General features: G+C 37.1%; 5 protein-coding genes across 6 annotated transcripts in view; all 5 read right to left on the bottom strand.

Moving 5' to 3' along the window:
* The window catches only part of itgb5 (integrin, beta 5), a 29,572-nt gene extending 27,251 nt beyond the window's left edge, over positions 1 to 2,321 (bottom strand). Inside the window, exons 1-5 of one of the 2 annotated variants that reach the window (XM_016237724.1) lie at positions 1,807 to 1,854; positions 1,439 to 1,471; positions 1,257 to 1,342; positions 760 to 967; positions 429 to 678 (exon numbers count right to left, since the gene is read on the bottom strand). In XM_016237724.1, coding sequence (XP_016093210.1) covers positions 429 to 678; positions 760 to 967; positions 1,257 to 1,328 — 530 coding nt within the window. In that variant the 5' untranslated portion in view covers positions 1,329 to 1,342; positions 1,439 to 1,471; positions 1,807 to 1,854. Of the gene's footprint in view, positions 1 to 428; positions 679 to 759; positions 968 to 1,256; positions 1,343 to 1,438; positions 1,472 to 1,806 lie in introns of both variants that reach the window. The other variant, XM_016237723.1, reaches the window with a different exon arrangement.
* A 680-nt stretch (positions 2,322 to 3,001) lies between these two features.
* Positions 3,002 to 5,109, bottom strand: LOC107555013 (RNA-binding protein 44-like). The gene is made up of 3 exons (XM_016237697.1): positions 5,093 to 5,109; positions 3,659 to 3,893; positions 3,002 to 3,379 (listed from the first exon to the last, which is right to left on the bottom strand). Exons 1-3 carry the CDS (start codon positions 5,107 to 5,109, stop codon positions 3,101 to 3,103), a joined length of 531 nt encoding a protein of 176 aa, XP_016093183.1. The 3' UTR covers positions 3,002 to 3,100.
* On the bottom strand, positions 5,059 to 12,989 carry LOC107555012 (RNA-binding protein 44-like; the record flags this gene model as incomplete). Its single annotated transcript, XM_016237696.1, has 16 exons — positions 5,059 to 5,442; positions 5,719 to 5,953; positions 6,467 to 6,540; positions 6,625 to 6,705; positions 6,826 to 6,947; positions 7,021 to 7,102; positions 7,218 to 7,296; positions 7,952 to 7,992; positions 8,105 to 8,270; positions 8,385 to 8,522; positions 10,349 to 10,410; positions 10,512 to 11,464; positions 11,548 to 11,678; positions 12,555 to 12,606; positions 12,702 to 12,776; positions 12,878 to 12,989. Coding segments are annotated over 16 exons (2,682 nt in total), but the record flags the coding sequence as incomplete, so codon positions are not given.
* Positions 12,990 to 22,591: 9,602 nt separating this feature from the next.
* Positions 22,592 to 34,141, bottom strand: etv5a (ETS variant transcription factor 5a). Its single transcript, XM_016237725.1, has 13 exons — positions 34,006 to 34,141; positions 32,203 to 32,338; positions 32,011 to 32,104; positions 31,751 to 31,798; positions 31,355 to 31,405; positions 29,348 to 29,471; positions 28,987 to 29,271; positions 27,606 to 27,892; positions 26,138 to 26,197; positions 25,952 to 26,020; positions 25,523 to 25,692; positions 24,498 to 24,599; positions 22,592 to 24,374 (listed from the first exon to the last, which is right to left on the bottom strand). Exons 2-13 carry the CDS (start codon positions 32,248 to 32,250, stop codon positions 24,144 to 24,146), a joined length of 1,569 nt encoding a protein of 522 aa, XP_016093211.1. The 5' UTR covers positions 32,251 to 32,338; positions 34,006 to 34,141; the 3' UTR covers positions 22,592 to 24,143.
* Positions 34,142 to 42,297: 8,156 nt separating this feature from the next.
* On the bottom strand, positions 42,298 to 141,676 carry LOC107555039 (diacylglycerol kinase beta-like). Its single transcript, XM_016237722.1, has 27 exons — positions 141,406 to 141,676; positions 126,429 to 126,785; positions 119,244 to 119,320; positions 115,824 to 115,844; positions 115,190 to 115,343; positions 112,615 to 112,677; positions 111,285 to 111,539; positions 110,959 to 111,105; positions 109,687 to 109,736; positions 109,206 to 109,280; positions 108,992 to 109,111; positions 108,784 to 108,901; positions 108,476 to 108,564; positions 107,317 to 107,433; positions 105,876 to 105,974; positions 104,596 to 104,703; positions 104,434 to 104,507; positions 102,215 to 102,289; positions 96,745 to 96,830; positions 94,321 to 94,410; positions 91,540 to 91,700; positions 78,357 to 78,421; positions 69,818 to 69,908; positions 68,142 to 68,343; positions 50,375 to 50,495; positions 43,724 to 43,784; positions 42,298 to 42,778 (listed from the first exon to the last, which is right to left on the bottom strand). Exons 2-27 carry the CDS (start codon positions 126,487 to 126,489, stop codon positions 42,683 to 42,685), a joined length of 2,676 nt encoding a protein of 891 aa, XP_016093208.1. The 5' UTR covers positions 126,490 to 126,785; positions 141,406 to 141,676; the 3' UTR covers positions 42,298 to 42,682.
* Between the last annotated feature and the right edge of the window lie 2,503 nt (positions 141,677 to 144,179).

The raw sequence follows: 144,179 nt of genomic DNA, 5'->3' as shown, positions 1-144,179 counted from the left end.
ATAGCTTCTCTGGGCCATGTGCCGTACTGGCTTTGCAAACTCAATCTGCTGTGTCACACTTTCTAAAAAGTCTACCACTATTTTGCATTCGATCAGAATGATAACCACCAGTGAAAGCAGGAAAAAATGCCTTAAATGTTTCTCTTAATTAAATTAAGGGTTTATTTTAAAGTGTGAATTAAGACTGTGGTTAACAAGTCCAGAACTGTGGCATGCCGAGTGCTTTTGAATTTTAAAGACACGTACACTTCACCAAATGAGAAAGTACAGTTCTCACTAACAAGTAGCTGTTCTCTTCATTGCATAACAAAGGGCATTAAAGGGCAAAAGGCGTAAGGGCCTTTGTGCATTTGAATTTAGATGCAAGGAAAGCCAATCCCAAACCTGTTTACAGCTCATCACAGATCTGTGAGAAGTCTCTTTCTTACCCATTGCACGGGTTGTCCTGGTACTTGGGGGCTGTGTAGGAGAAGGGTGAGATGTTCTTGTCCACAAAGGAGCCAAAGCCAAGGCGGAAGTTACTTGTAAGCTTCCTCATTTCCTCAGCCAGTTTGGTGCCCAGGTTGCGGATTGTGTCCAGATCGTCCTTCATGGAGAGCGAGAGGTCCATCAGGTAGTACAAATCAACAGGGGAGTCTTCCACAGGACGCACTTGTACCTCAAAAGAGGTCTGGTCACCTGAAGGATGTAAGAGTAATTACACTGACATGCACAAAGTTTTTTTTCTTCTTTCTTCTAAATCTATCAGCAGATGCATACCAGGCCTTAAGCTGAGAGAGATCTTCTGTGGGTATATCTGGATGACATCATACTGGGCCACTCCAGAACCTTTGGAGCTCAGAGGTTTGCTCCGCAACAGAGAGCTGCCACTCCTGGGACTTTCTATAAAAGGTGCATCGCACCCTCTTTTCTGTAAGTTCTGGCTAAAGTCACATCGTGAGTTGAGAGTTCTAACCTGTCCAAAGTCCTGAATCAGGAAAAAAAGATCGCTGTGGTAAGTAACGTGAGGAAACCATTAAATAAATGAGCAAACCCACAAATGCGGTGAGATACAGCACTAATAGCACTCTTAGCAACCTGTCAACAGTCAGAAGCACTGAATTATTCAAGTGTATAAAAATGTATAAATAAATCAGGGGCCAGTCTATGATGGCTACAAATACCGTCTAGGCAGGCAGCTCAGTAGGTTTTGTGACACAGTCACAACTCAAACATTAACTTGTCAATCAGTTTCTCGCAGGATTGTGCACGCGTACCTCTTGCGCGCACCAGGCGCAGTTCGGGTGAATGAGGAGACATTCTTCACAAGATGTGGCGCTGCCGCTCATGCAAACGTTGAGACCTTAAAATAAATCAAATAAAAATAAACCATCCATTGCAGGTCAAATAGGCATTATGAATAAATGCATTTAACACTCTTTTATTTAAAGACACTTACAACTGAGGAACACTACGACACAAGTGATTCATACTAAGAAGACAGAAACATGAGAAACGATACAAAGTCACAAGTTGCTTAGAAAAATAACTAGGGCAAACTGTCCTCCCCTTATTATCATGGTGGTCAAATAAAAACATAAATGACAGACTAAATACATTTATGCTATTAATTAATAGTAATACAGACATTAGGGGGGAAATAAATGAATTTTCAAATATACAATTTATGAATGTATTCATTTTCACAAAATGTATTTCATGTATTCGCATCTGCTAATTTACGGTGTATTAAATCTAGTTGCATTGTTACTTATCTAAACGAAATCAGACAGATGTGATTTCACTAAACACTGTACTTATACTTACCTCCGACGCTGTGAATAAATATTTCCAAGACTATGCAAACTAGAAGAGGACGTGTAAATGGGCAAGGATTCCGCATGATTCCTTACTAAATGAAAAGCCCGTTCAACGTCAACTGAGTTTTTTTTTGTCCAATTGTATAAAACGTTTCTATTATAAATGTCCGTTTTTTATATTGTGAGCGGCTGAGATCTTTGTTTCCATCCTCTCCACATCACAGCGGCGCACACTTGACTGAAGTTATCAGCACTGGTTAAATCCGAGGCGATACTGCTACTCTGAACAATAATCCACATTCGAAGTGAGTGTTACTGTTGCACTATGTCTGCAGTCCACCGCAGTAGTTACTTAAATATGCACTGTATCCATACTGAGTTTCAAATCTTCAGTGCAAGCACATTTTCAACTTTGTAAACAGACTGTTTTATTCATCATCCGGTTGTTTTCAGCGTGGAAGTTCAATAGTTGAGTGCCTACCGCGTCCCTCACATTACTTTAGACTCCGCCCATGGGAGAAGGGACTGAGATCCCCCCCCCCCCCCCCCAACAAGTCACGCCCCCTACGCTGTGATTGGCTAGTAGGGCGACATCCAAACATGCACTGATTGGACAGTAAACAGGTCATTCAAATATCTTTACCAATCAAAGAAAATAGCAATCAGGCGAAGGGCGGGGCTAGTCAGAATATGAAGGAAAAAATAACCCAGATTAGGACGAAGCAGTTTAAAAGGACCTTTAACCCTTTAATTAGTTGACCATAGTAACCTACGCAGGTGTTTTGTTATGGACTGAGCAATCACATTTTGCTCTAAAATGTAAATCAGTATCTCACATTAAACTGTCAAATTACACAAGAAAAAATATTTTGTTGCACGCTGTTTCTTCTTAAACTCGTTTGAATATGTCAGTAGTGCATTAAACATCTAAATCCTTTAAGATCTGGCTTGGAAATTTCATCCAGCGCAGTCAGCAGTCATGTGACCATCACTAATTACATCCCCACCTGTTCCACAGAAAGAACTGCAGAGAACCTATTAGGTACCCACTTTTTAAAAAACGGTTTTATTCAGGAAACACAAGGAAACTTATCCTAACTGATAACAGCAGAGATGAAAACCTGAAATGAATTAAAAAAATTACTCCTGGAGAAGGAAATGCTCTGATTAAAGAATTACAACGAAATGGTTGTATATAACATAAAAGTTAGTTGCAAAAACTGAACTGACAACTGAAATCCAGTCATACTGGTCAGGGAACTATTTACAAGGCCTTTACCGCTGCTTAAAACAGTACAAATTCAAACACATGACGGGGTAGAGGCCTGTGTGAGAAGCTCAGAGGTCATATCCACTATAGATCTCAAAGGAATCCCACTGAGGAATCCCTGATGCTTGGCCCACAGTTCCAGCAGGGCATCTACGATCCTCTGGCGGCCTACATTTGGGTGGCACGCCGACAGCCGGGCCATGATTGTGTCAAAGCTTCCCATGGTGGCGTAGTGCTGCGGCACACAGGTGCCAGAGGCTGTGGGCGAGTCGCAGACATTGGTTAACCTGTCCACACTACAGCGTGGCCCCTAAGTCAAAAACATAATGACATCTTAAGAGTTTGGAACAGAAAATAAAAAATGGTCTGATATTAGCAATAATTTAAACTAATTTATAAAAAATATATACAATTTAAAATATAATAATAATAGTAATATATTAGTTAATTAGTTACTATAATTATATTAGCCAATAGTATAATATATATATTAGTCATTATTAATTGCATTTCAGTACAAGTACCAATGACAGAATACAAACAAATTTTGGGCATAAGCTTTCTAAAAAGCCTGCCACTTCATACTTACTCCATGTGATGAACTGTAGGTTACACCCTTAGTTCCCAGTCCACCAGTCCCTGCAGTTTCAGCTTTATGGGTTTCTGAGGTGCTGAGGGACTGATCACTGATCAGGTTAGGATCAGCTGAGCCAGGCCCACAGAGGTGCACCACCTGGACAGTGTGGCCTTGAATGGAGCACCCATTTAGATCTTTAACTGCTGCCTTGGCATCGCTGGGGCTCTTGAGATAGACAGTAGCTGCCCTACAAAAGCACAGACAAGATTGAAGTTCATTAATGATAATCTCTAATTATGCTTTAAAGCCTGGAACTACTGCATTCAGCATTACTACAAGGTATATCAAGATTAATATAAAAAAAGCAAACACTGTGATTTAAAACATGCTACTACTGCCAGTTTAACAACTGTAACCATCACAGTTTGGGTGTGGAGCTGTAAACTCTTGACTGTTGTTATACAGGTACAATGAGATTAGGCGAAACGAGTAATCCTTCTAGTTCAGCAAGAAATGTACACAGGTGTCCCGCTAGAAACCTTATGAAACTGTTTTAGTTCATGTTTATTTACACAAACTTTAAAGGTTTGCCATTTACTGAGATTCTGATAATTAGTGTGTCTAGGGAAAGTAAAATGCAATACCATTTCACTTGAAAACAAACTCCAAAAACCTAAAGTGATGGTGTTGATTAACCAGTAGTTAATCTTAGCATTTGGGGAAAGGGGCGAGGGGCCCCCCCCCCCCAAAAAAAAAACAAGTCACGCCCCCTACGCTGTGATTGGCTAGTAGGGCGACATCCAAACATGCACTGATTGGACAGTAAACAGGTCATTCAAATATCTTTACCAATCAAAGAAAATAGCAATCAGGCGAAGGGCGGGGCTAGTCAGAATATGAAGGAAAAAATAACCCAGATTAGGACGAAGCAGTTTAAAAGGACCTTTAACCCTTTAATTAGTTGACCATAGTAACCTACGCAGGTGTTTTGTTATGGACTGAGCAATCACATTTTGCTCTAAAATGTAAATCAGTATCTCACATTAAACTGTCAAATTACACAAGAAAAAATATTTTGTTGCACGCTGTTTCTTCTTAAACTCGTTTGAATATGTCAGTAGTGCATTAAACATCTAAATCCTTTAAGATCTGGCTTGGAAATTTCATCCAGCGCAGTCAGCAGTCATGTGACCATCACTAATTACATCCCCACCTGTTCCACAGAAAGAACTGCAGAGAACCTATTAGGTACCCACTTTTTAAAAAACGGTTTTATTCAGGAAACACAAGGAAACTTCTATATGCACAGCATAACTGATAACAGCAGAGATGAAAACCTGAAATGAATTAAAAAAATTACTCCTGGAGAAGGAAATGCTCTGATTAAAGAATTACAACGAAATGGTTGTATATAACATAAAAGTTAGTTGCAAAAACTGAACTGACAACTGAAATCCAGTCATACTGGTCAGGGAACTATTTACAAGGCCTTTACCGCTGCTTAAAACAGTACAAATTCAAACACATGACGGGGTAGAGGCCTGTGTGAGAAGCTCAGAGGTCATATCCACTATAGATCTCAAAGGAATCCCACTGAGGAATCCCTGATGCTTGGCCCACAGTTCCAGCAGGGCATCTACGATCCTCTGGCGGCCTACATTTGGGTGGCACGCCGACAGCCGGGCCATGATTGTGTCAAAGCTTCCCATGGTGGCGTAGTGCTGCGGCACACAGGTGCCAGAGGCTGTGGGCGAGTCGCAGACATTGGTTAACCTGTCCACACTACAGCGTGGCCCCTAAGTCAAAAACATAATGACATCTTAAGAGTTTGGAACAGAAAATAAAAAATGGTCTGATATTAGCAATAATTTAAACTAATTTATAAAAAATATATACAATTTAAAATATAATAATAATAGTAATATATTAGTTAATTAGTTACTATAATTATATTAGCCAATAGTATAATATATATATTAGTCATTATTAATTGCATTTCAGTACAAGTACCAATGACAGAATACAAACTAATTTTGGGCATAAGCTTTCTAAAAAGCCTGCCACATACTTACTCCATGTGATGAACTGTAGGTTACACCCTTAGTTCCCAGTCCACCAGTCCCTGCAGTTTCAGCTTTATGGGTTTCTGAGGTGCTGAGGGACTGATCACTGATCAGGTTAGGATCAGCTGAGCCAGGCCCACAGAGGTGCACCACCTGGACAGTGTGGCCTTGAATGGAGCACCCATTTAGATCTTTAACTGCTGCCTTGGCATCGCTGGGGCTCTTGAGATAGACAGTAGCTGCCCTACAAAAGCACAGACAAGATTGAAGTTCATTAATGATAATCTCTAATTATGCTTTAAAGCCTGGAACTACTGCATTCAGCATTACTACAAGGTCTATCAAGATTAATATAAAAAAAGCAAACACTGTGATTTAAAACATGCTACTAGAGCCAGTTTAACAACTGTAACCATCACAGTTTGGGTGTGGAGCTGTAAACTCTTGACTGTTGTTATACAGGTACAATGAGATTAGGCGAAACGAGTAATCCTTCTAGTTCAGCAAGAAATGTACACAGGTGTCCCGCTAGAAACCTTATGAAACTGTTTTAGTTCATGTTTATTTACACAAACTTTAAAGGTTTGCCATTTACTGAGATTCTGATAATTAGTGTGTCTAGGGAAAGTAAAATGCAATACCATTTCACTTGAAAACAAACTCCAAAAACCTAAAGTGATGGTGTTGATTAACCAGTAGTTAATCTTAGCATTTGGGCATACATGGGATAAATTTAGCACGTTAAGAGTATGCTTACCTTATACTGTTGCTGAAAGGGGAGATGCAGACATTTGTGGCATTGTACTTCTCAAACCAAAGCAGCAATTCACGCTAGAGAAAATAGAACATTTAGTGGTGGCTGCTGCCCCCTAGAGGCCATAAGTAACTTCACTGAAAAGTTTGCATGCACCCTACCTCAGTCATATTGCACGGCAAGCCTGTAATGCACAAGAGGGTACTTTGGTTTGATTCATCTTCATCAGTCCCTGTGAAAGAGTAGCAAAGATTAGAGTCATTAATTCAATCAGCCAACAGCAATGAGGCGCTTTGTTCCAGAACAGTATTTCAGTCTTACAACCATTTTCAAACAGCAGTTATATAATGGCACTTTCATATTTTGCAGTCCATACTTTCCCTCCTTTCATTCAGTTTCTCCATCTTTCCATCCTGATTTGGAGACCCAAGTTCCTCTTCTGCATCAAACCAAGCCTCGCTGCTATTTGGATCCTTGATGACACCTACCATAGTATGCATTTAAAACAGTTGAAAAATGATTCTCATTTCTTTCTTTCTTTGATTTGAGATTCATACCAGGGTTCTTCTCAGCGGAAGCTCCCGGCTGCTTGTGTAAAAAGACCAGAGCTTTATCTCGCTTGTCACCTTTTGCTTCATCCTATTCAGAGAGGAAAAATACTGACTATTCTAAATGTAACAAATTCATATTTTAGGTACAATTATAGATTCATCACAATCTAATCAAATAAATAAACCGCATGTGAATGAACTACCAGAGCATCTTCAGTGTCCTGACAAACTTCAGTGCTTGGTGCTCTTATCTCTTCACTTTCTTCATGCACTCTGTGGCCACTTGCAATAGTACTATACATAACGATATGAATACTTTGAACTTCTGAACATGTACAAAGCCATACACATCATTATTCTATATATATATATATATATAAAACAGTAATTTTGTTTTCTATTTGAATATATTTTAAAATGTAATTTATTCCTGTGATGTCAAAGCTGAATTTTCAGCATCATTACTTCAGGTTTCATTGTCACACAATCTTTCAGAAATCTTTCTAATATGCTGATTTGGTGCTCAACAAGCATTTCTTATCAATGTTGAAAAAAGTTGTTCTACTAAATATTTGTGTGCAAACAATTGTTTCAGCATTTTTTGAAGAGAAAGTTCAAAAGAACAGCACTTATTGAAATTAATGAATTTTTTTGTTATAAATGTTAACATTACTATTATTATTAGATATTTCCAGGAGGTTTTGATTTGTAAATAAAGAAAAGTATTGACTGAACCACTAACACTGTCTACATACTTTCACCCTCTAGCGTCCTGGCTGTAAAGTGCAATGTGGCAGCACAATGTTCAAGCGTCCCAGTGGAATTATGCTTTCTTTGACATCTCAAACAATAACTCATATCAGGGAAAGCAAGATTTACGACTTCTGTGGAAAGGTTACTTTCAAGGATATTTATTTGAAATATTGTGGCCACCTACCTTCCTGGAAGGTCAAACGAGTCAAAATGGGCCTCAAACACCTGAAATAACACTTCATTACCTACAATATATATATATATATATATATATATATATATATATATCAGATATGATACATTTCTAAATTTTGAACAATTCTAAATGTTGTCATACCAGTGCTGGGCTGTAGTTTGCCCTTGTAGTTATCTTTTCAGAGTCTACTGACAGGGGCTTGAGGTTATCCAGAGGAGTGCCTGCTAGAATCTGTTTCCTCATCTCATGGTAATCTTTCTGTAGTGTTTTCAGTGTTTCTGCTATGCTTTCTGGCAGGCCCTCAGTCCTAAGGGACATAAGAAAATAGCTGACCTCAAAGGTTAGGATAGAATATCTTAATAGAAAATAATTTAATACATAATAATTCATAATACACGTTTTTCTGTGAGCCATCTCTTACCCCCAAAGAGCATTTTCACCCAGTGGGGAGGTGAAGTAGTGTCTCCAGCAGTGCTGCTGACACATGACAAACTGAAGAGCGAGAAGACGCATTTCTGCTCTTCTCAGCTGTTGGACACAGTCACACTCACAATCTCTCCTGCAGTGCTCACCACCAGGACTAGGGCTGAGAAGAACATAACATGAAACTTGACATGATCCTTCTAGATATTTTAAAACACATTGCTACAGTGAAACCACAACAAATTATTTGATGCAGAGAACTGATGAAGACTGAAGTATGGTTTCACAAAGCTAATAACTGTAATACAAATTAGTCTTACTCAAGGGGCACTCGATGTCTCAGAAAGTGAAATCCTAAGGATGTTTAATATTTTACTGAAGATATTTTTACAGTTAAAATTATAATTGTCCTAATTTATTCATTTCCAGTACCTTATGTACAAATGGAAATCCTATACAGCAATCTCTATAACTTCTAATTAATGTAAAAAACAAGTAACATTATCCACATTAATTTGGGCATTTTACACTTGAAAAATGACACTGAGAAATATGAATTGCTACTTTTGAATACAAAAATAAAGTAAAATCAAAATAATTAAACACCAAACACACATACATAAAGCACATAAAAAAACGGTAAATGGAAAATCAGAAGTGCTTGCTTGATGTGCGACAACCAATGAGGTTTGTTCTTATGTGTCAAGCATGAAACGGAAGCTCAACTGTTATATTTAAAGGGATAGTTCACCCAAAAATGAAATGTGTTCTACTGAAGAAACAAAGTCACCTACACATCTTGGATGCCCTGGGGGTAAGCAGATAAATATAAAATTTTTGGGTGAACTATCCCTTTAATGAGTGATCCAAGTGCAGTATGTGCGCGATCAGAGCAATAAAAAATCTAAATTAAATCTGTTCATCATTTAAAGTGATTGCATATTGTCAGAATTGGTTTAAACTGCTCAATTTATTTTGATTTTTGAAGTGTTAAAATTTTACCTCTAATACACCACTATGTCCAACTGCTTTGAGCGTGCACACGGCATCCGGATGCGTGAGGTGTGTACGCGCTCTGGCGTAGTTTACACAAGTGCCGGAAGTGATCTCTCACGCGTATACGTCACTCATTGTTTACACAGTGCACAAACATTGTAGGTACAACGGCTAACCAAAATGGTACTTACTTGCGCTTATCCGGATTGTTCAAACCGACTTAAAACTAAAAGATTACTTTTTCTCGGGCGAACTCATTCAGGAGTGGTGACTTTCCACGTATTCCCAACTTATGAGCCTACTCGCCTGAAGTTATGATTGATTGCTCTTCGGCTGGATATCAACACACCTATTAACGTAAACTACGCAAAGCAGTTGGACATAGTGGTGTATTAGAGGTAAAATATTATATAAATACTGTTCGGTTTTTCGCACAAACCGATCGTTTCGTGTCTTAGGACATCAATGTGTCGTCACGAGCCGCAGGGTTTAATTTGGATTTGTCTGTGCATGGTTTTTTTACTCTCATAGATTTAGTTACCATTGCCATGCATTATACGACTGATAGACTGCAACGGCTGGAGTTAAAAATCTCAGTTTGTGTTCTACTGAAGAAACAAAGTCACCTACACATCTTGGATGCCCTGGGGGTAAGCAGATAAATATAAAATTTTCATTTTTGGGTGAACTATCCTTTTAATGAGTGATCCAAGTGCAGTATGTGAGCGATCAGAGCAATAAAAAACCTAAATTAAATCTGTTCATCATTTAAAGTGATTGCATCTTGTCAGAATTGGTTTAAACTGCTCAATTTATTTTGATTTTTGAAGTGTCAAAGTTTTGGTGGAATGCACTTTCAATCTTGGTTTGTGTTTAGAAGATGAACGAAAATCTTATGGGTTTGGAACGACATGAGAGTGAGTAAATGACAATTTTCATTTTTGGTACACACTTTAAGCACATTACCTTGCCTTTCTGCTCTTCAGTTGTTTCAGCTCACTTGTTGTCTCTTTTAGCTTTATGAATTCCTAGGAGTAAAGTATCCCAGTAAGCTACACACAGCTCATTTGAAAAAAATAAAAAATAAAATACTACTCCAACAATCCCAGTTAGGAAATAAATATGATACCTCAGCGAGGACATCTAAATCAGACATGCAGACTTCAGTAATGGTGTTCTTTTCAGATGTGGTTATTTGCACAGTCTGTGTATCTTTTTCATGGCTGACAGCTAGCAAGTCCATGTCAGTGGTAGCATTTTTCATTTGGAAAATCTGATCAACCTCTGTCGCACATGTAGATGTGAAACAAGTTCTGAAATCACCACAGGCATCTATTATTTGGTCCACAAAATCTGAAGCACCACATTTGGATTTCAGTGGAGTTCCCACATTGATCTCCACAATCTGTTGCTCATATATTGAGTCATGCTTCTTTCTCAGGTCTTCTTGACAGTCTCCTGACTCATTATCCAGCTCGAAAGAATTGCTAAGCCAAGAGAAACAATCAGTAGAGTTTGCAGCAGTGGCCATGGTGGCATTTGATGGTTCATCTGATATTTCTGAACTGCCTTTGGTGGCCATGACTGAATCATTGTAGCCTGCCTCCGTACTCTGGGTGCCATCGCTCCACGTGGTATGGTCTAAGCTGGTGTTACTGAAACTGTAGTATTCTGGCATCGCTTCCTGATCCAGTTTTGGAAAATCTGCTTCTTCCATTTGTACATAAGATTGGTCTTGGTAATTTTGGGTACAGTCATTCCTATGAACTTGACTCTGTATATCCAGCTCCATATCGAGGGAGAAGCTTGCCTGGGCTGCTGTGTCCTTAAAGTGTTTGGTGTCCTTCCTGTTCTCTACTTCCTCCCACAGCTGAGACAAGCACTGGGCATGGGGACACATTCCTTCACTGTATGAAGAATGATGCGCAGCAGGGCCTCCATAATCATAGCTCTGTGTGCATCTAGTTTTCTGAGTATTAAGGGTGCTCTGCATGCAACCTAAACTGATGTCATTTTTGGCAGTTAAGACATTTAGCTCTTCTTTCACACTGTTTGGTAGCATCTCAAGTTGTTTCTCCTTCTCTAAACAAGAAAGCAATAATCAGTACTCTAGCTGCTAGTGATGTTGCAAAAGTCTATGGCAGGACTCAAACTTGTCATCTCACCCGACACATAGACTTTGTCTTCTGAAATCTCAATGTGAAAGCCACAACATCTGCACTTCTTGGAACCAAATGGACAACTAGTCCCACAATTTTGACAATGGGATGCACCATAAAACGATGGGTACCTTGACCTTTAAAACACACACACATATATATTTCTGCCTCCACTTTTGAGAGCAACGGCCACATCTCAAAGTCCAATCAACAGCCAATGAATAGAACTCTTCTATATTAGTCAAAAATGGTGTTGCTCATTTCCACTATTTTTGCATTTATATTCCCTTTGTCATCATTTATCACTCACTTTAAGTTTATCTTTAAAAACATTAATTAAATAACACTGATAAATGTGATCTTGAGCAAATCGCAAAAGATGATTATACTGTACATTGTAATGTTGTGATGCCTAAATTCACTTGTAACATTTAAAATGAGTTTTTAAGGACCAACTGTTAATTTATTTTGACAAAATACAGAACTTTAATACTGGCCATTATTGGCTTTCAGCCATAACATGAAAATAATTATTGTCTTATCAATATTAGGCAAAATTTCAAAGTTGCAATAAAGAAGAAATAGCGACAGATCTTTTCTTCCATCTGAGTGAAATGGATTATCAAAAAAGACAAAATGTAAGATGGAACTTGGTTCCATCAATTGGTTATTGATTGAATGGAGGGAGATCTGAATGTGAGCTTGCTTACTCAATTGTGAGCAGCGAGTTTAATGAGACTAAATGATTTGAGAAGTCAACAGAGAGACGTTACACCAGTTATGACATTTAAATTTTACCAGGCCAACAGAAATAATGTATGAATTTTCATTTCATGCCGACTTTAATATCAGTGCATCCTTAGCACCATTTCTAAAATGTATCATTAATAAAGCATGTTGATAAAACAGAATGGTAACTAAAATCATAAAGGCTAAAGACCAAATAGCACATTTAAAACTTGAAAAACTTATTAAAAAAAATATATATATATATATATAAATGAAAAACTTACTTCTTTGATGACATGGTTGATGGAGCGGAAATGCAATTTCCTCTGGTTTTTGCTCAATTATAAAAAATATTTACACGGTATACAGAACGCTTGCTGACAAAATGAATATCGTAATGTGCTTAGTAATGTTTTACCAACTAAACTCACATTTCACACAAACATGCTGTCTGTCTACTTGAAGTGCAGGGTGTTTACATAGAAATGGCAGAAGCTCTCTCTCTTCTGTGGATGAGAAAGCACAATTTCCCTCAAGACCCACATTTTGCTTACTGCCCATACATTTTTAAATATTGAAGGTCATTTTATAATTTATATGCCCATACTTTTAATTATGGTCCTGTCCTCTGCTGTTAAACATAGGAACCATCCGAGCAACTTTGGATCTGTGAGCTCCAGATATTCATTGGCCAAGACAAGCTCGAACAGTTGGACAATAAGAATTTAAAATGGGAGAGAACTCTCATTATGAAATAAATGGTTTTCTCGAATACACATTGGTCACAGTTAATCATACCCTTTTATCCAATACTTTTTACAACCTCCTTTTGCCAAGAGAACAGCTCTGAGTCTTCACCTATAATGCCTGAAGAGTTTAGAGAACATCTGACAGGAGATCAGAGACCATTCCTTCATACAGAATCTCTCCAGAGTCCAGACCCTTCAGATCTCCAGCTGCATGTTGATGCTTCTCCTCTTCAGTTCAACACACTCGTTTTCTATAGGGTTCAGCTCAGGGAACTAGGTTGGCCAGAGCAGAAGCTTGGTTTTGTTCTCAGTGACCCATTTTTGTTTTGATTTTGATGTTTGTTTGTGGATCATTGTCCTTTTGGAAGAACCAACCATGGCCCATTATGAGATTTCTAGCATGGACAGTCAGTTTTTAAATTTTTTATCCATTGGTATTTTATAGAATCCATTATGCCATCTACCTAAACAATATATTCAGGATCTCCGGCAGAAAAATAAGCCCTTACTTTTTTATCCCCGTGTGCATCAAATCCATCTTGAGTGTTTGCCGCTAAAAAGCTTTTTTTGTTTGTTTGTTTCATCTGACCATTGAACCGAGTCCCGTTTAAAGTTCCAATCGTTACAATTTATATTTAATGAAAGATCAAGTGGATAAACAATGCGGATTAATTTTCACAGCCCCGACACATAGACTTTGTCTTCTGAAATCTCAATGTGAAAGCCACAACATCTGCACTTCTTGGAACCAAATGGACAACTAGTCCCACAATTTTGACAATGGGATGCACCATAAAACGATGGGTACCTTGACCTTTAAAACACACACACATATATATTTCTGCCTCCACTTTTGAGAGCAACGGCCACATCTCAAAGTCCAATCAACAGCCAATGAATAGAACTCTTCTATATTAGTCAAAAATGGTGTTGCTCATTTCCACTATTTTTGCATTTATATTCCCTTTGTCATCATTTATCACTCACTTTAAGTTTATCTTTAAAAACATTAATTAAATAACACTGATAAATGTGATCTTGAGCAAATCGCAAAAGATGATTATACTGTACATTGTAATGTTGTGATGCCTAAATTCACTTGTAACATTTAAAATGAGTTTTTAAGGACCAACTGTTAATTTATTTTGACAAAATACAGAACTTTAATACTGGCCATTATTGGCTTTCAGCCATAACATGAAAATAATTATTGTCTTATCAATATTAGGCAAAATTTCAAAGTTGCAATAAAGAAGAAATAGCGACAGATCTTTTCTTCCATCTGAGTGAAATGGATTATCAAAAAAGACAAAATGTAAGATGGAACTTGGTTCCATCAATTGGTTATTGATTGAATGGAGGGAGATCTGAATGTGAGCTTGCTTACTCAATTGTGAGCAGCGAGTTTAATGAGACTAAATGATTTGAGAAGTCAACAGAGAGACGTTACACCAGTTATGACATTTAAATTTTACCAGGCCAACAGAAATAATGTATGAATTTTCATTTCATGCCGACTTTAATATCAGTGCATCCTTAGCACCATTTCTAAAATGTATCATTAATAAAGCATGTTGATAAAACAGAATGGTAACTAAAATCATAAAGGCTAAAGACCAAATAGCACATTTAAAACTTGAAAAACTTATTAAAAAAAAAAAATATATATATATAAATGAAAAACTTACTTCTTTGATGACATGGTTGATGGAGCGGAAATGCAATTTCCTCTGGTTTTTGCTCAATTATAAAAAATATTTACACGGTATACAGAACGCTTGCTGACAAAATGAATATCGTAATGTGCTTAGTAATGTTTTACCAACTAAACTCACATTTCACACAAACATGCTGTCTGTCTACTTGAAGTGCAGGGTGTTTACATAGAAATGGCAGAAGCTCTCTCTCTTCTGTGGATGAGAAAGCACAATTTCCCTCAAGACCCACATTTTGCTTACTGCCCATACATTTTTAAATATTGAAGGTCATTTTATAATTTATATGCCCATACTTTTAATTATGGTCCTGTCCTCTGCTGTTAAACATAGGAACCATCCAAGCAACTTTGGATCTGTGAGCTCCAGGCATTCATTGGCCAAGACAAGCTCAAACAGTGACCTACAGTATACAGTTGTGTTCAAAATTATTCATACAGTTGTGGTAAATATTATCAAAGAAGGCTGTGAAAATTAATCTGTATCATCAATCCTTTAGATATCTTATTTTAAAAATGTGCTAAAATCTAACCTTTCATTGGAGAATAAGAATTTAAAATGGGAGAGAACTCTCATTATGAAATAAATGGTTTTCTCGAATACACATTGGTCACAGTTAATCATACCCTTTTATCCAATACTTTTTACAACCTCCTTTTGCCAAGAGAACAGCTCTGAGTCTTCACCTATAATGCCTGAAGAGTTTAGAGAACATCTGACAGGAGATCAGAGACCATTCCTTCATACAGAATCTCTCCAGAGTCCAGACCCTTCAGATCTCCAGCTGCATGTTGATGCTTCTCCTCTTCAGTTCAACACACTCGTTTTCTATAGGGTTCAGCTCAGGGAACTAGGTTGGCCAGAGCAGAAGCTTGGTTTTGTTCTCAGTGACCCATTTTTGTTTTGATTTTGATGTTTGTTTGTGGATCATTGTCCTTTTGGAAGAACCAACCATGGCCCATTATGAGATTTCTAGCATGGACAGTCAGTTTTTAAATTTTTTATCCATTGGTATTTTATAGAATCCATTATGCCATAATTTATATGCCCATACTTTTAATTATGGTCCTGTCCTCTGCTGTTAAACATAGGAACCATCCAAGCAACTTTGGATCTGTGAGCTCCAGGCATTCATTGGCCAAGACAAGCTCAAACAGTGACCTACAGTATACAGTTGTGTTCAAAATTATTCATACAGTTGTGGTAAATATTATCAAAGAAGGCTGTGAAAATTAATCTGTATCATCAATCCTTTAGATATCTTATTTTAAAAATGTGCTAAAATCTAACCTTTCATTGGACAATAAGAATTTAAAATGGGAGAGAACTCTCATTATGAAATAAATGGTTTTCTCGAATACACATTGGTCACAGTTAATCATACCCTTTTATCCAATACTTTTTACAACCTCCTTTTGCCAAGAGAACAGCTCTGAGTCTTCACCTATAATGCCTGAAGAGTTTAGAGAACATCTGACAGGAGATCAGAGACCATTCCTTCATACAGAATCTCTCCAGAGTCCAGACCCTTCAGATCTCCAGCTGCATGTTGATGCTTCTCCTCTTCAGTTCAACACACTCGTTTTCTATAGGGTTCAGCTCAGGGAACTAGGTTGGCCAGAGCAGAAGCTTGGTTTTGTTCTCAGTGACCCATTTTTGTTTTGATTTTGATGTTTGTTTGTGGATCATTGTCCTTTTGGAAGAACCAACCATGGCCCATTATGAGATTTCTAGCATGGACAGTCAGTTTTTAAATTTTTTATCCATTGGTATTTTATAGAATCCATTATGCCATCTACCTAAACAATATATTCAGGATCTCCGGCAGAAAAATAAGCCCTTACTTTTTTATCCCCGTGTGCATCAAATCCATCTTGAGTGTTTGCCGCTAAAAAGCTTTTTTTGTTTGTTTGTTTCATCTGACCATTGAACCGAGTCCCGTTTAAAGTTCCAATCGTTACAATTTATATTTAATGAAAGATCAAGTGGATAAACAATGCGGATTAATTTTCACAGCCTTCTTTGATCATATTTATCAAGGGTATTAATAATTTTGAGCACAACTGTAAGTAACAAGGCTTATTGGTACTTCAAATTATATTGATTAAAAGTTCAGTGCTTAAAATTGGATTAAGCAAAATTATATGATGCAAGCACACTGATTTGTCTGAGTAAAAGATGGTTTGTGAAATTTCTTATTGAACGTTTAAAGCAAATGAGTTTTGTTAAACCTTTGTTCAACAATTGCTTAACGTACAACACAAACGTCCTTCCATCATTGGTATAACGTTACAGTGGAGCATTGTAAAAGCCTTGAGAGACGTACAAGAAATTCAGCAACGCTGAGTAAAAAAAAAAGATCTGATATATGTCTGATTACACTAGTTACCTGATATATTCACATTTTTTGTACTACCAGTTTACATTTAAGACATAACTAAACTATCTGCATGCTCGCCAAGTCCAACTATTTACTACAACACAAACGTCCTTCCATCATTGGTATAACGTTACAGTGGAGCATTGTAAAAGCCTAAGAGTTGTGAGGTGTTGACCGCTGAGCACACATCCGCGGCGCATGCGCGCGCACTAAATACATATGGAGGAGCTACATACCTACATCTTATCACGGTATATCCACACAGTAATATTCGAGACTTTAGATTCATTAGCCGCTCTAGGGAAATAACTAGCACATTAAATAGTGCATTGAACGTCAAAACTATTTGCACTTCAAATCAGTGTTTATTATTACGATAATAAACTAAACTTATGACAACCAGTTTGCAATATCAAGCAACGTAAGGGACTGTTTTTGTACCGCTAACATAACTGGAAGCGGAGGACACCGGAAGCACTGCACATTCAATTTAAATGCCCACGCCAAAAATAAATGATCACTTATGGCAAGTCCTTTTATCTTAAAATAATCCCAGCTTTACTCATCATAATTGCATTTTTACTAGTAACAATTCAGTCAGAGAGCTCTCTAATGCAATTCTTACTAATAATAATAATGATTAGAGAGCCCTCTAATTCAGTTATGACTAGTAAGAATTCCAATTTCTCTAATTCAATTCTTAACAATTCCAATTAGAGAGCTCTACAAATGAATTTTTACTAGTCATAGGTTTCCATTGACTTCCACCATTAATTTTTAATTACAGAGCTCTACAATTGAATTTTTACTATAGTATTACAATCAGTACATTTACATGGACAACAAGACTCTGATTTTAATACGATTAAGACAATACTCTGATTAAGAATCTGTAAACAGAGATTTGTGATGACCTTAATCCGGCTAAAGTCATAATCGAAGTAAACCCTAATCGAATTAAGACATGTGGAGTATTCCTATTTTAGTCGCATTATTGAAGTGCAGTAAATACATGTACACACCTTAATCACATTATTACCGTCATGTAGGGCTTTTCGCCGCATTTTGCGACAGGATACACACACGGCAGTGCTCAACTGTTTGACGGCAAACAAAAGAATGGCTTCAACAACGCTGTCGTCTCTTTGCATGTATAGCATGACAAATAATTAACTGCACTTGAAGCTTTCAGTAAATTAAACACCCAAAACTGTATATAGCATCATAACGAAGACGAACTATATGTTTTTACGTGAAATTCTGGAGGGGACGTCGGATGGCGTCGCATGGTGACGCAATGACGTGTGCCATTAATCAATCTATGTACTATAACATGTAAAACAGGAACATGAAAGGAATATTCTAAAAGCAACTCATGTAAACACCTTAATCGTAATATTGTCTTATTGAGAATAAGTTAAATAATTAGATTAACCATGTAAACGTAGTGAATTAGAGAGTTCTACAATTTAATTCTTATTAGTAACAATTACACCTAGAGAGCTCTCCAATTCAGTTTTTACTAGTAAGAATTCCAAGTAGAGCTCTCTAATTCAATTGTTACTAGTAAAAATGCTAATTTTCACAAGACTGCGATGACATGTTTAACGGTCATCAGCATCGTAAATCCTCAAAGGTTTTTCATATTTGTATTTTTTTTTTTTTAAGTATCTACATTTATAACACTATTCTTTGTATTATATTACCTTTGCATCAAATTACAACAAAACAGTTAAGGCTAATGCGAGGGTGTTTCTAATGCAGCGTCTATGGGAGGGACGGTAAATTTGACATTGTTCTCTCTTCTGACAGCCGTTATCAGTCTCTCTCAATTTTTTTTTACTTTTATTGGAAGTCATGAAAACACTATCGTGGAGTTTTTCTTTTGCTATTTGAGCAACTGGGAATGCAAAAAATATATTTGTGGTGCTCTCCCATTCACTGCTCTTCAAGTTAGCCCAACTATGACGACTTCCGCTGCTCAGAAAACCGGAAATGTGAAAAGGGTCCATTAAAACGAGTAACGCTGGGATTATTTTAAGATAAAACGGCTTGCCATAATCGCTCAGTCAGCGCTATACTACATGGTCTACCAAAACACGTTCATATCCAAAGTACTATGCCTTTATAGTTTTTTTGAATTAAGAAAACTATAGGCAAGAAGGAAAAGTTGGTAAATCTACGATTTATTCTGAACAGGATAAGAGGTTGGTCACAAATGACCAACCCCAATCCGGGTTTAGCCTTCCCCTGGCCACGGGGTTTTGGGGCACAAATGACACTAAATTGGACAAAAATGCCCCTGCACAAACAAATACAATCTATTACGTCTGTTGCTAACAAAGTGTAAATTAATAAAAAGTGTCGACTGCGCTTTAAATTAAGATCTGCTCATGTTGCACCGTATTTCATTTTAGGCGTTTTTACAGTGTTGCGCATTATAACCAATCACACACGATTCTGTTGAGCTTAGGAATGCAATGGCCAATCAGAGGCGTTCAGATGAGTCATCGCTGAAACTCATCAGCTTTGTTGAATGCGTGCACGTTCATGACTGAATTCCGCGAATTCTCTCATAATAAACAACAAAGCTACATACAATGTAAGTAAAAGATTCATTTCGCAGTGTAGACACTTTCAGTGATTATAACGATACTTTTGTTTTTTTGAGAGTGCGGAAGATCAAAGTTAGTGATAATGTCATTTCTGTACATAATTTATTCGCCGTTTAAATAAAAGTGGGAAGGAAACGTTATATAATTATCAATTTCTAATGTTTTAATTAAATTGTAATCACATTAAATACAAATTCAGTCCCATTAAACATTTTATTAGCCTACATGACACCCATGTCTGGTTCTTGCCTAAAAAGACAGGTTTATGAGGTTTGTAGTTAATAGATGTGGCTGCTATTAGCCTTACCCTGGAGTTGGTTGACCCCCCGCCTACGGTACCACATGCTCTGAAACTATTTAAATGATCAAATCAACAAAACTACGATAGAGCTCGTCCACCTCAGGGAAAGCGCCCCCCTAATGATCGATTTATTTATAAACAGGCGCCAGGTAAGGATGCTATTTATTTACATATAAGTTACATTACACGGAAATGTCGCAGGATAGGAGAGTAAAAATAATTCGGTTTTTTTTGTGTTAGCGTTAACTAGACGACGTTGACCACTTGAACTCGACTCACGACTCATTCTTTTATGTCATAAGTCATCGTATTCCATCATCAAAATTGTTCTTGGCATCTCTTGTCTCCAAGTTGAGTTTAATACAACCACGATGCAATTAAAACAACAACAACTATTATTTAGACCATAAATATAATTAACATTAAATACTGTGATGCATTTATTTCTTTTGCCTCTGGTTTTACAAAAACAAAACCGGTTTAAAAAAAAACAAAAAATATATTTTTTATGGCGTGTCCCTAAATTATGTGTTTATTAAATATGGTAAAATTATGTAAATATTTTTTAATAAAAACGATCCTTTAAATAAAATGAAAAATTATGAATTTATTTATGAATATCTTGTTAACCCACTAAAATCATCTTCTTACTGTACAAATGGTTGTGATTCCTAGTGTGCTTAGTAGCGTGCAAATGCAATTATTAATATGCAGTTATTAATATGGCCACTAGAGAGAACACAAACCACGATGAATGAACCCGCTGATTGGTTTAAACAGGAAAAGCCATAAGAAGCACTGTCCGGTAACGTTTGTGAAGATGAAACTGTTTCTGTATCTTACCTTTTATTGTCCACACTTATTGAAAAAAAGCCACACCTTTCCCTGTACTTTTTTTATTTTTAACTTTTTACATTAAAGTTCATTTTAAGAATCAATGCTTAAGGTATTATGTCATAGGTAATTATATTAAAGTAAATGAATGCATAAAAAAATATTAATTAATCAATCAATCAATGTCTAAATAAAAAGGTCAAGCTCTGAGTGCCTGGCAGGAATTGCCTGGTCGGAAGTAAAGTTTATAAATTTGTTCATTTAATTTCTGTCTGTGTCTCAGCAGATAGACAGCTGCTTACATGGCAAAATAAACAGTAGTGAGATCATGTCACATCTTTAGGTCTGTCTTGCTCCATTGTACTAAAAGACGTACCCTAAGCAAATGGTGTGCATTAGCTGTCGGTCTGCTAAGTGAAATCAATACTTCACTAAAACAGTCATTAGCAGACCACGGTGCAAAATATATGTGGATGGAACTAGCCATTATCTTCTTTGCATGAATGGATACATTGTTTATAGTGTTCTTCTCTATTGCTTTAGTCAGTTATAGACTACAGCATGAAGTTGGCTAGAAATAAAATGGTTGTGTTGACTGCAGGGTTATTTACAGGGAAGTAGGCAGGTTCAAAGGTTAAGTGTCTTTCTAGAGCAGAGGGGGGTAAGGAATGTTGCCAGAGTGATCTAAGATCAAGCAGCCTCTGCTGCTGCATCTCCGTGTTCAGTTCCTGAATGAAATGAATCAAGATCAAGTGCAATTAGGAATTCAGTCTTAGTGTAAGAATGAAAAGATAAGGAAAAATGCTTGAAGAATAAATGCACAGTGTTGTGTAAACAGTATCAGTACAGCTCATAAATGTGTTTGGATGAATAACTGAGGCTGTGGATGTTATGACATAAGTGCAAGATATAGTATCACACATGCTGCTCACCCATCCATACAAAGTTATTAAATAATCATAGATGGGAGGCCTACAGCATGACCATATGAGCAGACACACATTAGCTAACCATCTAAAACCCTGATGAAAGGCCAGTGTGGCCCATGGGACAGCAAAAGGCCTTTAACTGAATAGAGGCTGATCGATACAGAATAGAGTTTCAGATTCAGTGCAAGAGAACAATTGCCAGCCCATTATCTAAAACGGGCTTTATAGTTCTCACATATGAGCAGAATAATATATACATAACATAGGGTATAAATAATTAAATTATATACATTGTTTGTTGAAAGAAAATACATATACATGTACTTTTTCTCAGCAAGGATGCGTTAAATTGATCGAAAGTGACAGTAAAGACTTTTATACTGTTACATATTTTATGTATACATTTTTTTAAATGTCCATTCATCACAGAATTCTGAAAAAATGTATCACACAAAAATGTTTCCACAAAAATATTAAGCAGCACAACTGTTCTGAACATTAATAATAATAATAAATGTTTCTTGAGCATCAAATCAGCATATTAGAATGAGTTCTGAGGGATCATGTGACTCTGGAGACTTTCAAAGGAAAAATGACATTTTAAAATAGAAAAGTTATTTTAATATTGTAATATTTTAGATATTTTACTAATATATATATACACATATACACACACACACACAAAATATAATTTAACTGTTTTTTTACTGTCTCCACAGTCTCATATGAACTAAATCAAACGTGTCAGTTGTAATAGTTAGATGTGGGAGAAGAATAAGCAAAGCACAAGAGTGCAAGTGAAGCAGAATGGACAGTTTATTGTACCCAGTACAGATTATAAACTCAGCAGTGTAAGGTACACATTGTGAGGGGACAAGGTTAAGCCTGTACAAGTGCAGACAACCCTTCTATGGTGGATGTTGAGACAAGCCCCTCATTCCATGAGAAAAACGGTTATTTCAGAAGCTGCACCTCTCATTTAAAGGCACTGCTCTCGAACCCATCAGGAAAGGGTGTCTGGTAACCACTGGTGTGCAGTCACTGCAACACAGGGATCCATTTAAAACATACATGGAGTATCTGTTACAGGCAGAACTATACAGCTTATACAATAAAATCAAATAAAATGCAGACTTTGCAAAAATATAGGTTCATCTTTTCAAAAAAAAGAAAAGAAAAGAGAGAGAATACAAATGCAGAGAACTCCACAATTTCTTCCTTGTCCAGCATAAAGCGATATGTTAGTGGACAGCTGATCACTGAATATGTCATGCAAAAGGAAGCAGTGGTCTTTCAACAACTTGAGATTGGCGATGAGTAGCTGACCAGGAAAATTTATTTTTCTTGTACCTTATTGCATGCAAGGCCCTGTTACTCCTGCTTTCCTGGTGTATTAAAATATAGAATAATGCCAAAAAATAATGTAAGAGGCTAAATGTTGTTTGACCTTCACTAAAACTAAGCATGGACAAAATCTGACTAGTGCATCCCTTTTGAATGTTGTCAAGTGAGAAAATTATATGAACTCTGTAATTCAAAATTTGGCTTTTTTGGGAAGTGAAAACAAAAATTAAACAGCAACAGGTTTACAGAAATGGGTTAACAGTCCATGAAGTTGACTAAATAAATTTACAGTGCCTCTGGTTTAACTTCACATCAACAACCCTTGGGTTAACCAGCATGAAAACAAAAAGTTAATAGAAAACCAACACACGACAAAGGATTCAGAACAAAACCAAACAATACAAAAAGAACATGTTCTGTATTCCTCAGCATGATTAAAGCAGTCCACATTTAGTTCAACAAAAAGTGTTGTATAAAAGCCAGCTTTCTAAAGAGTCTGAAGAAAAAAATGGGTAATTTTTCTCCTTGTAAAATAAAGCCCTTTTGACTTATTGTCTACATGGTTTGGAGGTAAAACAAAATTAATTTGGACCAAGAAGGCAACTATTACATAGTGCTGCATTTAAGGGTTTCTTTCTGTGAGGATGTCTCTTAAGAATTCATTACCAATTTTTCTTTTTTTAAAAAGCAGATTGTCAAAAACAGATTTGCTACAATTCTCGCTGTGAGATCTGTCAGTCTTTCGGCACCGGTCGGCTCCAGCTCAAACTCTTCTTCTCTGTGGCAGTGACCGTTTGCCACGAGGAAGGTTTCAGCGTGGGAAACCAGCTTTCTTCACCTCCTTGACACCTTTCTCATGGGCTGAGGCCAGAGAAAATGTGGCTCGCAGATTTCTCCTCATTCTTTTTTTTAATGATTGGGAGGGTTAATCTGGAAGTGGGCAACAGTTCAAAAGGAGTCGAGGCAATAGGGATAGATGTGTTTCAGTCAGATCAACGGTTCAGGCTCAATACACGTAACCGTCAGGGAAAGGCATCCCAGCAACACACTGCTCGCCACTGTCTACCAAATATGAAGCCCCCTCGTCATAGTGCGCCAACGGAAGTGTGTCGTCATCCACTCCGGGCAGGCTGTCAGGGTCTGCTTTAAGGTTGGGCCTCTGGTTGTCTGGGAAGGCCATTGAGAAGAGGGCCTCGGGATCACACACAAATTTGTACACGTACCTCTCGCCAGCAACCTGAAAAGAGAAAAGAGCCGTTAGATTATCCAACAAACAAAAACAAAAAAAAACTTGGTGTTGGAGCAACTAATGTTATTATGAGCAGAGCAAGGAGTAAAAGAAACGGGAACCTGCCTTTACCTTCTGCATGATTCCCTTCTCATAATAGTAACGCAGTGAGCGACTGAGTTTGTCGTAGTTCATGGCCGGTCTGTTCTTCTGGATGCCCCAGCGTCGGGCCACCTGAAAACAGAGATGATTGTCATTTCATTAGCTGTGTTTCAATTTAGTTGGCAATATGCAACAAAGAGAAATTCTATAGAAATATACCATCACTTTCAGTGAAATTGGTTATAGTCACCAGTAAAGCCACTGTGGCCTTTTTTTCCCATTAAATAAAATTACTTTCGATGTAGAGCACTTAACCGGTCTGGAAAAATATTAACAATTAGTGGCAGATACCTTTTGTCAGAGCGACAGTGTGTCAGACTATAATCTGGGCAAAGTATTCAGACACATGACTTGCTTATCAAAAAGTCACATGACTACCGTAGCATCTTCCTTAGCCTCATCTGTAAATGCCTTTTCATTAACGAAATGTCTAAATGTCTTCTTAAAGAGGTGATTCACAGCCGGGCAAGAAGGGCTTTTATTAAAACTTGGTTGCCTATGCAGTTGTAAATTGTATTTTGAAATCAGTGCTACATGACAAGAGAACAGAAAAAGGGCTGTGATGTTCCCTTTTCCCAGAGAAGTTAGGGAAACTTCCACACCCATAATGCATAATGAGTTTAAGATGACTGTCTGTGGGTGGGAATATAAAAATGTGGAAGCAAGATCTGTAGCTTTAACAAAATCCCTGAAGCTGTAAAATAAACCAGGAGATCTATGTCTAGGTAAAAAATACAGAACAAAACAAAAGATTGACCTATAATACCAACTATTGCCCTTAACAAATAAAATCCACCTCAAGCATTTCTAATGTGCAGTTTAGATGTTTTAGTCGCATTTTAATGTATTTCAATTAGCATTTTTTCTGTGTTATCTCAAAATTCACACAAAAATACAAATAAAAACCTGAAAAGCTGAAAGCGAGAACATACTGGACTACTGTAAATGGTGTGTGTGACTGAAAGAAAGTGAAAAAACTGATTGTTGGCGCTCACCTCCTCTGGCTCAATAAGTTTAAACTCCATTCCACGTCCTGTCCAGGCAATGAAATGACCGTTAGCAGGATCATCCAGCAGCGTAACCAGAAACTGCCAAAGCTGGAGGGAGCCGCGACGCTGGTAAGGCGGGCCGTCACAATACACAGAGGGCTCTTGCTTTACCTTCCCTGTCAGGAACAAGAATTACGAGGATTAGAGTTTGCCTGGAGCAGCGTGAACAAGCAGGCCAGAAATTCCAACACAAATGTGGCTAATGTGGACACAGTCTTCATTTCGCACCACCATACTAGCTCTCTCTTCAAAGAAAGGAGTGCCCTGTTGAATTTGTACAATGCAGACTGAGCACTTGACAACTACGGAGATGACCATTCGACCCTTAACTTGTCTTTGATTTGAAACTATACATGACCCGTTGTGAAATCTTACCTTCAAGTCTCTCGGGAACCACACAGGTGTCGTCGAAATACAACTGCTGATCTCTGTCAAATGAGAAGTCTACAGACAGAGGGAAGAAACAAAGACACTGTATGTTAGATTAAGACAGGATAAGATGATTTTAGCATGCTGGAGCTGCAGTCAGGTAGTATATGCTTCAATGGCGATGCCACTTACTCTCATGGTTTTGGTAGAAGCTTGCTGCTCTCCCAAATGAAGACTGACACTTAGGCACTTCTGCAAAATAACGTAATTAAAAGGGATTATTAAAAATGAGAAATTACCAATGATAAAGGAGTCAGAAGTTGCTTTAAAATACATGCTATAATCAAAGATAAAATAAAATGAACCTTTAGACAATTGTTAACTGTTCCCAAGGTTATTATAGGTGACTAAAATGGCAATGTTAAAATAACACTGTCTGCTCCTTAATTCTAATAAAGACAGATTGAACAGAGGTTTTATAGGAGCTCTAAAAAGGCAAGACGATGAACAATAGTCGTTCTGGCACTTTTAAAACACTTGATGGAACAGCTGGGTGGTGAATGTCCAGCCTCACACATCTGGTAGCGCTGGTTAAGCTCACATCAACACACCAAAGAAACATGCGGCATTGGCAGTGAGTCACCAAATAGGATTAGCCACTGTGTCAAGATACAGGACCATGACAATCAAGTTTCATCTGTCCTTGTGTGTCCTGGTGATACACCAGGCCACTCCAACCCTTTCCTGTCCTACTTTGAGTAAGCGATCCTCATTGATTGCATCAGATGCATCATCTGTCAGGCTGCTGTATAGACGAAAAGACTCAATTCAACCGCCCCCATGCAAATGTAATACGTGACGTACAGATTTATAAGAAGGACAGTAAGAGGATTTAGAATTACATCAGTTACCTGCAAACATAAACCTAGAGGGACAGTAAAACGCTTGAAAGCGTGTACAAGTCTGAATGTATGGATCACAAACAGGAAGCTCAGCTAAGCAGAGAGGTTTAAGACAGAAGGATGCATAGGGTTACCCGAAGCTCAGAGAGGAAAAGAAGCCACATCATCTCACAGAAGGAGTTCACTGAGAAGCTATGCAAACAGCTGTCATTATCGCAAACGATTTCTTTGATTTCAGAATCGCGCAATAAAATCGTGTGCGATTTTTTTGCGTAACTTGTCAGTGAACTACGGCTATGTGTAGTAAATTCTGCTCCATCTGAAAGCACGTGATGATGATTTCCTGCTGATTACAGAACCGGCATTACTATCAAAATGCGCATGACAATCACATTCGATTAATCGTGCAGCCCTATAACTGTATTATTATTATTTTATTACAGAACTTACAAACAGGTCAGGGGCCATTTATGCTAAATTACCATGGTAAACTGATAGCCCTGTTTATTAATAATGCTGCACTTAAGGAATGTTTAGGTATGAGGAGCGCAGCCTTCTCAAAATGCCTCTTCTTTGCACGCAAATGTTCAAGGTGCACAAATGTGCATGCTTTTGTTCGTATATACCTCACTTAACAATGCTAAAAGTCACAGGCCCATGCAAGCACACAAAATACATTCCATGCCCTCACTCAGACAGCTCTCATAAAGCCCAGCCAGATTGTGAACACCATTTTTAAGAAATGGGACCGTCCTCACCAGAGTCAAAGCAGAAGTCTCGTGGCTCTTGCTTGATGGTCATTGGGTGGAAGGCAGCCTGGGATGGGCCCATGTTGGGAACACCTTGCTCAGCGTAGCGGGGGTCTAGGAGCTCCTGTTTGAAGCCCTGAGAAGGCACAGGAACCAAGGGCTCTGACATTTGGCGATGGTAAGGTGGCCTTCCGTCTCTTGGTGAAGTGCTGGGGACCTGTGGCATAAAGTTGGGTCTTCCTTGGGTGTCAGAAGGTGGGAATGGAAGGCAAGGCTCTGAAAGCTGCCGCTGAAACCTAGAATAAAAGACAATAACAACATTCAAAAATCAGAAACAGTTTTGGAGTGAATGACACAGTGCACTTTCAGTTAAATCCAAGCAGCTGCTTATGATTCAAGGAAGTCATAAACAGCATGTAAAACTATCAATGTTTTTGTCATGTGACACAGGAGCAGCTTAGCACTAACACTTTAGAGTTTTCTGCTACTGGCTGTGAATGATGTGCCACACATTATCCGGCAAGAAATTCAGCTACAGGTGGCAAGGCAGGATGCCAGCCAATTTATTCCTATGGGGGTCTTATTATTATAGCCCCCCAGCAGTTATGTACACATTATATTTTTTTTACCTCAAAAATGGGCATGGCTGCAGGGTCATCTGCCATATAATATAATATCACTACGAAAATGTATGGGTAGTGATATAATTTTTTTTAATTATAATTAAGAAATTAATACTTTTTTTATTCAGCAAGAATGCATAAAAAAAATTACAGTTCAGATATTTATAATGTTACAAATAAACTTTTTTTAAATTTTCTATTGATCAATGAATTCTGAAAAAAATACATGACGGTTTCCACAAAAACATTAAGCACTGATAATGAAATGTTTCTTGAGCACCAAATAAGCATATTAGTGGGATTTCTGAAGGATCGTGTAACACTGAAGACTGAAGATTACTTCTGCTGAAAATTCAGATTTTCCTTTTCAATAAAAGAAAATTAAAATAGAACACAGTGATTTTAATAAACCTATTATATTTTAATGTTTATACAACATTTCTGTTTATTTCTGAGCAAACAAATGCGGCATTGGTGAGCATTTTTCAATCAAATTATAAAAATATTAAAAAAAAAGAAAAAAAATCTTACCAACCCCAAAATTTTCAACGGCAATACAGCATCCCAATAAACGTATACTACATTTTACATGAAATAAAATACAATATATATAATTTATTTATTCATAAACATGTAGATAATTTTTGCCCTTCATATTCACAGTAAGGCAAGAAAACTATCACTAAAGGTTTAAAGTATTCCACTGAGGTAAAAATATAGTAAATTGAAATATAGTTCAAATGTCCTGAAACCATGCAGAGACTGACCTAGGTTCATTATTGAAGTGAGTGTCACGGTTTAGGGGTGGACAGGGTACTGCAAAAGGTGGGCTCTGGCTGTGGTGAGGGAGTGTCTGCTGGCTGGGGGTGGTCTTGGTCATTGAAGGCTGCCCATGAAGGAGACGCTGCCCTAATGTTGTGTTGGAGATGGGGGGAGGAGTCTGTTCATGCAGGGGACGTGTCCCCAGAGCACTGGTGGGGCCACATGGCGAGACGGGCGTTGAGGGAGGAGTCAATGGCTTGAACCCAGCTGTGGGCTTCCTTTCATAGGCACTGAAAATGAAGACAATTAGTCACCATGCTGACAAGAAGATCTCAACGACACGGAGATGGATATCGAAGAAAGTACCTGTAGCTGTAAAGGCACTTCTCTCCATATGGTATGGGACTTCTATCCTGGCTACAGGGGGAGAGCTCTTTGGAGGGACTCAGTTCCCGTTTGATCTTCACCGGTGGTGAACCATGAAACATCACTGTGAGAGAAAAGAGCAGAAGGAGATGTTTCTAGTGAAGCAGAGCGTCCAATCTAACACATCAACAGAAGTGCGGTGAAACGCCTCAGAAGGAGGTTCTTCTCCACCATTAAACCACCATATTTCACGGGTAATGACAATCGACTGCGAGGCATAAAAGCTCTTCGTTCTGCCCATCAGTATCATGGTGCAGAACAACACATGCAATCAAAGCGCTCCCCTCAGATTTCCATCATAGCCGAGTCAATACTCATGAATCAGTGTGGTCGTAATTCAATGATTGTGAATGATTTTCCTTCCCGCACTGTAACCATTAGCCCCTGGATCTCTGCATCAAGCTCTCATATCTGGCGCCACATAATGGCCAACGCAACTGGATCCACACAAGTCGAGGCAGATAAATCACCCAGACCGCACTTATTATAAGAAACTAGGTAAAGCACGTGAAAACTCAAAGCATGCGTTAAAGTGTTAGTACACCCAAAAAAGGACCACATTTGATGTGTTCTATATGTGCATTGATATGTGAATAAAAATAAAGATCTGTTCATTATATATAAAGCAATTATGTCTCTTCAGAAGACTTGGATTAAACTGCTCTATTCAGATGGATTACGTTTAGTGTCTCTTAATGAACGTTTTGCGGTTACATTTTTGTGGTGTGAACTTTCAGCGGGAGGACCGAAGTCTCTCAGGTTTCATTAAAAATGTAATTTGTGCTTCAAAGACAAACAAAAGTGAGTAAATGACATGCTCTCTTCCACATAAACTATCAAAAGTAAACTGTCAAAGTGAGAAGATTTTCTGCTCTGTGGTCACTGGGGTTACTGCTAAAGAAGTGGCCGCCACTCATTGATACGGTACTGGGAGAGAGTAGGAGGGGGCATGGGGTGCCATGTGACGTCCAGATGACCCATTGATACTGAAAAGACTGTAAGAAAAGTTTGGACTAGAATGCCGCATGAGGAGACCTATGGCTTACATTCAAAAAGTGGCTGATTTTATAAACAGCATGTCACAAACCTTTTCAGTAACGCCACACTGACATGCAAAACTGGACCAATATGCATGCCCTTGGACACACACCCTGTCTCCTAGCCTCAACATCAGACGAAAACAAAAACAAACTTCAGAGACAAAACGGGGGAAAAAATAACATAAAATGCTCCGCCGAGCATTCCTCAAGTATTTCCTTTGGCTTTGATTCCTGCAGCCAGGCTCTAACAAATTGGGTGCGTTTGAACTGGGAACCCTCAATGAAATGAGCTTCAGTGGCTGTGGATTTGGTGGGTTTAGGTAGGCTGTGGGGGGGGGGAGCCTTTTCCACTCACCCTTCCCGATGGAATCCAGTCCATTCCAGAGGCTGAACGGAGTGCATGAAAGTGTGAAATCGGATTATGAGCTTGGATCATGTGATGCGGATACCAATCGGCTGATTTCACTGAAAAAATAGGTAGTCTCGCTGAGAGGATTCAGGCAAGAATGAAAAGTGTAAAGACCATTTAAGTCCTAATAAATCAAAGCACTATTTGGCTGAGCGTGTGGGGGTGTTACACCACTGACCAAGTTAAAGAGCAAATCAATTTCTTTAAAAGTTAATGCATGCTAAAATATCTAATATGCACTATATTATGAGCTCCATTTGCGAGTATGACTGCTGGCATCTTCAACAACTCTAATCAACGAGATTGTCTGGCCACTCGACACCATCCTTAGTCTAAGATCTCCTTTGTTTCCCATGAAACTTTGGCTTTAAATTTGAGCAAGAGATGAATAATAAATAGCTCCAAGAGTTCAGACTCTGCTGTTTTCCCTAACCCTCTCTGGACTGCATCCAAAGTACACTGCCAAGGAGAATAAATAATACATCTCAAGGTACTCACAGCTCTCCGACTGGAAATCTGGGACAAACTGTTCATCATCGGGCACCTGAGCTGTGGAGAGAGATTGGAGAGCATGAAAGAGTTGCAAACCATGCTCCCTGCTGATAAACAATCTGAGGATCAATGTCAATTTGTCAGACAATGTTTATTTTTGTCTTTTTTGTTCATCTAGAAATGAACAGCCATCTCAGTGCCAACTTTTTGGACACTGGCGCAAATACCAAATTAAATGGCCAGAGTGTCATGAAAAATGAACAGCAGCTGGGACAAAGTGTATCACTTGGAAATTATATATTCCACATGCATATTAAATAAGAAATATTCATGAGTCTGAAATTTAATTGTCAGCTGCACGACAAAGCAAAAATGACATGCATGAAATTAAATGTTACAAACCTTCTGCGATCCAGATCTCTTGCAGCTGGCTGAGGTCCTGGAAAAGTTCTGCGGATGACAGGCAGAGACAAGACAGTCTAAAAGCATGAAAAGCCACTATGCTCCAAGTATTTGATAAATGAAAGGCAGCCTTCAACAATCACAGCATCGATCAAACTACTTTAAGCACAAACACTTCTGCTCTCTTGCTGTTAATGTATCTCAATAATCAGATCTGTCTGCCAAGCATGCATTAGTCATGTTCATTAGGTTGAAATTACCCTCTGTGTCCTGAGCGAGTTCAGTCTCCACCAACTTTCTTTTTCTGTCATTAACTGCTCGGCTATACGGTTCCTCCACTTGTAATGACTTTTGCTGTGGAAAAACACTTTGGTCAGTGTTGCCTAATTTAATGTTGAAAAACAAAACACCATTAGCTTCACGCATCTACTGAAAAGTAGAAATGTACTCACATTCGGAGGGACCATAAATGGTACCTGCTGGTCATAAAATCTGTCCATGTCACCTGGGTCTTCAAAGAGGCTCCCAGAAAAGGGTCTTCGCTTAAAAGCGATTGTTATATTGACCTCTCAGGGTCTTCTGTTTTATCTAAAGAAGAAGAAAAAAATAGATGAATCACACAGTACATCTACTGGACAGTCAAGTGTGTCCCACATCAAAACACCAAGCCCAGCATAGAGGCTAACAAAACCCTCAGATCCATCTGATCCTGTGTATTCATCCTCCCCTTCTCTCTCCGTTACCCATCACAGCATCGCTCCTGACAGAGCATATGAGTAAAGACAGACAGGCAGAGAAAGAGAGAGAGAGAGAGCAGCGTAATGCAATCCACAGTAGAGATGAACTTAAACCTTACATAAGCACAGCCAACCATCTGTGCCTCTGATTAGACTATGAAAAGAATCATGAACATATTAAGAAACTGAGGAAAATGGAAAGCATACATTATAAGTGATATCCCACTTATATAAAAAGTCCATGAATAAACAATAACAAATTGAATTGTTGGCCAAGCATCTATTCTGAGGAACACTGGATACCAACTTACTGGATCAACTGCACAGTTGGAAGGGGAGACTGTGAGGACCATGTCAGCATTTCTTGTGATGCTTCTCCACAAAACAACAATTCTTTACTTGATACTTTCAATGTATTTCTTTTTTGTTTCTAGTGTAATTATATATGATTTTATTATTGTTTATTTTTGAAGGTATTTATTGCATTTTTATTATGCTGACCTATCTTGTGAAGCTTAATTGTTAAATAAAAAATGTAAACACATTACTGTTACACTTTATGATGCGCGTGATTGTGTATGCATACACACACCTCACAAAAATAACATTATTTTTATAGTATCATTCTATTTTTATTATTTATTATTTAATATCGACATGCACACCTACAAAATCGTACTAGATGAGAAACTATGTAAATCTAACTAACATATAAAATAAATACTAATGAATTTTAAAATGCCAACAACTTCCACGAGCCAATAAACGAGCGGACAACTTGAGGGGCTTTAAGCGTTCAGGTAACGTATAAATGCAGTTTACACGTAGAATGAACGCTACTTAAATCCACAGCTTTGTTAACGTTACTCCAAAAACGCGTGAACAATAAAAATAAATAAGAATCAACTAAAAAAAAAAAAAAAAAACCCCGCACACAAAATAATGGCCAATAATGCTAGTCGGCAACAAACCATTTCTTGAAATCCCTAGCATATTTTTTCCTTTTAGAATAGAGAGACTTTCCGAATACATCATGCATTTTATGTATTATTATGGGGAAACAAATCTACCCTTAAGTTAAATGCTTAAAGTAAATATAAGACTGAACAGGGGTGAGGACCTCCTCCCACTCTGAGCCCCCTGACGGCCTCATGTTTTTCTCAATGAAGTGAAACTCGATCCGTGAAGAGGGGAAAGAGAGACCTCCATTCACAAAACCCCACACTGTTCAGGCTGCACCGACCTCAACTAAATGTCAGTAATGCTGAGCGCACAAGCTTCTGTAACGACTGCAACGGCGCAAAATATGATATGAAAAACTTCATGCGTTAAAATGGTTGCCAAACAGTATAAGCCCTCTCTTGGAGAAAATGGCGTTCGCTTCCCCCCAAGGCGAGATAGCTGTTTTTGCAGTTGCAAGCCCACGAAAAACTTACGCGCTGCGCAGAAACAACCGCTTTCAAAGAGATATTTCAGTGAATGCGGTGTAAATATTAGAGGAATGAGGGTTAAACTCACCGTATAGATAAAGCGCCTCTCGCAGTGGACTAAAAAAACACGCTTCAGATTTTAATCCCAAACGGAAGCAGCCCGCTCGCACTGATCGACGGATGCGCTCTCTCCGACACTCAAAACTTGAATGAGGTTTTGTAAATGGATTGCACGGTTTTCCCCTGGGCTCGAGATGCATTTGAATCTGGAAGCCCATTGGCTCCGAGCGCACGTCGTTCACATGTCTAAACCAATGATTTGCGAGCATGACTCGGAATGTGTATGAAGCCTCGTCTGTCCTATTTTTATGAATGGCTGAGTTTCATTCACTTTCAAGATTTTCCCCCGCACGTTTCCAGACTCTCTTAAAGGGCCAGCGAGCCAGAAGTAGATTCGCCAGCAAAACACATCAGAAGTTGGAGGACAATTCACTAAAAAGCTATTTAAGTATACTAGGCAGGCTAAAACAAAGTGAGTTGCGCACAAGCAAAATGAGGTAAACGAATATCATTGGTTATTTCATGTCTCAACAAACTTTCCAAACAGCTCAAAATGTGAGTATACACATTGAATATTATTAGTTTGAGGACTAGTTCGCCATGGGTTCCCTGTGGAATTTCCTACAGGATTTTAGAATAGTACTTTTCAGTTTGCGAATAGAAAAACTGTCTGTGGTTAACATTATTGAAGAGACTGTTCTACAAAATAAACGGTCAGACAATTTATGTTAAAATAGGCAATACAACAAATCAATTAGATTCTATTATTTAATAATAATATAGCATACTGATGATACGTTTATTATTATTGCTGTTATTTTATTATTATATAAAAGTTTTTATTATTATTCTCATTTGTTGTTGAATAAAACAAGTATTGCTAACCATGCACAAACATTAATTTTACTCAAAGTAAAAAAAAGAGTATTATTATTATTATATCTGCCACACAATGAACTGCGCAATCTTGTGATGTGCAAGGGATTTACAATGTATTATTGTGGTCAAGGCCAGATGTCCTAGATTCTATATTTAACAAAGCGGTTTCTGTGAAAAAGAGAGGGAGAGAAATCCTGCGTCAAGTGTGAGGAGGATAATCTTCAAAATCTTTCTGGCTTTCGAGCAGAGCCCACTTTCACAGGAGGACAATGATAGCATGAACAAGATGTGCAGTATGCAGTTACTGGTGTCATTGTTTCTCCTGCTTGACGCTGCTAAAGCTGGGCTTTTCAGCTCTGCCGAGCTGTCAGGGTCTCCTTTTTATAGCACCTTTCACTAATGTGGTGGGATGTGGGAAGGTGGGGGGTGACCAAGAGCATATTGTATTTCCTAAATTCTGAGTGTTGGTGACACAGGCATCAGCAGGACACGTCTCTTTGATATCTTACATTTTTTTAGGGACAAATATTGAAATGATCCGCTATCACTCACTCTGATAATGAGAAGGGATGCCCATGACTGGGTCAGTGTGACAGTTCTGGCAGCCTGCCCTTCTCTGGAAATGTGGGCTAATCCATGGAAGGAGAGGTACAGCACATGACAATAGAGTTAAATGAGGGGTGACAGACAGAGCAGCAAATCTGATCCCTACCTACAAAATCATAATATCATATTATATTATGTTATAACACACAGAAAAACACAAAAACTTTTAAACCTTGTAATTGTACGTAATCCATGTTATATGATTGGCATGTGCTGAATAACTGAATACACCCTGAAAACACTATAAAATCAGCTTGGTACAGACAGTTAATGAAGTGGAATGAAGGTTATCGCAGCCTCAGGCCACTGGTGCTCTCCCAAAGATAGACATGATGGGACTTGATGACTATTAATAGTTCATGGAGAGATAATTCCTGCTTCAGTGTCTTTGCACACCCAAGATGCGTAGGCTTCGCCCCAGCTCACAGCTTGTTGTGTCATCCGCATTTTTCTTCTAACAGGGCAGTATTTACAAGTGCAGAGGCCACATAGCTGCCTGACTAAAACAGTCATACAGCCTCACACGACAACCATCTGGTACTGTAAATGACACTGCAAGTGTTGTGATATTATGAATTATCAATGAACATATATTTTCCCATTGATAAGATGTCCTCTTTCTATTTATTTCTAAAGTGTTGCACTGTGTGATACCCCGCTAGTGAAGGGAGTATTTCTTAGGAATATTCTGTGTTCATTAAAAGTTGAGGGACGACAGCATTTGCGGCATCATTTTGATCCCCCCCCCCCTTCTAAAAGGCAAAATTAGTGAAGTACTTACAATGGAAGCAAATAGAGCCATTTTTGGAGGATTTAAGCAGGAATGTGAAACTAATTTAATAAAAGTGCTTACATTCATTTTTATGGATGTTTTAAGGTTTTTGTTGCTATATTGTCATGGCAACAAACAATTTTTACACACTAAAACCATGTTAAGCTCACTGTGAAAACACCCTTTTGGAAACGAGTGTAGCATAATGTTGAGTTTAACTTGTAGTGAAGCTGGATCATTTCTTTAATTTATTTCATGAAACCTGCAGGATTTAATGTTTGGTTATATCACAATAACAGCTTGTATCTGGGGCAATACCTTCCAAAGGCGCACCTATGTACCAAATCAAAATCTAAAGGGTGCATATTATTAGCACCCCTTGAGCATACTCACTTTTGCCCCTAAAAGGTACAATCGTCTTGAGTCTAGAGGAGTCCACAAAACCTCATTACAGATTCTCACTTCAGTGTGCAGGGTCAGCAGTGATGTGGCATACAGTATAATGGGTACAGTATAACACACCCATTACTTTGGAAAGATTGAATGAAAAAATCTGCCAATGTCTTGCAGTTGCAATCATGACTGAAGGTGTTGTCTGAGAGATGGAAGCAAGTGTGAAAGTGCGCTGACATGAGGACTGAACCGTGTGGATCTTAAGTACAGCGCTAAAAGCTCACAGTATCCGCCCCCCCCCTCCCCCCGAGTGCCTCATATCATCAGCACAGGAGCACCGAAATCTGTGATTTATTGTGTGAACTGAAATTCAATCACGTTAAGTAGAGGATTTTGTCGGGCGCCTTTGTGTGAGTAAGCATCCCAGCCGAGCCACCCAATGACCCACACCAGACGCAAAGCTTCAGTCTCTCCATTTATTCAATAAAACTCTTCTGTCCATTAACATGGATGCCAACAGCTTACAAGAACCAGAGTAACAGAGTCTAAGAGGGTCTTTCAAGGGCACGACTCACCCTTTAACCCCATCTCAGTCTGCAGGACTCCTGTCCTTGAACCTTGTTGCCTACCACACAGATGGACTGCTACAAACCACACTAACCCTAAAGGCAGGAATAAGACAGTGAGTTAAACACACATGTAGAACATCACATTCAGGGTTGATATGGGCTCTACTGCATCAGTGGCACTCATCTGACCCAGCTAAGAATGGAGCTACACTGAGATAAGCCATACTGTCTCTTCATATTTGAGTCCAGGATTCTGGTTCACCATCCTTAAAAATATTTCCTGATTTGGTCTGAAGATGCCAGGGTTGGGCAAAATTCAGAACTGAAAAAAATTAATAAATAAATAGTCTCCCTTTCAACTTAGTTTGAATTGAAATAGAATTGCCCACGTCCTACACAAATTTGGGATGACAGGAAGAGGAATGTACTGAATTGTAACTCAAAGAAATTCAACAGGCAATGCATCCTTCCTTCCATCCATCGTTCTCTCGGTCCGGGAGGCCAACAAACCCTCAAACTTCACAACGTCTCTTCAAAACTTTCAAAAAAGTATGTCAAGCTGCACAGTTATTCTAGTTATACATTACAATTATATGAACTTCTTTGAATTACAGTTCATTTTTAATTCAAAACCTCAAGTTCAGAATTTAAAAAGCATTCTTAATTCAATTCTGAATAGAGCACAACCCTGCAAGAGGCAGCACGGTTTTGACAGATAGAATCGTATTGTTGTTATGATAATAGAGACAGTGATGGGTAGATTTTAGGACAGCAACAAATAATAGATAAAAGCCACCTAGTCCACAAATGAAGACGTATGTGGTGTCAGAGACATCATGGAGCTCATTTGTGATGTGCAGGACATCGCTCTATCACCACTTTTATCTGAGAGCAAGTAGGCGGGTACGATGACACTAACAAAAATGAGTTATTGCAACACGGCAAAACAGATGTTGACCTCTCGTTTTATCCCCCCTATTTTGTTCCTTCATTTGGGTTTTTTCTTAGTGACTAGTATTGCAAAAGTTTTTGCTCCAGGCAAAACACTATTTTGTATTGGTAAGTTAAGGCTATCAGTTATTCACAGAAATGACAGAGGAGGTGACATCAGTACGATTTAGAAATGACATTTCCCAAACGTGACATTCCTCAGTTGCCCATCGATCAGCATACATTGGCGCCAAACCTCAGTCTACAAAATACAAAACAGAACAAAGAACATCCACAGAGGTACTTGTACAATGAACATGCTACTAACTGATTGAGGAAATGTTCAGTAGATAGATACAAGGGGCCTGGATAGGGTCCAAAAATATAATCATGTGAAACGAATAAAGTAGCAACAATCAGCGTGGTCTCTCTTCAAGCAGACATCTTTGTCTTCTTTGTTTCAACAGGCATGCGGTGGTTTAACTTTAGAGAAAATATAAACAATTTCTATATATACATGACTGTTTAAAATCATTCTAAACTGTAAAATTAAAAGTAGTTGTAAACATGCACTTGTAACCAAACCGCCAGACTGTCACGCAGGATAAACCATCTGTCCAATAACCACAGAAACAATGGGGCTCTTTTAGCCAAATCCACCATTAACTTCTATGATAAACCGACCCACTGGCTGGAGGTAATGGTTCTGTGGAGGTCTGTTCTGTGGTCATATGGAGAGATTAGCATTTTTAGGACACTGGCGTAGCTTCTGCGGTTCAGTGTTCTTTAAAGGGAACATTAACCTGCGCTCTGTTTCTAAAGCCGACACATGAACTTTAAGTCAATCTGACCCTATGATGAAAATTACAGGCCTCTCTCATCTTTTTAAGTGGGAGAACTTGCACAATTGGTGGCTGACTAAATACTTTTTTTCCCCACTGTATATATATATATAGTTCCAACACCCTATGGCACACTGCGAAAGCATCTGATGATCACTGCATGTTGACCTATATCAGGAACATCTGCCTGATGGCTACAGTCAATCATGTGACCCATTAGGTATCACTGCTAATCTCTGATACTATATTAAGCTATACCTTTAAACACATTCATATATATGCACACAAGGCTCTTGGATTATACAAATACCGATACATAGTGGGCATCTTTAAATTAAATACTCTTTACGGGCCTTCTCCGAAGGGCTAAAAGATTACAAAGCTCACTTTTTGGATCTTGAAGTCACTGCTGTTGACGACAACTGTAAGTAACTTCTGTTTTCTGCATTCATCTAGTCCTCTTTCAAACCCGCTTGACTGTCGACCTGAAATTGCGAGCTGATGTTTTCATGCTGCAATTAGGAATAGTGTTTCATGCCCTGAAATAGGAAGCTAAATTTAGGCTCCGTCCATGCAGCAGTAAATCAAACCCCACTGCAGTAGCTTGTTGTGACAGACGGGGACCAGAGGATTCAGTGTTAATACCAGCGCTGGCTCGATTTCAGCCCGCCTCTGAATGGAGACTTTGTTTTTTTTCAGAAATGTGTAGCATATTTTTCCTTAAACTATTATTTCTGTAACAAAATATAATATTTAATTTGTTAACATTGGTTAATGCATCAATGAACAATTCATATTTTTACAGGATTTATTACTACTGGCCAATGTTAATAATGTATGCAATATATTCATAGGTTTTCAGGTTGTATTAATGAATATTGTTTAGCATAATATGAATATAAATGATTTGACAATGAACAATAGCATAAATTTATGGGGTGGAATTGAACTTGGACCAAGCAATTGAGTTTATAAATTAAGGTTAATCTAGATTACAGACTGTAAATATATTTTCAGTGTTAGCTGTCAACATCTAATACATTAACAAATGTTAACAAATTGATCCTTGTCTTAAAGTTTTACCATTATGTCCTTATTTTTATATAAAAAAATTATTAAAATCGTACTTTGCTGATAAAATGCTTAAAACAGCCTAAACTGGTTTGATGGTTTTAGCTGGTGTAAGGCCTGTTCACACCAAGACGAAAATTCAGTGTGATAAACATTTTAATTTGAATGAACAGCTATTAATGCTTCTGCTCAGATTTAGACAAACATTCACACAGATTATTATTTTTTTTTTTACAGAAATGTCCAACACAAGAAACCCAGCCAACCAATACGATTCACACTTTTTGGTCACATGCCCTGAGTCGCTGCTGTTACATAAAACTAATTTTCTGTAAGCGCCATCTACTGTCATAAAGTTAAGTTGCATTTTTCATTCAGTCATTCATTTTTCGCATTGGTCTGTACAGACAAATCACATGCGAAAACTGGACCGAATTTCCATGCCGTACATTCATGTTGGTGTGAAAAGGCTATTACGATGGTCTTCAGCTGGTCTAGCTGCGTAACCTGCAACTCTCCCTGCCTGACCAGCTGAAAAGTGCCCAAAACCCTCTGAAACTAGCCAGCAGACCAGCATAGCCAGTATAGGCTGGTGTAAGATGTTTTTAATCGACAGGGAAAATCACACAGAATCTACTCCCAAACTTAATGGCACGCTATTTTGATTTGGCTTAAAAATACGATAAAATCATCAAATTATTGCACAGATTGCCACATTGCTACGATATAAACGCTAATTGATAAAACTCTTTTAGTCCACTGATTCTCTAAACTCCTGGCATTTTTGAAAGACATTCTCCACACTGAACGCTAGCATTGTTGTTTTAGAGGGCAGTATGGGAATAAATGAACATCCAGCTAACTGTAACAAAACTTGCACTGGTCACTTTTGTGGCCTGAGGGTGAACACCAGAACTGCCCAGAGCAAACAACAGAAGCTGAAATGTTTCATCTCATTCAGGCTAGTCTGACCTATCTCTATCAGCAGACCCCCATAAACATCTTATAATCTTATCATAATGGATGAGTATGCTACTTCATCTCTTTAGTGGTGGCATGTTGCAGGGCCTTGGAGAGGCACTGGAATGAGTGCTTTGCATGCACTGATGTATAATTCAGTGAGCTCTTTCAGGAGGAAAGTTTGTTCCCGGGCTCAGTGACGACCATATATGCACCACCAACTCTCATGCGAAGAACATTATCATGCCAGGGTGTCTCTTGCTTTCCTTCTCTTTTCACTTGAACACACTTCTTTTCCCTTTACTGGGCGAGTCTCTTCACTTCTGGTCCTCCCTCTCTTTTTCTCTTTGAAATTGGCAGTATCTTCTGATGAGCCATCTCAAGAGGAGGGAGAGGGCACACAGTGTGATCCCAAGGCAGTGGCCTACTGGTAGGGGGGATTTAGTTGGAATCGAGTCATAGCTTACAGGTCACAAGCCTGTGATAAGACGTTCCGGATGATAAGACACAGGAAGTGGTCATGACACTCAGAGAGGGTCCGTTCAACTGGTTCAGCCTATGAACATCTGAATGTGTTGGGAGATGGAGTCCATTAGAGGCCCATTACAGTGTTGTATTTGTATTGATTTGTCTCACAAAAGTGATTGAAAAGTGTCTTCTCTTTGGCTGCCACCTGCCAAAGATGAAGAATTAGCTGAGGAAGGTGGAGATGTTTGAGTGTGTTTGTATGATTGTAGAAGAGTGGTTGAATTTTGGAGTCCCACATCTAGTCCCGACTTCTGTTGCGCTTCTTGAAGAAGAAGAATGTTTTCTGTGGCGGTCCCAGCAGCATGGGAACTTGGTTCTTATGCGTGATCCGTATCTGCAGGAAAGAAGGCAAGATTATTCTCTGAAGACAACCAAATCTGAACAGTTGGTTAAATCCTTCTGCTTGTTAATTACTCACTGTTTTAAGCAGTTGTCTCGCTCACATTCAGCAAATGAGCTGACAGAAGTCACACATGTCCAGATTAACAGGCACAAATTTGAGAAAGTAAGAGCTGACCTTGAAACTGAAATAACATCCCATGTTCCCCTTTGCACAGTTGGGCAAATTAGCGAGGACTAAAAGCACAGCGGCACACTTTTTATAGAGCTTGCGCTGATAGAGATGTATATATAGCGGAGGACATTGTGTTGGCGCTACGTGCAGATGGAAAGCTGCATGTTTATTCCCCTCTCTTAATGACATAATCAGTCAATGGCAGGGTGTGACATGACAGTGTTTTAATTAACAGTCTGCTCTGATGAGCCGTCTCAAGAGGAGGGAGAGGGCACACAGTGTGATCCCAAGGCAGTGGCCTACTGGTAGGGGGGATTTAGTTGGAATCGAGTCATAGCTTACAGGTCACAAGCCTGTGATAAGACGTTCCGGATGATAAGACACAGGAAGTGGTCATGACACTCAGAGAGGGTCCGTTCAACTGGTTCAGCCTATGAACATCTGAATGTGTTGGGAGATGGAGTCCATTAGAGGCCCATTACAGTGTTGTATTTGTATTGATTTGTCTCACAAAAGTGATTGAAAAGTGTCTTCTCTTTGGCTGCCACCTGCCAAAGATGAAGAATTAGCTGAGGAAGGTGGAGATGTTTGAGTGTGTTTGTATGATTGTAGAAGAGTGGTTGAATTTTGGAGTCCCACATCTAGTCCCGACTTCTGTTGCGCTTCTTGAAGAAGAAGAATGTTTTCTGTGGCGGTCCCAGCAGCATGGGAACTTGGTTCTTATGCGTGATCCGTATCTGCAGGAAAGAAGGCAAGATTATTCTCTGAAGACAACCAAATCTGAACAGTTGGTTAAATCCTTCTGCTTGTTAATTACTCACTGTTTTAAGCAGTTGTCTCGCTCACATTCAGCAAATGAGCTGACAGAAGTCACACATGTCCAGATTAACAGGCACAAATTTGAGAAAGTAAGAGCTGACCTTGAAACTGAAATAACATCCCATGTTCCCCTTTGCACAGTTGGGCAAATTAGCGAGGACTAAAAGCACAGCGGCACACTTTTTATAGAGCTTGCGCTGATAGAGATGTATATATAGCGGAGGACATTGTGTTGGCGCTACGTGCAGATGGAAAGCTGCATGTTTATTCCCCTCTCTTAATGACATAATCAGTCAATGGCAGGGTGTGACATGACAGTGTTTTAATTAACAGTCTGCTTGCTGGGATGGGTGAATGTACAAAGCTGCAACAGACCGGAGGAGGCAATTTTCTGAGATGGAGAAAAGGTCCTGCTCTATCATTGAACATTGGGTGTATCTGACTTCACATTACATCACATTGGGAACTTTAAAAGCAGAGAATATGGTTTATTTAGAATTTAGAATCTTTTGCCACTCGGATGTAGTAATGCAGAGTTATTCTGTTGCAGCTCCACAGAACCAACAAGTACTTGCAAACAAAAAAACTAAACAAAACAAAAATAATCTTGAATGTAGTGTAATTTATTTGAGATAAAAACATAAAAGAAAATGATTCCTTTGGCGTGGAATCGAACTCAGGTTTGGACCAAGTAATTGAGTTGTAGGTGAAATCAGCCTAAATGTGTTGTCTTGTTTAATTACTCACTTTAATTACAGTGTTGGACACATTGGCTGGTATGTGTCATGAAAAAGTCTGTTTAAGATTTTTAAACATTTTCAAAAAAAAATATTTTAAATAAAAGCAAAATCAAATGAGCTGACCGTGCATGGAGGCTGCATCCATGGTTCCCCATCAATCTGCATGGGCAGCAGCCGGGACGTCCTGTGGACATAGAGACAAGGACAGAGAAAAAAAGACAGAGCTGTTACGGGTCAGGTCACTGACCAGGCAGATCGCGGGCACGAGGCTCCTATACAACACTTTTCCTACACGGCTCTGAACACTGTGCTCTTTGTTCCCACAGCCCCGTTCCCAGCCAAGCCCCTTACTCTCTAAACTAACACACTCACTCAGTTCAGAATCTCCATTCCCACATACACACAGTTACAAAAAGTTACTTTAGTCTTTTCAGGAGGGCCACTACGAGTTAAAGCAACACAGTATGGGAGAATGACATTGATGAATGGACTATTAATGCCTATTACGGAAAGTATTAGGTCATAGGCAGAATGGCCCTGTGTAAAGGTGAGAAAACATCAGCGAAAATTGTGAATAACCACCTCGCTTCAATTCTAACTCTAGCTATAACTGTTAAGGTCATTATGAGTGTTTAAGTGAAGCAGGCCACGGCAACACAAACTTGTGAACTAGCACCTCAGAAATGTTAAGTCTCCACCGGTTCATTAGCATACATCAGGAGTGTGTGTGTGTGTGTTTAGACATGCTACAAACATCATCATTCATAAGTACGAGCGGCTCCAGAATGTTAGAGCTGTTGGCAAAGCGAGTGACAGCAGGTCAAAGGTCTGATTTACTAGCTGCACTGGCCAAGAGAGGATGTCCTGCTGAGGGGGAGGGGGAAGAGAGATGTTTCAGAGCCATGGACACAAATAATCAGAGTGTTTGTCTATGAGTTGAACAAATACTGAACTTTTAGTCAATGTGAATGTGGACAGGCATGAACTGCTGACCTGATGGTGACACTAGAACACTGTGCAAGGCGCCGCCCAGCGCTCTTGAGACCTGTGTAGATCTGACCCATCTCGATGGCTCCCTCCAAACCCACCACCTCCAGGAGCTGATCACTCAGATCTGTTTTGCCAGAGAAGAAGAGACAAATGGTTATGTTTCATTTAAGTATCAACTTTTTCTCAGATGCTTTTCCCCCTAAAATTCCCTAGGAGAACTGAATGGAGAAGACATTGTTTATTATTAGTTAAATTGGATGGCATGGCTCAGATCATTTGGTCTTGTGTAAGAACCTGATGACAAATTCATCATAAAATCGTTTGATTGCATATTTTGTGAGCACAGTTTGTGATATCATTAAATGTAAAGGTCATCCAAAAATTAAAATTCTGCCATAATTTACTCACCCTTATGCTATTTCAAAACGGTTTTATCTATTCACATACAAACACTGAGGGACAAAAATCTCTAAGGTTTAATTAAAAATGTCTTCATTTGCATGTCAAAGATGAACAAACGTCATACAGGTGTGGAACGACATGAGGGTGAGATAAATCATGACAGAATTTCCATTTTTGGGTAACTAACACTTTAAGACCTCTTCCGAAACTCCAAAAGAGAAACATGCTGAGAATGCTGGGAGACTGAACAATATGATAACCATAAGATGTAGGGAAAAAGTTTCAATTAATTCTCAATGCTCTCTCATTGCTGTCTAGGATAAACAATTGCGATAAAAGAGAGATGCTATTTTTTTCTTTGGTAAAGGTGAATCTAAATTGCATTTTTAAAAAGCATATCAATAGCAAAATCAAATGCAGTTTGTAGCATGAGGGAAAAAATGAGCATAGAACTACAGGGGAAAAGGCACTGAGCTCAGTGGTTAAGCCTACTAGTAGACTAAGCTTTAGTAAATGCTTGTGGAACATTGTTATCCCATTACCCACTCATTAACTTTCTCTCGCTCACACACAACAGGGTCATGGCAGCAAGTGTCCCATACATACACACACACACACACACACACTGGGGAAATGACTATATGCCTGTTGCAGAGTAGGAGAATCAGGCCTACTAAATGAGTGATTTATAAAAGCCTCTTTATTTAAAAAAAGCGATGACAAATTCATCATAAAATCGTTTGATTGCATATTTTGTGAGCACAGTTTGTGATATCATTAAATGTAAAGGTCATCCAAAAATTAAAATTCTGCCATAATTTACTCACCCTTATGCTATTTCAAAACGGTTTTATCTATTCACATACAAACACTGAGGGACAAAAATCTCTAAGGTTTAATTAAAAATGTCTTCATTTGCATGTCAAAGATGAACAAACGTCATACAGGTGTGGAACGACATGAGGGTGAGATAAATCATGACAGAATTTCCATTTTTGGGTAACTAACACTTTAAGACCTCTTCCGAAACTCCAAAAGAGAAACATGCTGAGAATGCTGGGAGACTGAACAATATGATAACCATAAGATGTAGGGAAAAAGTTTCAATTAATTCTCAATGCTCTCTCATTGCTGTCTAGGATAAACAATTGCGATAAAAGAGAGATGCTATTTTTTTCTTTGGTAAAGGTGAATCTAAATTGCATTTTTAAAAAGCATATCAATAGCAAAATCAAATGCAGTTTGTAGCATGAGGGAAAAAATGAGCATAGAACTACAGGGGAAAAGGCACTGAGCTCAGTGGTTAAGCCTACTAGTAGACTAAGCTTTAGTAAATGCTTGTGGAACATTGTTATCCCATTACCCACTCATTAACTTTCTCTCGCTCACACACAACAGGGTCATGGCAGCAAGTGTCCCATACACACACACACACACACACACTGGGGAAATGACTATATGCCTGTTGCAGAGTAGGAGAATCAGGCCTACTAAATGAGTGATTTATAAAAGCCTCTTTATTTAAAAAAAGTCTCCTACTGTGAATCATTATTCAAGAGCCAATGCAATCAAATCAGTACATGAAGAAGAGGGTATTACATGAAACGTCATCTCAAGAGTGTGAATGCAGCATCTAGAGCTGACAATGGAACACACAGATCCAGTGCTATTTTAGTATTATTTATATACTATTATTTTTTAAATATATTTTCAGTTCTCATTTATCTATATATTTTTAGTAATTCTATGTGCTTTTGTCATTTTCATCCAATATTTTATTTTATTTTGGCTTTAATTCAATTTACAAAAATGTTGTTAATAGTAATAGTATTAAATAGAACCCAAGTACCTCAGAGTCATTTCTTTGAAGATTCCTGGAAAAACTGTTGACAGTATTTAGAGTTCTTGCAGTAACATTTGGGTTTCATTGTCACCAGCGTTACCCATCTGAGGACTGGTGCTGAAAACGCTGACATGTTCTAAGAACTTGGTCCAATGTCCATCTTCATTTGCAAAATAGAAGCAATTAACATGAGTTTACTAAAGCCATATCCAAGACTGCGAATTCATTCTCAAGAAAATTAGGCATGCTATACTAATATACTGCAATCCAAAAAGCCATGTAATACAAATCTCTCTTTTCTTTCATACTTCTTTCTAAAAGTTGACCCACATTAATGGCCTATCAGTGGTAGCTTTAAGCTAGCTTTTCAGCTGATGGTTGCACAACATCCACACAAGCCAGAACTACTCATCAGTTCAAGCCAAATACACACCATACAGAGTGATCTGTCAAAGAGATGTTTCAAATTTACTCACGCTGGGTCCGCTTATAAAATTCAAAGCTCATCCAGCCTATCATTAACAAAAAGGTCTCTGATGTGTGACACGGTGTACTTAAAGGCACATCCGCAAACAGCTTATGTTTACTCCCATCAGCTGCCTAGAATCCAGGCAGACAACAATGGTTTGTTTAGATGAGAATGTACGTTGTTTTAACAGTGTAAACGCTGTTAATAATTTCACAATGTCACCTGACAGAACACATGGACCCTTGACTTTGGCTTTCAATGAAAGGTCAAAATATTAAGATGACAAATACGGTTATCATACTAAAATATTTCGGTAAAACTTTACAAGAAAGTTCAACATGTAAACATTAGTTAATGTATTGGGTATCATGAACGAAAAATGAACAATAGTTTTTACAGCATTTCTTAATCTAGGTTAATTTTGATGAATTAATGTACTATTGCTCATTGCTAATTCATGCTCATTCATAATTAAATGTTTTTAAGTGTTTTTTATACATCTTGAAATGTTAAAAGTTCTTAAATAGTATTGTTTGTGGCACAGTGGTACAAAAAAAAAATCTGGGTTCCATTAGTTAATGCATTAACTACCATTAATTAACAACGAGCAAGACATTTGCAACAGTATTTATTAATCCTTGTTAACAATTTAATAAAAATACAACTGTTCATTGTTAGTTCAGGACCATTAAATATTAAGATACAACTTTTGATTTTAATAATGTATTAGTAAATGTTGAAATTAACATGAACTATGATTAAATATTATTGTTAGTTCATGCTAACTAATATAACCATATTATAAATTGTTACCAAAATCTGGTTAGTGTTAATGGCAAAACCCAGAATTAACCTAGACACTGAAAACATTTAATATAAAGATTTGGTCTCCTGACACCACTCAGAACCATACGAACTACACAAAGAAAAGTAAAATTCTGTTCCTGATTTCAGTGTTACTGATACTGTAAGATAATAAATTCAGCAGCTGTTAATATTGCATTTACGCAGGGAGCAAGTCAGTGAGTCATTGTCAAATTTTAATATTTCACAGAGCAAATTTCACGCCACATATCACAAAACTTGTCCTCAGTGAACGTGGCCAACTTCTTAAACTTCACTAGTACACTCCAGGAACGCCTACTCGCTCAACAAGGACTTCTGTGACAAGCTTCAATTCATTTCATTAAGCAGAGGCCTACATATGTCAAAGAGAAAGTAATAACGATTGCATTTTTTAAATTAAAGATTTTACATAGCAAAACCTAAAAAACAAACAAAAAACAGCATCTAAATGGCTTATGGGTAACACTTTATTTCATTAGTCCCCTTTATATATTCTGCTGACTATAAGTAACTTTGCAACAAGTCAACTTATCCAACTAACCCCAAACCTAACTCTAACCTAATAGTCTACTAACACTCTAATGAGAGTTAGTTTACATGTAGTTGAAAAGTTACTTCTAGTTAGGAAGTACTTCTAGCTAGTTCTAGTTACCAAAGTGGATTAGCAAAATAAAATATGTTTCTCAAGGCTCTCGATACTGCTGTGTGATAGTTTTCAGCATGTGGTATGACCTGTGAATCTCTTTTGATGTGAGTCATGACCTGGCTGAAAAGAAAAAGCTGCCTGCCAGTGTTTATAAAGTGTTTATTGATTGATGTGAAGTGGAGAGGTCTGAACCTGCCTGACTGTGCAGCTTTGCCGGGGGATATTGTGACTCTCCTCCTCTGAAAGGTCAGACAGGAGAGGTTTGCTGAGAGGTGAACAAACCTTATGCTTCGCTTGGAGGGCTGCGAAGAGCCCCAACAGAGAAATCTGTGCTTGGTATCCTTTATCCACCTCCACAATGCCACTATTTGACAAGCATGTCAAAGATCTTGATGCTTCCTGAGCTCTATACATCTTAGGAGTTTTCCCAGAAAGAATAATAGGATTGAGGGCTGTAAGAAGAAAAGAGGGAGGTAAGGAGGACAGATTAGGACTTCAGCACTGACACTATGAAGTGAAAGTGACACGGGTGACAAACGGCTCTCTAACACCCAAAACTGCAACTATATTCAGCATCACACGGATCTACATGGACTCTGCACTCACAGACATATGTGAACACTAATTTGCCTATTTCTGCAAAATTCAAATGGTTGTCTTTCAGTAAAAAATTTTATGCTCATCAAGGATGTATCTATTTGATCAAAAATACAGAAAAAAAATTAATTTTGTGAAATATTATTGCAATTTAAAAAATAACAGTTTTCTATTTTAATATACTTTAAAATGTAATTTATTTCTGTGAAGCAAAGCTGAAATTTCAGCATCATTACTCCAGTCTTCAGTGTCACACGATCCTTCAGAAATAATTCTAATATGCTGATTTATTATCAGTGTTGAAACTGTTGTGCTGCTTAATATTTAGTTTGGGAACTAAAAAGTGATAGTAAAGACTTATGCTGTTAGAAAAGATTTCTATTTTGAATAAATGCTGTTGATTTTAACATTTTATTCATCAAAGAATCAATGGAAAAAGCAGGTTCCAAAGAAATATTAAGCAGCACAACAGTTTCAACACAGATTATAAATCAGTATATTAGAATGATTTCTGAAGGATCATGTGATACTGAAAACTGGAGTAATGGCTGATGAAAATTCAGTGCTGTGTCACAGAAATAAATTATATTTTAAAGTATATTAAAATAGGAAACCAATATTAGAAATTGCAATAATATTTCACAATATTACAGTTTTTTTCTGTTTTTTTGATCAAATAAATACAGCCTTGATGAGCATAAGAGACCCCATTAGTGTGTGTGTGTGTTTAGACATGCTACAAACATCATCATTCATAAGTACGAGCGGCTCCAGAATGTTAGAGCTGTTGGCAAAGCGAGTGACAGCAGGTCAAAGGTCTGATTTACTAGCTGCACTGGCCAAGAGAGGATGTCCTGCTGAGGGGGAGGGGGAAGAGATGTTTCAGAGCCATGGACACAAATAATCAGAGTGTTTGTCTATGAGTTGAACAAATACTGAACTTTTAGTCAATGTGAATGTGGACAGGCATGAACTGCTGACCTGATGGTGACACTAGAACACTGTGCAAGGCGCCGCCCAGCGCTCTTGAGACCTGTGTAGATCTGACCCATCTCGATGGCTCCCTCCAAACCCACCACCTCCAGGAGCTGATCACTCAGATCTGTTTTGCCAGAGAAGAAGAGACAAATGGTTATGTTTCATTTAAGTATCAACTTTTTCTCAGATGCTTTTCCCCCTAAAATTCCCTAGGAGAACTGAATGGAGAAGACATTGTTTATTATTAGTTAAATTGGATGGCATGGCTCAGATCATTTGGTCTTGTGTAAGAACCTGATGACAAATTCATCATAAAATCGTTTGATTGCATATTTTGTGAGCACAGTTTGTGATATCATTAAATGTAAAGGTCATCCAAAAATTAAAATTCTGCCATAATTTACTCACCCTTATGCTATTTCAAAACGGTTTTATCTATTCACATACAAACACTGAGGGACAAAAATCTCTAAGGTTTAATTAAAAATGTCTTCATTTGCATGTCAAAGATGAACAAACGTCATACAGGTGTGGAACGACATGAGGGTGAGATAAATCATGACAGAATTTCCATTTTTGGGTAACTAACACTTTAAGACCTCTTCCGAAACTCCAAAAGAGAAACATGCTGAGAATGCTGGGAGACTGAACAATATGATAACCATAAGATGTAGGGAAAAAGTTTCAATTAATTCTCAATGCTCTCTCATTGCTGTCTAGGATAAACAATTGCGATAAAAGAGAGATGCTATTTTTTTCTTTGGTAAAGGTGAATCTAAATTGCATTTTTAAAAAGCATATCAATAGCAAAATCAAATGCAGTTTGTAGCATGAGGGAAAAAATGAGCATAGAACTACAGGGGAAAAGGCACTGAGCTCAGTGGTTAAGCCTACTAGTAGACTAAGCTTTAGTAAATGCTTGTGGAACATTGTTATCCCATTACCCACTCATTAACTTTCTCTCGCTCACACACAACAGGGTCATGGCAGCAAGTGTCCCATACACACACACACACACACACACTGGGGAAATGACTATATGCCTGTTGCAGAGTAGGAGAATCAGGCCTACTAAATGAGTGATTTATAAAAGCCTCTTTATTTAAAAAAAGTCTCCTACTGTGAATCATTATTCAAGAGCCAATGCAATCAAATCAGTACATGAAGAAGAGGGTATTACATGAAACGTCATCTCAAGAGTGTGAATGCAGCATCTAGAGCTGACAATGGAACACACAGATCCAGTGCTATTTTAGTATTATTTATATACTATTATTTTTTAAATATATTTTCAGTTCTCATTTATCTATATATTTTTAGTAATTCTATGTGCTTTTGTCATTTTCATCCAATATTTTATTTTATTTTGGCTTTAATTCAATTTACAAAAATGTTGTTAATAGTAATAGTATTAAATAGAACCCAAGTACCTCAGAGTCATTTCTTTGAAGATTCCTGGAAAAACTGTTGACAGTATTTAGAGTTCTTGCAGTAACATTTGGGTTTCATTGTCACCAGCGTTACCCATCTGAGGACTGGTGCTGAAAACGCTGACATGTTCTAAGAACTTGGTCCAATGTCCATCTTCATTTGCAAAATAGAAGCAATTAACATGAGTTTACTAAAGCCATATCCAAGACTGCGAATTCATTCTCAAGAAAATTAGGCATGCTATACTAATATACTGCAATCCAAAAAGCCATGTAATACAAATCTCTCTTTTCTTTCATACTTCTTTCTAAAAGTTGACCCACATTAATGGCCTATCAGTGGTAGCTTTAAGCTAGCTTTTCAGCTGATGGTTGCACAACATCCACACAAGCCAGAACTACTCATCAGTTCAAGCCAAATACACACCATACAGAGTGATCTGTCAAAGAGATGTTTCAAATTTACTCACGCTGGGTCCGCTTATAAAATTCAAAGCTCATCCAGCCTATCATTAACAAAAAGGTCTCTGATGTGTGACACGGTGTACTTAAAGGCACATCCGCAAACAGCTTATGTTTACTCCCATCAGCTGCCTAGAATCCAGGCAGACAACAATGGTTTGTTTAGATGAGAATGTACGTTGTTTTAACAGTGTAAACGCTGTTAATAATTTCACAATGTCACCTGACAGAACACATGGACCCTTGACTTTGGCTTTCAATGAAAGGTCAAAATATTAAGATGACAAATACGGTTATCATACTAAAATATTTCGGTAAAACTTTACAAGAAAGTTCAACATGTAAACATTAGTTAATGCATTGGGTATCATGAACGAAAAATGAACAATAGTTTTTACAGCATTTCTTAATCTAGGTTAATTTTTATGAATTAATGTACTATTGCTCATTGCTAATTCATGCTCATTCATAATTAAATGTTTTTAAGTGTTTTTTATACATCTTGAAATGTTAAAAGTTCTTAAAAAGTATTGTTTGTGGCACAGTGGTACAAAAAAAATCTGGGTTCCATTAGTTAATGCATTAACTACCATTAATTAACAACGAGCAAGACATTTGCAACAGTATTTATTAATCCTTGTTAACAATTTAATAAAAATACAACTGTTCATTGTTAGTTCAGGACCATTAAATATTAAGATACAACTTTTGATTTTAATAATGTATTAGTAAATGTTGAAATTAACATGAACTATGATTAAATATTATTGTTAGTTCATGCTAACTAATATAACCATATTATAAATTGTTACCAAAATCTGGTTAGTGTTAATGGCAAAACCCAGAATTAACCTAGACACTGAAAACATTTAATATAAAGATTTGGTCTCCTGACACCACTCAGAACCATACGAACTACACAAAGAAAAGTAAAATTCTGTTCCTGATTTCAGTGTTACTGATACTGTAAGATAATAAATTCAGCAGCTGTTAATATTGCATTTACGCAGGGAGCAAGTCAGTGAGTCATTGTCAAATTTTAATATTTCACAGAGCAAATTTCACGCCACATATCACAAAACTTGTCCTCAGTGAACGTGGCCAACTTCTTAAACTTCACTAGTACACTCCAGGAACGCCTACTCGCTCAACAAGGACTTCTGTGACAAGCTTCAATTCATTTCATTAAGCAGAGGCCTACATATGTCAAAGAGAAAGTAATAACGATTGCATTTTTTAAATTAAAGATTTTACATAGCAAAACCTAAAAAACAAACAAAAAACAGCATCTAAATGGCTTATGGGTAACACTTTATTTCATTAGTCCCCTTTATATATTCTGCTGACTATAAGTAACTTTGCAACAAGTCAACTTATCCAACTAACCCCAAACCTAACTCTAACCTAATAGTCTACTAACACTCTAATGAGAGTTAGTTTACATGTAGTTGAAAAGTTACTTCTAGTTAGGAAGTACTTCTAGCTAGTTCTAGTTACCAAAGTGGATTAGCAAAATAAAATATGTTTCTCAAGGCTCTCGATACTGCTGTGTGATAGTTTTCAGCATGTGGTATGACCTGTGAATCTCTTTTGATGTGAGTCATGACCTGGCTGAAAAGAAAAAGCTGCCTGCCAGTGTTTATAAAGTGTTTATTGATTGATGTGAAGTGGAGAGGTCTGAACCTGCCTGACTGTGCAGCTTTGCCGGGGGATATTGTGACTCTCCTCCTCTGAAAGGTCAGACAGGAGAGGTTTGCTGAGAGGTGAACAAACCTTATGCTTCGCTTGGAGGGCTGCGAAGAGCCCCAACAGAGAAATCTGTGCTTGGTATCCTTTATCCACCTCCACAATGCCACTATTTGACAAGCATGTCAAAGATCTTGATGCTTCCTGAGCTCTATACATCTTAGGAGTTTTCCCAGAAAGAATAATAGGATTGAGGGCTGTAAGAAGAAAAGAGGGAGGTAAGGAGGACAGATTAGGACTTCAGCACTGACACTATGAAGTGACGTGAGTGACAAATGGCTCTCTAACACCAAAAACTGCAACAATATTCAGCCTCACACTGATCTACAAGGACTCTGCGCTCACAGAGCTCTGCCAACACTAATTTGCCAATTTCTGCAAAATACAAATGGTCATCATTCACAAAATTCTACATGTTCCTTGTCCCTTTGGTGTTTATTAAATATTTTGGATAGCTCAAACATGATAAATAATATGGGTGTAACGGTACACATATTTCTTTCGGTTCGATATGCATGTGTACCAAACAAATACGGCATTGGTTTAACCACTGCACGAGTGGAACTTCATTGGAAATGTCCAGTCTTAGATATTGTTATTTTGATAAGAAACAAAGTCTCATCATTCAAATGATGTCCATTTTTTTTTCAGGAAATTCAAACAATAAATGCCGTTTTGATCTGTATTGTGACAGATCTCTGTATTGGTGCCTCAGGTCAAATGGCAGCGTGGAGTGCGAGTGAGTGTGATCATCCCTTCCTCTTTACTATTAGTTGAAATAAACATGAATGAACATCTTGTGCCTCATGTAATCACTCAATCAGTGTTTCAACCTCAGAAAGATGTCAATAAAACAGCTTGTAAACAAAATGTCACGTAGCATTTCATTTACCTCAGGCAAGTCATCAGTGCCCACAGCTCGTTAGTTCGCTACAAATGAAGTCTAGAGAAGAGCATTTGGCGAAATACTGTATATTCTATAGTATACTATATACTCATTATATTTTACTTTACCTGTTAGTGATGTCTTAATTATTAGTAATTAGATCTAGATCTAGAAGTTAATTTAAAAAAGGCATTATCTGAAATTTACATGTTTGCATACAATTTTGTAATTTGAATGTTGATTATTATATTTAAAAATAAATAGTAATTGAATCTAAGCTTGGGCTCTGTTGTTCATAATGAAAAAAGGGCTCCCTATAGTTTAGAGCATAAACTGAGGTAGATTTTTATCCCTAAGAAAACTTTTCTTCAGAAAACTGGATTTATTTAAAAAAACAGCAACTTGAGATGTGAATAAAACAGCTTGTAAACAAAATGTCACGTAGCATTTCATTTACCTCAGGCAAGTCATCAGTGCCCACAGCTCGTAAGTTCGCTACAAATGAAGTCTAGAGAAGAGCATTTGGCGAAATACTGTATATTCTATAGTATACTATATACTCATTATATTTTACTTTACCTGTTAGTGATGTCTTAATTATTAGTAATTAGATCTAGATCTAGAAGTTAATTTAAAAAAGGCATTATCTGAAATTTACATGTTTGCATACAATTTTGTAATTTGAATGTTGATTACAGCGTGGAGTGCGAGTGAGTGTGATCATCCCTTCCTCTTTACTATTAGTTGAAATAAACATGAATGAACATCTTGTGCCTCATGTAATCACTCAATCAGTGTTTCAACCTCAGAAAGATGTCAATAAAACAGCTTGTAAACAAAATGTCACGTAGCATTTCATTTACCTCAGGCAAGTCATCAGTGCCCACAGCTCGTTAGTTCGCTACAAATGAAGTCTAGAGAAGAGCATTTGGCGAAATACTGTATATTCTATAGTATACTATATACTCATTATATTTTACTTTACCTTTTAGTGATGTCTTAATTATTTAATGTATGTTAAAATAAATCTGATGTGAAACATGTAATGACAGCCACTGTGTAAATTATTATATTTCAACAACAAATAGAAAATGTATAATTAGATCTAGAAGTTAATTTAAAAACGGCATTATCTGAAATTTACATGTTTGCATACAATTTTGTAATTTGAATGTTGATTATTATATTTAAAAATAAATAGTAATTGAATCTAAGCTTGGGCTCTGTTGTTCATAATGAAAAAAGGGCTCCCTATAGTTTAGAGCATAAACTGAGGTAGATTTTTATCCCTAAGAAAACTTTTCTTCAGAAAACTGGATTTATTTAAAAAAACAGCAACTTGTCCAGTAAACCACGCTTTAAAAAAATAAAAAACTATTTTATGGTTAGTTATTTCCCCCTGCTGTTACGAAACCATACTGAACCGTGATGTCAAAACCGAGGTACCATCATGTTTATGTACCGTTACACCCAAATAGGGATGAAATGTTAATAAAATTCTGCACATTACTGACAAGTCAATATAAATATATATACACATATACACATACACCCACACGCATATATATATATATATATATATTAAGTTGATCTCTATTTATTGGCTGTGAAATATAAAACACTAACAACTAAAATCAGTAAAGTGAATTTAGGCATCACAAAACTATAATGTCCCTTATGAAAAATGGATATTCATTTTGAGAATTGCTAAAGATTAAATTGAACAATTATTCAATTATTAGTGCTCTAAAGATTAACTTTTAGTGCGCATTACATGAATATAAATATAAAATGTGCATGAACAATGCTTTAATTTCTTACATTTATAGAGATGACAGCAAATGACTGGGAATCAGGAAATGTTACAAGCAAGATTCAAACTCAATCTGCCGTGTAAGCGCCATTGCTCAGTGTTTCATAGTGTGTGCTTTAGGAGCTGGGAATTTTTCATTTTTGCAAACAAAATATTCAACCAGTTGAATGAAAATTCTGTAAATCACTATAAAAAGACAAGTAATAATATACAGTATATACATATGCTGTATGCTATATTCAACTGTGTATTTACTGTCAGCCTCGTCTTTTGTTTCATGGAACAAACGTATTATTATCAAACACACAGCTTCTTGTTGATTGCCCCAAAAGCAGCAAATAAAATAATAATAAAGAGAGGGAGGGGAAAAAATTGATGGGAGCCTTATTTTCCTCACGACAAGAATGTTTCCCGCTCTGTCAGGTCTGGGCTTTCTTATTCCAGGCAGCGCATCACAGTGAGGCAGCGCTAAGAATAGCTCACAAACGCCTTCTTATGTAACCGTGTCAGAATGCAATGTGTGGAGGATATTAAGTCCCGTCTAACAGGGTCTTGTTGAAGGTATAGAACAAATGACAGTGATCAAAACAAATTACATGATCCATACTGACCGTGTTTGCCATAGAAAATGACAAACTTTAGTTGTTCACTGCCATTTACTTTAGTGCAAGACCATTCTCAGTTAAGTCAGTCAGTGAACACTACTGAGGTCAGCATACTCTTTCAACACTGGCAAGTCACTCTCACTTTAGAAAGCAACAAAAAGTGAACCTGCATGTGAAGCTTGAATGTGCATTGTACTGTGCAGTGCATACAGGTTGACAACTATTCTTCTTACGTTGTCTGCGGTCACCTTACCCTTGCAGACTGGAGAAGAGACTCAACACCCTGTAAAGCTGCTTCTGTGTTGTGCCATCCATTAGTAAAACTCTATATAAATGCTGAATGGAATTAAACCTACAGCAGAAAGAGCCATGAAACCGGTTTATAAAGGACATGGCACATGGACAGAGCATGAGAACCACCTCTCAAGTGTTTACAGAGCACAGTCCACCATCCACAGTATCAGAATGAGCATTCCTGTCCTCTGAAGTTATGTACACTTCTCCTGCAAACTACACTGAGAAATGCTGCTTCTGAAATCTTTTCTAGCATACTTCATTCAAGGTCTTCTCATGCACTCTTTACTGGCATACTTAATGAGATTTTCTTCTTTACCATGCTTCACTCTCAAACTCTTTGAATAAACTCAAAGAATATCCAAAAATGCTCTTTAAAATGGGTAGTTCACCCAAAAATGAAATTTCTGTCATCATTTACTTATCCTCAAGTTGTTCTAAACTGACTTTTTTCTTCTGCAGAACACAAAAGAAGATATTTTGAAGAACAATTGTAACCAAACAGTTTTAGTGACCAGTGAGTTCTAAAGTATGGACAAAAAGTAATGATGACAGAATTTAGATTTTTGGATAAACTATCCCTTTAAGAATGTTCTTATGTTTTTTCCTAGGATTGTTCTGTGAGGGGACATCGGATGCCCATTTTCCACAAGTTGGTATGATTCTTTAGGGTCTTCATGAAATGTCTGTAACATACTTTGGTTAAAATCCCTCAATGGTCATATAAAACAACACTATTTTAACCTTGTCAAAAACAGCTCTGTTCACAGCGACTCGTTTCGTTGCATGTCTCTTTAAATGATAATGAGCTACTGCTCACCCAACCCCTCTCTTCCGTGGGGCATGTCAACACATGTGGATTGCTGCCTTGAACTCTAAATATGGCTCAGAGGTGGTCTTATTCAATTAGCTAGCTATCTACATAGAGAGCAGTTGCAAATTGAAACTTTTCAGGTTTTCTGAGCTGGCAGACACGCCAGAAGGCGAACTAAATGCAGAAAAGGCTAAAAAAGTGAAAATTTCATCCGATGTCCCCTTTAAGAAAAAACTTTCAAATTCTTGAAAACCTGTTGTAAAAAAGAATTTAAAATGACTTAGGATAAAGTTAGGATAACCTCCAAATAAATACGCAAAAGGTCATTTATATTATTTATGATATTTAATAGGGATGCCCTCCGGTTGCCGCTAATCTCGCTTACACTAATACTCTATTCACACACATTTCCATTGTTTTACTCACTGTTACTTGCTTTAATGGCGGATGTGTGTCTACCTTTGAGTGCAGGTGAGGACACGTTCGAGATGCAATCGGTGCAGCTCGAGCTGGAGGCCGTGGAGAAGCAGATCCGGGACCTGATGGCAAAGCAGACCCAGCTGAGAGCGCGGAGAGCCGCGCTGGAAACATCCCAGGCTGACGCTCACAAGTCCGAGGTAAGTATACAGCGCGCTTATTTTCCTAATTAATGCTAACCTCCAGCTTTGTCACAATCTGTATTGTTAAAAGCGCTATATAAATAAAGGTGACTTGACTTGACTAAAGATTTTTCTAGTTGACTAGTAATCGTTCATTTTTAGCAATTAGTCGATTAATCGCACGTTTATATTAATAAACCATATAATTCATAATAATGAGCCTTTAATTGCCTATAGCCTATCAGTGCTCAAGCATATGCATAAAACTTGCCACAGCACACTGGCAGAAGTAATGATTATGAATGCGTCAGGGAAAAAACAGCAAGAAGACTGCCTTAACATAATAATTCATTAAAAAAACTAGTGTTTCCTGTATTTTCGGCTGCAGTGATGAAGTCGACGACACCAACTCGTCATCTCCACAGCAGACATGCATTTTTCATACGGATTACATAATCTGAAAATTCTGTTACTTTTCCATTTGAACTGGTTCATTTAAAAGTAGACATTTCGCTTTCTATAGATATATTTTTCATGTCTGTGAGGCAAGCATTTTTTTGACGTGCTCAAGTTCACAGAGACCTAGACTGCAGAAAGTGCACCCTGTTTGCTTTCATTATTTTACAAAAGCACAACGTTTTGTTGTTATTGTGAGAGCACACAAATAAAAGTAAATAGCACACACTTTTCTAGGTTAACGTTAGAGTGATTGGCCATGTAATGTAGCTACAACTTACATGTTTCCGATGATAAGCCACATTTGAGGTCGATGAACGAAACGAACATTTGGATGTCCGATGTACTGTAATTACCATAATAATCTGTCCGCCACTGACTACGTGACTTCACAACTTTTTTTTTCTGCGACTAATAAAATTTTGATCGACTAAGCCTCTTCGCGTTGACTAAGGGTTAGCCGACTATTAGGGGGCAGCCCTAATATTTAATTTATTGGGCTGTTTCAAATATTAAGCATTACAGTATTAGCTACATATAAAACATATTACTAATGCAAGATTTTACTTAATCTAGCAAATTCATTTTCTTGTGACACTCAACGCCATTAACACATATCACACACTTTATATTGAAAAAATGATCCTGAGGACACTGGGTTAAAAACAACCCAATTTGGGTTGTTATTAACCCAAGGGCTGGGTAAATATAGGACAGAACCCATCTTGGGTTAAATTTACCCAGCAAATTGGGTTGTTAATTTAACCCAGCATAATGGGTTTATTCATTTTTACTATATTACTAGCTTATTTTTTACTTCATACATTAAATAATGTTTACAGATTAACTTAAATCCTCTTAACTTTTCTAAAATACTCCACACAACCACTGGTTTCCATGATAACTTCCTTTATTTTCCTTTATTTATCATTTACAGCATTGTTTATCTAGTTTTTAATAGGCTATACACATATTGCCTATATTTAAACTCATTTAACAAACATTAGAAGAAAAATTCAACATTAAACAGAAGTAATTCATGTGTAATCGACCAGTCTCTGTTATTCTGTTTCCACCATAACAGCGCTGATTCTCGTGCCCGAGCTGGAGTCGTGTTCGGCGGGGAACTGCTAACGGACCACCGCCCTGCGTTTCACTCTAGCCGAAACATGCTGTGACTCCATAACCTGCCAATAAACAAACAATAAACAGCTCTGAGGACATGTTTTAATATCCAAAGTATTATATTATGTATCTTTATGAATAAAATCGTTTATTTTATGCAAAGCATCAGGCTTTTCCATCACTCGAAAAGACCGCAACACTAGTTAAAGGTGATTCACACCACGCACCTGTATGTTGCTCTGCATAAAATTGAACGATATACAGCACAGTAATGATTTTATAGATAAAATAAAATGTACACAAACCTGTAGTTTACCGAAGAATGCATCAATTCGATGGCGCTTAGTACTGCTCTCTCATGAAGAGAAGACGCAAAATCCCCGCTATAAATAACTAAATCGCTGGGTTATGTGATATGTGAACTTATGTCTGACCCAGGATCTGAGTGACACAAAAACCATTGGGTTGTTATGTCTGACCCAGGAGCTGCAAAACAACCCAAACACTGGGTTGTTACATTTGACCCAGGAGCTGGGTAACACAAAAACTACCCAAACACTGAAAAAATAACCCAAAAAATGACCCAGAAGGCTCAACCCAGGATTTTTTTAGAGTGTACTTAAGAAAGTGTTAATAGATGGGCAAATATATTCACGTTAGAGCATTTAAAAGCAGCATTCAAGTAAGAAATGCTTTCTTATTAAAGCTATAGAAGTTATTCGGTCAAGAGCAGTGAGTGATTTTCTGTTTTTATTTATTGTTTGGGTCATATTAACAGCATAGACAGCAGCAGGTACTGTATATTACACTGCTGTCACTTAATACACAGATTTAATATAAGCATGCGATTTCTTTCCCAGCTGTTTACCTTCATAGACATAACAGACTGTGTTTTTGTAATGTGTTTTCAACATAACCTTGTGTGTGTTTGACAGTTTAAGTGCAATAAGACATGAAAGAGAACTTAGTTTAGTGCTCACATGCCGTGTGACAGCGGCTTGTTTCGGATGTGTGCGCTCAGAAAACCCTACATCAGAAGTTTAAATTGATATGGCTTTAAAACGCATGATTTCAACATGATATACATGATAATCAAAACCAAACAGATGTTTTTATTTTTGGCAGAGTATTTGAGGTAAGAGCTGTAAAGGCACAGCTCTATTCTGCAAAAGGGGCCGGGGAGCAGCAGCTCATTTGCATTTAAAGATACATGCACAAAAACAGAGTGTTTCTGCTTCCACTCAAAATAGGCATTTTCAAAATGATATAATAAATGATCTGTGGGGTATTTTGAGCTGAAACTTCACAGACACAGTCTTGGGACACCTGAGACTTATATTACATCTTGTAAAAAGGGGCATAATAGGTGCCCTTTAAGATTTACCAGTGTAAAGTTTTGAATTTATTGTACACAAGGCAACCTCATGAGTAATACACAATCAGACAAGCCTGTCATTTTATCATTAAGATAAAAAAATTAAGATGTTCTTAAGGAATGTCTTCAGAATTTTTCAACAATTGCACTAAGGATCATTCTTATGAACTTTCATAACTTTTTCCTTAAGATTTATGTGAATGCGGGCCCTTCTGCACATTTTTTTCTCGAGCATGCTTTCTACACTAGCTATAGCTTCAGCCCTGCTCTACTTATAAAACATACTCCTCATGAGACACTTGATTCCCATGGTCCTGAGAGGTGTTCTCATTATGTCAGTATTGTGACATGTCTTAAAACAGCTTCACAGTGCGGCAGACATTTCAGAAGTGCTGCGACGAGCTCAAATGAAGATAGGTGTTAATTTTTACATTGTTTGGGATTTCATAACTTGTCATGACTCACATACAGAGGAGGATGTTGTTCAATGAAAGCCCAACTGATAGTCTGCCGCACTGCTCATGGTCTCCTCTGTATCACACACTCACTGTACAGATGCACTCTACCCGCACACGCTCCGTTCACTAGCGTTCTTCTGCATGCAAAAGAGCTCCCCAGTCTCCCAACCTCTGTTCCCATGCCATTCACAAACAAAGCTCCTCTCACAAAGCAGGCCAACAATCACAGCTCTCATGACGCAGATCATGGGAAAGGGCCCCTCGGGCCAGAAACATCTTCAATGATTTTGAACCCCTGATGGGTGAGAGCCACTCTTCAAATGTCCATCACTCTTGCTAAAGCGAGGACACTGAGCCACAGCGGAAAGTGTCCCTTTCGTCCACTGAGTCACCGTGTTCCCACAGTGCTCTTTGGGTGGAGAGTTTCACTTCTATTCCTGTCATGTGAGGACAGGAGTGAGGAAATACAACACAAATCATTTGCTCTGTGTTTACGAGGATCCGAGTGTGTGTATGTGTGTGTTTTTGTTTGTGGGATGTAACAATGAATGGCCCCAGTGCCCTGAAATAGCCATCAGCACGAGGCAGTGTGTGGCAAGCTCGCTGTGGGAAGGGTGGAGTGACTTGTGTACGAGCAATAAAGAGAAAGAAATAGGAGAGTTCAAGGGTGTGGGAAGCAGGTAAAAGGACAAAATGTCCCTCTGTGACCCTGAAATAAAGAGAGGAAAAGGGAACAGCCGATTTGAGATAAGGGATGTGGAGATGCTGTCTACCACACGAATACTCACTCATTATTTCAGATATTCCTGAAATATACAAACATGGAAAGAAAACAAAAAATCATGAACATTCCAACCATGACTAAAAAACAGACATAATTTCTGCCAAGATGATCATGTCTTGTGATTAGGCAGCTTTCGCATGCTTTCACATAATCATTTCATGTTATATTTAACTCATTATCATCACATGAATCTCGTCACACGCAGAATGTTAAAACTACAACTCTTAACTGAGGCATGCTTTGTGATTACTAGAAAATACACAACCATTCAAAAGACTGAGTTCAGTAAGAATTGTATATACATTTATTCAGGATGCATTAAATTGATCAAAAGTGATAGTAAAGAAATTTACATTGTAACAAAAGATTTCTATTTCAAATGCTGCTCTTTTAAAATTCCTATTCAGCTTGAATCCTGAAAAAAATGTATCAAGGTTTCCACATAAATATTATGCAGCAAAACTGAAAGTAGTTATTTTAAAATGTAATAACATTTTATAATATTACAAATTTTATTGTATTTTTAATTGAATAAATGCAGTCTTGGTGAGCATAATCATTAAAAAAAAATCATACTGACCCCAAACTTTTGAATGTTGTATAATAGCAGCAAAAACTATTTCTTGAACTCCCCTCATTTATATCTAAACCATCCCTTGTAGGGTCAACGCTATTATAAAAAAGTATGTAATTTTTCATTTTGTTTCATGTAATGTGAAAATGTTATCTCTGGCATGAAAATCTGCACTATTTTTATTAGTAAATATTCTGATGTGAACAGTATGAAAATATTTGAAAACAACTTGGCAATTGGTTACTTAATACATTTTACACAATTGTTTTATAACAACCACAGTGAGAAATAAATCTAGGGGAAAAAAACATTAAACATCACATCAATTGAACAACAACTAAAATATTAGCATCATTTCATACAGCAAAGCTACCAACAAATATGAATACTTCAAACCAGAATTCAACTTTTAATAAGGTTTTTAATTTGGCTAATAATGCTGCCATCAAGGTTTGCTAGAAAAGATAGTAAAACTGCCAACAAAAAAAGATACAATGATATTAAACTATAAATATAACAGTATCTAGTGTAGTGGCAAGCTATTACCCAAATATAATACCCACCCAAATTTGGCAAATGCTTGTTTATTACGGCCAAAAATAAACCTCTACAACCTCCAGGACTATCCAGAAAAGATTCAGTGCTACTAACGCAACAGTCACATGCAGACATCCATTAGGACCTGAGTCATGTGGAAATTGTTGCGTGGGGTGAGTGAGAGGAATTCTCTATTCATCTAAACCTCAAAATACACTCCATAGAGAGATGCTCTTACAGTCATTTTCACAGAGTCTAACCTGTGCTATCTAAACATGTGGAACGAGCTGGCATCACCTACATGACTGGTGAGTTTTCAGAAACCCCATAGCACTAAATCCTTCATGCTATGGAAAAAGTAAACTAACTGACTAACTGACAGAGTGATCACGGTTACTTCAGATGGGATGTGGCTACAGACCTCTACTGTATGTGCTGTATGCAGTGCTGGTTGAGTATTTGTGCCTGAAGGCCAGTTAAAGATTACTGATATGAGTCACACTGATCACAGCATCCCACTCTCTCTTCCTCCCTCCCTCTCATTCTCTTTCGATCCCTATGCTGTTCCTCAGTTAAGGAGGGCCTGGGGGTCTCCATGGTAACAGTATCCATGTGAGTTCAGTCAGCGGAGTACAGAAGAGCACAGAGAGAGAGAGGGACGAGAGAGTTGTAAATGTGAAGAGAACTGAAACGGATCAAAGAGAGAGAGAGTAGGAACAGGTGATGAGCACACAGGTCATCAAAAAACACAGAGGTGCCTAAATACATCAGAGGGCAGATGGGATGTGGCTACAGACCTCTACTGTATGTGCTGTATGCAGTGCTGGTTGAGTATTTGTGCCTGAAGGCCAGTTAAAGATTACTGATATGAGTCACACTGATCACAGCATCCCACTCTCTCTTCCTCCCTCCCTCTCATTCTCTTTCGATCCCTATGCTGTTCCTCAGTTAAGGAGGGCCTGGGGGTCTCCATGGTAACAGTATCCATGTGAGTTCAGTCAGCGGAGTACAGAAGAGCACAGAGAGAGAGAGGGACGAGAGAGTTGTAAATGTGAAGAGAACTGAAACGGATCAAAGAGAGAGAGAGTAGGAACAGGTGATGAGCACACAGGTCATCAAAAAACACAGGTGCCTAAATACATCAGAGGGTATTTCGAATTCAAGATGCTGCTCTCGAAGGTCACAGCCGTCATTTACCGACGTCAGCTAAAAGACAAAAACAAAAAGCACTGTTTTCACCTACATATGGAAGTCTGTTGCCACCTCAGTAAAAATAAAAAGGTAATTGTGAGAGTTTAAAATTTAAAGTTTAAAAAAGGAAAGATGACACACTGTGAGATTATAAAGTCACAATTGGGAGATAAGAGTCACATTGAGAACTAAGAGGAATTCTGAAGTTGCAATTATGAGGAATAAAGTCAAATACATATATACAGCCACTACAAAAAAACTAAAGAACAAAACAAAAAAACTGCAAGTTTGGGGTCAGTATTGGATTTTTAAAAAATTAATACTTTTACTCATAGAGAAAACATTAATCAAAAGTGACAGTAAAGAAATGTATAATCTTACAAAAGATTTATGTTCATCAAAGAATCCTAAAAAATTTATCCACAAAATCCGCAACACAACTTGATTTCAACATTGATAATAATAAGAAATGAGAACCAAATCAAGATATTAGAATGACTTCTGAAGGATCATGTGACACTGAAGACTGGAGTAATGATGCTGAAAATTCAGTTTTGCCATCACACCAATAAATTACATTTTAAAGTATATTAAAATATAAATTTTAATATTATTTCACAATATTACTGTTTTAACTTTATATTTGATCAAATAAATGCACTCTTGGCGAGCATAAGACTTCTTTAAAAACAATAATAATAATTATTATTATTACAGACTCCAAACTTCTAAATGGTAGTGCATGTTTGGAATTTTTTTAATATCACTACACTACACTATGAAACTGCATTTTATCTAAGAGGTTTTCAGCCTTTACAGAACCAGTGTCCTCAACACGGCTCAATCCAAGGACATACAATATATATACATATATATATATATATATATATATATATATATATATATATATATATATATATATATATATATATATATATATAAAAGATTTTCTTAGTAAAACATTTTAATTAAAAAACATTTTTTGCATGCTGATTAAAAACCAGAGTGCAGTTTAGAACCAGAGACATACAGCCACTCTTGTAAATAACCAACTACCTTCACCTGGGATGTAAAGATTAAGAAATACGTGTGATTACATATTATAAGAAAATGATGACACAATTTTCATTTCCTTTGGACAAAACACAGGCCTGGAGCTGCAGGCTGATTCACTGCCACCTGAAACAGCTACCTTGGGAGGTACAGTCACATCCGAGCTCTGATGTGTGACTGAGACAGCCGATGGTGACGCCAGGGCCCTAGAGGCTGGCATCACAAGGGTGTTTGTGCTGACTTACCCTCCCTGAAGGACATTTAGTAGGATGGTGACACCAACCTCTAGTGTGGGATCTGGAAAACTGGTACTCTACTCTCAGTGAGGCGCTGACACAGATAGCGCTATCCCTAAATGACGATTAACACTGCTAATTGCGCTTCACACTCTGGGAAACGAACGCAGGAAGTCCCAAAACACAGTGAGACTGAACATCAGTGTAATGAGCAGCCAGAGAGGCTCCCGTTCATTAGCGATGGTTAAAAGCTTTCGGCTCCTCCACAGCAGCTGTGAGTCAGAGCTGCATATGAAACAGCTCCACATGGTGTGCTGATTTACCGAAGATGGGCAGTAATTTGAAATTTATTAGAAGTAGCAGGAAATTTTCAGAAAAGATTTCAGTCAATTTTATCATCAGCACTTAAATGTACTACAATGAAATGGCCAGAAGCAAAAACTGATTTTTTTCTATTTCTGTTTATATATATATACAGTATATACTGTATATATGTGTGTGTGTGTGTTTGCATACACTACCAGTCACATTTTTGAACTGTAACATTTTTTATGTTTTTTTAAAGAATTATCTTCTGCTCACCAAGCCTGCATTTATTTGATCCAAATTACAGCAAAAGTAGTAATATTGTAAAATTATTTTATAAATATTTTTTTTATTTTTCAGTATCATTACTCCAGTCTTCAGTCACATGATCCTTCAGAAATCATTCTAATATTCTGATTTGCTGCTCAAAAAACATTTATTATTATTATGTTGAAAACAGCAGAATGTTTTTTCAGGTTTCTTAGATGAATAGAAAGTTCAGAAGAACAGCATTTATCTGAAATAGAAATCTTTTGTAACATTATAAATGTCTTTATCATCACGTTTGATCAATTTAAAGCATCCTTGCTAAATATAAATTTCTATAATTTCTTTAAAAAATAAAAATGTATAAAATTATACTGACTCCAAGCTTTTGAATGGTATAGTGTATAATGTTACAAAAGCTTTTTAAAACTTTTGTGTGGTAGTGTGTGTATATATATATATATATATATATATATATATATATATATATACACACACATGTGTATTTTATTCACATATCTTTATTTCTTATTATCTGTTGTTGATGTCTCTGTTTACTGGAGCTTCTTTCACCAGAACAAATTCCTTGTATGTGCAAACATACCTGGCAATAAAGCTCTTTCTGATTCTGATTCTTTCTGACTGTAAAAGGATGCTGCGATCATTTCTCTGCTATACTTAGAAACTTGTAGGTTGTAAGAACATTTCAGGAGCAACCCAGATCTTTTTCAGTCGTTTATGTTCTAAAGTCTGACTCACCTTGCACACAAAACTTGAGCTCCTTGGCATCGGTGACAGTGCTGCCAGACATTCTCTCTGGCACTTTCTTACTCATGCGATTGTAATTCAGTCTTTTCTTGGACTCGCCCCACAGGTTGGAGCCCCCATGCATGCTGGGAATATTGAGCACAGCGATACCCTCCAGAGACGTGCTGCTGAGATCCAAAATGATGCCATCACACTGGGACAGAAACAGAAAATCAAAAAATGTGGAACATTTCTTATACAGTATATACATTTATATTTATACACACACTTTTTTTTCTTTCATGTTCACCATATTTTATTCTATTTTAACATTATAAATGTCATTGTTGTCACTTTTGACCAATTTAATGCATCCTTGTTTTTGATAAATGTGAGGCAAAATCATCACAATTAAAAGAACCAAAGACTTAAACTACTTCAGTCAGTGTGCATTGAATTTATTTAATACACAAGTTTCACAATTTGAGTTGAATTACTGAAATAAATGAACTTTTCCACAACATTCTAATTTATTGAGATGCACCTGTAAAAGTATTAATATCTTTACAAAAAAATTAACTGACCCCAAAATATTGAATGGTAATGTATACTGTATAAATTAGAATGATAAAGCACTTGAAGCATTATAAACGGCATTCATGTGCTTAACTATTAGGAGTGGCACATCAATAGCAATCGCATTCCAGACACGAGAGATGTGAAACTAGTCTAAAAATGCCTGCAGGCGATCCAAAAATAGAAATGCTGTACAGTATTGTATGATGTCAGAGACCACCCTGAATCAAACCAAGGGCGTCAGTAGTACAGTGGAAAAGTACACAAACTTCAAAAGACAAATGCTGACATGTTTATGATATAATGAGATGCCTTGATCCGAGTGAGATCCCACACAAGAGTGGGAGAAAGAAACTTCTTTTCCTAAAGCAAATTTCTCAGCTGATGTTGTTTTCATAGCTCTTCTAACTTCATAACCGTTGTGAAACATCAGCCTCTTCGGTCTGGATCAAAGTTAGTTTACTAAGCGGCAATTTTGTTAATGCGACCAATTTATTCATGAACTTTTTTTATGCAAGTTATAGGCATTAAAGTACAGCTTTTATCTACTTGAGTGCGGAAAAATTAAATATTGTTGATGCTTTAATAATAATTATAAAATCAGTACTAATAAAATAGAAGCTCATAAATTTTGGCTCAAATCAAGCTAAAAAATTGTTCAAAAAGACGACTGCTTCTTTTAACTGAAAGGCGTTTTCACGCGTGGTTTGTCTTTGCCCCCTTATAATGTCTCTGCCTAGATTAAATATCAAGCACTTTAGTAAACAGTATTGTAGCAGTTAAAACAGAAATCCTCCTCATTATCATTGAAACTCATTGCATTCATTATGTACATCTAACCACAGGCACAAACTGGCCAGTGTGAAACTTTGACATGCTGGGAACGCTGTCAACAGAGTTTGCTTTCAAATAGACGTTCTGACATGTTCCCTCAACACTGACTGCGTAAGAGCAGCCTGAGGTTTACTGTAGATACTGAAGCCAGCTTTGTTGAAGGAAGTATTCAGTGGACATACTGACTTAACTGACACACAGTTAAAAGACCGTGAATGTGGCTGTATATAATTACAACATTTGCTGTCAAGTAAAACGTGGCTCTGTCCTGAACTCACCTCCACCTCAATAGATTCGTTCAGCTTTTTACACGTGGCTGAGATGGTCTCTGTGGTGCCAAATTCAAAGTACCACAACTTGTTTTTCATCCTGAGGAGAGAGAACAAAAGTGATTAGCAGTTAAACTAACAATTTTATACGATACATTTTTGGTTGTGATGTTATGAAGAAAGCTCATGAAAAACAATGAGGTTATGCATAAATAAGTCAACTTGATCTTTCGCGGTTCCGGTAAATCAGTAATCTATGTGATGTATTAACCTGTATTAATTTATAAACCAGTTGTACAGTTTTTGCTTATTTTAAGACAAACATGAAATGCTAACATGGCAAAACATTGGTGAGGTTCCTGTCATAAATAACACCTATGCTTCTGAATGTTTTAAGATGACCTCAGAGGAGCAACTGTAAAAATAAGAAATAATGTTCAACAGGATTTAAAATGCAACATCTCAAGCTCAGCCATAATGAGAGAAAAAAGAAAGAAAGATGACGCTGTGTGCAGCTGCTCTTTCACTGGAACAACAAACAGGTTTGCGTTTACACACCCCAATGTTAATGCTGGCGTGAAAATAAATATTATGGGATGAACAGAGCCTTGGGCTGTCAACGGATTAAACAGACAACTGCTTTCAGATCTAACTCTGAACAAAAATCTCCCAAAAGTACCTCATTTGCAACAACACATAACATTTTTTTTTTTTTTTTAGTTTAGTAGCTGAATCCTGATTTACGGCATCAAATTTACAATTTAGTTTGCCAAGGAAAGCATACAGAACTCTTTGATGGTAAATCTACAATCAATTTACACTGCACCAATCAAAGCTTTGGGGTTAGTAAGATTTTTTTTTAATAAATAAAAAAATATTCAGCAAGGACATGTTAAAGTGATCAAAAGTGTCTTTCCGACCCAAAACTCTTGACCAGTAGTGCATTGTTCCTTAAACAGGTCTGACTCAGTCACATTAATTTGAATGAAACAAAATGGTGTGCTTTAACATGAGTCAGTCTGTCTCTTCTTATCCATTACAATCTTTGCTTATTCTTGAGGAAATGGCTGGTTATAGTTAGGGCCAGGAAGAAAGCCTTTGGGCCAGTTCATTTTGTCACCCTCTGGCCTTCTGAAAAATTTATACCCTACAAGGAAAGCCGAGGCAGACAGGTGTGAGAGGACATGAGTGACAGTGAACTTGGCCACAGCTTCCATGGAGAAACTAGAGCCACCATCGACAACCTAAGCGCAATCAGACATTAACACGGCCTGGGACACTGAGAGGAGCCAGCGGAGGACAGACGCTGCCAATATATCACACAAGGGTAGGACTAATCTATAATGAAGACCTTCTGTATCAGTTACAAAATGTTATTACTTGCTAAAAGCGCTATATAAATAAAGGTGACTTGACTTGACTTGACCTTCTGCTTCAGCTCAGAGCTTAAAAAGAAAAAAACTAAACAGATGACTTTATAACACCCGTTATCGTTGACATAATTGCAAAGATATTATTTAAACTGAACTGAGCTGGATGTTGACATCACTGAATTCAATGATGAACTGTCTTTAACTGAAAAATTTGTGTTTACTATTGTCATTTTGCATTATTGACACTATTTTCCTAATTAATGCTGTTCAGTTGCTTTGTCACAATCTGTATTGTTAAAAGCACTATATAAATAAAGGTGACTTGACTTGACTTGACCTTCTGCTTCAGCTCAGAGCTTAAAAAGAAAAAACTAAACAGATGACTTTATAACACCAGGACCCTATCAATTGAGTCCCTCTCTCTACTCTAAATGTGTTGCATTTTCACTTTGGTTATGAAACAGGACAATTTACACTCATCAAATGGTGACAACCAGTGACAAGGCCTTGCAAAGGGGTGTTCTGCTTATAATGACAACACTATTGTTTGGTTAATAGACAACACACAATGGGGGCTTCTCCAGGCCCACAAGGGATGGACAAAGAGCAATCATCAGTATCAACCATATCAAATATGTAATCCGCTGAGGGACAGGATACAAGTGAAGGCTGACATAAACTATTGATGGCAACTTGCTAACGAGTCTATGCAATTTACGATTTTTTTAAATATCTGACACATAAAATTAGTTAAATGCACTGTAAAAAATTTTTTGAGGTTGTAAATAAAGATTTTGAAGTAGATTTTACAAGAAAATACATTTCAGTTTTTCTACTTAAAAATTGTACGTTTAATTTGATGTGTTACTTGCTGTTTCCTTGTAATCGTTTGTGACATTTACCAGCCGTTTCAGAGTGGAAACTGTTTCTAGACCATCTTTTAATCAGTGTGCTCTGACACTTCATTTAAGTCAAACTATTCAAATGCAATATGAAAAAAAATCCAGGTTTTAAATACTAAAAAACTGTGTTGGGGAAGCAATGTTGATTTTCCTCCTTCAGTCAGAACAATATTTAATACCACAAAACACTGAGAGTTAAAACTATTAGCATTAAATAGCATTTGAACATAATTATTTAAAGCAAATATTATTTGTAAGTAATATATGTATTACATTTCATATGTAGGGAGAACTTGCACAATTGGTGGCTGACTAAATACTTTTTTTCCCCACTGTATATGTATTAACATTGAATAAATATGTAATATTTAATATAAATTATTCAATATTTAATATATAAAATAAATTTAATATATACATTTATTATATATCTGATATCATATAATTAGATCATGGGGTTGTTCAGTATATCAGGGTGTTAATAATACAACTACTATAATAACATTTAAGTTATTTTATTTTTATTTGAACAAATTCTATTTCTTGATCCGAATATTCATTTCTGAAAAGCCCTTTGTAAGAAATGTTGTAAAATGTTTTAGTAATAATATTAATAACAATAATTTTATATTAATTTGACACCATCCAATAAAGATACTACAGTGCACTCTAAAAAATGCTGGGTTGTTTCAACCCAATGTTGGGTCAAATATGGACTAACCCAACTGTTAGTTGTAACCCAAAAAAAATTCAGGCATGTTCTTTTTCATTAGTCCATTTGTTGATCACATCTGATAAAATAAAATGGATAATAATTATCATTATTATTATTATTACTACTACAAATAATAATAATTATTATTGTAGCCATATTCTTTCTTAGTCAATTTCTTAGACAATTTGTTGATCTGACTAATCACTTCACTAAAAGCACTTTACAATGTAGTAAAAATGTTTATTAAAAAAAAACTACTACCAATAAAAATAATAATAATAATATTTTTTGAATTGCATTCTTTCTTATTAGTCAATTTGTTAATCTGACTAATCACTGAAAAGTTTGAGAACTTTGAGAACAAATTTGAAAACGTTTTATGATATAAAATGGATAACAACAACAACAACAACAATATAATAATACATTTTTGAGCTGCAGCCATATTCTTTCTTATTAGTCAATTTGTTCAAATAAAATGAAATAAAATGGATAATAATATTAATTATTATTATTATAATTGTGGGGTCAAAGTAACATTTTTATAGCAGTTAATCTTCAGCTAACTCTGTGACTCTATGGGTCCTCCTCCACAGTCTGCCTGCGACCCGCTCCACAGCAAGGGTGTGTGTGTGTGTGTGTGTAGGAAGGAGGGTCAGGGCAGGGGGTATGTTCTGTTGGGCTGCTCTATTGGCAGCAGCCAGAGACAGTGAGGAAGGGAAGCATATATTTATTGCTCCCCACCATGGGCAAGGAGGAGCAGGGAACAACAGGTTCCAGAACACAGGCACACTGGGTTTCTGCTGAGTCCCGGCACACACACATATGTGCACACGGAGGGATTTACGCAAAAGCACACCCACGCACACATACGGTCCTTGCACTAAAATACAAAATGAATTGGCCAACGCACACACACAGAGCACAAAAACATCCTTACTCACATACACATAAGCTAGACATCTTCTTAGGGGTTATGAAACACATGCTCACATGCTGGGCAGACAGACGGCAGCTTGGGTCAGGACCATATTTGGCCTTTTCCTCTGTCGGTCACGTGATCGGAGGTGGTGTCGTAACCGTACATTTTCATCTCGTGACATTTATTACGTAAATCAACAAATTTAACCGGGAAGAAAAAGTTGATTGGAGGCTGGTGGGGATAAATTCACGAAAGAAGTCTTCTTTCTATTCAATCAATAATATCTTAATTTCTATCTGTCTACAGTATAGCATGATGCAAGATTTACATCCAACTTTAAACCAATGACATTAAACTATCAAATTCTGTTATTAAGACATGATATATTTGAAAACTGACAGAGTATAATCATTAATAAAAAGAGTCTTTTAGCAAAAAACAACAGATTTACTATGTCGTATGAACTTGTAAAGTGTCTGCAAAGAACACGGCTGTAAAAGTGAAAACAAAAAAAGAAGATAAAAGATAACAACGTTTTACCGCAGGACAAATGAACAGCCATAGCAGACAAAGCACAAAGCGCAGCCGGTAATGGCATGTTTAATGTCATATTTGATTTTTATGGTGCAAATGACATACTGCAGAGTAAAAAGGGACATCTAGCCGACCTCAACTAGCCCAATGCTTTTCACAGATCAATGTGAAAATACAGTAGTCTAACTGACTTGCCTGTCAGCCATTTGCATGCGGAGTTACATGCTGATGATCGATCAATGGCTATTTGAGGCAGAAATAAACACGTTTTAATGCACTCCCCACCCCTTACTGACTGCAGCATACAAAGAGTTATCATAATGTAATTGTGAAGCATTCATTCAGACCAATCCAAATCTTTGTTATTATGAATAATTCAGCTGAGGTGTTTCACAAATTTTACCATAACAACAAGAGAGAGTAGTAGATTTAATGGTGAGCACCAATGCCATATAAATGTGGAATATACAATATTATTATTTAGGAATATTATTTGTGAAAAAAAATGAAACAACAGTTATTGTTACTACTTTAAACACATAATAAAACTCCATTAGATCACCTTAAAAAAAGATTACAGATCATTTATTTTTATCTGTATTTTTCTACTGATAGTGGTGGCGAGTACCAAATTACCAGATTCTTAATGTTCATTAATGTCATCAATGTTGAATGTTTATTTTCTTTTATTGTATATATATATTTTTATTTTTAGCACCAGAACCTTTCTTTTTCTGTTTGCATTTACAAAATTAAGCCAATAAAATACTTTGAAATTGGTCTTCAACAGAAAAAAAAAAATGAAAGCAAAGGAATAAAGTGTGGGAATGAAATCCACCATGATATTAGGAGAAACAAGACCCCTCATGTGCCTCCACTCTGTGTTCAGCCCTGCCTCTCATCTTCTTGCCATTGTATGCTTGAGCAACTGACAGTCCACAGAGACATCATTGTTATTTTAATCGAAAAGACAAAGGTATCTTGGAGGTCTTTTTTCTTTTCTATGGGGCAATTTGACACCTCTTAATCCAAAACTTCCTCTGGCTGCCCCGTTGGGAGGAGCGGACACAGAGGCGCAGGTCCATTGAGCATTCGTGGTCATTAGCACCTGGGCTGCGGGTTCCCTGTAGACCGACTGCTGATGCAGATCACTGAGCACCGAAGCAAAAGAAGTCACACATATCCCCTACCCGCGTATCATATGTCACTGTGGGAATGCGTGTGGATGTTAACACATGCACACACATATAAACACACTTGAATGGAATTTGCATTTGATTTTAAACTGAATTTTTAACCAAGTGCATCATTATGCTGTTCTGAGTGCCTGCTAAAACTAAAAGCACTGTTTTTATGGGGGTGAAGTGTAACAGGTGGACTGAAACATGTCACATAAACAGGTTCAATGAGGATAAATCATGCAACACCATGGCAACCATCATTTATGTACCATCTGGTGGCACGCTGCCTCTGAGAGTGCATTCTCAAATCCTAAAAACACTGAGAACAGCCCTCATTAGAAAGCCATAGACTGACAGATGCACTGGCTGGCTATTCTAAATTTGCAGGACAAAGCAAAGCAGATAAAGCATTTGGTTTGGCTGTGTTTTATATTGGGTGACTCACTCTGGGATTAAACACTGAATGATTTAAATGGGTTGAGGATATAATTCCATTTATTCTTATTTTGGTCTCTCTGTCCATCAGTCATTTAAAGATAAATTGCAAATGAGCCACATTTGACAGAAACTTGCAACAAAGAAGTCTAGAAACCCCTCATTGTGGAGAAACCACAGGATGTTTGGCATCACATTGCAACACTTTGAATGTGCTGTGGAAATCTAGGTGCATGAATTATGAACGACTGAAACATTAACTAGTTAATTCAGCCAGGCAGGATCCATAATTCAGATTGTGTATGAGTCATTAGGGACTTATTTTCAAAAGTCATTAAAAAAGCTGTGCTGCCATGACAGGTTCTCACTCCAATATAGAAAACTGTGTGACGGTGGGCGTCATCCATCTTTACATAATCCCAGCATCCAGCATTTTTACAGCAGAGCTCTGTATACAGGACACATTCTCTGTCGCATCATAAATATGAGCTCAGTACATGTCACTGCCACTCAAACAATTCTCGTGGAACAGTTTTACAGATTCTGTTAATGAAAAGACACTAGAAAATGCCTAACATGAATTTAAAGAGCTAATAATCACTTTATGTATTATACTAACGGCATTATACAACAGTTAGTTCTGGTCTTTTAATCTAATTGGCACTCCAAGAGTGAGCACAGGGACTCTTTACGGTTTGTTTCAACTGAAAGTTTGCCTGCAAAGCTTTCAGCAAACAGCAGGGATGCACTAATATTAAAGTTCTGGCTGATATTTTTAAGAAAGATATTTATGATATTATTTTCATGTTATGGCTGATAACATATTAACGTATATAGATAACTTTAAAAAGGTACATACATACTTTGATTACAAATACAGTAACAGTATGATAACAAATTAAAATATTTTTTTTTATTTAATTCTATTTAAATATATTTTCAAAAGCAATTTATTCCTGTGATGGTAAAGCTGAATTTTCAGCATCATTACTCCAGTCTTCAGTATCTAATCATTATTTTAAAAACTCATTCTAATATGCTGATTTGCTGCTCAAGAGACATTTCTTATTACTGCCAATGTGATATGTCTTTTTCAGCATTCTTAAATGAATCTAAAGTTCAAATGTATGTATTATGTATTTGTATTAATTATGTATTAAGTTATCAGTGGAACACTGCTTGTCCAATCACATCAGATTATGCAACCAATAAATAAATCTCAATATTTCTGCTGCCTTATTGAGTTGAATAGCAACCTAAAATGCCTGGAGTCTTACTGAGCAGGACCAATGATGCTTAACAAAAAGCCCCAATCTTTGCGGCCAAGGGCTACACAGGCTTTTAACAGTGTTTCTCAATAGAGGCATCAACCAAGAGAGAACAGACAACAGTACAACGGACTTGAAAGAGATCCACATCAAAGGGAGCTCAGAACGGCTACTGTAAAGTGCACCAGGGGCTCCGAGGGACTGTTCCTTAAGATAAAACATCATATTTTATGGAGTTGTTAGAGTCGAACCAAAGTGCTGTTCTAGGGTCAGTTTTAGCAGTTACCCTTTTATTGCTGGAAGACTGATGGAGGCTTATTGTGAACTACAATTATCTTTGAGCAATGATGATTTCACTGCTATCCTTTCTCATGATGAATTGCCTTGCTAACGTCATCCTGATTCATTCTACCTGCTCAACTCAAGCATTTCTCTCTCCTCCTACTTCAAATGATCCAATTGATTGGAGATAATAGTAGAGGGTCCAAATTAGATGGTATCATTTCTACTTTACCACTCTAAATGGCCTTCTCTAAAGGATACATGACTGACCGGTTTATTTTCCACCACTGAAGCAGAGACGCATTGCATATCATTTCATTAAGAAACTCCATTCAAACTGACTCTACTCAAGCTAGCAAAGAAATTGAAACCGTCAGCCAGTCGCCAATGTGCTAGAACTGACACAGACACAGGCAGCTTGAAGAGACGAATAACATAGAACAGTGATTCATCAGGGTTTGTTTTTTTGTGCTTAAAAAGAAGTCTCTTTTTTGAAGGTCAGATTATAAAACTTCCATTTGAAATTATTTTGATCTCTGGACACCAAATTGATAGAGAAAAGGCTTGAGTTTATATTCATGCCAAGTGTAAAAAGTGTGTTTAGAGTAGACAAAGTCAAAGATGTTCAAATATGAAAAGAGTGGCAATCTGCTTCTGACGCAGTAAAGTGAAACCTCACTTGAAAAGTCCAAAATGTTGGTTAAATTAGTTTTTTGCTGTGGGCGGGGCCATGCGGCATGACTCAGCAGAAATAGAAAACAATGTAGTTTCGCTCATCGGTTACCATGACTGGTTTGAACAGAAACTAGGTTTTGGTAAAGGTTTGTGACTTCTCAGATGTCACGGCGTAATGTCCTTTCTTCTCATTTGTGTCATTCATCTGCACCATTTGTCTTCTCTCCATATGCTCATTTACAAACATGCATGTTTTCTTACCTGCTGTTAAACTTCTCTGGATGTTTCTCCCTCATCAAGTGGAAGCGATGTGCTATGGATGCATCCTGAATAGGGACACAGAAAACAGGAAACACAGGTTAACTGCCTCTCTTTGCTTAACATATAAAAGTGTTTTAAGTCTCTGGCTAATGAGTTGCAGACAGTGTTGTCGGATGGCTGAAGGAGCCACATCCTAAATCAAGTGATCAGGGCTGAGATGAAACACAACCCCGGGACCATACAGGACAGCAATAAAGTTGCTCAGACATGACCCAGATAATGTGGCACAGCCATCCTAGATAACAATGATCAATATTTAACCCTCTATGGTATGGTGACATATTTATTTTTATTTTATTTATTTTCCTAAAAATTTAAATCAGAAAAACTACAACGAAAGCGCAATGTTGGAATTAAAAGCACTTTTTATGTTCCCCCTCACAGGAAACACACATGCTGGGGTGCTCCTTAAATTTAGGTCGTTTTTTTCTACATCTGGATTTTTTTCTGCTTATTTGATGGGCTAAATCAATGTTTTTTTTTGTTCACAAATCGATTTTTAAATGTGTTTCCAAGAAAAGCACGCACACACACACAAATTCTATGAAACGTGTGAGTAAAGGAGCTCCCTAACAGTAAGCTCTGCTTTTAAGAATAATTGTGAAGGATAAATGGTGCAAGTTGAGTGCACAAGGATTCCAAATGTATATACACTATTGTTCAAAAGTTTTGGGTCAGTATTTTATTTTTATTTATTTTTTAACTAGAACTTTTATTGAGCAAGGATGACAAACAAATCAAAAGTGAAACTTTTACATTGTTACAAAAAACAAGTATTTCACATAAATGCTGTTCTTTTGAACTTTCGATTCATCAAATAATCCTGCAAAAATGTATCAAGGTTTCCACAAAAACAGTTTTCAACATTGATAATAATAAGAAATGTTTCTTGAGCACCAAATCGCCATATTAGAATGATTTCTGAAGGATCATGTGACACTGAAGACTGGAGTAATGATGCTGGAAACTCAGCTTTGCCTCATAGGAATGAATTGCATTTTAAAATATATGCAAATAGAAAACAGTCATTTTAAATCGTAATTTTTTCACAATATTACTGTTTTTGTGATCAAAAACATGCAGCCTTGGTGAGCAGAAGACATCTATCACAAACATTAAAACAACTCGTTGACCTCAAACTTTTGGACAGCAGTGTATGTATCAACTAAAGAAGGAAACTGAATAAAAAATTAAATTAGAGTCGAATCTTAATAATAAAATGTATTTATATTTTTATGTCTTTAATATTCTATTTTGTCAAAATATCTCACAAAAATAGATGAATCATGCACACCGAAAGCCTGCAAATTAAATTTGAATATGGATTTTAAAACATACTGTATCAGTCAAGTGACCTTCATCAAGTATTGTTTATCAGGCATCTAGAAAGGAACATTATCCATCATTAGAACATAATACCTTAGAGTGTTAAAGTGGAAACCTTACAGCTTGGCTCATTGAGTTCACAGACTGAGGATTTCAAATTGGTGCTTGAGAGGTGATTTTCTCTCCGGTGCAGTAAAAATAGCCATCCCTAGAAAACGAGAGCTGCTCAGGTATTAACAGGCCCCTGTTTCACATCATGAGCATAGTTGCCAAGTCCGCATATTATATGCGACTTTGGGCTTCTTTTTTTGTAAAGTTGCGTGAAAAAATCCCGGGTCACGGTTTTTTGGGCTTATTTAAAAAAAAGGTTGCTTGTTAGGGAAATCTGACAAGCAACTTCGTTTCTTTATTTATGTTCGCCATATTCTCCAATGCATTGGTTGACACTCTGTCTGCTCACAGTTAATAGCCAACCAGTGCAATAAGTGCTGCAGCGTAATTTGCCAAATGTTCCGCACCCTCATTGGAGAAAATCACATTCAAAAAGAAGGCGCGTGACGCTGTAATCCAAGCAATGATAGAAGTAGACGTAGAGGAGTGGGATGACTTTCTTTTAGCCTAATTTTTTATTTTTACAATATTTTTGTAATGTATTAATTATCATGAGTTGTAATAAAAAACAAGTAGTCCTATACTAATACTAAAACTATACATTTGTTTCGAATAGCCTATATTTTAGTAGGCTATAAACATGTGGCTATGTTACAGCTCTTGTGTTTTTCTTTTTTTCCATCTCTCCAATCCTATTCTGCTCACAGGTGATTGGAGATGAGTTTTTTGTTCTCACTTTGTTGCAGTTTGCTGATTTTTGTAAAATAACATATCTGTTTTTGCTTTTCAGACAAAAGAGTGGATTCAGTTTAATATGTTGCAGGTTCATTTATTGGTAATAAATAACTGATAATAAAGAATATTGATGATAATAAATCATCAAAAAAAATATTGGGCTTGTTTTGGGCTTGTTTTTTAAGCTGCGGTTGCTTATTTATCTTGTGAGAGTTGGCAACAGTGATCATGAGCTCATGTGCTATGGGGGAGGGCTCTGCTTGTCAGCTCAGTTGCTGTGGCCTGAGGGGAAGATGATCGTGCAGATAGGCCTGCTGGACAAAGTACACAATTCTGGAAATACGGCCACAGGACTAGAGTTGCCTGATGAAAAAAATAAAATAAAATAGAGTGAAGCTGGATGAATAAGTGATGGTATCAGCAAGAAAGAGGCTTTCCAGGAACGCCAGAAGAGGATGGGGGTGGGGGGAATGAAAGAAGATGACGCTGAAGACCAGAAAAATGAACAGTCAGACAAAGACTAGTGACAAGAAAGCTTTAACAGCAATAGTGTGCACTTCATCAGACCCATCCGCGAACAAAAAAATTCCAGGGATTTTCTGCTACAACTCTAGACATATTCCTGGAAGCAAATACTTCTGTCAGATGAAAATAAAGGTTGATGGTTATTCAACTGCCTTGAACAAGTACAGAAAAAAGAAGTATCCCTCAATGCTCATCACCTACAAGAGCTGCCTGCACAGGAGTATTTATTTATACATTTTTACGTTAGCATGAAAATAATGTGGGGAAATGACAATTTTAAATCAATGATCTTATTCATTGTATTAATTCCAAGGGTACATATTTTAAATATTACAGGCAAATAAACTATAAATAATAATACAAAAAAATTATGTTAATAATAATGCTGTGGTTCAAAACTAAACTGAAAATAGGGTTAGGGTTATAATAGCCTAATACAAATACAGTAAAATACAATGTTGTTACCATCAACTAAAACTACAAAAACTATTTTAAATAATAGCTATATTCATTGAAATAAAGCTTAAATAAAATGACATATAAATAAATATAAGAATATATTTAAAAAAATCAACTAAGCAAAAATTTGAAATGTAACCTTGCCAACTAGCTGAAATAAGTTTAAGCTGAAGTACTACAATTACTAAAACTATTTTTAAATATTTTTAAAAAACGAAAAACTAAACAAAAACTAACAGTTTATCTATTTATTTACAATTTATTTTATTTAAACAAATTAAAAAAACAACTGAAAATATAAAAATAAAAGAAAATTCTAAATATGTTCAAAAATAGTTAAAAATAGTATATAAATGATACTAAAATAACACTGAAATATAATAAATATACCAGAGCCGATTTAGCAAGTTAGCATAATGGGAGCATAATGAAGTCCAATCACTTAATAGCAAATGTCTCTTTAACAAGTCACACATATTGAGGTATCATTCGGAAGCACAAAATAGAGCACGACAAGTTATGCATCAAAGATCATTAATAGCATTTTGTTCAAATCTTTAACCCTTGCCTTAGCTACCACTGATAAAGGACTGCCATAATATAATTTTTTTTTTAGTTCTAAATACTTTGCTTAGTAAAATGACCACATTGGTTACTTCAAGACCATTATCCTGTCAACTTAAACGATATGAAGGAGGACCTAATGGCAGCTGAGAGCATAAGTGATCAAACAGTGGGTTACAAGCACCAGAGGTTGTTTGCTCATGCAGCACCAACTCAGAGCGGAGCCCACTCTCAGCAAAGCAGCCTTGATTAAAATCAAAGCAACAGTGCGCAAACAGAAAAGCTAATTGATGAATCAGGTCTGCAACCGTAACTGATTATTTCTATATTTACACACGCACATGTAAAAGACAGAAGAGCTCAAAGCCACCACATCCTTCACTAGGTCCGAGCCTGAATACATTCACACACATGTAACACCTGTCTCGGAGTTTCGCTGTGTAATATAATGATGGATCTCCGCACTCTGCAGTGCTCACCGTGTCACAGACTCAGACAGGGAGGAAGTGTGCAAGTGTGAGATTCTCAGGGTTTGATAGCTGCTGGCACGCCAATCAAGCCACGAGCGAACGATGCTACGTTAGCACCTGTGCTGGCTTCCTGCCCGGGCTTGCAGGTGCTGCAGGGCTCACATGGGAGAGGGTACAGGAAGTGTGGGGGTTGGGGAGGCTACATGGACTCGTATCCCTCATATCCAAACCAATGCTATAATGCTGATATTTAAACACTTTCTATTGCCTGCTGAGGTCTATGCATGTCTGGTATTAGCGAAGTCAGTCAAAACATCACATAATAGTCTATGTGACATTTATTTTCGATGCTCAGAAAACCCATGCAGGTGTTCCACAAACTGGCATGTGTGATACTGGAGGAGAAGAGAATGCACTGTACCTCAATCACAATGACACAGAACGGGCACTGCACGACACTTCACTTTAAAAAGCAATACAACTAATGAATGCCAGGAAGCTGTCCTCAAAAAGCAAGGCTTTCATCCAATGATGCTTTTATTTCCTTTTGTGGTCCGAGGCATTAGGACCTCATTAATTCCTCATTTTAAACTATAACAAACAACAAACAAATATTAAATGGATAGCTCACCCTGACTCGTCTTCATGTTGTTTCAAACCTGTATGACTTACTTTATTTTGTGGAACACACACATACACAAAAAGATATATACATAAAAAATATTCTGACTGTTTTTGTCCATACAGTGAAAGTCAGTGGGGTCCAAAACAACATTTGATCTCATTGACTTTTATTGTATGGATCAGTGTTGTTGTTAACTGACTATTAAAAATGGTTTGTTAAGTGAAATAAAGCTGTAATAAAATAAAATGATAAACGTTAAATTAAAAACTTAAACTTACATAAACTAAATGAAAATGAGAAATGTTGCCTTGGCAACTAGCTGAAATATCTCTTTAAGATTAAAAAATTGATACATCATTGATAGACAGCTGGAATATTCCTGTATACAATGCATCATATTCTGAATAAACTCAGACAGGAACATACTTTTCCTACTATTCTCTTTTGGAAATGCTAGAGACGCTTGTTCTAGCAGTGCATTTGAATTTGATCAACTCATTAATTTTCATTCATGTCCATACAACAGCACCCAAGAGTCATGAAGCTCTTACTAATGTAGGCCATAATGTTTGGTCCTCATTCAAAAAAGTTTTTTTTCCCTCTCCAATAGCTTGACATATCAGACAGAATAACCTCAGTTTGGGCATGAACAGATATAAATGAATGTCAAAACAGCCCTCATAGACAAAGCTCTTGTTCCGTTTCACAGTTTCCCATCTTGTATGTTTTCAAAAGGTTTAGCTGCCCAGATACAAAAATCCTCTGGGGTGTTACGTTATGATTCATCCCAAAACTGTGCACTATGGGAGAACAGGGACACCATGTCCTCCACTAAGACATATCCTGTCCCTATAGAATGGAACTGCAGACTTAACTGTTCTTGGCATTCCCCCATCCGCTATCTGAACGTGCTAAAGGTTGTGTATCATCTTGGAGTTTGTATCATATACAGTTAGACGACTTCTGCACATCAGTGGGCGAAGTTTAACAATTAATTCAGTCCAAAAACAGATATTGCCCTCTTGGGACAGTATCTATTGTTGGGGTGAAGAGGTGAAGGGTATTTAGCGAGGTGATATTCAGGTCACCGTGATTGGTGTGTCCACACCGGGTTATTGTAGCACTGTACTGAGTCAGTGCCCATCTGTGCACCTGTCAGCATGGCCGTGAGCAGGTGCATGTGGGACTTATGGTGAGACTGGGAGTGTGTTTGTGTTAAAGTCTGCATAAGTGTGGGAATGAATCATGTGAATACTGTACAAATGTATCTCTAAAGTGCATGTGTGAGGTGAATGGAGAGGTGGGTCCTGTTTTCCTTCTATCTTTAAGACTGGCCAGGTGTCACTCAGCAGCACGGCCATTCATTATGGTGGTAACCTGGTCCGATTCTGGCAGCCAAACACTTCCTGTCACTGATACTTCCCCTGACCTTCAGTCTGTGCCAGTATTATTCCCCTCCAAACACACACACACACACACACACACACAGACTGACAGGCTCTAAAATAAACACTTATCACATAGATAAGGTTGAAAGATTGAATAAATCAAACGGTTGTTTGTTTAGCTACCTATTGAACCAGCATGAGCACAGACATATTACAATATGACAGAATAGACCCTTTTCACAGTTCTGAGGTTCTCAGAAGCAGAAGTTTGACACATTTTCCAGTTATTAACACCATAAATCTAGCAAGTGAGAGTGTTTGTAATATAACGGCTGGGTGAGAGACACCACATTTGACATCTTTCTCTCTTCTGACCAACTGGGGCAAATGGGAACACAAAAATTATATTTATTGCATTTATCATTCAACATTACAGAAGTTTACCCGACTAAACGGAAAACTAAACGAAAACTAGAACAAATATACTTTTTGCGCTCCCACTTACCGCAAAAAAAAAAATCCAAAATAGCATTTTTAAAAGATTCTGTTGTTCAGAAGAGAGAAAGATGTCAAATTTGCAGTCACTCCCTCAGCCGGTGTATTAGAAATAATCACTTACTAGATTAGATTTACAGGGTTAATAACTGTGGAAATGCATCATCACGGTCTGTGAAAAGAGTCCATTGAAACACAAAGGAAATATTCTCAAATATAATCTTAATTAGTAGAGAGACTATTTAAAAATGAGTGGGACAGCATGTCTTTAAACTAAGCAACTAGTACTGCTGTTCCAGGACAGAACTGACTGTGTCACTGGAGAAAGGTGTGCATGATACCACACCGGTGAGAACATGATGGCAGCGGGGCAGTTCTCCAAGCACCATCACCACGGGGAGGTTGAGAGGCTCACACAGACAAGTTGTTGATGTCAAGAGAGGTGGTTTGATTTCAAATCCCAGGCCTGGAGACGTACATGGAGAGACGTCTTAAATGGTAGCTGACGAGGTGTGTTTGCTGTCCTTAATTCCTCCTGAGGATTCTTTCCAGGGAGAATTGGATCACATAGCAGGATTGCAATACCATGCCAAGATGTCTCAGAAATCAGATTCTCATGATGTGAAGCACTGCCCTCCCCGACCAACTGATACTTTTTGGAGTTAAGGTTCATGTAAAGAAGTCTATCATTCCCGGAGAAAGCATGTCAATAACAGCTGCTCAACTAGTGCACATTTTCCTAAAATATTTGTACATTTGCAACTTGGGACAGATTTGTGCTTTTCAGCATTAGCATTTGATTAGCCAACAAACAGCACCACTGCAATCAATAATGCATTTATTTGGTAGATTATTTTGATTTATTCAATTTGTTCCTATAATCAATCCCCATGACCTTGACATTGTTTGCAACAAGCTCTACTAGTTGAGCTATTTTTCAGTCCCACTTCCACAAGATTCAGTCCCGCTCCTGCCCGCAACTGCCACGTTTTGCCCCACTCCCACCCACAAAAGCCCAGAGAAAGAGGTCTATGCAGATTTTTAGTTCCGGTCCGCTTTAGATATCAAGTGCCAGACTTGTGTGTGTTGTATGTTAGCACCTTGCATTTGTTGCTGCAGGCAAAATAAATGTTATCCATCGCTGATGCATACTGTATAATCAAAAACACTGAGAATATCCATCCATGTTCCTGTAAATCTTTTTTTTTTTTTGCACAATAGAAGAATAATGTGAGTAACATTCTGTACCTTAAAACATAAAATAAATTTGAGTGACTTCTATTTTACAGTTAGATATTTATGTCCAATGTCTGATTTTTTTCTCCTTCTTTCCTTGCATCTTCCCTCCAGCATCCCCACTCAGGAATTCAGTTTGTGTAGGGATATATCCCTCAAAGTTGATTCTTAAAAAACCACACAAAGCAAACATGACGTAATCCATACAACCCCAGCTGATGAATCAATTCTAAAGCAAAACTTTAAGTATGTGTTAGAAAAATACTCATATTTTAAAATGTTTAAACTATAAACAATTGCTTCCAGGAAAGTGTCAAATGTAGGCTGATGAGTTCACATTTGACGTAAACACCAGCACACTGTGAAGTGTGACAATGTATAGTTATGTCACGTATAGTTATGTGAAATCACAGAGGATTGTCACTTCATTGTGACAATGAGCTTACATAAGGTTCCATCCATTATCCATTAGCATTATATTGACTCAAAGAGTTGATTTTTCTAAAAATCTGTTTGTGTTCCACAAAAGAAAGTAAGTCATATAGATCTGGAACAGCATCTAAATAAACGATGAAAGAATTTTCATTTTTCTTGGACCCCTTATATTAGTTAAGCTAAAGAGAAAAAGAGCTCTCTGAATGTCACAAATATTGAAATGCATAACCTTGGTGATAACGGCCTGAAAACCACAAACGCCATGGCAACCTCTATGGAGAGTGACTGGAAAATGTTGAAGGCTGAAACAGCATTACTAATGATTACATCAGTGCATGAGTCATGGCACTGCTTTACTCAGGTGTCAGTGGCACCCAATGTGGAGCCATCTGTCCTGTCCTCCTGGACTCGCAGCACCCTGTCCCTGTGCTCCAGTGCCATGCCACACTGCACCACACACCACAGTATCGTGATTTCAGACACCGAAGGCCCCCGACAATACTGCCTGCATCCGCCGAACAGTCCATCAAACTGAATTCCAATCAACTGCAACCATCAAAGCTTGCAATATTAGGTACTGCACTGCTAGCATTCATTCATGAACAGTCAGTTATGAATTGACAGTGTTTCATATCTGAAAGAGTTTAAAGCAGAAGCCACTAGCATCACCAAATGGAATTACAAAAATAAATGCAGCAATGTTTGGATGTTTACAGTGTACACTTTTTATAGATAATAAAGGGATAGTTCGCTCAAAAATGAACATTCTGTCATCATTTACTCACCCTCATGTTGTTCTAAACCTGTATGACTTTGTATTTTGAAATATTTTCAGAAATGTGCTGCCCATACAATAAAAGTCAGTGGGATTAGTTTGGACCCCAAAATTATTCAAAATATCTTATTTTGTGTTCTGCAGAAAAAAAGTATACAGGTTTAAAACATGAGGGTGAGTAAATGATGACAGAATGTTCATTTTTAGTGAATAACCCTTTAACCTACAAGGTTTTTTTTTTTTTTTTTTTTTTTACAAATCCAAGCATTTTCAAATCCAAAAATGACATACTACAGCTTGAAAGAAAACATCCAACTCCACCAGTCATTCTCTTAATATATTGTTGTCTTGTGAGAACTAGTTATTAGTGCCAAGCCACACAAGGACCCACATGGCACAGTCAGTCCACCCTCATCACAAGACTCAGGGTTCACAGTACGGGCCATTGTCCATTCACAGTCAGCACTCCTTCACGTTAGCCAGCCTCTTCAAACCACCACACTGTATCATCAGATGGGCTGACACAGACCTGACCAGAACAAACATCTGCGTCTTCGCAGTGTGTTTGTATTTTAATTGAAACTTTGCAACAGCATACCTTATTTATCTTAAACAAACAAACAAATAAATAATATCCAATTTAACAGAGAGATTCATCTATATTCAAATGGTCTATTCAACGAATTCTTTAAAAAAATGACAGTGAAGAAATATATGTGTGTATATATATATATATTTATATACAATATATATCACACACACACACACACACACACACATATTTATAGATAGATAGATAGATAGATAGATAGATATTTTTGTGTGTGTGTTTTGAGGTTTTCACAAAAATGAGTTTGTTAAGCACTTGTCTAAGGCTATCTGATGTGAAACATTATACCACCAGTCATTCTCTTAATATATTGTTGTCTTGTGAGAACTAGTTATTAGTGCCAAGCCACACAAGGACCCACATGGCACAGTCAGTCCACCCTCATCACAAGACTCAGGGTTCACAGTACGGGCCATTGTCCATTCACAGTCAGCACTCCTTCACGTTAGCCAGCCTCTTCAAACCACCACACTGTATCATCAGATGGGCTGACACAGACCTGACCAGAACAAACATCTGCGTCTTCGCAGTGTGTTTGTATTTTAATTGAAACTTTGCAACAGCATACCTTATTTATCTTAAACAAACAAACAAATAAATAATATCCAATTTAACAGAGAGATTCATCTATATTCAAATGGTCTATTCAACGAATTCTTTAAAAAAATGACAGTGAAGAAATATATGTGTGTATATATATATATTTATATACAATATATATCACACAATATATATCACACACACACACACACACACACACACACACACACATATTTATAGATAGATAGATAGATAGATAGATAGATATTTTTGTGTGTGTGTTTTGAGGTTTTCACAAAAATGAGTTTGTTAAGCACTTGTCTAAGGCTATCTGATGTGAAACATTATATTATGTCCGCGCATTACAGTAGGTCTTAATATATAGGCTGTCTCTCTCATTAATGTTAATGAAACAACAAAAGAAAAGAGGGAATCACTCATTGCTCTTGATTGAACTACTTTAGTTGTAATGAATACACTAAAGATTATGTAGTAATTTTTACATTTGATTATTTTTCTTGAATGATTTAACTGATTATTTGCATCTTTGTTTTTATTTAAAAAAAATAACTATGATTAATATAGTAATTATTATTATTAATGAAAGAATTGGAGGAAAAAATACATTGTGATGCATCGAAAATAGTTTTATAATCAAATCGGTATCCTCTGAATCGTAATCGAATCGAATTGTGAGGCAAGTGGAGAATCACACCTCTAGCTGTAATAACGTCTAAGTTGACCATGTACTTTTCCTATAGATATGGGTTTTGACTTGGTGTACTGAATTTGCTAGTATTACCAGAGATTTTAAGGTATGGTTGCTAAGTGATTTTGTTTTGGAATCTTCAGAAAACTTTGAAAGTGAAAGTGAAAGTGACGTGACATGTGGCCAAGTATGGTGACCCATACTAGGAATTAGTGCTCTGCATCTACCCATCCAAAGTGCACACACACAGCAGTGAACACACACACACCCGGAGCAGTGGGCAGCCATTTTTTGCTGCGGCGCCCGGTTGGGGGTTCGGTGCCTTGCTCAAGGGCTAGTCGTGGTATTGAAGGTGGGAGAGAGTGCTGTACATTCACTCCCCCCACCCACAATCCCTGCCGGCACGAGACTCGAACCCACAACCATTAGGCCACGACTTCCCCCCTTGGAATCTTCAGAAAACTTTAACTAGGTTTTTCTCAAAACTGACTTTGCTGACTCTATTGACTTCAAACAGGTGTAGCTCAGTCATTTATTTTTATTCATTTATTTATTTATATATACAGTATACATATAAATCAGTAAGATTTTTAATCTTTTTAATTTAGTTTCTTCCAGAAGTTTCTTATGCTCATCAAGGCTGCATTTATTTAACCAAAAAACAGTAATATTGTTTAAAATAATGGTTTTCTATGTTAATATACTTAAATATACATTAAAATATTATTTATTTCTGATAAATATTTCTGACAAAGCTGAACTTTCATCAGCCATTACTCCAGTCTTCAGTGTCATATGATATGTATATTAATTAGTGGTCTGTTAAGCATTATATAATATTTGTTAATTTGTTATTTTATTTCCCATAAAACTAGAGTGCTAGATTTATTCTTTGCACATTTCAGCAACAATTTCTCTAGGCTTCTACAACAATAACTCTTATGTGGTCTGTGTCATTGGCTGATGAACACAGAGACAGCGGGACACTAAGCTGAGTTGCATAACAGCCCTGAAGTGGCGCATTCCTTCATGCCACCTTGCATAAAGCTTGTATGTGCCTTCTGCCACTCTTCACTATCATTTCAACCAGGTCAGGTGGCCCGTTTCAGGTCGTGTCACTATTTCTGGCCATTCTAAATGTGGCCTGACTACTTGGCACATTTTAGCGAGATAAAACAGCAGTCATCCAACACACCTGGGATTCGGCTGATTATAATAGAATATTGGACATTTTTCAGAAATGAAAGCAGACTTACTATATATAGTGGCGGGTTCTAAAAACAGGGCAGAAATGAATCATTAGCTAAACAAAGGGAGGACGACAGGCTCACGGAGACCCACCTGGCCTCTGTGTGGCTAGACTGTGCCAGCGAAAGAACAGAAATTCATCCCTAGCTGTAAATAACCTCATTGGCATTCACTTTTGAATCTTTGAATTTTGTTTCCCTCTCATTTTATAATTGTGGAAGATTCTGAATCTTCTACGTCAGTAACTTCTTACAGTAATAGAAAGTGACCATCTGGCAAAAAAACACTTGAAAAACATATTTTAAAAAAATCACTTATTTATTTGTTATATAATCTACCCCACAAGTTGGTATATAAAAAGAAGTAGAAAATGATTATGTAACTACTTTCTGAAAGAGATTTGTTTCTTGTCAAAAACAAAAAACATATTGAATCGACATTTAACTGCTCTGATAATAAGTGCTTGATTATAGCAACAACATGGGATATAACAATTGAACAGAAGAGGGTTGCTAAGCAACTGTGTGTGAGAAGGAGAATTCTGTGCAATAATACACTGAGTCACAGGCATGCAACTGTTTCAGACGCAGTAAATCACATCAGTGAAGTTTGAACATGTTGTTCCCCTGACAATTATAATTAAATCTAATGCTAAATGAGAAACAACATTTAATTAATCACAAATTACTTTAAAGAGAGGTTTGGCCTCAGGCTTTGGTAAAAATACACACTTATAATGGGGAGTAAGAGATTTTGACTGATGATGAGTGTGGATAGAAGGAGGAGGTTTAATATAACACCACTTTCAGGAGTTCTGATATTGAGTCTCTTTGAGCTGTAAGCATTTGTGTAAAAGTGTTGTATGTTCTCACCACTCCAATGGAGAAGTAGTTGTTCACTATGCTGTAGGGCACAGGGTCGCCCTTCTCTTCTTTATCGTCAGGGACAATGTCGATGTTCCAGCGGTCAAGCTGCACTTCAGTGCTGTGCTCGATATCCCTGAGGAATTTGACCAGACTGCCTCCTTCATAGCCTGTCAATCACAACACAGACACTGCATGAACCTACATAACGTGTAAATTATAGACTTGAACTTATGTATGGATGTTCTTACTGTTGCAGACACACACATGAAGAAAAGCACAAAAGCTCCTTTTTATCTATGAACAAGAGCAAGCAAGTGTCCACGCATAGAAAAGTAGAATAAAACAAGCACGATTCCACTTTTGTTCTACTCATGACAACGAAAGACTCACATTATCTCAAATCCAAGGTTAACATGGCTTAATTAAAATTTCAACACAGCAAGATAAAATGATTAAACTTGCCCAAGTAACACAATGCTGTGAATGTATAAAGGAGCCTTTTCTCTGACAAATGACAGATCATAATTTATTCATTTCCAACGGAGAGTAGTACAGGAGTTCTGAATATATATGTATAGCAAATTTTCTGATCCAGTTTGAGTTTCAGGTGTTGTAAAATATTTGAACATTAAACTAGACTGTATGCAACCGCCTAACTGGATGTATTCTAATCAAAACTATAAGTCTGAGGTGAGAATGACCAATGTTTTTGCATCACAGCACATCATCTGCTCTCTATAACAACACTGACGTTATATTTCACAGTGATATTACTGTGCATAATACTGAAAATTACTGTGACTACTTTGATTACTGCGACTGCATTCGGTTCTAACATATGTAAACTACCTGTGTATACTGTCTATCCATTGTGTATATTGTGTATACTGTGTATCTTGTGTAAAATGTGTTATTGTTATTCATGTTAGGCACAGTGGTTCTCGAGTTTTTTGTATGATGCTTTTTGGTCCTTGGTCCTTTTTTGGACCACTACATTCTGATTTTGTTGTTTCCAATACTTATTTTCCACCATAATTTGCAAATAAATTCTTTAAAAATCCTACAATGTGATTTTCTGGATTTTTTTTTCTCATTTTGTCTCTCATAGTTGAGGTATACCTATGATGAAAATTACAGGCCTCTCTCATCTTTTTAAGTGGGAGAACTTGCACAATTGGTGGCTGACTAAATACTTTTTTCCCCCACTGTACATACATACATAAAAAAAGGCTAACTCAAATTTACTACTGTATTACATCAAGGGATTTTGTCAATGCCTGGCAACCCTTCCAAATGACATGAAGGGATCCTTAGAAAGGTTCCCTGAGGTGGACGAACTGCAATTACTTCCTAATTGTAATGGGCAGGATACAGAGTCTACTTGTTACGTTGCTATCATAAGAGGCGGCATCTCTTAACGAGGGCCGTCATGCTGTGAGTCAGATGGGGATACTGGCTCCCGCCAGGCAACCCAAGCAGGGAAATATCACATGTGTGATGACACCCAGGTGCTCAGTCTGCCTTTCTGAACCAGACATGCAGACGCTTCCAATCGAACGTTACATGAACGGACGCTCACATGGCAGCTCTGCACTGAATACAGGTGATACACGTGTTTCAAAGTCAATCTACCATCCAAATGAAATTAAGAATACATTCATGCAAAACCTTACCCGTTTGCACAAACCACACACATGCTCACACAGGAAACACTGATACGAGGCCAATTAATTCAGCAGCCTGTACAAGGCCATCCACACCTGCCTTACAAGCAGACGCAGGCTCACTGATGCATATCATTCCATCATAACTACTGAATAAACCCACATATCTAATCAAGAACAAGCATATGTAATCACACAGGAATGAAACAGTGCAGGTCTCTTGTTGGCAAATGATTGGCAAGTCTATATATATATTCAAAGAATAGTTTATTTATCTCTTGTATATATATATCTCAATGACTGTAACTGTCTCACCTCTTAACAGTGTTGTTATCACTATTAAAAATCATTTTCGGTAATATAGCTGAAATAAAATGAAATATACATATTATGTACATACTGTTGAAAAACTTCAGCTCACTTTAAATTATAAATGTTGCCTTGGCAACTAACTAAGATAAATAAGTTTAAAGGGATAGTTCACCCAAAAATGAAAATTCTGCCATCATTTACTCAACCTCAAGTTGTTCCAAGCGTGTATAAGTTTCTTGATTCTGTTGAACACTAAAAAAGATATTTTGAAGAATGTTGGTAACCAAATAGTTGCTGGTAGCCATTTAGTTCCATAGTATAGAAACAAAAACTATGAAAGTTAATGGCTACCACCAACTGTTTGGTCACACTGGTCCAGTCGCAGCAGTATGGATTCAAAAGACTTGGAAAATACCACACAGACTTCTTTTATGGTGCCAGTACATTATTCAAAAGTTCTCCTTTTGTGCTGAAGACAAATAAATTAATTCAAGTGTGGTCTCAACAAATCCTGCTCTTTCATTCATGTGACTGGAGCATTCAGCTAACTATGATCAAGTTTGATTATTACAGTCTGACCTTCTGTTGAGGGTTGTGTGTGGAAATTACACACAACTTTTATTAGTTTAAAAGAAAGCAGTCTAAAAATCCTTTGGAAGGGTTTATTACAGGATTGTGTTGAGATTTTAAAAAATCAAAGCCTAAACTCAACTCGAGTGGCTCCGTGAAGGAAAGCCCTTAAAGTTTCATTTCAAAGTCCTTTAGTAATTCATTTCAACTGCTGGTGTACAGTCTCTTTTTCATTCCTCACCTCCACCCCAGCGCAGGCAGCGAGCGAGGTCATTCCCGGTACCCAGTGGCAGGATCGCAACAGGTGGATCCCGAGCAAAATTGGCCTTATCTGTTGAGAAACAAAGAGCTATTAAAGCTACTGTGTGGCATTTTCATGTTAAAACACTCTCTATTATCCCAGTTTAATGTGCAGAGTTCCTTAAAAAGTGTAAGCACTGGGCCTCTGTGGTCAAAACATTGCACAGTGGCCTGACATAGTAACACTGGCTCAGCGTTTTGCTGTAGATTTGGGGCTGGACTATTTGTTTGGCTTAATAATGAAACATGGGGTGAGTTAGAAGACCTGTTTGAAAACCTTTTAATTTTTATTTGGTGTAATTCAGGGCTCAAAAAAGGTGTCAGCAGTGCTGCAGGGTGGGTGCTAATTTTTTTTAAAAATTAATTCATTATTTTTATTTCATTTATTTTTCTTTTTTTTCATTTATTTAAAAAATAAAAAATAAAATATGATTTAAAACGTCATACCTCAAGAAGCTAAATTTGTTTTAAAATATTTCCCACCCACATAAAAATGTATTACTTTAAGTAAAAATTAAATAAAGACACATTTTTAATTTGGACATAAATTATGATTCTATTTAATGGATTCACACGTATGTACAATACCGCTCAAAAGTTTGAGGTCAGTAATATTACTTAATGTTTTTGAAAGAAACCTTTTATGCTCATCAAGGTTGATTTTAATTAATTAAAAATACAGTAATAATGTGAAATATTATTACAACTTAAAATAACTAGTTTTCTATTTTAATATATTATAAAATGCAATTTATTCCTGTGATGGCAAAGCTAAATTTTCAGCAGCCATAAGTGTCACATGATCATTCCAATATGCTGATTGGGTGCTATCAATGTTGAATACAGTTGGACTGCTTTCAGGATTCTTTGATGAATAGACAATTCAAAAGAACAGCTTTTAATGGAAACGGATATCTTTTGTAAAATTATATGTCTTTTCTGTCACTTTTGATCAATTTAATGCATCTTTGCTTTTTTTAATTTCTTAAAAACTTTTTCCAAACAGTAAAGTAAATGCATTAATATGGAACTACATATTACACTCTTTTTTAAACTAAATGTAACAAGGGATCCTTCCATGGCCTGGTTGAAGATCCTGATCTAACTTCTCCTTTTAAAAAGGCATTGAAGTTAGGCATACAGAATTGGCTAGTGCTTCATGCATCAATGTGTATCATTCCTCACAATAATCCACAGTAAATGTGTTTGTTTCTCTTGTTCTGAAACAAACAGCAGTGTGTGCATTCTGCTGAAGAGAGGCAACATGATGAACTGTATCTTTCTGTCCTCATGCTGATGGTCCCTGTGTGGCTCATTGCTATGTGCACAGGGACTGCGGGGACATTGTTTTTTTCGGTGCTGGTCCGTATGGCGTATGTACTGCCTAACCGCAGGGGCTCTCTGAGTAATCGTCAGCAGCAGACATTTTCTAATACCAGTCAAACTCGTGTGGGAGAACAACAAGCAAGGACTGTTAGCAGAGTGGCTCTCATTCAAAAGCTGCTCTTAAATCATCACTTTAGGGCTGTTAGGAGGACAAACTCCCATGTGTCCCTGTCCTCCTCAATTTGCCAGGCTAAAGAGTCTCTAAAGGGATAAAGAGCACATTGCTTCTGATCTAAGTTCAGGTTTCAGTACCATCAGCCCATTGCAATTTCAAGCCAAAGGTTTGGAGACCAAGCTGATTCTAAATCACTTAGCGGCGATATCTAGCATCGCCCACACAGGTTCCTCTCCAGCACTCGTCCATTAAAATCAATACGGCTGTCAGGAGAGGGAAAGACAGGCCATTAGATCTCCACTGTTATCCTGCATTCACTCATATGAAAGAGGTCACAGATGAGTCAATGCGCTTCCTAGAAACAATGATTTGTGAACAATCTTTGTGACGGTTATACGTCATGATTCTATGTGCCTTAAATAAGAGCCAGCCTCGAGTCAAGTACCGCATGGAAGGATGTCCTAATGTTCAAATGTTTGTCAATGAATTGGTTGGCATGCTTTATTGACCTCCTAGGGTAAATGCAGATGCAGAATAGCAGGAAATATGAAGTGCAATCAAACTAGACAGTCAGCATAAGATCTGTATCTCAAATGAAGGCGTTTTCTTTGGTCACATCATTAAAAACTAATCTTGAAAGATGAAAGTGATATTTAGCAAACCAGAAATCACTTTATTTTTCAGTACAGAGCAGCTGAAATGCTGTCGTGTGTGAAATCCCAGTCCGATGCCTGCTGTTGCATTTCATGCTACTAATACATCTACCGTGTAACTTCTACATTAGGCTGATGGTCTATTATTAAGTCCATGTAACAATGTTAATTATTACGGCTCTAGAAAGCACTGATGCTGATGCGTACTCACCAATGCAGTCCAAAATCCACCCCACTGATCCATCGCCTCCGCAGGCTAGCACGCGGAAATTGGGCATGTCTCGAAAAAAGTTGAGCCTGGGAGACATAAAAACAATGAGATGGAGGCTTGCCTTTCATGTATTTGCATGAAAGCTTTCCTTGGTCCAATAACTAAAGTGACTCTGTGGAGTGACAACACTGCAGCAAAGCAAACCTACCCAACAATCTACAGCATTCACACTATTCCCCAGTGGCAACGTACAGTTTACCATTAAGTGCTGTATGTTTGATCTGAAGGATGTTACAGAAGATTTGTGCTATTTTTATTCAGTATCATGGGAGAAAAACTCTGGAAGTCAAACCCATTGAGCCTCGAAAAACATTTCTTTCTTTAAATATCAACTCAAGCCCTTTTTGGCACGGCATTGTTTCTGCATTTCTGACTGTTAAAAGTTTCAGTCCTAAAACTTTTACTTTTTATTTGTTTGTGAACTGGCTTTGAGCCGTGAGACAAGCACTTGAATAAAACTTATTTTCTCAGCTATGACAAAAAAAGAAATGAATTGCACAACAAAAAAACAAACAAACAAATTATAAATCCATATGTTTTCAAACAAATGATCAATGTAATCCATCCTTGCATAATAAAATAATTAAAAATCTGTATTAGCACTTCAGCTCTATCTCTTCACTCTTTACATTAACTAAAGTGACTCTGTGGAGTGACAACACTGCAGCAAAGCAAACCTACCCAACAATCTACAGCATTCACACTATTCCCCAGTGGCAACGTACAGTTTACCATTAAGTGCTGTATGTTTGATCTGAAGGATGTTACAGAAGATTTGTGCTATTTTTATTCAGTATCATGGGAGAAAAACTCTGGAAGTCAAACCCATTGAGCCTCGAAAAACATTTCTTTCTTTAAATATCAACTCAAGCCCTTTTTGGCACGGCATTGTTTCTGCATTTCTGACTGTTAAAAGTTTCAGTCCTAAAACTTTGACTTTTTATTTGTTTGTGAACTGGCTTTGAGCCGTGAGACAAGCACTTGAATAAAACTTATTTTCTCAGCTATGACAAAAAAAGAAATGAATTGCACAACAAAAAAACAAACAAACAAATTATAAATCCATATGTTTTCAAACAAATGATCAATGTAATCCATCCTTGCATAATAAAAAAATAATTAAAAATCTGTATTAGCACTTCAGCTCTATCTCTTCACTCTTTACATTCAGAGGTAAGTACAGTGAAGCAGGACAGAGGCTGAAGAAGACATCACCCTCTGCTGGTCAGGAGCATGTACTGCAGCACAGGGGTGACTTCGGGACATGTCCTGCATACAGACACATGTGGGATTTGCTATAGCACTGAGCGTAGCACGCAAGCAGAGTTGACACACAAGTGTGTGAAAAATTTATAATGTGTAACCTCTTTTGATGGCTCTGACAAACAAGCACTTGAATAAAACTTATTTTCTCAGCTATGACAAAAAAAGAAATGAATTGCACAACAAAAAAACAAACAAACAAATTATAAATCCATATGTTTTCAAACAAATGATCAATGTAATCCATCCTTGCATAATAAAAAAATAATTAAAAATCTGTATTAGCACTTCAGCTCTATCTCTTCACTCTTTACATTCAGAGGTAAGTACAGTGAAGCAGGACAGAGGCTGAAGAAGACATCACCCTCTGCTGGTCAGGAGCATGTACTGCAGCACAGGGGTGACTTCGGGACATGGCCTGCATACAGAAACATGTGGGATTTGCTATAGCACTGAGCGTAGCACGCAAGCAGAGTTGACACACAAGTGTGTGAAAAATTTATACTGTGTAACCTCTTTTGATGGCTCTGACAATGCAGCATGTTTTATGTATGCAGGACAAGAGTGAAAGAGAATAGTAAATGTGCCACTACATTTACCATGAAAATGCAGTCAATTCAAGCAGTTCTCAGTTTGTTGTACCTTCTCAGGTTTATTGCTGTATTGCCATGGAAATGCTCAAACTATGTCAACAACAACAACATCCTCGCCATGGATGTCCACTGAAGTTCAATAGCTGAGTAACACAAGTGGAACATGGCTGTAAGACATCACCCTCTGCTGGTCAGGAGCATGTACTGCAGCACAGGGGTGACTTCGGGACATGTCCTGCATACAGACACATGTGGGATTTGCTATAGCACTGAGCGTAGCACGCAAGCAGAGTTGACACACAAGTGTGTGAAAAATTTATACTGTGTAACCTCTTTTGATGGCTCTGACAATGCAGCATGTTTTATGTATGCAGGACAAGAGTGAAAGAGAATAGTAAATGTGCCACTACATTTACCATGAAAATGCAGTCAATTCAAGCAGTTCTCAGTTTGTTGTACCTTCTCAGGTTTATTGCTGTATTGCCATGGAAATGCTCAAACTATGTCAACAACAACAACATCCTCGCCATGGATGTCCACTGAAGTTCAATAGCGGAGTAACACAAGTGGAACATGGCTGTGTGGTTCTGGACAGGCTTGAGCTGGAATCATGTTTCAGTCTGACTAAATGAGCTCTGCTCCAGATACATTTGTAATGCGCCAGACCCAATCTGTTGAAATGGCAACGTAGGCTGCTGTTGTAGAGATGCGAGTTGCGTAAACAATTCCTTTTCCAATGACATGGGCAACAGAGAACAGATTCTTGAGAAATCTGTGTGTTTCTCCATATAAAGCTGTAAGAGTGGCCTCTTCAAAGCAGACACTTAGCAAAAGAGCACACTTGTCTATTTTCATCTCTCCATCTTATGATATCCACTCAGACCCCTTAGTGTCAATCATCAGTTCGGCAGTTTCACAATGAAATGACCAGGAGATTAAAAAGAAGAAAGATCAGATGAGAATATAACCCAATCTAAGTGGTTTGCTCTCAAATAATCAATCTGCAGTGTTAATAGTGAAGCTGTACTGATAATACACCACATTATATTTACATTTATTCATTTAGCAAATGCATAGATCCAGAACAACACACTCAATTGATTCTGCCATCATTTACTCGCCTTCTTTTAGATTTAAACCTATGACTTTCTTCTGTGGAACACAGAAAATATTGTCTTTTCTGTTCAACAAAGGGAATAAAATCTTAGAGGTTTAGAATGACATGAAGGTGAGTATATAATGACATAATTTTCATTTTTGGGCAAAATATTTTAATATTTCCACTATACAAAATTTCACAAGTAAAACAGAATATTAGAAAGCTAAAACAGAAGTCTAAGAGCAGCATAGAATTTATTTCAGGATTCTTTGACAAATTGAAAAAAGAAGAACAGCATTCATTTGAAATAGAAATCTTTTGTAAAATTATAAATGCATTTACCGTCACTTTTGACCCAATTCATTTATCCTAAACAATTTTTCTTAATAAACAAAATCTTACTGACCCAGAAATTTGAACAATAGTGTATTTATTTAGTTGAACTTTGGCTGCTTTTTCTCTCAGAATAATTATTTGTATTAATGAAGAGCTGTTACCACAAACAATGGCACAGACATTAATGGGACAAGTTAAAAATAGCATATCAAAAAAGGCTGTTCTTGATCTACATGCTTATAAATGAGCTAAGTGCTTACGGAAGAAAATGTAATATCTGGCCATATTGTTCTCCTTGAGTGAAATCAGCAATATCACACAATCCTCAGTCTCTCTCTCTCTCTGTGAATGCTCTCTTCAGGATGAGCAGCGCTCCAGTCGTGACTACAGAACATTGTGTGATGGGGAGGTGGATCTGGGACAGAAGGTTAGCCTGCTTTCCCGCGAAACGACCACTGCTTAGCTTTTGTTCTGTACTTCTCTCTCTCTCTCCTTTTTCCTGAATGAGAATCACTGTTGCACAACCACAGGATGCTGAACAGAATGTACTTGTGTTTTGAGTGGGTTTTTTCACTGCAGTATGTGCAATTGCATAATTGTGCACTAAAATGAAAGTGAGAGCTTAGAGCAAAGAAAAACACAAATGAGATCTCTTTACTAACAAAAACAGTACAAACACTGGAGAGCCAAACACTGCGGCTGCCGTCTGCGGCGCCATCGTAGTGTATCCCGTAGTGTATTAATCTAACAATTAATATCTTAATTGTTTAATTGTTAAGATATTAATTGTTAGATATTAATTGTTAAAAATGCATATCTTAATTGTTAGATAAATGGGGAATAAATTAAGCTTCTGCTTCTTAGATGTTTCTCTTGAGAAAAAAAAGACACCAGAAAAGATATTAATGTCTCAAACTGTGCTCAGATTTGCAAACTTTAATATGAACATTAAAAATTCATGCTGGTAAAAAAAATCCTTAACCCAGCCTACTGTAAACTGATTTAAGCTGGTCTTTCAGTTAAGCCAAGCTAGTTTTTGCTGGGTGACCAGCTGATGGCAGCCTAAAGCCAGCCAAAACCTCTCTAAACCGATTTAGATTTAGGCAAGTTTGCTGATTTAGATCAGCAAACCATCTTAGGCTGGTTTAAGATGTTAAGATGATTTCTCATCAAGTACTTCTGAGATCAAAAGATCTAGTCTATGCCATCTTAAATATATTGCTCTATATCAATGTTGTTATTAGTAACTAAAACTATTGTTGTGCTACTCATTCACTGTATAGACAAACTATCTAATCAAAATGAAATTATCAAAAATATAAAATTGATCAAAAACAAATCAAAATGAGAAATGTACGTAGTCTTGACAACTGAAATAAGTTTCCAAATTTCTAAAGTACTAAAATTACTAAAATGGAAATAAAAACAAATTAAAGCTAAATACAAATATATATATATAGAAATATAAAAAGTTAAAGCCATTTCAAAATATTAATAAATACTTTAATAGTACAAAATAATACTAAAACAAAACTGTTCTTCTTAACATAATGGTCTCATTTGTATTTATTTCTCCTAAAAAAAGGTAATTCAAACCTACAATACAATACGCTCATAAAATAATTTGTAAATATGAACCTCTTACAATGACATTCACAGAGTCCACTGCTTTACTACGGGTTGAAACTGATTTGGACGACCCTGAGCTGGCCTTCTGTTAAAGGCAGGTGGGGTGTATGAGTGAAGAGGCTTTAGTAAAATGGACTCGCTTAAAGAGGAAGCCTCATCGTGACTGACAGGCTCAGAAGAACATTCAGCGCTTGAATGAATATATTTACTCAGCAGGGGGCTGCTTGAGTCATAGTAAATGTCTTGTAGGTCTCTCAAAGTCATCTCCACTTTGCGAGTGGTTCCTCTCTCAGACTAGCTGATTGCAGGTTGGCTCACTTTATTGCAGGTTTGTAGAAGCAAAAAGAAAAGAGAGAGAGGGAGCCATGCCAGAACAAAACAACAGTGAGAATGTCAAACTGTTTTTGAGCAATTCCCTGTCATGACTCAAAAAACGATTTATTCACACATATCTCCCTCGCAATTTGATGGTGGCTTTTAGTAGTCTTACCCCACCATGGGTCCTCCTCGATCCAGACTGTACACCTGTCTGGGGTTAAGCAGGTACTGGAATTTCCGCAGCACCCTGATGAAGACAGATGAGAGCAGAAAAGCATTAAAAGACACACATAGAGGAATGACATTTTTAAACATGTAATCACTGTCAACTTTACATTATAATAGAAGGCTTAAAGGGATAGTTCAGCCAAAAATAAAACTTCTGCCATCATTTACCAACCCTCTTGTCACTCCAAGCCCAAATGACTTATAAAGTAAGGAGGCAAAAAATAAATAAATAAATAATGTTATTATGGATGGAAAATCTTGACGTGCATCCTACCTCTTCTTGGCACCTTCAAAAGAAATCATGAGAGAAGTGCGATGCTCAATTACAAATCGTAAACAAATCGTTATTTTATGTCAAATCTTTTCAATGAATCATTTATGCAGTTCACACAAAAGGTCTAAATGATCTGATCATGAATCAGAAAATCCTACAATGTGATTTTCTGGATTTTTTTTTCTCATTTTGTCTCTCATAGTTGAGGTATACCTATGATGAAAATTACAGGCCTCTCTCATCTTTTTAAGTGGGAGAACTTGCACAATTGGTGGCTGACTAAATACTTTTTTGCCCCACTGTATGTAATTGGATGCAAGTCCCATTTGCAGGAAAAAAAAAAAATAATTCTACTTCTTAATAGTTCTACTTACCCGGTTAAGAAATGTTTTTTTTATTATTAATTATTATTAAACTGTCCTTCTGCTGCAAAACTGTGAATTATTGTTTGTTAGCTAGATAAAATTGGTTAGTTATATTTTTTGTCAAAAATCAATAAAACAATTAGAATATATATAAACCTTTTGCACATTTTTAGAAGAGAAATTGGGTCACATTTGGAATAAATTTTTTTAGAAAAAAATAAAATTTGGCCTTTTCTCCACCCAATTAATCAAAGACATAATTAACAGATTCAAACTGTCCTTCTGCTTCAAAACTGTGAATTTTCATTTGCTTGTTTGTTAAATCAAGTTTGTTTGTTAGTAATTTTTGTCTAAATCATTAAAACCATAAAACAATCAGAATAATATTCAGCATAACCACCATTCATTTTTAGAAGAGAAGATGGGAATAATTGAATCTATTTTTTCAGTAAAATCTAAAAAATAACATTTGGCCTTTTCCCCCCAATGAATCAAATAAATAATCAACAGATTGTTAGCCGCAGATTTAATGTTGGAGCAACATGATGATGAGTAAATGATGACAGAATGTTCTATTTTGGTTGAACTGTTCCTTGAGAAGACACAGACAGACACACATATGGAGCAATGCTATTCTTAAAACGCCATCATTCCATTTAATTATAATAAAAGACCACACAAACCTAGGAATCAAAGAAGTACACACACACACACACACACAGATTGCACACTGTTGCAGCAGTGCTCCTCAATAACCTTGAAGCAATAAAATGATTATTGAGGACTCTGCAATGTCCTTCACTTCTAACTGTGTTAGCTACTCTGCCCCTTTAGTATGCAAAGACACACAGAGAGGAAGAGAGAGAGGAATAGTTAGTTTGAGGTGCGTCACAAGCTATGCTTTTATGTGGGGGTGAGAATTTGAGCACTTATCAACACTGAAGAATTCATTTATTCCCTATGCAAAACAAAAGAATGCAGTCAAGTGTCACGCCCGACCAATGAGCTTTCAGTACGCTGCTCAGGGTGAATATGGTGGAAAAATACACTTGGTACAGTATGATTCAACGGTGACCACTCTGTTCCTTTGTTTGTATCAAAGAACCACCAAAATTGTCTTTCTTTTATAGGGCCAGGGCAGTTATCACATCTTTGTTTGAGCACATGTGTAATAATGGAGGATAATCGGCCAATTAATGGTATTTAAAACTGTGTTGCTATGGTGATGCCAGCACAAAATCCTAAAACCGGTCTCCCGGAGGACGTTGGGTGGGTGGTGAGAGCTGAAACAACACCCACATTCTTCCTCCTTTAACAGCATTACTGTCTCCTGCTAACTTTGATGGTATTTAGGACACTGCCAGTAAGCAAGAAAAAGAGTGGGACTTTTGTTAAACATGTCTATGCAGATTCGACTGACTTCAGATGTTTTGACAAACCTCCTCATTGGATGCATTACAGCAGTATAAGGTTGGAGAATATGAAAAATGATGATGCAATAGTTTGAGCTTCAAAGACATTTACCTCTCACCCTGCCGACCACCACTTTTAAGATTAACCAGCACAAGGAGGGGGTGCGTTCCAGGCAGAGGGGTGATCTTAGAGGCAGAGAGGGAGAAAAAGTTACAAACACACATGTGTGCTTCACAGATTTGCAGGCCCAGTGTGTGTCAGCTGAGAGCTCACCTGCAGTGCCTGACCATCACCGGTGAACTTGAAACACTGGCTGGTGTCCTCAGGGCTGGTACTGGGGGATGACTCTCCTTCACCTCTTTTGACAGCAGAATGACGGTCCTACAGATATACAGACATTACCATAAACATCAACAAACAGAGACGGAGTGAGACAGATGTACATATGAGATAAATATGACAAGACCCATGTCATTTCAGAATCTACCTCACTTTATGATATTTCTCTGTAATTTAGAAAGAACTGATGTTTTAACATTTTTACAGGTCGTTTTACAAATTTTTTATTTGTATGTTTTTTTACAGGAGTTTCTTATGCTCATCAAGGCTGCATTTATTTGATCAAAAATACATGAAAAAAATGTATATTGTGAAATATTATTATGATGTAAAATAACGTTTTTTAAAATTTTAATATACAATAAAATTTAATTTATTCCTGTGACGCAAAGCTGAATTTTCAGCATCATTACTCAAGTCTTCAGTGTCACACGATCCTTCAGAAATCATTCTAATATGCTGATTTATTATCAGTGCTGGAAACTGTTGTGCTGCTTAATATTTTTTTGGAACCTGTGATACTTTTTTCCAGGATTCTTTGATGAATAAAATGTTAAAAGGAAGAGCATTTATTTAAAATAGAAACATTATCGTTCAAAAGTTTGGGGTCAGTAAATTTTTATTCTTTCGTTTTTTGAAAGAAATTAAAACTTTTATTCAGCAAGGATGTGTTAAATTGTTAAGAAGTGATAGCAAAGATTTACATTGTTAGAAAATATTTATATTTTGAATAAATGCTGTTCTTTTTAACTTTTTATTCATCAAAGAATCCTGAAAAAAGTAGCGCAGTTTCCAAAAAAAATATTTGGCAGCACAACTGTTGCCAAAATTGATAATTCTAATAATAAATCATATTAGAATGATTTCTTAAGGATCATGTGACACTTTATACTGGAGTAATGGCTGATGGAAACTCAGCATTGCATCACAGAAATAAATTATATTTTAAAGGATATTAAAATAGAAACCATTATTTTATATTGTAATAACATTTTGCAAGATTACTGTTTTTTTCTGTATTTTTGATCAAATATATGCAGCCTTCATGAGCAAAAGAGAATTCTATAAAAACATTACAAGTCTTACTGATCCCAAACTTTTGACTGGTATATATATATATATAATTGTCCAGGACCCACCCATGAAAAAAAATTGTACTGGGATCCTTGCATTTTAGCATATCAGAAAAGTGCAGTGGGAGAGACTGAACTGACCAGAACAACAGGGCAGATGTACGACGGCAAAAGTGTGTGATCTTTTAATGGTCCACCGTCACACTCAGGCTTCACGTTAGACGCACACTTGTTATGGAGCTGGAAAACATACAAATATAGATGAGGAGTGGTGAAAAAAGACACATCAAGAATGGACTGGATCTTTTGTAACTTCTTGTTTTATCCTCACTAATCTGATCCAGCAAAACGACATTAAAGGGGTCATATGATGCTGCTAAAAAGAACATTATTTTGTGTATTTGGTGTAATGAAATGTGTTTATGCGGTTTAAAGTTAAAAAACACAAATGTGCCGGCGATCCACAGCACTAAGTTGATGTATTCCCTCAGTGACCAGCACGGATCAGCTCCAGGTATGACGAAGCGGATATTGTCCTCTTTTGAAAGACTAAACAAAGTAGTTTCGCTTCACAACGAAAAACACAGCGGCTTAGCGTGAGCTGAAGCCGGGCAAGAGCGAGCTGAGGCGGCGGGGTCGAGAACGGCGGTCCCGGCGAAGGAGCGGTGAAAACGGTGAAAGCCGATCCGGCGATTCACAGCATTAAGTTGATGTATTTCCTCAGCGACCAGCATGGATCAGCTCCAGGCATGATGAAGCAGATATCGTCCTCTTTTGGAAGACCAAACAAAGTAGTTTCGCTTTCACAACGAAGCACACAGCGTCTTCAGGACATGGCGGAAGCGGCAACAGTACTACAGCGAGAATAATAGTTATGCCTTCTTTCTTTGCATGAACATTGGGCGGCGTTATGCAAATCTTCCCACATAGTGAGGTAGAAATGTGGGGGCGTGTTCGAACGAGCCGTTTTAGGTAGGTGTGGCTGACTCTTAACTTTTATAAAGAATATCTCTTTGGATTTGAGACTTTAGTCTTTGCAAATTTACAGATCTTCTTTATGCACCAAGAGCTTGTAACACTCCAAAGAGAAAGGAAAAAATGGAATTGCATCATATGACCCCTTTAAATGTTAGGGACAAAGAGGCCAGCAGGATCTGTACTTGATATTAAATTAGTTGCAGGCTTAGAGTTGAAACTGTCAGGAGAGATAGTTCAGAGAGCGTGCAGGAGCATATAATGTGATAATAAAAATCATTATGTAGAGAAAAAGCCTTTGAATGAGTGTTAAGTGCTGACACTTATCTTTATTAGGGCTATTTTAAAAACAAATTGGCCACATCCACTAAATGGTGTAAAAGTTTAGTGACGAACACCACCAAGTGGTGAGAATAATTATTACATAAATATGGCTTTTAGAAAAATCGACCACAACTGTATTATACTGAGATAAACATAACAAAATTAATTCCCATTAGTCATTGCTCAAGGCCTCTTAAAAAAATTAGAATTAATATTACTAAAAATACTTTTTTTTAGCAAGTTGTGGACTCTTGCTGGCCACAGTAAGTCAGTATATACTCACAGTGATTTGACACCAAACACAGTGAAGGCCTGTTAGGCCTTGATAGCACTTGATACTGCGGTGGCATTTGTCACATTTTGTTGGGGAGTTGCCCTCCATCCAAATGTGCTGCATAGCCTAGAGACACATTGAACAGAGACTCATTATTTATTTTAGTTGGGAAATACTCAAACAGCCCATCTATACATTACTGAAATTATTATCCAGCTCTGTCATGCATTTATAAGGCATTTGTACAAGAATTCTATCACTATCTGCAATATTATTTCACTTTATTGACTAAAACATTCACCTCACAAGGCAAAACCTCAAGTGAGAAAGTAAAAAAATTATTATTAAAAAAAAAATGATTTTCCTTGAATAAACAGGATAATAGTAAAGAAATAATAATAATCTGTTGGAATGTACTAAAAGAAATGCACCCATATGTTATAATACACATTCAGTGATTTTTTTTGTTGGTCAAAGCTTTCAAAATTATCCTTTAGGAAGAACTGCAAATTGCATTTCCCTTTAGTCTAACAACTAATGTTAAAAAGTCACTAAAAATGTATACTACAATATATAGTATGTGAGATGAAGGTAAGACTACTGAAGAAACTTACAGCACATTACTTTGAATTTGACAGTGTATAATATTTTTACACAAGCCCCAAGTCTTAATAAACACCTTAAGCGTGAGAACTGATATTTACACTGTTCATTGAAATTTTATAGCTTTTTACACTAAAATTACACTCCACATTACTTAACACATCACACAATACACTCTCTAATAATCTAATGACAACATTTTTTGAACGCAGTGCCTTCCATCTCTACAGTAATTACTGCATGAGGAGCGCAAGTCCTAAAGAGAAGTCAGTGACTACTAAAATTGTGCTGTGTGATCTCAGTCTTTCCCCTCTAGTTCTCAGTACAGAAAAAAAGATATTACACACAGGATGTTCTCATAGCCTTTCTGACATGTCCACAGAACATTACTTTGAGGTTAAACACGAGTCATTTACTAATAATAGAAGATTGTGTTTGTTAGAACTATGAGCTCTGTACCTAACAAATCAATCTGGGAATCCCAGTTTCTGGATTTACTGTAAATTTTTAGAGAAAACATTCAGTTTAAACACAGTGAGTATTGTTATGTTGTTTATGCACTCACATTGGTGTGTCTGCGGGACTTGGCGTAGGTGCTAATGCAAGGAGCAATGTCTTTGGACACACAGCGCTCATGGACTGTGTACTTGCATACTGCCAAACAAAAGACAGGACTGTGAGAGATGGGAGGGAAACACTTCAAATGGAAAACTACACACCATCAAGTCAGACACATCAGATATAAAAAAGGTGAGAGATAACATAGACAGAATGACAGAAAGACAGATCAACAGACAGAACAAAACAGATATAATTAGACAAAATCACAGATGATAGACAGACAGACAGACAGACAGACAGACAGATACTCACGTGAGCAGCAAAGGCCCTGCTTTCGTACTCCTAACAACATTGTGTGGCAGTAATTACAGTATGCTGGCTTGTTGAAATGCTTCAGTCTCCATACATGCTGCCCATCTTCCTGTACATTCTGAATGTATGTAAAAGAGGAACAGGAATTAAGATACTGTATCTTAATGTATTGTTTCCTCTTTATAACTCACTGTTCGTTTCTTCTCACCGTCTCCATTCCCAGCAGTACCAGGAGTGGTATGGTGGTCATTCCTCCTCTGATCCATTCCTCTAATGTGACCGTTCCATCCCGGTCATAATCAATCTCCTCCATCATCTCCTTCAGAATCTACAATATAAGACATAAAATAAGGGACAATAAGATATGGATTCCATAATGCATGTTGGGATTGCCTGGTGGAAATGCTTAAAGTGATTCATACTGGTCGTAGTTCTGTAGAGTCCCATTCTAGGTACTCAGCTACATGGACCATCTGGTTTATGATGCGGTCGAGCTCCTAAATCGACAGATATAATTGCTTTAGATATTATACACTATAAAGCATAGTTTTCAAATTCACTTTTTTTATGAAGCCTGATATTCCCAGCTATCAGTTCAAAGTTACATAAAAAAAATAAAACTATAATATTTTGAGACAGTCTCTGAATCACCAAGGTCTGATAGTGTTAAGATGAATGAAACATTCAAGGATGATAATAATATAAAAAAAAAATCACCAGACTAACAACTCAACACAATGACATAACGCACTGTAACTGTGTATGTTGTATTCAACTTATGTAAATCTCACATTAAATGTGTACTGTGCATTATTAACTCCTTGTTGTTTACAGTATCTAACCACAAAGCCAAACAACTGGACGTTTCAACATAACACATTATAATGGAGATTTCAGACTTACCGAACTGTCCAGCAGACCATTGCCATCTGTGTCGTAGAGCCTGAACATGACTTTAGGGTGAAAGAAGTGAAAGATAAGAGACTGTATCTTTTTGTAGTGTGGCAAATATTTGTCAAGTACAGACCCCATGCTAGCACCTGGAGCTCAGGTTATCAAAGGGCAGACTGAGGCAGCTAGTGAGGATTAGCTTTGGGCAGAAATAACTTCCTATGCTAAAGAAAGCTTGCCTATGCTAACTCCATGGTAAATAAGGCCAGGAGCAGAGATAAGCCCTTACGAAATAAGAGGAAGAGATTCGGGAAGTCTTCTGTCACTCTCACTATGTGTAGGTCAGAGGTCAATTAAAACACAGAACTGACCTAACTGTGACTCAAAAAGATTAAATAGCTAATAACTTATAGCTACTTGCAGATTTCTTTTTAAATAAAAGTATTCTTTTATTCTTAAAGGACACATTAAATTGATCAAAAGTGACAGTAAAGACATTTATAATTTTACAAAAGATTTCTATTTCAAACAGATTCTGTTCTTTTGAACTTTCTATTTATCAAATAATCTTAAAAAAATGTATTACGGTTTCCACAAAAATAATATTAAGCAGCACAACTGTGATTCAGCACTGATAAGAAGAAGAGATTTTTCTTAAGCACCAAATATTAGGATGATTTCTGAAGGATCATGCTACACTGATAACTGGAGTAATGGCTGCTGAAAATTCAGCTTTGCATCACATAGGCAACAGTAACTGAAATAAAACTAAACTATTCAAACATCTCAAAGATCCATATCTGCATTTCATATGCTGTGTTTAATTATGAACTGTCAGGAATGAGGTGACTTTTCACATAGTATTAGTCACTATTGACTAATTCTATGCTTTCTGTGGTTAGGCACGACTGGTTTTGAGACATAATTTACAAAATTACTTAAAATACTGTTGGTTTTCCGTTTTTTTTTCTTTTTCTTTAGAGGAACTTTGGAAAAGTGGGAATTAATGAGGATATGTTGTCTTAATGTAAATAAGAAGGAGATTAAAGGAAGAAACCTGGCTTCTCATAACATCATCATAACAAAGAAACACGTTGTCTTTGCTTTAACATGAACAAGCTCTAACACCAACTATCAATATTCAAAATATCAATAATCAAAAAATATATGACCAAATAAGTATTTGAAAATGTCTTAAAGTGAATCTTAAAATTTCCTAAAGACAGCTAAGATTTAAAAAAAAATGCTTTCAGGAAAACGGTTTTTGAATAATTTCCAACTTACACTCAAGCTTGTCCTCTGGTGTTCCCCTCTCCAGCAGGGACAAGTAGCACACAATGTCTTTAAGGAAGACCACTTGGGGTGACGGTGATCCTTTTTGTGGAGAAGGACTCCTCCGGAGAGATGTACGATTTTCAGATTGATTACGCTCTGGAAGAGTGTTAATTATAATATGTAAAATATATGAGTAATGACACCAGATATCACACCAAAGTATTTGTGTGGGAGCATCATGATTCTGATCAGCCAATATTGCTTTATAAGACCCTTGTCATGGATTAAATGTGTAAAAAAGGGCGGTGAAGATCAAGGTTGTCCCCGACTCTGACCTGGGGAGAGGCGCGGGGAGTTGGTAGTCTTGGAGAGAGCCAAAGCATTGCTGCTGCTGCTGCTCGCTGGGGGATTGGGCTGCGTGCCGGGCGACCGGTGGGGGCCTCTGGGTGTGTGGCCCCCTGTGCCTGAGCGTTGTGAGGAGGAGCGGGAGGAGCAGGGTGATGTGGTGGCCCCTGAGCCTTGAATGATTCCTGCAGAGTTCTCTGGTGTATGTCGGCTCATAGCGCTCAAAATACTCTTTCCATTCATACCTACCATGAAAAAAGCAGTACAGGAAGATAGAGAGAGAGTAGAATGAAAGTGCCAATCTGAAATGAGACAGGAAGCAACATAGCGTAGGGCCTCATTCACTGTGTACACACTAATTTGTGTAAAACCTGTGCGTGAACATTATAACACAGTATATATATATATATATATATATATATATATATATATATATATATGTGTATGTATATATGAAACTGAAATATTGTGAATTATTATTTCAATAAAAAATTACTGCTCTACTTCTATATAAATAGTTTAATTATATGAAATGCAATTTATTCCTGTGATGGCAAAGCTGAATTTCCAGCAGTCATTCCTCCAGTCTTCAGTGTCACGTTATCAGAAAAGGATATTACTGGTTAATATTTTTGTGTAAACCATCATACATTTTAGGATTCTTTGATGACTATGAAGTTCAAAAGAATGGCATTTCTTTAAAATAGTATATATTTATAAAAATATATTTTGCAAAATAATTTTATTTTTTCTCTAGTTTTCAAACAGACACTCTATACAAAATGTATTTACTGAGTGTCATCTGCTTTGCTCATTCAGAATGAAATGGATTCATAAACATTAGAATAAAATATTTATGTACACACCTGTTATGAACCCAGTGAACATTTTGCATGAGAACCTATTCTGCACACATAAATAGGAACACTTGTACAAAAATATTAGTGAATGAGACCCACTGAGTTGGCTTTATATTGCTTGTTGTTACTGGTCTGTTTACACCTGGACAGCACTTTGAACTATTCAGTTTTCGGGAAGTTTTGGAAACCAGACAGGTAGAAAGACACATGGCAGAGATTTTTAATATTGCACAAGATACTAAGGAGGAAGCTGACGGTACATCACGATTGTCGCCACAGCTGCACAGTGGTTGACTTGACACAATGGATGAAAATCAAATCTGTCACTGGTTGCAACTAAATAAAAAGAGCTGCCAAGACACACCAAGACAACACATAACAACACTAGGTGAAGTAACACATTTGAGTCATGTGATGTAAGCTTCTGTCCAATCAAATCACACCACACTTGCTGTGGTACCTGTTATGGGTGCACAGGCTACTTCGGTCTGTATAGTGATGCCTGCATCAATGGACTTGGGCTCTGCAGACACAGGGGTCAAAGTAAAGTGGAATAGGAATAAAGCAAGAAGGACAGAGGAAAAGATGCGACCAGGCAGGACAGCTTAATATGGCAGATTTATCACTACCACAATGAGTTTCTCATTTAGCAGTAACATTCGCTGACTCGGTTGCATTAAAGACAAATGGAGCAACAGAAATCACTGATTGTACTGTATTTGCCAGTCCAGAGAAATCAAGGCACTAGATGGCACTGTTGGCTGTCGAACTATTTATACAGTCAACTAATATCTGCCTTAAATCACATCAGGTCAACAATGATAGTAGTGATTCAGACACAAAGCCACCGGCATCTTTTCATTAAAGTGTACTCTTGCATCATGCTTGCCTTTATGTAAGTTTTGTCTTTATAGAACAATGGCCCAAAAGTCATGTAGAGCATGTAAAGCGGACAGCAGGTCTCCCGACAAGAGGTTTCTCCGTTCTCCAGACGTCTACCAGTTCATTATTTGAGTCATGCAGACTGAGGGTTTGTTACAAACAAGTTTACAAGAAAACTTGTTATGCAGTTTAATCTAATTCAAATGAAAAGATAAAGTGGGATCTGAGACCAAAGGTGAAAGTACTTTATTTTTTATGTAGTATACAACTGTTTCCAACATTACTGATAATAAGAAATGTGTCTTGAGCACCAAATCAGCATATTAAAATTATTTCTGAAGGATCCTGTAACACTAAAGACTGAAGTAATGATTGCTGAAAATTCAGCTTTTCCATCACATAAATTATATTTATATAAAATATATTCAAATCTAAAACAGATAAATTATATTTTTTCATAATATTACTGTTTTTACTGTTTTTTTTCTTCATCAAATAAATGCAGGCTTGGTGAGCATAAGAAGAAATACTTCTGAACGGTAATACTTCTGCATAAGAAGAAATACTTCTGAATGGTTATCTATTACACAGATTTTACTAAGCTCAACATTTGAACGGTAGCGTATATGTTTCCATCAGTATAACATGTTGAGTAAATTGAAAGAAATATTTCATGAATAATTTCATTTTATTTGGTTTGTACCCCTTTTGGATTAATGGCAGCAGTGCCCTAGCTGAACTCCAAAAGTCTGATTAGTGACTTAGAAATTGTGCGGAATTGTAAATATTTCTTTTTTTATGTCACGAGTAGGGCTGCCACTAACGACTATTTTTATTTTGATTAATCTATCTACTAATTTATCGATTAATCGATTAATCTAAACGATTCATTTCCCACAAAAAAATCTACAATTTTACTTAAGAATATTTTATTAAACCAAATGAAATCCAAATTTCTATGAAATCCTTTTTTAAAGCAAAAGTAAAGTGCATCCATCTCATAGTCCAAATCACTGAAATCAAAGTTCAGTATTATAGTGTAAGAATGTCAATATATCCACGTGTTCTAGTCTACTAATAATACAATTATAATCAAAAAACACCAGAAATGTTATTTACCAGAATTTATTTAGGAGAAAAACGTAAACGTGCAGTATTTCTGAAAAAAAAATTTTTTTTTTTTTAATTTAAAAAAATTTAATAAAATTAATTAATTGGAGATGCTTTTGATTATTAAAATTTAATGGAACCATTAAAATGGAATCCAGAAAATGCAGGAAAACAGAATTTGGTAAAGATAAAACTGTAAAACTCAATTAATTAGACAGGCTTTTTGATAAATAAAATATAATTTAACCATTAAAACAGAGTATAGAAAAATGGATTTCATAGGGCCCTATAATTATAATACTTTTTTTGTGGTAATAAAAATAGATGTAAGTGAACAATAACCTTTAAAATTACTTAAAATACATATATAATAGCAATGAGGCAATAATAATTAGTTATGAATTAGTTCAAATAAAGTATCAAAAGCAAGAAATCATACGGTTTTATTGAACAAAACTGTTAAAATACATAATGTATTATAAACAATAGAGCTAATGTACATTACGCAGTACAACAAAGGCCTGCATGGGCACCAATGGCCTGATGATTATTTTTACTCATTGCTGTGCGATCTAATACTTGTTTAATATTTACCAAGCACCATTTCATTCAATTGTCCACTTAATCTTTAATATTTGGCCATTTCTTTAGGACAGAAATGCTATAGCCACTTTAATTAAAAGAATATGTGGACATCAAAACGTGTAAACTGAGTGTTTGAGCTTTTATTTTGAAACGGCGGTTAGTCGACGCGAGCAAAATGAAGTCGAGGATTTAAAAAATCGAATAGTCGAATAAAATCGACGAATCGCGACAGCCCTAGTCACGAGGTTCAACATTTCTCAAAATCTTAAAGCTTACTTCCAGTTTTAAAATGGATTTGAATCTGGACCCAACTGTAAGCATGTTTCACTGCAGTTCCTCATCCACAGCTCCCAAAACAGTAACCTCAGAAGAAACTGACACCTGTTTCTCCTATTAAAACTGTTCAAATAAATATGAAATCCAGATTATACGATCCGTTATTGAAAAAGACTATTTACCTAGCATGCCTGCTCCAGATCGAGAAGCGTCAGGGGAGCTGCCTCCACCATTCTTGCTCTTGAAGGAGGTGAAGAGGTGTTTGCAAAGTTCCTCAGGGATGTCATTCTCCAGATAGGTCGCCATGAACAGCTGGAAGCCCTCATAATCGATGGGCTGCAGGAGACAAGTGGAGAGATGATGAGAAATGAGAAGACTGGGAAGCCTGAGAGACTAAATAAAGCCATGAATATTCAGCTTCCTGCTCCTATATGTTTTCAGGAGAGAGGATGTTCCTGTCATTGGGCATGAATGACACACTCAAGCATTTCATTATGACACATGGTAACAAAAATACAGAGGGAGCTCACTGACACACATTAAAGTATAGTAAAAACACATACATTTGCACATTTTTTTTTGCTGCTCATAGAAACAAAATCATCTGAGGTTACAAAAACACCACGATGAAGAGGCCGTTAATACAATTTAAAGTAGCACAGACACATGGCTCACGTTAAAAAGTACTGGGTGCGACCTTTGCCCTTCAGTAGACATTATAGCAAGACTATCCTGTTAGAGAGGAATGGGCCAGGGCATGCAGTCTGTAGACACATTGAACCACAGAACATGCAAACCCAGAAGGTAACAGCTTACTTGGTTGAGAACATCTTGCTTCTGTGTGGCAGTCAGAGATATATGAAGAGGGTAGAGGGAAAGAGGGGTTATATACACCGCAGTGGCTGTTCGTGCAGAGGGAAGGGATCAGTGAATGGTGTTACCTTTCATATCCTCTGAATGAATAGACATTATTCCATCTTTAATGCTGTATTGTGTTAGTCCATCTGCATCATACTTAATGCTGTTTTGCAGGTTTAGTGGCAAGAGAATCCATTGGTTTATTTGCATAATCCGGACTTAGTTCTTTAAGGTGGTAATTTTCTCTCAGTAAAAAAAAAAGTGTGCAATAAAGGACTAAAAAAGGGGAACAGCTTTATTACCGTTGATGAAAACTAAACAAAAACAGTCTTGTTAACTGAAATAAAAATGAGCATAGCTGGAGAAAAAAGAAACTAAACAAAAATACAGTTGGTAAGATTTTTGTTTTGTTTTGAAGTTTAAAGTAAAATGTTTTCAAGTTTCTTATGCTGACCGGGGCTGCATTTATTTGATTAAGAACAGTAATGTAACATACACAAAATGTTATTGGCCCAAAACTAAATTTTAAAAAAGTAATAATAATAATAATTTTGATACATGCTATATTATAAAACTTGTAATCTCTACAACCCACTGCCATTAAACACGAAAATACCACCAGACAGCAAAAACACCAGGCTGTGCTGAAAACATTAAACTAAATTAAATAATAAAAGAAAAACTAAACTAAACTAAAACGAACAATGACAGTGAAAACTAACGAAAACAAAAATTGCAGAGACAACCTGAAAATAAAACAGGAATGAAAACAATATATCTTGAAGAGAATTAACTAAGTATGATGGTTTAGGCACATGATTCAATACACGGGCACAAAAGCACCCACAAAATCTGTGCTGAAGACAATTTTCATGGCATTGTGGATGATTTCCCCTTCAATCATACCATTGCAGGAATGAACAAACCTAAATCCTTTGGATCCCTCTTGTTGCTGAAATGAAGCTGGAAACAGGCAAAAAGCCAGTAAGGCAAAAACAGGCAAGACAATATATGAAGAGGGTAGAGGGAAAGAGGGGTTATATACACCGCAGTGGCTGTTCGTGCAGAGGGAAGGGATCAGTGAATGGTGTTACCTTTCATATCCTCTGAATGAATAGACATTATTCCATCTTTAATGCTGTATTGTGTTAGTCCATCTGCATCATACTTAATGCTGTTTTGCAGGTTTAGTGGCAAGAGAATCCATTGGTTTATTTGCATAATCCGGACTTAGTTCTTTAAGGTGGTAATTTTCTCTCAGTAAAAAAAAAAGTGTGCAATAAAGGACTAAAAAAGGGGAACAGCTTTATTACCGTTGATGAAAACTAAACAAAAACAGTCTTGTTAACTGAAATAAAAATGAGCATAGCTGGAGAAAAAAGAAACTAAACAAAAATACAGTTGGTAAGATTTTTGTTTTGTTTTGAAGTTTAAAGTAAAATGTTTTCAAGTTTCTTATGCTGACCGGGGCTGCATTTATTTGATTAAGAACAGTAATGTAACATACACAAAATGTTATTGGCCCAAAACTAAATTTTAAAAAAGTAATAATAATAATAATTTTGATACATGCTATATTATAAAACTTGTAATCTCTACAACCCACTGCCATTAAACACGAAAATACCACCAGACAGCAAAAACACCAGGCTGTGCTGAAAACATTAAACTAAATTAAATAATAAAAGAAAAACTAAACTAAACTAAAACGAACAATGACAGAGTGAAAACTAACGAAAACAAAAATTGCAGAGACAACCTGAAAATAAAACAGGAATGAAAACAAAATTAAAAATATAAAGAGAGAAATATCTTGAAGAGAATTAACTAAGTATGATGGTTTAGGCACATGATTCAATACACGGGCACAAAAGCACCCACAAAATCTGTGCTGAAGACAATTTTCATGGCATTGTGGATGATTTCCCCTTCAATCATACCATTGCAGGAATGAACAAACCTAAATCCTTTGGATCCCTCTTGTTGCTGAAATGAAGCTGGAAACAGGCAAAAAGCCAGTAAGGCAAAAACAGGCAAGACATGTAGGAGAGAAGGAAATGGGGGTGAAAACAGAGGAACTTGCATGCAAAGGTAGGCTATGCTTGAGGGACTGCAAACGGTGAGCAGATACACACCAAAAACAGGAAGGTGAAAGTAACTGCACCCAAATGACTCTTTGTCTCACTATTAGCAAATGCGTTTATGTTTTGCTGGTGTGAAAAGCAAATTGCAGGAATGAACAAACCTAAATCCTTTGGATCCCTCTTGTTGCTGAAATGAAGCTGGAAACAGGCAAAAAGCCAGTAAGGCAAAAACAGGCAAGACATGTAGGAGAGAAGGAAATGGGGGTGAAAACAGAGGAACTTGCATGCAAAGGTAGGCTATGCTTGAGGGACTGCAATGGTGAGCAGATACACACCAAAAACAGGAAGGTGAAAGTAACTGCACCCAAATGACTCTTTGTCTCACTATTAGCAAATGCGTTTATGTTTTGCTGGTGTGAAAAGCAGCACAACCAGCCGTGGCTGTAAGAGAAACTTCCTGTCTGGCTTTCAAATGTGTAAAAACACAGAGGTTGGCCCCGCTATCAAATAATGCAGGAAACAATGAGCCGTTTCTTTAACCTTTCACTGGCGCCCATTTTTACAGACACTCTTGATTTGAAAAAGGTTACAGTGTCACCATAATTAAACTTCATTATGAAAAGGCACTCAAAATAGCCGTGACTTGTTGAGACTGCGATGAAGGATATTTACAGCCCGACCTCAGTCAGACAGTCAATCACAGCTGTATCCATGAGTGAAATACAGGGCTGTCATCAGAAGTAGGCAGCACAGTGGCACTCATGGAATGTCACCTCCATTTTGTGATACTCCCAGACTTTATGAGTTAAAGGTGGTCACAACTGAACTGATGAACAATGCGAAGCATGCAATGTCACACCACAGCCAACCTGGCGTCAGCTTCAGAACCATTAATTGCCACTGGTGCTTATTCACTATTGATTCAGCCATGGCTCTGGGTAACAACCTGTGGCGCCAAACCCTGAGCAGCCTCTTATTTATGTCAGTGCGGAAGAGAGGAGAGAAATATAATGGTGACACTCCATAAAGCAAATTATAGATGCGGCTGCCTGCTGGCTTTATTGTCACGGCAACATGATGCATGGGCTTTATGATGTCAGTGAGGACTTTCTCCAATAGCAGGCAATATCTGGCCACTTCGTTTCAGGGAGCGGATGACTAAGCATTTCCTGTAATGACTTGCGGCCTGAGTCAGGTTGTATCGGTGTTCTGTCAAGTCACAGCCAGAGGCTCCACTGCCTCTAAACAGATCATTTAATCTGGCGAGATCACGGCAGCTCCTGCCATTACATACCTGTTCAGGGTTGTACTTGGAAAGGACACCATTTCCATGAAACTCTTCCAGGACATCTTTAAGCTTCTTGGAGGAATCTGGAGAAAAAAAATAAAAAGGAAAAGGAAAACACTTAGTTAGATATACAGCTGTACTCGTAAGTGTAGATACTAATGCTTTACTGGCAAGCTGTAACTCTGCTAATATTCGTATAAAATAAAATAAAATAAAATAAAAAATGATTTTAGCTCCCAACATATTGGCTGATGTTCTACAGCACATCTCCTTTTCATGAGGCCCTTTCATTAGCAAATTCACTTGAAAACCAGGAACATTACAAGCAGAACAACATTTGTTAATCTTGCATCTTGGGTGTGTTTCATAAAAAAGTTATGAAAAAAAAAATAATTTAATTTCTTATTTTCAACTCATATTGCATCAGTTCAAAGTCTTAACAGAAAGTTATCTCCAAACACAACAGAAATGTACTTGAAACAAACTACATGCATCATTATCCATAACATTTTGAAAAAAGGCCTTGCATTTAGTATCTATTACTGGAAACATTATATGTATGGTGTGTAATCTGGCAAAATAGGCTAATTAAGGAGAGATAATAGCTGAGCAGAAAATGTCACCAAAGCTTATTAGCAATACGCCAGTAGAAATGAGCCTGCTGCCCCATGCTACATTTTTATTTTCTGAATTAGTTGTCACACACGTGTCTTCTGAATGCCGCCCAGGGGGGCAGAACAAGGTGCTTTCCTCACAGAGGTTGCTAGTCTCCCCCCAGTACTGATAGCAGTCATCACTGTCTCCTATTGACTAGCTATGTCTGTTAATGTTTATTATTCCCACATGCTTAATCTCCTTGCTTTCAATTTCTGCTGGATTTTTAGCGGCCTTTAAGAAAATAAACAAAATCCACATACAACTTAAAGTCACTTGATTTGTGCAGGACTGGCACTTACTCATTACAACCATTTTTTGTCAATTAAAACAAACTAACAAAAATTGCTTTTGGTAACTGAAATAAAGCTGAAATTAAATAAAAAATAAAAATTTGATAAAAAAAATTAAATAAAAAAAAAGCTACCTTAGCAACTAACTGAAAAAGTTTAAGTGCTGAAAATGACCAAAACTGAAATACAAATAAATTAACGCTATGTGGAAATATATGCTTAAAAAAAAGAAAGAAAAAATTAAAAGCACACATAAAATTGCTAAAACTCAAATTAAAATATTTAAAAAAATTAAAAAATTAAAATATAAAAATAAAACTAATTCAAAGTATTAATAAATCCTATAATACAAAATTTAAAAATACTGATTGCAAACATTGGTAGGTGAATAAATAGTTACCATTTGCTCACCATCATGTCACTCTAATCTGTATGCTGTTATTTTTTCATTGAATACAAAATTACACATTTTTGAAGACGATTATCAATGACAATTAAAATTTAGTTCTTTCTCACATGACTTCTGAAGGCTTACACCCTTCAGAAAGTTATAGATGCACTCTGCGGTAGAAAAAAAACTATATTTCTAATATATGATATCAGGGCCGTGCACAGGGGGGTGACCCGGTGGCTAGAGCCACTGCCCCTCTGCTCTCATCGGCTGAGGTGCCCCTCTCACCAACCCATCACCCCACCATCACCCCAGCTCAAAGCGTTCTGTTACTGTTCCCCAAAAGATCCACTGATTCCGCTAATCCGCCCGCTCCGCAGTATCACTCACAATCTGTGTGCCCACTCTCTGGAGAGTTGATACAGTTCCCGAAGGTAGTTGCATTAACAGGTAGATGCATTACAATCCACACTACAATCAGTGGTTGATCCACTGAATTAGTAATTTGGTAGTAAGTTTTTGTATTTCTGTCGGTAATGATTTGCTCTCGGTCTTCTAAAAGTGCTAACAACTTGTACAAAATATCCACGTTCTTAGAATTAGATTGTCTAATCAAATTATTGTACCCAAACAGAATATAAATAACACCAAATTTGCTGTAGTTGGCATACTTTGAAGACAAAAAAAATGCCTTCACAAAAAAGAAGACGGAGAGAGAAAGAGTGAAGGGAGGCTGCTAAAGACAGTTCAACATTGCAAACATGGATTCAAAGCGAAGCAAGCCAGCAGGTAAATCATCATATAGAATATTTAGCAGTTTGTCACACTTAAATTCTTGTAATTAAGTATATTTCCCATTATAATCACTTGTCTTAGTTGATACTAGTAATCTATATAACACATATTTATAACATTTTATTAAAACCATATTAATAGTAGGCCTATAAATAGTTAAAAAAAAGTAATATAGATGTTCTAAATGAGATGTTTATGTGTAAGCTATAATATAGATTTATGCTGTATAATATTAAATTCAATGTATAATGCTTATACTTTCATTGAAGATGAGGCAGAAGCAGGCTCAGAGAGTGAGGGAGAGACCACTGAGCATCAGCCAAATCAGACAGGTACAGGTTAAACTGTAACAGTTTAAAGACTGTTAAACTGGCTGACAGCAAAGGAATATGTTAGTGTGACAAAAAGAAAGATATAGATTAAATTATTCAAATGAAAGAGTAATTACATTACAACAATAAATATTGAATTAGCACTAAGCCTACAATTGTATTTACAATATGAGTGTAAAAGGTTTGTTATTCATTCTTTATATTAAGATGAAACTGCCCCAGAGTCAACACAACAAAGTAAAAGTGAAGGTCTTGGAACTGAGCCAGAGACAGAAAATGTTCAGATTGAGAAATAAAGGCAACACAATGAGACAAAGACAGAGGCAGAACAGGAAGATATGGAGAGTGAGGCAGCCATAGCCATGTATTAACAAGCACCCACCCCCTTAGTGCCATTTTTTTGGTTTGGGGCACTGCCCCTCAAAATGTTTGTGCATGGCCTTGTATAATATACTGTATGTAAGCAACATTACACGACCAAGATGTTTCCCCGAATATCAACACGGTTGCAATGTGACACTGTAAGTTAAAATTAAGTAACTTATGTTTTAGACATAATATTGACTGTTTTTGCTTACTTTCGCCCATGAAAATAGTTCCAATCACAGCAAAGCTGTTGTGTGTGTTTCCCAGCAACACACAGCAGCGTTTTGTTACTGAATGAATCCCCGTTTTTGAACGAATCGATTGAGTCAATGATTCAGTGACCCATTCATAAAGACAGCCACTCACCTCATTTCTGAATTAATCAGCCGTTTGAACGAATCGGTTGAATGAATGACTAAATGACTAATTTATTAAAACAGTCATTTGCTGCCACCTACGGGTGGTTTGGTTTCATATTTAAAAGTATCATTGGATTTTCTCCCCAACATTTCTTATTTGTATGTTCAAAAAAAGTTGTATTTAAAATATTAATCTTATAAAACTATGCATTTGCAATTTTGCAGTGTAAATGCATTTATGGCACCTCAGCTTCATCAAACAGTCTGTGTAAATACACTAATGCCACTTCAGATGCAGTTTCTGTGTTTTCTGCAGTGAAAAGATGGAGTTTGTTGATACTGATTTCATTTGAATGGTAACAACCATACAGTTTCTTATTATTCTAACTGAATTAATTGAAAATATAAGAATTTGACGAGAAAGATGACACATAAGGTTAGAGGGAAAAAAAGACCATTTATAAACATAGTGGGAAATGACATCTGTTGTTATATAGAGCAACTAATTTCTGCCTCTTTCCAGTCACAGAGCACTTTATTTTGAGAGTTGTTTAAGTGAGAGAACATCTGTAACTTAGTCCAGATTGGGGGAACTGTAATGTTTAATAATTTATTTTATTATGTAAATCATTGAAAATGCAAAAAAGTTCTTAGAAAGAAAGTCGGAATTTGGCAAAAATCGGTATCTGCAGGTCACACTTATAAAAAAAAAATTGCAAATCGGAATCAGCCAAGAAAATTGCAATCGGTGCATCTCTAGTTTTGACCTTTTTTGAGGTTGACAGATCAGATACTATATGAACCGACATTATAAAGGAACAGTTTAAAGATTATTTCTACATCCATGTTCCATGAAATAAATAACAGCATACAGGTATAGGACAGCACGAGGGTGAGTCTAAAATGACATAAAATTCATTTGGGGTGAACTGTCAGTTTAAATGGAAAAAACACCAAAAATGAAGTCAGATATTCAAATAATAAGCAGCAGTGTTAGGCGAGTCAGTATATAGAGACTCAGCGGTTAAGGGAAAAACAGGTGGGGGCGCCAGACAATGCGACAGACACTCATGACTGAAAACCAAACTGCATCCGCTTTTTCATCTGAGCAAAACAAGTCTTTCCTCAACAGGTAAAACCCAAAACAAAGCAATCTGGTGATTTCTGTGGTCGGAAAGACTGACATCACACTTTTATCATCAATCAGAGGTTTACAAGCTGTGAAAGTTTCAGATCCTAATTCACAAAATGTAGAGTAATGTCAGAGGTCAAACACACAGACGTAATGCATATCTAGTCTTTGGAATGGGACATTTTGACTAACAGTATTAAAGAGTTAGTTCACCCAAGAATGAAAATTCTGTCATTAATTACTCACCCTCATGTCGTTTCAAACCCGTAAGACCAACGTAGCTTGAAATGTAGCAAGGAGCAAGGAGATCGGTAAAATAATCCATGTGACATCAGGGGTTCAACCGCAATTTTACGAAGCTAAGAGAATACTTTTTATACGCAAAGAAAACAAAAATAACGACTTTATTCAACAATTCATCTCCGCGTCACCCTGGTGCCATTTTGGAGAGTATCCACTGAACACAAACAGCGTATGCTATTCTGTGTCAGGGGATACGCAGATACGTTTTCTACGTTGTTTACACTTTGATTTGAACGAAAACAACGTATCCGCGTGACGCAGCTGACACAGAATAGCATACGCTGTTTGCGTTCAGTGGATATTCTCCAAAATGGCACCAGGGTGACGCGGAGATGAATTGTTGAATAAAGTCGTTATTTTTGTTTTCTTTGCATACAAAAAGTATTCTCATAGCTTCGTAAAATTACGGTTGAACCCCTGATGTCACATGGATTATTTTACCGATCTCCTTGCTACGTTTCTGGACCTTGATCCTGGTAATTACATTGCTGTCTATGGGAGGGTCAGAGAGCTCTCAGAATTCATTAAAAATATCTTAATTTGTGTTCCGAAGATGAACAGAGGTCTTACGGGTTTAGAACGACATGAGAGTGAGTAATTAATGACAGAATTTTCATTTTTGGGTGAACCTTTAAATGTACAAGACTTATCATTGATTTAAAGACTGACACCAAACTCCAAACTGCTTGTGGCTTCTGTGGGCAGTGAACACATCCTCTTACTAACAGACCTGTGTCTCTGGGTTTTTTTAATAGTCAGGAATCCTAATGCTGTGACTGAGACTGGAGTTTCAATTAGCTCATTACACAGAGATGACAAATGTATTCTGCTGATTATTAACACCATGGAATCAAAACAAAGTCCTTAGCTCCTAACTGAGCCTACACATTCCTTAGTGGCAAGAATGTACATACGGTCTCCAAACCAATATTTTTTTTTCTTTTTTTGATATTGAGAAATCCTCTCTCCTCTCTTTCACTGATAATTTCCTTAAAGTACAGCTGTAATCTGTGCCAGACAGGCCTGGCAATTAATCTGAGAGATAAAGTTAAATTTAAGATTAATGCCTCATTTCACACCTACTGAATTCTTAATGGAAATGTGTCCGATATCCCAGAATATACTCCACATCATGTATGTGCTATTTTTGAAGGCATTATAGCTTAAATATGGCTTGCTGGCAGAGTTCAGGGTGAGAGCACTTCTGACTGATTATTCAGTCTTCACAGTTCCTCAAGGGTTTTTAATAAAATCTGTTACCAGAGGTCGCCCTTCACAAAAGAAGAGGATTTATACTGACTTTATGAGTATTTACATTTATTACAGCATCCTATAAGCCAATTAACCTCACGAAGCACAGATAGATGCTTCATTTGGAAATTTCATGGTAATTTTACAGGTAACCTCTTAAAGTGGCACAAAGGTCTCTTTGGAATTCATATTAGCCAGTGCAGCCTGTGCACATAATCACAACAATAGGGGCTTTTAGAGGTATAGTTTAAAGTTTAGTAAGTTCATTAACACTGTAATTATTTTTTTTAAATTTGCCATTTAAACAAAAATGAGTCCATCAAGCGATTAAAATTATAATTTTAATCTAATTAATTACACTATGTGCGGACATACTGTATCTCTACATCAACTGTCTGCACCCGGCAGCATCAAACCAACATCACTGTTTCTATGTATATACAAACCGCAATGTTTGCACAGAGTGCATTATTTGCACTCTAATGTTCTTCTTGGCACTTGAGTTCAAGCCTGAAGCCAGTCACCTGCTTAGCTATTTCCCAATTACACTACATGCACATAATTAGTTTTGTAAAGAAAACACTGAAAATATAAATGCTGATGTGACTAAAGCTTCCTCTCAGGCTGAACTGAGTAGTTAGTGAGAATGGCAAACAGCAGGTCCTTATTGACCAGATGAAGCATAGTCTTCCTCATTACACATGTATATGTGCTAGCACAGCCAGTCCTATAACAAAATATGAGTCAGCTTTACCGAAAGCCCTTATAATAATAGATACACTGAATTAATATCCTGCTTTAGCATCTGATTTCACTTTCCCCCCCCCATCAAATCAATACAACCATTCTGCATTCCCTCAAATCTGTCATACCACAGTTCCCGTGTAAAATACGTAAACAGATAAGCAAGACCATCACTTTTTAATGTTATTGAAAATTTCATATGTCTGTTTAGCTTATAAAGTGGTCTGCATCAATAACGGCATTAAACGTTATTAATCAATACCAACGCAGAGAGCACTGGCAGCACATTGATGCATTACGTCAATATAGCCTACATTCCCAGCAGTGCTTCCTAAAAGTCTAGTGGGTTGGCTGCAGAATGTGTACGCATCCTCCTACATAATATATTAAACAAAGCATCAGCTTAAACACAGGAAGTTGAGCGGTACAGTTATCGAAAAGGATGGCCAAGGACCATCTAAATGGACCAATAAACCCTCTCATCCATTCTTATCCACCCAACAGCCCCAAAATCAATTCCAATCAACGAGAGGTCAGAGGAGAGAGAGGCTTCTTGTGCCCAGATACTCACACTCACTGTACTGCTGCAGCTGGGAGAATTCGGCTGGGCTCAGACAGACCCAGTCTCCCATCTCGCCAGTCAGAGTGCTCGCGGCGAGCCTGGGGAACCACACTGATCGTCCTCAGGTGAGATATGAGAAGGACATGGTACGATCTGGCATGCTTATGTCACCTTTTCTTAGTAACAGATGGTGAATCGGTGTCCCCGACGTGGAGTTGTGAAACGAAGGAGGGACACAAGGACGAGGGCAGTGTGAAGGCGAGGCGTGCTGCACCACCGGTAGGGGCTGGGATTGGAGTAGCTCTGCAGCGGGGAGGTACCAGCTGCACACGGAGGAGCAACTGATGGCCTTTCAACTGATGTAATCTATAGAGAGAGAAAAAACAGAGTTAGTAACGCCTCAACGTAACGACAAAAAGCTGATTTACTAAGATTTGTGATAGTAAATTTATTGGTATTTGCACCATTATTTAACGCCCCAAAAAAGCATGACTTAACCCATTTTGGACCTGCGTCCTTAGAAGATTACACAGACATGGTTATCATTGGCTCTGTTAGTTTGTGAGCCTGTGCTAATTTGCGCTGCTGCTGGAAGACTGTGTTGGTCATTTTGGATGTGAACTGACTGCATCTGTGTTCGTTTGCGCACTGTCAGTGGATCAACCACAAAACTTTTCACTCCCATCTACGCTTTTATGGAATTGCTTTCTCACACTTATTTGTCCTGTTTAGTAAATCAAGCCCTTAGATCGCAAAGCCATTAAAATAAACATGAACGACATATAGAAAAAAAGTATTAAAAGGGAATTACAAAAATATTAATATACCTGTAAAAAATATTTTTTACATATTTACATTATTATTATATATATATTATAAATGTATTTTATCTATTATAGGTGTATGAAATCTCAAAAATAACAGCTGTAGTAATTCTCTCATTTGTTTCAATTTAAGGGATTTTAGAACAAACATCTGAGACCAGGTTTATACTTTAAAAACAAATGGGAACAACATTAAGTCTCCTGAGCTAAGAAAAAGCAACCTCTGAGTAATACTATTTTACTCCTGGGAGACAGTTAAAAATAATTCTCTCTCTCTCTCTCTCTCTTTTTTTTTTTGACAAGGTGTACAAGTCATGCTGTATGCTGTCTTTGCCTTCATTTGGACATTTCGTTAGCTCCAGTTCACCCAGTTAAAAACAGCATAGCAGTGCTCCTCTGTATAGCTGAGAGTTCAAAGGGCCTCTCAGCAAATGACTCACATGGGCCTGGCCTGCTTCTGCGCTCAGCATGCCGTACCAATCAATGTCTCTCGCTCTCTGTCTGCTGAATACTCTTGTTCTGTCTCTATTTCTCTCTATCGTTCTCTTTCTCTCCCTGTTCGGACACTCCCGATGAGTTTAAGGAGAGAGAAAAATCAACAGCAGTATGCCAGTACATCCACAGGGAGGGAAGAAACTGACATAAAACCTTTGCGAGGAGCAGAGGCATGAAAAACTGCCGTGATGAGAAGAGGAAAAGACAAAAATCAATGAAGTTGATAGGGCTGCCATGAGTTACAGCATGCCAGGGAGTCAGTTCATGCCCACTGGTTTAAATGTGATGCTGGTTGTACAGAGAAAAGAGTTTGAACACAAGGGAGGGCGAAGACAAGTATTCATTCAAAATTCATACAAAGGAAAATAAATCATTCTTGGTTGAACATTAAATTGTATTAAAAGTTCAGCCTCAAGATGCCATGCACCACAATACCGTAAGCGTTTGTTTGGACACACAGCCTTTGGCATCAACAGCAAAATATATTGGAAGTGTTAAGACTTCACAGACTTCACTAAATGAGCGTTGGTTCACGCATGCGTGTCAAATAGACGAAGTGGAATAGTATGAGAGGGCAATAATTTTGCCTAAAAGGTAAAATACTTTGTAAGTGGAAGAACTTCAAATCTCTTCCTAATTGTACAACAGAACCATAAACTGCAGTACAAAGAGTGTGTTGCAGCCAGTTGCAGCAGTAAAAAGTTTGTTCATCAAACCCCTATTTAAAGGGGTCCTATTATGCTTTTTCACTTTTTCAACTTTAGTTAGTCTGTAATGTTGCTGTTTGAGAATAAAAAAGATCTGCGAAGTTACAAAGCTCAAAGTCCAATTCAAAAGGAGATAACAGAAATCACTTTTCAAAAACTACAACGAACGACTCGTTTGTACTACAACGCATATTTTCTGGGATTTGTGATATCACAAATATCGACGAATGGGACGAGACCTGGTTGAGCTGCACTAGAGAAGGCAACGAGTGTTACCACTATGTCGGAGACACGCTAGTTTCCCCAACGCAGACGAACTTAGAGTGGTTACAATCATCGGGGTTTAAATCACTCTCAAATTGATTTGATTTTGATGCAATATTTACACTGAAGCTCACAGCAGGCGGCTATGGAAAGGGGCATGATATTTCCCGACCAGGCGCCGAGTGCTGCCAATCACAACACACACTGGCCCAGCTAACCAATCACAGCACATTTCGTATTTCAGAATGTGGGCCTTCATTTGATACAGGAACTATTTGAGTCGTCATGCCAGACTGGGGAGAGGTGTTGAAATAATGTAAAATATGTGAAAAATAATGTGTTTTTCGAACAACCTAGTATGAGAGCCTGTTCTAGTACACCCCCAAAACAAAATCAAGACTTTGTAAAAGAGCATAATAGGACCCCTTTAATAATAATAATAATAGTTTTATTTTTTGTTTGTTCCCCCGCTGTACCGAAAACATACCAAACCATGACTTCAAAACAGTTACGCACCGAACCATTGCTTTTGTGTACCGTCACACCCCTAAAAATATAACATTGTAACAGCGCAAGCAAAGGAAGCAGAAACTGAAAAACAAAAAATGGATGATAGAGAATGAAAGAGCAAATAAAGGGCAAAGTATGGCCATCAGTTGTGAATAGATATAGATAAAGATCTTGGTGTAGGTGCTGGTACAGCTGTATTGAAACACACAGAGAAGTAGAGATTATCACTGAGTGGAAGCTTGCCTGTTATTCTCAAGTCTCAAAATGAATCTTAATTGAGTTGTATTATGGACCTTTCAGACCAGAGAGCAGTGTGGTTATTATTCCTGATCTACACACAACATGCTGATATATATTTAACATTTTAAAATATAATGCATACGGGTGTATTACCTCACTTCAGAAAGTTCAGAAAAGATAATTCACACATCAGCACTAGAACAGACACAGAAACAGAATCCTCCAAATAATAATTCTATAAGCTTCTAAATCATTATCAAAAAAGAAAAAAAGAAAAAAAAACTAAATTTATTTTATGTTTTATATATAATTGGTTTAATGTATTTGAAAAGAATGACGCATAAATTAGGTGCCACTCCTGGATAAAAACACATCAGCAGGACTTAGAAAACAGGATCTTAATTGAAACATTGCTTTAAATTAAGTTTGATTACCAAATGATTATCTTTGTATAATTAAATGACCAATTCAATAATGAAGAATCATGCAAGCTTGTTTGGTAGCATATGGAATAACAGAAAGACAAAGTGGGACGAGACCTGGTTGAGCTGCACTAGAGAAGGCAACGAGTGTTACCACTATGTCGGAGACACGCTAGTTTCCCCAACGCAGACGAACTTAGAGTGGTTACAATCATCGGGGTTTAAATCACTCTCAAATTGATTTGATTTTGATGCAATATTTACACTGAAGCTCACAGCAGGCGGCTATGGAAAGGGGCATGATATTTCCCGACCAGGCGCCGAGTGCTGCCAATCACAACACACACTGGCCCAGCTAACCAATCACAGCACATTTCGTATTTCAGAATGTGGGCCTTCATTTGATACAGGAACTATTTGAGTCGTCATGCCAGACTGGGGAGAGGTGTTGAAATAATGTAAAATATGTGAAAAATAATGTGTTTTTCGAACAACCTAGTATGAGAGCCTGTTCTAGTACACCCCCAAAACAAAATCAAGACTTTGTAAAAGAGCATAATAGGACCCCTTTAATAATAATAATAATAGTTTTATTTTTTGTTTGTTCCCCCGCTGTACCGAAAACATACCAAACCATGACTTCAAAACAGTTACGCACCGAACCATTGCTTTTGTGTACCGTCACACCCCTAAAAATATAACATTGTAACAGCGCAAGCAAAGGAAGCAGAAACTGAAAAACAAAAAATGGATGATAGAGAATGAAAGAGCAAATAAAGGGCAAAGTATGGCCATCAGTTGTGAATAGATATAGATAAAGATCTTGGTGTAGGTGCTGGTACAGCTGTATTGAAACACACAGAGAAGTAGAGATTATCACTGAGTGGAAGCTTGCCTGTTATTCTCAAGTCTCAAAATGAATCTTAATTGAGTTGTATTATGGACCTTTCAGACCAGAGAGCAGTGTGGTTATTATTCCTGATCTACACAACATGCTGATATATATTTAACATTTTAAAATATAATGCATACGGGTGTATTACCTCACTTCAGAAAGTTCAGAAAAGATAATTCACACATCAGCACTAGAACAGACACAGAAACAGAATCCTCCAAATAATAATTCTATAAGCTTCTAAATCATTATCAAAAAAGAAAAAAAGAAAAAAAAACTAAATTTATTTTATGTTTTATATATAATTGGTTTAATGTATTTGAAAAGAATGACGCATAAATTAGGTGCCACTCCTGGATAAAAACACATCAGCAGGACTTAGAAAACAGGATCTTAATTGAAACATTGCTTTAAATTAAGTTTGATTACCAAATGATTATCTTTGTATAATTAAATGACCAATTCAATAATGAAGAATCATGCAAGCTTGTTTGGTAGCATATGGAATAACAGAAAGACAAAGTCAGTGATAACTCATGAAAACACTGACATTAGTGTGTACTGTAAGCATAAACAGCTTACGTTTCCATTAATAAGAGACTCCATATGAAACATCATTGATTTTCCCCCATAACTCATTTTACTTCACAATGATTTATTGGTCCATATCAAGGACGTCATTTTTGTTACCAACTGTGACTTCAGAGGGAATTTGCTTTTCTCTTGTGGAACATTTCACACAGAGAACCAAAAATAGACCTGAATTATTCCTATGGGACACGGCCCAACGTAATAACTCAATATTTTTGATTCCCAAAATGAAACACTCTTTTCAGCTTGCCAAAAATGACATCAATACACATGATCTAGGATAAATAATATAAAAACTTGTCATAACAATACTAGCCAATTGATAAATATGTGCCAAATCATTAGTACAACATTGTAGCGAACAAAAAAAAGGTTGGATTTAAGCCTTAGTGGTCTGGTGAGAAGGCCTGTGTTTCTGCCAACCATTAAAATAACTCCTGTTTCACACTTCAATTCACGATTTAGCAAAGGTTATTCACAATCTGCAAGTCAGAATCAAAATAACCACGCTTTTATTTCTTTTATTATATTTCACAAAGCCCTAGAGAGTTCATAGTGCATTTAAAACATCCTGCTCAGATTTCTGCTACATTACGTAAAAAATGGAAAGAAAAAGAAATGAAAAAAAAATCGTGATTCTAGGGATTTTACATTTTCACCATGATGAAAATTTGATTTTTAAAAGCTATTACAATGATCATAAAATGATTGATACAACAAAATAGTAATCGTCTTTCTGCACTGGTTTGTCCAACACATGCCCTGGTGCATTCGATACAGTAATCATCCCTCTTACATTCACAGACGTCACTTAAAAGTACATTTTAAAAAGTTTAATGTGAAAATGCTTAACGTGGCTTAACGTTCTAAAAACAACAAGTGATTAAAGGGGTCCTATTATGCTCTTTTACAAAGTCTTGATTTTGTTTTGGGGGTGTACTAGAACAGGCTCTCATACTAGGTTGTTCGAAAAACACATTATTTTTCACATATTTTACATTATTACAACTCCTCTCTCCAGTCTGGCATGAACGGCTCAAATAGTTCCTGTAACAAATAAAGGCCCACATTCTGAAATACGAAATGTGCTGTGATTGGTTAGCTGGGCCAGTGTGTGTTGTGACTGGCAGCACTCGGCGCCTGGTCGGGAAATGTCATGCCCCTCACCATAGCCGCCTGCTGTGAGCTTCAGTGTAAATATTGCATCAAAATCATATAAATTTGAGTGCGATTTAAACCCCGATGATTGTAACCACTCTAAGTTCGTCTGCCTTGGGAAAGCTAGCTTGTCTCCGACATAGTGGTAACACTCGTTGCCTTCTTTAGTGCAGCTCAACCAGGTCTCATCCCATTCGTCGATATTTGTGATATCACAAATCCCGGAAAATATGCGTTGTAGTCCAAACAAGTCGTTCGTTGTGGTTTTTGAAAAGGGATTTCTGTTAAATAAAATATCTCCTTTTGAAGTGGACTTTGAACTTTGTAGATCTTTTTTATGCTCATACAGCAACATTACAGACTAACTAAAGTAGAAAAAGTGAAAAAAGCATAATAGGACCCCTTTAAGCATTTTCACATGAATTGTTTTAGAATGTCAGCACCTTACACTGCAGACGATGTTTTTGCATTCCATTGCACTTCTCTTCCATTGCTTTTCTATGTAAACATGCGCTAAACGGATGTTTTTGGTCTTTACCCTCACATTTAATGTTTTTCAAGTCTGATGTATGAGTTTTTAAGATGTTAAAGCTTTAAGTTAAAAGAAGTTGAAGTTTTAAAACGTGTATCAAGAAACACTCTGTCTTGACTTCGCCAAAACAAAAAATGCTTGTATTACGCAATATTTATGTAAATGGTTCTATACATTGGTTGTTGATTGGATGACTGTAAGTACGTTTTCATTTAAAGGATTTGCCACTGATGATTCAAACGCGAGTTTTGAGCAGTGTAGAGTAGCGTTTGTTGTTTGTCATTTCTCTGATCACAAATGCAGACATGGTTTTATGTTTACGCGGCGCGATGCAACGCAGCGCGTAAAAAGACAGTATAAGTCATTATAATCCGTAATTATGTCCCTACTGGATGCAACAAATGCCTCGTTTATAATGGGTTTTCATGTTTTTGTCGCATCGCTCCGGCCAGAACAAGGCATCACAATGTGGTAAGGGGCGTAACATTTCTGTCACACACTTGAGGTATTCGGCCAATCACAATGCACTGGATAGCTGGCCAATCAGAGCACACCTTGCTTTTCAGACCAATGAGCTTTGTAAAAATCAACGCGTTTCAGAAAGGCAGGGCATAGAGAAGAAACAATAATGTACAATATGTGGAAAATAATATGTTTTTTGAACCGCATAAACACATTTCATTATACCAAATACACAAAATAATGTTCTTTTTAGCAACATCATATGTCCGCTTTAAGAAGAGGAGGCACTCTTTGGTTTTCAGTAATAACTAATGTGCTCACTCACAGAATCAGACACTGCTGCTTTTCTGATCTCGGACCGATTAAGCTCATTCTGATTCTGATTATTTTGGTGCGGATCCAAGTGCGATTGCCGTGTTCACATATGCCTAAACCAACCGAACTAAGGGAGAAAACGGGACAGGTTCCGAAACAAATGCTCCAAATGAGCCAGGTGTGAAAGCACCCTAAATGACTGGAAAAATCCGGAATACGTCACCAGACATTAGTTGTCATTTCACTTGAAGAACGAGTTACGTCACCATTTACTGCTCTTGTCTACTGTTTTTGCAGTTACATCTGGAGTATTTATACCATTCCCTCACATCCCATTCTCTGTAGCCATCTATTTTAGATCTTTCTCTCTCTTCCTGCCCCATTTTCCTCCAAACTATATCAGCTCAGTCCATGATGCATCTCCTTTTTTATGTAGAATTTGTGACCATCCTTTTACATGTACCTCCTTATTTTACCCTTTCTCGGATTCATTATTATAAGTCATTTTATGTAACACACTGATAGTTTCTCTATGTAATAAGTAAAATAGTTTGCATCAGACTTGTAAGATTGGGGAATATTTGAAAGATTTGCACTAAGCCTTTGTAATGTGGGCGCAACATAACAGTTTCAGTGTGACAGAGATGTGATGGACTACTGCACTGCCCACAGTGGAAAGGAACTTCACGGATCTAAAAGTGGTTTACAGATAAACCAGAAATCTCAGTGGCCTCAGCGATTTTCGGTTGAGCTGTTGATGGGGCTACAGTATGAGCAACTTTCTCTCATTTTCTGTCCTTCTCACATCGTCCCTTCCCACTCTGCCCCAAACACAGAGTTTCCGGTAACTGTATTAATCATATTTGCACTATTCAGTAAAGCACCATAGGAAATTATTAAAGGTAATTAGCAATAAAAATCTCAAACTCCTAACTATACAGTAACCATATGCACAATACAGTCATACAATGTACTATGTGAGATGCTTATGTAGAATAGGTGTGATTGTTCCGCAAACAATCCTGAGCGTCTTTTATGCTCACCTTGTGCCTTCGTGCAGTCCTTATATCGAGTCCTGATACGTGAGTTTGAACGAGAATGTACGCGTTGGCGGTAATGCATAGACAAACAATATGTGAAAATGTGGACAGTGCCAAAATAAAGGTGCCTATTTATACTACAGATATCGATATTTTACGTGTGGCATCGATGCATCATATCGTCAGACATTGTATCGATCCATATCAATGAATCGTTACACCCCTAATGTAGAAATGTATGCAACAGTAAAGAACTCAAAGCAAAGTACAACTGTAATATTATGTGAAATTATCCAGATCTACAAGCCTCTCAGTCCGCACTTGACACTTTAACTGCGTCATGCTTCTCCACAAGACCAATTCTAAACAACATTACAGTAAAATATGTTCTCATCTGTGGTACTGCACCTAAGAACATAAATGGACATCTATTAATTATGGAAAAACAACCGTTTTATTCCTTTTTTGATACACAGTGGAAACCAATGAAATCTGCTGCTAGCTGGCTAGTCAACCAACTGTGTTTTACTGTGTAGTGAAGAGTCACTCATGATCAATGCGCCAGCGAGTAACCGTCTGCAGCCAGCTGTGTTTGTTTCACACACACACACACACATACATTTGTTTCACATAAACCTCCCATTTAAAAAAAAACTATTTTCTATGTGAATATATTTTAAAATGCAATATATGTGTCAATGAATTCACTCTAATATACTGATTCGATGCATTTTTATAACTGTTATTTTTGTGGAATATATGTATTTTTTATGATACATTTTAAGGATTCTTTGATGAATAGAAAATGTGATGTATTTGATCATCTGAAATCTGATGTAATAATTTAAAACCTTTACAGTCACCTTAGATGAATCTGATGCATCCTTGCTAAATAAAAGTATTATTTTCTTTAAAATGACCCCAAATTTTAAAGAGTAGTGTGCATTTCATAACTAATAAAATATGCCACAGTGCAATTCATTACCATTTTAATACATTATTTGACACAATATCTTAAATCTAGGTACTGCAGGTTTTTCAGATATTACTATTAATGTAAGCACACAGAACACCAAGTAACATCCTGCTCGAACGTCTCAAATATATCCTAAAATGAATATAACATTTTTAAATAATTAATTACCTTTAATTCAGTCAGAAGATTTTATATTCATCATCTGAGCATGACCACTGCACTAGTCTCCTGAACCACAGTGTAGAAGAACACAACCAAATTAGGAAACTATTTCTGAAAGGGATAAAGAGAGGGAGAGGTGCACTGCTGTCCAGGTATAGCAGTAACATCACCCGCCTCCAGCGGGACAGCGGACAGGCTCACACAGACAGTTAATACACAGGAGAATGAGACAGCGGTGACACCGTGATGAATGAAGAACCTGTGGAAAGTAGCAGGCCGAACAGCTGGGAATGTGAGGTTAATGAGGGGCTCAGATATACCAAAATCCCAGCTTTCATAAACACAGGGCGTTATAGAATTAAACAACACGGCTGGGCCGCAGAGGTCACAGTCCAGTCAGAGCCAACAGCAGCGCTGCCATGTGCACCCGTCACCACTCATTAGACAGTTTCGCTAACCCACAAACAGTTGCTTGTCACAGTTTGAAGTATGATAAGGTATGGTGTAATATTTTTGTCTCAACTTCTCCACAAATAGTCTCTGCGGTCTGGCGTGCAGCCAGCAGAAAGAGCTCTGACAAAGTGGATGAGAGTGGCTGCTAAAAATGAAACATTATCAAACCATAGGGGAGATGCTGGAGGAGACCTGATAGGTCCATTTCACTGACAGAAATGGGCCTTTCCCATGAAACTCCCAGTCATGAGCGTACAAAGAAATAGGAAGGGGAAAAAAGACAAATTGCAACAAGTCTGGACGGTTAACCTGATAACATCTGTGCTAACAAAAATATATTTTTTTGTTTTTCTGTTTCAAGCAGTGCATATTTATTTCATCACTCATATTAATAGGTTACAATATTCACACTATGTGTGTGAGAGAACCGTAGGTGTAAATAGAGTTTCGACACTGAGTCTTTTTTTGTCGTTGTTGTTGTGTGTAGACTGCTAAAGGCAGTACAAAACAGAAAATGTATTATGAACCTATGATCATTTGGAATGTTTTATTAACGACATACAATAATGCATTTTTCTTGAAATGGTCAAGTTTGTAATAGTCAATGCCACACTCTCAACAGCAATTTTATAATCAGCCCTGGGATGTCCTATATCCATATTGACTGTGGGAATCATAATATAGAGTTTCGACACTGAGTCTTTTTTTGTCGTTGTTGTTGTGTGTAGACTGCTAAAGGCAGTACAAAACAGAAAATGTATTATGAACCTATGATCATTTGGAATATGTTTTATTAACGACATACAATAATGCATTTTTCTTGAAATGGTCAAGTTTGTAATAGTCAATGCCACACTCTCAACAGCAATTTTATAATCAGCCCTGGGATGTCCTATATCCATATTGACTGTGGGAATCATAACGCTTCACATCCTCTCTACACACTTATAAATATATTATTTTAAGTTCCTTAAAATGTATATTGGTGGTGGGAAAGAGTGTTATTTTAGTATTATTTATTTACTTCTATAATATTTATTAATATTTTGAATGAACTTTTATGTGCTTTTGTCATTTTCATTATTTTAACATTTATATTAAGCTTTGATTCTCTTTTACTTTAGTTTCAGTTTTAGTAATTTTAGTACTTCAACTTTACTTCAAACTTACATTATTTCAGTTAGTTGCCAGGTCAAATTTTTCTCAGGTTTATATAACATGCATATTTCAATTCAGTTTTATTTCAATTAATCAAAACTAATTTTAAAAGTTTTAGTTTTAGTTAACAAGAACAACACTGGACCAGTTGCAGGACTTAAAATATACACTTTACATAATACATTCATATACATTTTACCCTAAAAAAAGAAAACATTCATAATGTTTGCAGTGGTTCTATGAACATCTATGTACACCAGTAGGGCCCATTTTCATGATCTCGTCTAGGGCCCCACAAATCCATGGTGCAGCCCTGTTTTACATTTATGGCCACAGAAGGAACAGTGGAACAAATCAGAAAGAGAAGAAACAACCAAACATCTCACACACACTAGAACATACAACTTGAGCAGAAATGTCATCTGATTGATGGATGCTCTGAGGGCATTTAGGTATGGATCTTCTTCTGGGCCTGTGCGCGTATTGCTGTCTGGGTAAAGACTATTTTTTTTCCTATTGATTTCACAGAAGCAGAATCAGCATAGCATGTCCAGGCCTAAAGATAGGGTGACCATACGTGCCATTTTCCCAGGACACGTCCTGGCCAGGATTTCTATATTGCCTCAAATATCTAGGTTTTGGCTTTGTTTGCGTGTGCAGACCGATCGGTGTATGACATCAAAATACCATACAGACGGTTCCTTATGCTTTCAAAATGCTCTCGAGGTACTTTGATGTCAAACACTGATCGATCTGAGCCGCGCTGCTTTTAAGTCGAACACACATCCTATGTACGCGTAATTGCATCGCTTTGACCGTAGATCCCACTTTCTCACAAACACCATGATTGGTCCATTATGTACAATACCTGCATGTTATTGGTCAAACTACTTTTCGATCATTACCTTCAGCAAGCATGAAAACAGGAAAAAGCAAAGCAAAACCAAATCCTGGCAAGGACGCATCCTGGGAAAATGGCACGTATGGTCACCCTACCTAAAGAGCAGACAGAAGCGTTTAACTAGCATCCCTGTTGGTGCTCACTCCATTACTGTTAGGCCTATCTGATGCATTTACATGACATGCTTTAGAGTTTTCTTGTTTTCTCACATCAAACACAACTCGATGACTCTCTAAGTGCGAGCAACCACAAAGCATCTTTATGATGTTCACAACTGTAATTACTTACAGCTGCATTTACCACTTATGCATTACTAAAGTGTTTGACTGAACTGAGATTTAGCATAATATCATTAATGGTCCAAAATAAATGTAATGGATGGTGAAACAGTACATGCATTTGACATGCACTGCTGAAATTAAGCAATGCTAAATGGGCATGAATAAAGCAATCAATCTCAAAACACAAATATCCCATTATTTAGGCATGTGGGCTTCTTTGCAGTTGTGCCAAATCAGAAAATCTTTACAAAACATGTAAAGATATACTTCATGTTTAAATGAAGTATTAAAAAAATGTCAACGATGCAGACATAACATATAATTCCACACAAAAAACTATATATATATATATATATATATATATATATATATTTAAAAAAATTCTCAAAATGGTATCATGCAACATCCAATTATATATTGCAGGTTCAAGTTTTTTTTTTTTTTACTCATACATGAGTGGAAGAACACAGAATAGGGAATAAATTTAGCCTTTTACCATTCCTTAAGTGACTCTGAGCTGAAAAAACAAGAAAATCTTTACAAAACATGTAAAGATATACTTCATGTTTAAATGAAGTATTAAAAAAATGTCAACGATGCAGACATAACATATAATTCCACACAAAAAACTATATATATATATATATTTATTAAAAAAAATTCTCAAAATGGTATCATGCAACATCCAATTATATATTGCAGGTTCAAGTTTTTTTTTTTTTTTACTCATACATGAGTGGAAGAACACAGAATAGGGAATAAATTTAGCCTTTTACCATTCCTTAAGTGACTCTGAGCTGAAAAAACATGAGCAATCTTTTCCTCTAACCCCCCCCCTCTCTTCTCCTGGGCCCTACATGCTCAAAAAATCCTGGGAGCATTTACAGAGAGGTTGGATGTCATGGCAACAGGAGGGTTTGGTTCGAAATTGCAATGCAATGACATGGAAAAGCCAGGCAAGACCTGCTCTGATTCCCAGCTAAAGGGAAACCTACTGCCCTTCAATTCGGTCTGAATATCTATTAATGTAACTGAACATCAACAACAGAGTGCTAACAAAGTGGCAGACCAAAGGTGAAAAAGAGCCAGACCAAAGAGAAAAAGATTACATATATTTCTAAAAGAAACATATTTAAAGCAATATTTCTGAATTCAGAAAAGTTTGAAAAATAATATTTAATGCAATGATAATATATAAGAAATATTATATGAAATAAATGCAATTTACATTCTGCAGCTAATTATATTCACATACAATTTTAGTTACATTTAATAATATTATTACTATTATTATTATTGTAGGAATGACAGTACAGTAGTTGATCATGACGTGGAAATAGGCAGAGGAAATACACTAAGGTACTGAAAACCACAGCACTATAATATATTTTTAAAATAAAACAACATGCTCCCTTTCTATTTGTTTTGAAAACTTCCACACTAACACAGACCCTTCGAGTTGCTCTCGTAATGTGTGCTTCCAGTGAGGACACCAGGATAAATCACTGTGCTTCTCCAACAGACAGAAACATATTAATCTACCCAAGAGCAGCATAGTAAAGATGAGAGACAAGCCAAAGACAACAGTATGATCAGTGAGTGTTTATTCAGGCTCTCCTTTATTGTGGACTCCATTAAGATACTCCGTGGCTGACTGCTGTTTATGACCTTGGGTAGTGTGTCATGAGCAATCTTTCCTCTTTTCCGTTATGTTTCTACCCAGCGTGTCTTTTTCTAATAATTGAGAGCATATCTAATTACTTGCAAACATGCACACAAACATTCAGCTTCAACAAATATTCAGCCCTCTCTGAAGTCTGACGTCCTCAATCAGCTACAGTGAAAAAGCTCTCTCTCTCTCACACACACACACACACACACAGCTCACGCTGTTCCTGCTCCACAGATCCTGTTGAGACATGAAGACCCTGTGCCTTTGGTGATTACATGATGAGCTGTAATTAAGCAAGCCGATTGGAGATTTACCAGCATCTCCCAATTACATGACAGCACAGGTTTGTGAAGAGAATGAATCATCCCACACATAAAAAATGACTACATTCCCTCACAACAGAGATTTGGGCTGCTCCAGGACATCACGGAAGATGACAAACAAACCTGGTCAAATGGTCGAGCTGTATTTCCCCCCATATCACCAGAATCCATCAACAAGCCATCTATCCATCAACCCAGGGCATTGATCTCTCAACTGAGTGTGAAATATAAACACTATCTGCACTCAGCTCTGACATGACAGACAAACTATGACAATATAGACCATAACAAAAGCACTAAGCAGGCAACATCCTGCACGTGAACTCTAGAAAGCACAGGAAACACCCTAAATCAACTCCTGTGAGACGATGAGCTATAGAAAACCAAAATAAAGACAAAGCACACCAATTAATTCAAAAAAGCTAGATAAATGAGCACGTTTTGGTGTGACAGTATCTGATATGCAGGCTTTCAGTGTTTACATAAGAGAACAGACACCGTGAGAGGAAAACAAGGGTCACTGGCTCGGCAGAAAGCACTTATCGGTACGTGAGCGAGCAGAGAACAGATGTGCGTGAGACAAAGAAGGACAAATCGTACCCTACCTCTGCTTGTTCAGGTGATGGCGTATCCGTCAAATCCTGCCTGATCTGAGTGCTGTCACGTTCACTGCATGGATGGGCTCACAAACAAAATGCTACAGACAGTGCTGGAACCAGCTCAGTCAGCGGCAGAAACATCCCTCCCCTCCTGCATGAATTAATTAAACCTTCTCTCGCTCGCGCTCTCTCTCCCTCTCGTGATTATCCTTCAGTGTTGTAGGCAACGCTCTCCTTTGGCTGTAGCGGATGAAAATGTCCCTGCACTTTCTTTTCTGACAGCCTGTTTACAGAGCGCTCTGCTTCTCTCTCGCTCTGCACACGCTCTCTCTCATCAACAGTGCAATATCAAAGTGCTTCTCATAGGGCCAGCCCTCCCCCTTGTGAACAACCCTAACCACCACAGTTAGTGCCCCTCTCCAGTCTTTTACAAAATGTGCTATAATGTAGAATAAAATCTAAAAATCATTTATGTGTGTAATGCCTTTTTGGGATTAAAAGAAAATGGAATAATATATAAAAAAAAAATTCTGAATAATGTGACATTTGTATTGTTAACATCAACTTTAAAACATATGGCTTTAAATAGTCTTTGAGTCATTTACTGTGACTTAATACATTTTCTATATTTTTCTACTTTTATTTTATACACTAGTGTTCAAAAGTTTTTTGTGCAAGAAATTCATACTTTTATACACTAATGATGCATCAAATTGATCAATTTTGACAGTAGATATTTATAATGTTACTAAAGTTTTACACATATATATATATATATATTCACAGCTTCTACTATATTCATTGTTTCAAGAAACAATAAATCAGCACAACTGTTGTGAACATTGATAATACAACCCTCTACAATGCGAGTAAACCCTGAAATCCTGTATAATTTAACCCCCGGAAGCTCCCGAAGTGTTTCCAATTGTGTGTGCTGTATGCATCAGACGTTCAGCAGCGTGACGTTGGAGGCTGAGACAAGCCAATAGTGATTCTATTGCCAAGGTGTACGTAGAGGGTTGTAATATAAAAAAATGTCTTATCTTGAGCAAATGTGGACCCCTATTTGCTTGGATGCTATTTCATATTGATACAATCTAGTGGTAATAAAAACATTTTCAAAACAGTTCTCTTTCAAAACACAACTGGGCAGACTGTTGTTTTGCTCTTTTCTATTTTTATAATAAATAACATGCTATATAACTCTGCTCATTCTGTAGAGCCAAATACAACCACAAAATATCATCATGCCAGTATCTGCTACAAGCTAAAAGTTTATGGTAATTTGAGCAGATCAACTGCACAACTATAATTGCATACCACTGTAACTTCTAGGTGGGCAAATGTCATGTGGCTAGTGCTCACAATACCGTTCCACTACATTCAGACCCTTTGTTCACAAACAGAACGAGATCACAGTGCAGCATAACAGCACTAAACAAGCCACCATGCTTTATGAAAGCAGAGGATGACTACAGACTATTTGAAAAATCATAAAGAAAGTTTTGTGGATTTTATTAAATGTCTGTTAACTTTGAGGTCATCTACCTACTTACTATTGTACTAACTATTGTGCTGAAAAACACTTTACATATATATGCATTAAAAATTTACAATCATTCTCTTTCCGGAAAATGAATCAAAAGTAATGACTACTCTTCACCACAGTGGTAACCCTACAAATCATTAACATAACTGAAACCCCTGTAAACCCCAACATAGCAGAATTTTAAACCTTCCGATAACATCTCTTCCTATATTCATCTTGTGCAAAAACACACAAAATAACACTTCATCTCATCATTTATTCTCCTTCTACAGTCTAACACAAAGCATGCTGGGAACTAGAAATCTGCTGCAACTCAGTCAGTTTGCGTTCAGCTTACTACAATCAGATTTTGAGTTCACGTATACTTTCTTCTATTAAGTACAATTAACTTTCAGTAGGTCATACATGATAGTGCAGACATACATAGAAATTACACAGTAGAGATGAAATAATAACACTAATATAAGAAAAACTGAAAATTAAATAATGCAATAAGAAATTTAAATAATGCAATACAGTACTATTTGAGTGAAACAAACTAATTTATTTTAATTAATTTAAACTGTTGGTTTTACAGTGCAGAGAAAAAAACGATGATCCATGTCAACACAGAAAAGACAACAGTGCTTGTTGAATGTTTTCATGGGGGCTTTAAGAAAACCATAAACATAAACAATACAAAAAAGTTTTCATTTAAGTCAGTTGGAAAAGTGAGCAACAAAGCCTTTTATCCTGCATAAATCTAAGCAGAGAGAACACTTATATTTAATATATCAAAAAATATTGATGGGACATTCATAGATACTGAAAGGTTCTTTGTTTGGCACTGCTCTGAAAACGCGCTTTTTGGAACCTTTATTTTTAAGAGTGAAATAGAGAGAAACTTTGCCGATGTCACATTGGAATGATATAATGGTCCCTCAAAGGATGATGGGATGAGACCAATGCTTATCACCCGAATAGGGAATTAAGATGAAAGACCATCGCTCCATCTCTTAATTTAAGAAGCAGAAAAAGGGACAGAAATAGCCCTGGAGCGCTCCTCCCCTGCTCTGATGATCAAAAGCAGACAGTTAATGTCTGGCCTGACTGTCACCTCGGTATGCTATCCCCTTTTCATTTTTCTATTTTTTAAAAGAGGAGAGTAATCATGAATTTGCTCTAAAAAAACCTTTTTAGGTAAGTAGTTTCAATCAGAGCACATGAGCTGACCCTTAAGCCTCTGGCTTTT

The sequence above is a fragment of the Sinocyclocheilus grahami genome, unplaced genomic scaffold (assembly GCF_001515645.1).
Source record: "Sinocyclocheilus grahami isolate Dianchi unplaced genomic scaffold, SAMN03320097.WGS_v1.1 scaffold523.1, whole genome shotgun sequence".
Classification (NCBI taxonomy): domain Eukaryota; kingdom Metazoa; phylum Chordata; class Actinopteri; order Cypriniformes; family Cyprinidae; genus Sinocyclocheilus; species Sinocyclocheilus grahami.
The sequence above is the reverse complement of the archived record's forward strand: the minus strand, read 5'-3'. Positions and strand labels throughout refer to the sequence as shown.

What these genes read in the sequence shown, in the direction of transcription:
- LOC107555013 (XM_016237697.1), bottom strand. An exon ending in CCTACAGTTCATCACATGGA is followed by an intron (nt 3,380 to 3,658) that starts GTAAGTATGAAG and finishes TTTTTGACTTAG; the next exon opens with GGGCCACGCTGTAGTGTGGA.
- etv5a (XM_016237725.1), bottom strand. Translation starts at nt 32,250, where the DNA reads ATGGACAGATTTTATGACCAGCAGGTACCATTTATGGTCCCTCCGAAT. An exon ending in ACTCGCTCAGGACACAGAGG is followed by an intron (nt 31,799 to 32,010) that starts GTAATTTCAACC and finishes TGTCATCCGCAG; the next exon opens with AACTTTTCCAGGACCTCAGC. An exon ending in GGTTCCCGAGAGACTTGAAG is followed by an intron (nt 25,693 to 25,951) that starts GTAAGATTTCAC and finishes TGTTCCTGACAG; the next exon opens with GGAAGGTAAAGCAAGAGCCC.
- LOC107555039 (XM_016237722.1), bottom strand. Translation starts at nt 126,489, where the DNA reads ATGGGAGACTGGGTCTGTCTGAGCCCAGCCGAATTCTCCCAGCTGCAG. An exon ending in ACCAGAGGACAAGCTTGAGT is followed by an intron (nt 109,737 to 110,958) that starts GTAAGTTGGAAA and finishes TTCACCCTAAAG; the next exon opens with TCATGTTCAGGCTCTACGAC. An exon ending in CCAGAGAAGTTTAACAGCAG is followed by an intron (nt 69,909 to 78,356) that starts GTAAGAAAACAT and finishes CTCTCTCCTCAG; the next exon opens with GATGAAAAACAAGTTGTGGT.